Source organism: Pelodiscus sinensis, chromosome 1 (genome assembly GCF_052426305.1).
Source record: "Pelodiscus sinensis isolate ZL-2025 chromosome 1, ASM5242630v1, whole genome shotgun sequence".
Taxonomy (NCBI): domain Eukaryota; kingdom Metazoa; phylum Chordata; order Testudines; family Trionychidae; genus Pelodiscus; species Pelodiscus sinensis.
The window spans coordinates 39,222,775-39,335,448 of record NC_143052.1 but is presented as its reverse complement, the minus strand read 5'-3'; the positions used below and the strand labels follow the sequence as shown (position 1 = coordinate 39,335,448).

The 112,674-nt window shown below is 43.4% G+C and overlaps 1 protein-coding gene and 1 long non-coding RNA gene across 4 annotated transcripts; one reads left to right on the top strand and one right to left on the bottom strand.

The window, feature by feature from the left end:
- Positions 1-13,636: 13,636 nt before the first annotated feature.
- Positions 13,637-24,932, bottom strand: LOC142829250 (uncharacterized). The gene is made up of 3 exons (XR_012903677.2): positions 24,802-24,932; positions 18,996-19,061; positions 13,637-13,829 (listed from the first exon to the last, which is right to left on the bottom strand). It is a non-coding gene; the product is annotated as an uncharacterized LOC142829250 (long non-coding RNA).
- Positions 24,933-30,598: 5,666 nt separating this feature from the next.
- LOC102462672 (mitogen-activated protein kinase 12) lies at positions 30,599-112,437 on the top strand. 3 transcript variants are annotated; one of them, XM_075928185.2, is made up of 13 exons: positions 30,599-30,936; positions 31,950-32,079; positions 56,884-56,919; positions 64,461-64,519; positions 69,865-69,976; positions 85,337-85,366; positions 87,878-87,925; positions 96,058-96,172; positions 97,954-98,025; positions 104,591-104,670; positions 106,830-106,908; positions 107,763-107,936; positions 111,281-112,435. In XM_075928185.2, exons 1-13 carry the CDS (start codon positions 30,821-30,823, stop codon positions 111,349-111,351), a joined length of 1,122 nt encoding a protein of 373 aa, XP_075784300.2. In that variant the 5' UTR covers positions 30,599-30,820; the 3' UTR covers positions 111,352-112,435. The 3 variants fall into 3 exon arrangements, with proteins under 3 accessions (XP_075784300.2, XP_006122677.3, XP_006122678.3); XM_006122615.5 differs by lacking the exon at positions 56,884-56,919 and having other exon boundaries at positions 30,604-30,936; positions 111,281-112,434; XM_006122616.5 differs by lacking the exons at positions 30,599-30,936; positions 31,950-32,079; positions 56,884-56,919 and adding an exon at positions 57,009-57,371 and having other exon boundaries at positions 111,281-112,437.
- The last annotated feature ends 237 nt before the right edge of the window (positions 112,438-112,674 follow it).

Here is a 112,674-nt window from a genome sequence, read left to right as displayed (position 1 = left end):
AACCATGATAAAAGAGCATTCATATTAACATCTTTCAGTTAGAGATCCTCTGGTTAATATATGTCCATGTTTGCCTCATTCCTTTGTGATTCACAATTGTAAATACCAGAAGATGCTATCGATTTTCTGTGTACATAGTTTGTCATGTCATGTCTCATTCTGTCATTGGCTTATTTGGGGGATTGGTTTTTTTTATATTAATATTGTTACTTTGTTTTGCTGCAATTACTTTGTCATTAATTTGGCTTGTACCACTCTTTTATCAGCTGATGAATTTGCATACATTTGATTACTTTCTCTATATTTGCTATTGGATCCTTTTTTCTTAATAAACAGCTACCAAAAAAAGCAAAAGGAAAATTTATTTCCCATAGCATTTAATTACTAGAAACAACTGAACTAACCTCAGTGAAAATGTATGAACACTGTAGATGCACAGGAGGTAATAATTATAGGATGGGAAAATAAGTGTTCACGTCATGGTAAATATTCAAAGGCTTCAACATCATCTTATTTGTGAGAATTTGTTTTCTTTATAACTTTACTGATTACTGAACAAATCTAGTGCTTATGTTAAGCTAGTTGAGACTTCATAGAACATGACAACGGGAACGGTTGGTTCTCATGATTTTTTAATAGAAAATTGCTATGTATAAGCTAAGGCCTCATCCAAAGCCCAAGGAAGGCAACAGGAGTCTTTCCATTGACTTCTGGAGACTTTTAATCAGGTCAATAGTGGCCATTCAGTGATTCCTCGCTTATGATTTCACATTGATTAAATTAATCAGATAGGCTAAGAATAGTGAACTTTGTGTAAGCCACTCAGAGGCTGTGTCTAGACTGGCAAGTTTTTCCGAAAAAGCAGCTGCTTTTGCGGAAAAACTTGCCAGCTGTCTACACTGGCCACTTGAATTTCCGCAAGAACACTGACTTCCTACTGTCTGAAATCAGTGCTTCTTGTGGAAATACTATGCTGCTCCCGTTCGGGCAAAAGTCCCTTTTATGCAAAAGGGCCAGTGTAGACAGCTCAGATTTGTTTTGCGCAAAAAAGCCCCGATCGCGAAAATGGTGATCAGGGCTTTTTTGCGCAAAAGCATTTGTAGATTGGCACGGACGCTTTCCGCAAAAAGTGCTTTTGCGGAAAAGCGTCCGTGCCAATCTAGATGCTCTTTCCCGCAAATGCTTTTAACGGAAAACTTTTCCGTTAAAAGCGTTTGTGGAAAATCATGCCAGTCTAGACATAGCCTAAATGTCTTCCTTGACAGAATAATGCAAATAACATTCATTTTATTTTCAGACATAGAAATTTCATGTAATTGAGCTACTGTATTTTTTTAGGAAGTAATCAATACCTGATTGTCTTGAAATATTTTAATGTTAATTCCGAGCCTGGTGTGCATCTACTTTAACACCAAAGAGCCACCAGTAGTATTGTTTGTAATGTCTGTGAACATAAGGAAGTAGGAATAACTACACTGAGTCAGACTAAAGGTTCATCTAGCCCAATATCCTGTTATTTAATAACAGCCAAAACCAGGTGCCCCAAAGGGAATGAACAGAAGAGGTAATCATCAGGCAGGCCTGTACACAAGAATTTCTTTGAGAGGGTGCTCCAACTCTAGCCCCACTCAGATCCAGCCCTGGCTCTCTACAGCTGGGGGAAGCCGCAGAGCTCCAGCCCCATGCAGCCAGGGGAAGTCACAAGGCTCCAACCTCAGCCTGGTGCAGTCAGTGGAAGCCACAGAGTTCTGGCCCCAGCCTCACACTCCTGGAGGTTGTTTTTTTGACTGCTGCTGCACACTGAGTGGATGTTTTCAGAGAACTGTCCACAGTGACTCCAAGACCTCTCTCAGGAGTGGTAACACTAATTCAGTCTCCTATCATTTTATATGTATCGTTGGGATAATATTTTCCAGTATGTATTACTTTGCATTTATCAACATTGAATTTAATTTGCCAACACTGAATTTCATCTGTCATTCCACATTGTGGAATGTTTTGCATTTGGTACTAAAGATTTCAGTGCAGGAACTGAGAAAAAGGTGGGTGAGGTAATATTTAGTAGAACAACTTCTGTTGATTGACAGGACACATTTTTGAGCTTCACAGAATTCTTCACAAAGCTTATTTCACCAAGAGAAGTTGGTTTGGTGAAATGTATTACCTTACCCACCTTTTTCTCTGTTCTATCCTGGGACCAACATGGCTATCCATAGGAATAGTCATGTGGATCAAACCCAAGATCCAAAGCTGGGGCAGGTCCAGTGGCCAATACCAGATGTTTCCAAGGAAGTTTCAGAGCCCAACAGTAAATAACAGACACAGGATAATCTGTCCTCAACAAAGGCTCCCTTGAGGCCCCCTCACAATTCCTGCTAGAGCTGCAGTTCCAAAGTTGGGAACTTAGCACCAGTCCTGTAGATCTGTGGCATTAGCATGCTTGCTCAAGCAGAGTTAGCACATGTCTGACTAACCACTCTGGGAATTACACCTCCAAGCTGCTGTGTATAACTACCTAAAGTATAGACTAATATACACTTGGATTATTTCTACTGACGTACCATCACAAGCCATATAATGTTATCTCACCTGCATGCCTAAATACATAGAAGTCAGGGTGCAATCTTCTTATCTCCGATATTTCAAGTTCTGAGACAGATTTTGTAAAAGGTATTGAGCCTTTTTTATGGATTCATTTAAATCCTAATAATCAAATTATTTTCCAGATTCGAGGTTCTCCTATGCTATGGTAATGTGATAAATTTATCAAATTAACAGGCAGGGCAGGATTGCCAGGTGTCCAGTAGTCTACCGGACAGTCCAGTTTTTGGGCCCTCTGTCCGGTAAAAAAAAATCTGAAAATACTGGACATGTGCAGTGTCCGGTATTTTCTGGTTTTCCGGCTGGGCGCTGGACTGAAGCCTGGCGAGACAGGGGGAGTGGCTGGGAAGTAGGGCGCGGTTGGTGCTGGGAGCCTCTGGTTGCGTCTGAGGAGGAGGGGAAACCCTGTCCCTGCTCCTGAGCGCTGGTCAAGCACGTGGTGGAGCTGCAGCCAGACTCGATCATGCGCGGGACAGGCAGCACCCTGGGATCTGTACATGCCCGGGTCAGTCCTGCTCCCTGCTGACTGATTTGATTTTCCCGCCTCTTCTCCCTCCCCCTCCCCCCCCGGCCAGCCGGTTCTCCCCCACTTCTCCTCCCCGATCTTCCCCGGCTAGCCCCACTGCCCCCGACAACCCCCCAGCTCCCCCGGCCAGCCCTGCTGCCCCCGCCAGCTCTGCTTCCCACGGCCAGTTCTCCCCATCTCCTCCCAATCTCCCCCAGATAGCCCCGCTGCCCTCCCCTCCCCCCGCCAGCTCTGCTTCCTGCCCCCCCCCCCTTCCTCCCGGCCAGCCCTGATCCCCTCCAGGCCTGTCCCTCCTCCCTCCCCCCCCACCTCCGATCAAGTGTGTCCAGTATTCTTTTGCAACTACCTGGTAACCCTAAGGATAATTGAAACCCTCTTAAAGTAGATATGTGGAAATTTATTGCTAGCAATGCTTATCATTTGAACACAGGTGAAGAAATCTTTTGTCAGCCTACCCACAATAGACTGTTAATGTATGTAAGCATTTAAGGAGCAAATCTTTCCATGCCTACTAGACCTACAGGACAATTGCTTGTTTGGCCCAGTTCTGTTCACGGAATGGAGTCTATTACAGTAAAGGAGTCTATTACAGCATGTATGTTCTTTAATATTGTGACATTTTGTTTAGTTAAATTATTACAATCAAATTTTGATATGTTCTTTGTATATAGTGTGTCCATTTATGTAAAGCATTTCATATTCATAGATTTTTAAGGCCAGAAGAGACACTCATAATAATCTAATTTGACCTGCTCTATAAAACAGGTCATAAGACTTCCATGGGAATTCCTGCTTCAAGTAGGGATACAATAGTAAACATGGAAATAGTTAACAGATGAGCCTGGATTCTTTGGTGAACCTTCATGTTTACACCCAGTCCTCTCTCCCTCAGCCCCTGTTCCCCCCCTGTGCTGCTGGGGCAGGGAGGAGCCAGCGCTCATGGGCAGCCAGCTTTTAAGTCAGCTCCCCACAAGCACTGACTCATGTGGAGCCATGAGCTCCCTGGCCTGTTGCTTCTGATAGAGAGGCAGCAGGAGTGGGGGGGCAGACAGGAACCGGTACACACAGGGCTACATCTACACTGCAGGCTTTTTGCGCAAGAATGGCCGCTCTTGCACAAAAGCTTGCAGAGAGTGTAGACTGCACGCGTGTTCTTGCGCGTCTGAACAGAGGGCTTCTTGCCCAAGAGCTCTGACACTCCGTATGTGGAAGAAACCTTCTTGCGCAAGAAACCCTTATGGCTAAAATGGCCATCAGAGCTTTCTTATGCAAGAGAAGATCCACACTGCCGTGGACGCTCTTGCGCAAAAGTACATGGCAGTGTGGACACGCTCTTGCGCAAGACTTTTGCTCAAGAACTCTTGCGCAAAACAGTTCTTGCGCAAGAAGTCTGCAGTGTAGCTGTAGCCAGGGAGCTGACTTAAAAGCCAACCTACCCCGCCTCATGCTGCTGCCTCTGATACAGAGAGAGCAGCACAGGTGCATGGGGTTCCATGGGCACTGGTGCTAATGGGGAGCCTACATAAAAGGTGGCTGCCCACAAACACTGGCTGTGTATCAGAGGCAGCAGAAGAGGAGGGGTGAAGGTGGCTGAAAATTTCAATGTTACATGTTTACCTGAAGAACCACATTTTAACATCCCTAGCTTCAAGTCCAGTATCTCTGATTGAACTAGAGATTCTCTTTTAGAAAATCATCTAATTTTGAGTTTAAAATTTCCAGTGATGGAGAATCCACCACAATCCTTAGTAAATCATTCCAATGGTTAAGTATCTTCATGATTAAAAATGTGCACCTTTATTTCCAATGTGAATTTGAATAGCTTCAGTGTTCAGTGAGAGGATTTTGCAGTGTCTGTGCCTGCTAGATTGAAGGAGCCCTCCATTAACAAATTTCTAACTCTAATCAATTTTTAATGCAATGTGAATTCTGGTAATTTACTGACATTATTTTTCTTAAAATAAAGTTTTTCTTGCAAAGCTTGTACATAGCACTTGACTATTGTACCATATACATTTCTTCTAATATTGTGATACTTTGGGTCTATCAATCTGACTGGCCCTACAAGGACTGTAATAGAGCATAAATTGCAGGCACACTAGTAGAAACTTAAGTTTTGGGGAGTGAAGAGGAAAAGCATAGCACTGTATGGCTGTGTCTAGACTGGCCAGTTTTTCCGGAAAATCAGCCGCTCCAGAAAAACTTGCCAGCTGTCTACACTGGCCACTTGAATTTCCGCAAAAGCACTGACTTCCTACTGTAAGAAATCAGTGCTTCTTGCGGAAATACTATTCTGCTCCCGTTCAGGCAAAAGTCCCTTTTGCACAAAGCTTTTGCACAAAAGGGCCAGTGTAGACAGCTCAGATTTGTTTTCCGCACAAAAGCCCCGATCGCGAAAATGGCGATCGGGTCTTTTTTGTGGAAAAGCGCGTCTAGATTGGCACGGACGCTTTTCTGCAAAAAGTGCTTTTGCGGAAAAGCGTCCGTGCCAATCTAGACGCTCTGTTCCGAAAATGCTTTTAACGGAAAACTTTTCCGTTAAAAGCATTTCCGGAAAATCATGCCAGTCTAGACGCAGCCTATGTGTCTTGTACCAAAATACTCTGAATGCTCTCCTCACAGGAGAATGTAGAAAAAGGTTAAATATCAGAAGAAATGTACTTGACTGCTTATGCATTTTGAAATTAGTAGCAGAACAGAATCAAAGTGGGAAATTACAGTCCTCAAAACTGTAAAATATGAAAAGTGAATTATGCAGTAGTGGAGCAAAAGTCTAGTTACTTGATAAAATTCTATTATGGATTCCAAGGCCAGAAGAGACCATTGTGATAATCTTGTCTGACTTCCTGTATAACACAGGCCATAGAACTTAGCCCCAAATCATTCCTACAGCAGATTTTCTAGACAAACATCCTCTCTTGATTTTAAGCTGGCCAGTGCTGGAGAATCCAACATGGCCTTGGTAAGTTGTTCCACTGGTTAATGACTCTCACTGTTAAAAGTTTACATCTTATTTCCAGTCTGAATTTGTCTAGCTTCAACTTCCAGCCATTGGATGGTTTTATACCATTCTCTGCTAGGTTGAAGAGCCCATTATCAAATGTTTTTCCTCATGTAAGTACTCATAGACTATGATCAATTCACCCTTCAGCGTTCTCTTTGTTAAACTAAATAGATTGAGCTCTTTGACTTCATCACTTTCAGATATGTTTGGTAATCCTTTAATCATTCTCATGGTTCTTCTCTGAGTCCTCTCCAATTTATTAACATCCTTCTTGAACTGTGGACACCAGAATTGGACAGGATAGTTTAGCAGCAGTTGTACGGGGATGGTAATGTAATCTCTCTATTCCTACTCAAGAATCTTATTTGTGTGTCCAAGGATCACATTAGCCCTTGTGATACAGTGTCATGCTGGGAGCTTATCTACCATAACCTCCAAATCTTTTTCAAAGTTAGTGCTTCTCAGTATAGAGTCCTGCATAATGTATGTATGGCCTCTCCATTTAAAAAAAAATACTGCAAGGGATTAAGGAGATGATGGGGGGACTCCACATCTCAGGATCAGGCTTATTCACACTCTTGAAAACAACTTGTAAAGATGCAACATTTGCTAGACAAAGTTATCTTCAATTCGTTAAGTGATCAATTTCCACCCTCTCTTTGAAGTTCTTGAAGAGTGTTCAGTGTAAAAACCACTTCCTTCCTATATATTTTTAGATCATAAGAACATAGACAATCCTCTAATTCTCAGAACCTGACGAAGGTGACTCTTTGAAGAAAGTACCTTCATTTGTGGCATGTTTAACTTTAGTCAAAGATGGTCTTAATAGCATTTGCAACATGAATAATCACAGGCTCCACTCATGAATCTCTGAAAAAATTGCTGGTGATACAAATACAGTAGAACCTCAGAGTTAAAAACACCAAAGCTGTGGTCTTACTAATCAACTATCCACCTCATTAGGAACTGGAAATACAGTCAGGCAACAGAGACAAAAAAGAAAATACTTTACAGTACATTTGATAAGGTAAGGAAACTATTTCTGTGCTTGTTTCATTTAAATAAAGAGGATTAAAAGTAGCATTTGTCATCTGCATAATGAAGTTTCAAAGCTGTTTTAAGCCAATGTTCATTTGTAAGCTTTTAAAAGAACAGCCATATATTTTGTTCAGCAGGACAAACATCCTCCATTACCAAGATGTTCATAACTCTCAGGTTCTACTGTATGCTTAATCTTTGTTTGTATTTTATTTCATTCTGGAAAATATTTTTACACCTAAGCTTGTGTGACAGGGTGTTTGCCCTGCACTGTCTCTTTAAGGGCAAAACCCCAGCCCTGAGTGAGGCCTGCAGTGAAACCCCAACTGAGGCAGTTCTGACTAATGAGGGCCCAGCTGGGAGGCTATATAAAGGACTCCTGGCGGGAGAGGGAGAACTGACTGCTGCTCTGGACAGAGTATTAGGGACATGACTGCCAGGAAAGTAGGCGACTTCCTGGAGATAGAGCAGTGCTGGGGAAGGAAGGCAGAGCTGGGGAAGCTCTGGCCAAGTAAGCTCCCAGGCTGCAGGGCCTGAAGTAGCCAGGTTATGCAAAGGCGGCAGGTCCACACCCCTTTGCCAGTGATGAGTGGCCATTACAGACTGCAGTTTGCCCCTGTGGCAGGGGCTAGATGAAGACTGGAAGTGGGTCACTGTGGGTACAGGGGAACTAGGTGTTTCCTGGGAGAAGAACTGGGTGCCCCTTGGAAGGGGAGGACCTTGGAGTGTGCAACACCCCCCTGGAAGGGGGCTCAGAGAGACTGGAGTGGGCACTGCCAGAGGGAAGTGTCTGGAAGAGGACACCGTGGTCAAAGAGGAACATGGGGAGACCAGCTCAAGGGAGGCATTCAAAAAGCTAATTCCCAGAGCAACCAGCTGAAGGTGCCATGGTGGTGAGTCTGCCCCGTGACAGCTTGTTAGCCAGGACTACCGACAAGGGGCAGCTGTCCTGGAGGCTGGCAGTTTAAAAGGATCCAAGGCTCCCAGCTGAAGCTACCTCAGCAGTGGCTGAAGCCCTAGGCCCTTTAAATCACTGCCAGAACCCTGGACATTGCAGACTGGGTGAGGCTAGCCCCGAGGCCTGCCCCTTTTACTCCAGGCCCTGCCCCTTCTAGAGACCTGAAGTCAGCCCCCAGCCTCCTAACTTGCCCAGAGGTCCAGGAATTCTGTTGGCAGCCCTGTTGTTAGGATAAACCTTCACTGGATTAATTCCATATTTTTTTTCAATAGCAGCAAATCTTTCAACCTACCCATCTTCACTGTGTCAATCTGATTAGGAATCTAAGTGCTAATTTCAGCACCTCTGTTTCTCTCAGCAGGGAGAAGAGCAAAAGCAGTGTGTGTTGCTGCAAGGTGCTCTGTGAACTAAGCATCTAGCACTCATCCCCATATTGCAGCTCATTAAATCTGACTTTCTCTTGCAAAAGCAGCATTTCCTAACAGAGTGGTAGCACCAAATGTAACAAAGCTGTAATGTAGGTTTTCAACACCATGTGCAATGAGCATTACTAAATGAGTTCTGTGTAAGTAGGTGAAGATGAAATGGTAAGGGTTTTTATGTGACTATCATCAGGAGAGTTGAATAGCTGCAATAGTGCAGCTGGCAGTGACCTTGTTTTCTCCTGTTACATAAAATATCAAACTGACGTTCATAAAATTGTCCTTGCTGTTTCCACTGAAGAGAGCGAATGCGCTGGGAGGTGTCTGATTTTCTCAGCCATGTGAAGTCCAATCTGTTATACTGTAAGTCTCTATAATAACCAAAACGGTTCAACTTAAAAAATCACAAATAGTTTAGCAGTACCTTTAAAGACTAACAAAACATGTAGATGGTCATGAGCTTTTGTGGGTACAACCTATTTCTTCAGATGACTGGAGTATTAAAAGTCCAGATCCAAGGATAAATAAGGGAAGGGGGAGGGGAATTTTTTTTAAATAGTGAATTGGATTGTTCAAATTACAAGAGGCTGATAACAATTTGCACCTTTATAAGAACCAACCAACCAACTGGTAAAGTCATTAGGATGTGGAAGGTAGTGTGCAAGCCAGCCAATATGTTTATTCATTCCTCCCAGTTAAATGAGCCTCTGATGTAGTGGCTGATGTGGTTGGGTCCATGGGCACCATGGATGTAGAAGCTCTTTACACCAACATTCCACATGAAGACGGATTACAGGATATTGGGAACACCATCTCCGATGTCAGCAATGAACACCTGGTTACTGAGCTCTGCGACTTTGTCCTCACCCACAACTACTTCTGATTCAGAGACAACTTGTTTCTTCAAGTCACCGGTACGGCCCCACAATATGCCAATGTCTTTATGGCTGACCTTGATCGTTTCCTCAGCTCTCGCCTCCTAGCACCCTTACAGTACATTGACGACATCTTCATCATATGGACTCACGGGAAAGAGACTTGTTCTTTTCCCCACTCCTTTTCTCCTCCGCCTTCCCTTATTTATTCTTAGATCTGGACTTCTCATACTCCATTCATCTGAAGAAGTGGGTTGTACCCACGAAAGCTTATGAGACCATCAACATGTTTTGTTAGTCTTTAAGGTTCTACTAGGCTATTTGTTGTTTTTTAAGATTTTCCAGTTACAAACTACCAAGTTTCAGCTACCCCTCTGAAGCTTTAAAACGGTTCTGTAAAACCTCAATCCTGCAAACATACACATGCTTAATTTTACATTCATATAGACCCACTGGCTTCAATTAATGTCAAAATAACTTGTTGACAGGAAGGGGGCCTTATTCAGTCAGAACTCCTTGCCTTTTAATTACAGAGCTGAACTAAAGCAAAAGTGAAATGAGTGTAGTGAGCTCTACCTAATCTCTAGGGACACTTTGTTTGAAAACTGTCACATAATGGGATGTAGTTGACAGCCTCCGATCAGCAATACCTCATTCTTTATAGTGCTCACTAGTGATATGCAGTAGATTAGTACTACTGAGCTAGAATCAGTGTTGCTTGTGAGCTGTGCACTGGTGCAGCCACTCAGGAGAGATTCAAATGCTGTCCAGCTGATTAGCCAGAGCTCCCACAGCTAGGTTTGTTTCTACTCATGGTGCACATTGGCATGTGCCTTGGTGCACATAAAAAAATGTATTCCACAGATGGATGGGGGAAATCCACAGCTGTGTCTAGACTGGCCAGTTTTTCTGGAAAATCAACTGCTTTTCCGGAAAAACTTGCCAGCTGTCTACACTGGCTGCTTGAATTTCCGCAAAAGCACTGACTTCCTACTGTAAGAAATCAGTGCTTCTTGCGGAAATACTATTCTGCTCCTGTTCAGGCAAATGTCCCTTTTGCGCAAAGCTTTTGTGCAAAAGGGCCAGTATAGACAGCTCAGATTTGTTTTCCACAAAAAAGCCCCGATAGCGAAAATGGCGATCGGGTCTTTTTTGTGGAAAAGCGTGTCTAGATTGGCATGGATGCTTTTCTGCAAAAAGTGCTTTTGCGGAAAAGCGTCCGTGCCAATCTAGACGCTGTGTTCCGAAAATGCTTTAAACGGAAAACTTTTCCGTTAAAAGCATTTCCGGAAAATCATGCCAGTCTAGACGCAGCCCTAGTGTATGGAAAAGATCAGCGGGAACATTGGCTAGAATTGCCAATTATTTTACGGTAGCCCAGTCAGGTCTGAACTGTCATCATGCTCAGCACTATAAACAGATAATATGACAGGCTCCTGCTCAATCCAGCCTTCAGTGTAGTTCAAACAAACACAATAAATGAGTGAAATAACAATATAAGGAGGCCGGAGATGGGAGGAAACTCTTAGACTATGTCTACACTAGCGGTTTCTTGCGCAAGAACACGTCCACACTGCCATGTGCGAGCTGTGCTTTTGCGCAAGAGCATCCATGGCAGCGTGGATGCTCTCTTGTGCAAGAAAGCTCTGATGGCCATTTTAGCCATAGGGGTTTCTTGCGCAAGAAATCCCTGTCAAGCATCCACACTGCCCTCTTGCACAAGAGAGCTTACTCCTGTTAGAAAAGAGCGTAGCTCTTGCGCAAGACGCCCTCTCTTACCACGCCGTACTGTAAATTTCCTTGCACAAGAGCAGGTGGGCAGTGTGGCTGCTCTGTGGATTCTTGCACAAGAACGGCTGTACTAGCACAAGAAGCTGAGAGTGTAGACATTGCCTTAGAGGGAACGCTTCCCCCAGCCTCTCTGCCCCCCAAGTTAATGTCACACACATTGGGTTAATGCAATTGCAGGATAGTTGTATGAGGTGGGGTTTGGTGGGGACCAAACTAATCCCTGTTGGTAGGAGGATGGTGGGAAAAGTCCTTCAAGAGGGGTGACATGACACCTTTTACTTCTGGTCATGTGTCCATCTTGCCCTGAGCGTGTTATCTCCAGAGGCCTGGTTAATGGAGGTGAGGGGGTGTGGCTAATGGGGCACCATCAAAAATTATACAAACCTGCCGCCCCAATCTTTCAGGGCCAAATTTGGCATAAGGGAGACAAGTTGATGTTCTTGGACTCTGGGACATTTCCCATAGTGCCCCAATGTGACCATTTTGGCCAGCACTTTCAACTCTGCTGCACACCCAGATACATAGGAAAATACCTGGGAACTTTTGCATTTCATTTCCCACCAGCACATCTGACCATGAATGCCTAGCGTCACAAACAAGCTACAGCGTGGAGCATGCTGGAAATGCTGAATCTGATTGCTGTGTTGGGAGGAGAATCTGCTCAGGCAAGTGTGCCAGATGCAAAAGAGCCAAACAGTCACACCAGGCCAGAGCCAAAGACATACTGCTTCTATGAGCACCGGCATGGAATTCTAGTGGGGGAACCAATCAGTGTCCCAGAACTGTCCCTGGATACTTCCCAAGTGAGTCTCTGGCAACAATGCGGAGGATATTGAAGATGAGGAGGAGAAGAATGCTCAGCAAGCAAGCATAGATCAAGTCTCACTCACATCCAGACAGTTCTCCTAACTCTGGAGCCAACCGTCTCCCAGGACCTCTCGTTGGCAGACCTTGGAGGTGAAGAGGGCACTTCTTGTGCATGTAAATTTGTAATCGTACTACAGTGGTTAAATGTAGTTGGGTTTAGCCCTTGATCTGCCCTAAGCAATTGGGGTACAGTAGCGGCCTGTCCACCTACACAATGCGTGCTCCCTGGGAAAGTGTGTTAACATACCTGGGGATGGGCGGGAATTCTCCCTGCACATCTCTTCAAAGCTCTCATAGGGGTACTCCGCAATCCTTCTCAGCAGCTCTCTGGAGAGGGCTGCCTTATTCCGACCTCCATCAGAGGACACCTTTCCATGCCAAGCCAGCAATAAATGATCTGGCATCACTGCAGCACAAAGCAGAGCAGCATACGGTCTAGGTTCCTGGCCACATTCATGCAGCACCCACTCCCTGTCTGTTCTCTGTGATTTGGAGAACAATGATATTACGCATGGAGATCTGGGTGAAACGGGGGAAGTTTTGTAATTGATAGCACAGAGGAGAGTCACCTCTGTTTGCTCATCCCTGACCCAGGTTTGCTGGCTTGTTTGTGATGGGCATGGACAGTGGATACTAGGGGCAGGGTAAGGCAATGCCTTCCCAAATGCCCAGCCCACACTCCACCTCCAGGCTCCCCCCATTCAGTGCAGCTCCCTGTTTCCAGGGGTTGCCTGGGCTTCAACCCTGTACTGCCAGCCCTCCCCATGCTCTGGTGCCAGAGAAGCTGGAATGGGGAGGGGGTAGTGCCCACCCCCTGCTCCAGGAGGGCCATGTGCCATCTGCCCTCCCCATGCTCGGAGGGGCTGGGAAGATCAGGGCCATGGGCCACCTGGGCCTGTCCTCGGGAGTACGTGGGGGCTGCAGGCTGCCCATGCTTGGGGGGACTGCCTCACAGTGCCGGGGGGCTTGGCTCTCATGGCTGCAGGGATGGAGTCTTGGGCAGAAGCAGCAGGTCTGGGGGCTTGCCTACGCCAGCCCTAGGTTCACTCACCACCCATGGTGATGGGCTTGAAAAGATCATCTTGGAGAACAGCCATGCTGTGCAGGAAGGGGGACACCACACTTGTGATGTTTATAAGAAGCACAGGGGATCTTTTTCAGGGGAAAATATCCTGAATTTATTGAAAGTACAACATGAGAAGCAGCATGTGTGTGCGCACGCGCCCATCCTGCAGATGGTGCATAATTACTAGTCTGTAGTGGCTCAAGTCAGTCTTACTGGCAAGGCTAACTGAGTGAGGAGATAGGGTTCATTGATCATAATTTGAGGCTCCTCTGAGCCTTGGCTTGCAGGACCAAAATTGGAGCCTAATGGCAAAAGTACCCCATTTTATACATGTAAGGTCCCTGTGAGTCTACAGGTATTTGCGTCTACAGGCAGTGTCATGCTGCCATCATTTATGCTTAAAAAGTGCCAATCTCAGTATTCTCCCACAGTTATCCTTTGATGCTGATTGTCAGTCTTCCCATCATTGTCTTTTGTTTGTCTCTCACTCTTGGGGGTGTCTGTCTATCTTCAGGGTTCCTCAGTTCTGCTAATCAGCCTCAGACACAATGGATGTTTCCTAGTTATCTTCAAGGTTCCCACTTCTTGACCGAGTACGCATTTGTGATGGCTTTCACACTTACACACATGCTCCATTTGCACCAAACAATTTGCAGTTTCAGACCAAGGATTCCATAGTTACTAGAAGACACAACTTAGTTTGTAATGCAGACATGAGGTACAACTTAATTTGTAAAGCTAACAGGAAGCAAGACCTTACAGCAAACGTCGTCTAATCATAGAATCATACAAAACTTATAAGCAAATCATATAGGATTTTTTGCTATCATTGCACTTATATTCTTACAATATTAAAATATTACAGTTTGGCTACACACTGACTATGCATGTCTGTGTCTCTCCACCCCAAACCTGCTGCCCTTCTTTGGAAATGCAAACACACAACCAATGGGGGCTGTGGTTTGCAAGAACTCTTTCCCATATATTTTCAAAGTGGAAGTTAAATACCCCTCTTAATGAGTTGCTAACCGTGCTTGCCTACCTGCAAAGTTTTGCTGCTCAGCACTGGTAGGTGCTCAACTAAAAATGAAAAATTAAGCCTTGTATCGAACACATGTACTTTGTGCTATAGAGTGCTTCATTCACTGTAAGGCTTTGTCTATGCTGCTGGCTTTTGCTAGCAGAGTATGCAATGAAGTGCTGATTAGCATGTTGTCACACTTCATTTGAATAATCTATTTGAGCAGTATGGACGTTTCCTTTGTGCGCAAAAAACCCTTTTTGTGCAAGATCCTTATTCCTCTCTGGGAAAGACAAGGAGCTTGCACAAAAAGGAAATATCCATACTGCTTGTTTTTGCACAAAAACCCCTTGCGCAAAACCGGCCCAAATAGTTTATGCAAATGAAGCATGAGAAAATGCTAATCAGCGCTTCATTTGCATACTCTCTGCCGGTTTTGCCGGCAGTGTTGATATAGCTTAAAAACGTTAACTTTCTGGGTTTTACAATCTATCTTCTATAAATTCTACCCTTGTTTTTTCTAATGCAGCTGACCGCCTGTATGTGGTCTCTGCCCCTGCTCTAGCAGGTAGGCTATCAGAGATCAGAAGATTATAAAAAAAACACAGGATGAAATGTTTAACAAGTTCATGCAATCTGGTCACACTAAAAGGGCACAACTCTAGAGGTCATCTGCACCAAATGGGAGGATAGGAAAGCATGCAGGGAACATGAGCATAACACACAGGACAAGATACTGAGATTCATGGGGGCAAACAGACCTGATGACACACCTGGTAGAGGTGCAGAAAAAGCATCTAGAGCACAGAGCCTCCCTGTACCCATTGATAAATCACCTGCCCTCCTCACCTAGTTTTATACCCTACACTCCCAGATGTCCTGGAAGGGGGAGGAGGAGGAGACATCTGGGAGACAGGTGAAAGTAAGCCGGTGCGCCCTGGTGCTCAGCTTCAATAAGAGCTGGCAGAGCTGCAGCAAAAGCCAGTGGGGAGCTATGTAAAGAGCTGGCAGGATCCTAGGTTGCAATAGGACAGTACCTGTAAGAAATTTTAAAATACTTTCACCACTGGGGGAAGGGAAGGGCCTGGAAGCCTTTCACTCAAATCTAAGGCTCCAAGGGATGGCGTATGGAGCAGAAGGCTGTCATCCGCATAGCTCTGATTGCTACACAGGGCAATTGTAATAAGCTGCATGTCCTTGTGGCCCCTCCCCAGACCTGGGTTATCAGGCCCTTCTTACATCTGCCAGTCTTTTTCTTTTTCTATTCACTGTTGCCAGTGTTCACTGTGTTGCCTAAATAAAAATGCAAAATTTCAGAACGATGGGATCTTTATTCAGTGTACCAACTGAGTCCAGGTCTACACCGGCGGAGAAGTTCCATGAAAGTGATATGCAATTCCAACTACGACAATTGCGTAGCTGGAGTTGATGTACCTTTCATCAATTTTCTGGGACAGCCTCACAATGGGAGGTTGATGGGAGAAATTCTCCCATCGACTTCCCTTACTCCTTGTGACTATGAGCAGTACCGCAGTTGATTGGGGCGCCGTCAGCATTAAAACGTAGCAGTCGTCACTAGCCCCGCTAAAGCAAACCCTGGAAGATTGACTGCCGCAGCATCGATCTCCGCAGCAGTAAACACAAGCCCTTGGGTGTGGGGGTAGAGGGGGGGAAATTACAGGGCATATGTATACATCAGGGCTGCTTGGTAATGAGCAACAAACACAACTGTCACTTCATTGTGTGGTCATTCACTAAACTGTTTTTTTAAAGCTTCTCTGATGTGCAGTGCATCTCAATGTGCTCTCCTTATTGCCCTGGTGTCTGGCTGCTTATAATTGGCCACCAGACAATCTGTCTTAATCCCTCACCCTGCCAGAAACTTTCCCCTTTACTTTCCCAGATATTCTGCAGCATGCAAAACGCAGCAACAATAGGAATATTACTTTCTCTAAGGTCTAACCTACTCCATAAACCACCAGCATCCTTTTAAATGGCCAAAGGCAAATTCTGCCATCATTTTTGCACTTCCTTAGCCTATAAACTGCTACTTACTGCTATCTAGGCTGCTTGTATACAGCTTCATGAGCCATGGGAGCAAGGGGTAGGCTGCATCTCCAAGGATAACTATTGGCATTTCAACATCTCCAATTGTAATTTTCAAGTTTCAACTTGGAGCTTTCTGTAAAGACTTGAGTTCCTAAAGATGAACACGTCATGCACCTTTCCCGAGCATCCCACGTTGATGTCAATGAAATGGCCCTTGTGATCCATCAGCACTTGCAACACCATTGAGAAGTACTCCTTGAAGTTTATGTACAGTACTCTTTGGCAAGGTGGTCTGGTGCCAAGATAGGTATATGCATCCATCTATCGCCCCACCACGGTTAGGGAACCCCGTCATGGCAAAGGCGCAACCAGTATGTTCTCACATTTACCAGAGTCACTATCATTCCTAGCAGAAGGGTACTGATTGCCCTGCACTCTCCTGGGCAATCACAGCAGCCACCATGGTAGATCACAGTAGCTGCCATGGGAGTTTTACCTACTCCAACTTGATTTCTGACTGACCAATAGCTGTCTGGCATTACAAGCTTCTATAGGACTATCATCACTTGCTTCTCAACTGTCAGAGCAGGTCTCATTCTGGTATTGCTGCACCTTAGGGACGGAGAAAGCAGTTCACAAAGTTCCATGAAAGTGATCTTATGCATGTGAAGTTCTTAGCTACTGATCATTGTCCCACAGTTGCATAACTACGTCGTCCCACCAATTTGTGCTAGCTTTTTGGGACCAGAATCGGTGTTCCACTGTGTCAACATGCCCGACTGCTGCCAGCATCTGCCAATCAACACATTCAGTGGGTTCCTGCATGTCTGTGTGTGTCCTTCTAACATTCTTCCTCATGCACACAGCTCCTGGGTAGGCCCTAGACAAATTTCAGGATAATGGGTGAGGTGTTTGCAATTCTTGCCATAGGAGCATACCGCTGAGTGGCATCCATCCTTACTGTGCTGTGGCATCTGCACAGATAACCAGGGGGAAAAAGGTGCAAAGAGAGAGTGAGAGAGGACAGAAAAGAGGAGGCTGACGACATGTATCCAGAACCATTCATGACAATGTTTTTGTCCCATCAAACAGAAGCCTAACCCACAGTTCAAATGGGCAGCAGGAACTGTGCGATGACTACCCACAGTGCACCTCTGTGAGAGTCGATTGTAGCCATGGCAATGGGGATGCACTCTGTCGACCGAATGTACTCAGTGGGGGACATGCATCTTCGACTTTATTAAATCGAATGCTAAAAGTTGACCTCAATTCAACCTACTTTCATAATAAAGACATACCCTCATTTAGCAGTTTGTTAGGCGGGGTCCTAAGGCAGGATTTGAAGGAAGAGAGAAGTGTAGATATGTGAGAGCTTTTACAGACAAGTGTGTTTATTAGGCTTGACAGTTAACACACAGCCCTGCCGGCTTCATTTCCTTTGCCCTTCCCACCAATAAAACAATAGATAACAGCTGTAGGCCAGCTATAAGTTCTCACTGTAATATCCAAACCAATGATTTGTAAAATCAAACTAATAAAAAGAATTCAGCTGACTGATGTTTATATCTTTCTACTTAGTGTTGAAATAATTATTTATTTTGTGACAAAAAATGTACTCAATGCTTTACATAACAAAGCCAAACATAACAAAACCAAGAGGTCACAATTATAGCAAAAACAGAACACTGGGCAGCAGTTCAGGCATGGAAGGGTGTGGAGACAACAGTGAAGAGAAAAGCTCAAAAAGGATTTTTCAGCGGAAAAAGAGACTTTTGTTTCATTTTTTAAAATAAGGAGAAATATTGATTGAAATAATTCTTATTTCCTGCAAGCAAACAAAGTTCTACTGAATTAAAAAAAAAAAAAGCATGCCTTTTGAAAAAGCAGAATTGAAGGAGAATTATGAACAAGGCTAATTAAAGGGGGTGGGGGGAGAGGAAGCTGTTTTAAGAAACAAATCATTTCTCACTTAGGAAATACCCTTTAACAATGCAGAAAGACATAGCCTTATTTTATTTTGTGAACTGTTTTTATCTCAAAATGTAAGAATATGGGTAATAGAACTGTACAGGCAGTGTTACAAAATCTCATTATTAAAAGCACATAACTAAGTAGACAGTAAGAATCATGTGCATCTTTACTTTGTTCTCACTGGAACTATACTTAATCTATCATATAAGCAGCTGGGCTGGGAGGGGTTTGCTTGTCCTACTGAGTTTCAATTACCTCATTTCCACTGGCAGAACTTATGCTGCCCCTTGCCTTGATTGAGGGAGTAGTAGGGTAAAACACCTGCAAGCACCCCATACTCTCTGGCTCTCTCTCTCTCTTCCAGAGTTGTCAGGTCAGCATGCAAAGTGGATACAGGTATCCCAGGAGTGGGTATGGCTGGGAAATGTACCGATTTAGCACCTCTCCAAGGGTGTGTCTAGACTACATCCCTCTTTCGACAGAGGGATGTAAATTAGGCACTTCGAAATTGCAAATGAAGCCGGGATTTGAATTTCCTGCGCTTCATTTGCATAATCGCGTCATGGTGCTTTTTCAAAAGTAAAATCGCAGTCTAGATGTGGTTCTTTCGAAAGGGGAAGGCTACTGAGTCTTGATCGGAATGTATAGATCTATACATTTCCACTGCAGGAAAAGCAGAGTTAATCTCCCTGCTTCTATCCAGAACCAGGAATGAGCCTTGCTCTGCCACAGCTTGCCCATCGGACAAGAGGATGCCGGCTAAAGTATCAGCAGTATGGTGGGGAGCATATAAAAGCTGTACTTACCCATGTCCCCATCTACTCTTGAGCCTTCACTGTGCTGGCAATCTTCCAACAGGCTGTGGTCTGGCCCTTTTAAAATAAAATCATTTCTTGACTGTAACACCCTTGCCATCTATCACTCGTTTGCAAACCTTCCTTTTCTGGAAAAGGCATTGAGAAGGTGGTTCTGTGTATTAAACTATATATGTGAACTACTCTTTAGAATTGGAAATGCCCCACCTTACTATTGACAGACTTGATTGTGGACTGTGTTTAAGAGTCTTTGAAACAGCATGGCTACGTCTAGACTGGCATGATTTTCCGCAAATGCTTTTAACAGAAAAGTTTTCCGTTAAAAGCAGTTGCGGAAAAGAGCGTCTAGATTGGCACGGACGCTTTTCCGCAAAAGCACTTTTTGCGGAAAAGCATCCATGCCAATCTAGACACGGTTTTGCGCAAGATCGCCATTTTCGCTATCGGGGCTTTTTTGCACAAAACAATACCGCGTTGTCTACACTGGCTCTCTTGCGCAAAAGCATTTGCGCAAGAGGGCTTTTGCCCGAACAGGAGCAGCATAGCATTTCCGCAAGAAGCACTGATTTCAGACAGTAGGAAGCCAGTTTTCTTGCGGAAATTCAAGCGGCCCGTGTAGACAGCGGCCAGTCTAGATGCAACCTACCTGTGACTTGTACTTACCATGCAAACCTTATTTCATGGTTACAGCCTTCTATGTCTTCAGCAAAGGTTTTTTGATCTACTTGTTGAGCCTTGTCATTATACAACCACTGGTATGTCTATTTTGCAATTGGAGTTGCGATTATGGTATGTGTAGATTGAGACTCAGGTCCACTGGGGGAGGGCGAGCGAAGGGGGCAGCTGCCCAGGGGCTTGCATATTTTAAAAGGCTGGAAGCAGCAGGCTGATTTTGCAGCTCCCACTGGCCAGAAACTGCAGCAAATGGGAACTGCAGGGGGCAGTGCATGTGACAGTGGCATACAGGGGACTTCCTGGGCTCTCTGCTTAGACGCTGCTGCCAGGGTGTGCTGGTCCCTTTTGGAAGCCACAGAAGGTTAGCACCAACTCCCTGCACCCCAAACCTGCATCCTACACCCAAGCTTCCCCCCGTAGACCAACCCACTCCTGTTCCCCCTCCACAATGAAGCTCCCTCCCAGAGCCCACCTCCTGAACTTCCTCCCATACCCCAGCCAACCCCCACATCCCAACCTGGTGCTTGTGGGGGAGAGTAAGTAACAGAGGGAGTGGGGATGAAGTGAATGAAGGGCAAGGCCTCAGATAAGAGGTAGTACAGGGGTGTGGCCTCAGGGAACAGATGAGAGAGGGGCAGGGTAAGGGTCTTTGCATATTAGTAATTACACAGATGGCAACCTTATTGGTTGGGCATGCAGAAGCCTCATCTGTGTCAGGAAAAGGCACCCAGCAAAGTAACCAGCAGGGCATCAGCCAGTGCAGGTGCAAAACCGTCCAGATGTCAGGCGGTACATTTGTATGTGACTTTTCTGCCCTGAGGCCTGGAACTGCTGTGAGGCCACACCAGCAGCAATGAGGCCACAGCAGTACAGGCTTCAATGCAGGCCAGCAGCCAAATAAGTTCCCAAGGCTTTTATAGCCTGCTCCATTACTATGATAGTCATGCTAGCTAAATCAAAGCTAGCTTGGGTATGTCTACATCTAAACTTCAAAGAAAAGTCAGAAAAAGGTATGCATATTGCAAACTGCGTATCTTTTTCCGCTTTTCTTTTGGAAGAGGCTTTTCCAAAATTGGTGCATCTACATGGTGCCAAATTTAAGAAAAACCTGCTCTTTTGAGCCATCCCTTCTTCCTCATAAACCAAAATTTACAGAGATGGCAAAAGAACGCATCCATGTGTTCCTTGGACATGGCATTGCTTTTCCAGGATACCTCTGGTATCCCAGAGAAGCACTTGCAGTCTAGATGTAGCTTATGTCTACGCACGCACCTCCAACTGCTGTGTAGACATGCCCCAAGATCATAAATTCTAGGGGTAGGGTTTGTTTGTTTTTTTACTTCACATTAGCACAACACCTAGGGTCATGGGGATCTGATTCCCTGACAGCTACAACTACTGTAATACATTATTTAATCATTTGCATCAGTGCCAGTGGCTGATCACACCCTTCCCCCACACGGGCTTGGGACTTGGCTAGGCCATAGCAGTAGCATTAGTCCCACTGATATATTTCCATTAACTAGAAGCCCATGCCGATACTGTTAGCATCATAGAACACTAGAACTGAAAGGGACCTCGAGAGATCATAAAGTCCAGTCCCCTGCCCTCATGACAGGACCAAGTGCTGTCTAGATCGGGGCGGGGAACTCTTTTTTGGGTCAGAGGCCACTGACCCACAGAAAAATCAATTGAGGGCCGCATACAAGTGAGAAGCAAAAACACTCAAACAGCATCTTCACTGACGTAGCCCCCAACTAAGAAGAAAGACATTCCCCTCTCATTCTAGAGCTTTGGGAGGCCCAAGCTAGTAGATTTCATGTGCTCCAGCCCCATGGAGGGATGGCGAGAGGTTGGAGCACCAGTTCAGGCTCTCCAGTGCGGGGGGAAGCCCTGAGCCTCGGGGGCCAGATCCAGTCAAGCTGGGGAGTCGCATTTGGCCCCCAGGCCTTAGGTTCCCCACTCCGGGTCTAGATCATGCCCGATAGATGTCCATCCAACCTGCTCTTAAATATCTCCAGTGATGGAGATTCTACAACTTCCCTAGACAATTTATTACAGTGCTTAACCATCCTGACAGGAAGTTTTTCCTAATGTCCAACCTAAACCTCCCTTGCTGCAATTTATTCCCATTGCTTCTTGTTCCATCATCAGAAGCCAAAGAGAACAATTTTTCTCCCTCCTCCTTGTAACACCCTTTTAAATACTTGAAAACTGCTATCATGTTCCCTCTAATAACTTAGATGAAAGGAGTGAAGAGCAAGAATTAGCCTTAGGGGTTTTGGAAAGGTCTCTACTGGAAATAAGCAGCCTTTCCTCCGAGTTTCTGACAAGTGCAATGTTGTCCTGTTGCTGGTTCAGTTTACCCCATACTGTCAAGTCAAACACATCTCTCACGCTCTCTCTTTCCTCCCTTCCTCCCATCCCTGAATAACAAAACAAAACCAAGTTTCCAGTGACATTATTTTGCTGAAGCCTCAAATGGGAAAAAGATGTACAGTGGTGGTGACCACATTCTCTATACAATCAAGGCACAAGCATTACATTTGTTCTAGATATGCTTGTTGTATATAATAGAACGACTGAAAATTGAATAGAAGTAAACTTACTCTTGCCACGCAATGATGGGCCTAGCCTATCTCAGGTTTCACTGTGGCCAACTCATCCCCTTAAAGCTATACCATCCTCTGTAGTAATTAATTTTAGAAAGCAATCCTACAGGAGTCCTGGCTTTACAAAAAACAACAGTTCTGTACACTTAATCTAACACTATACACGCACATTGTACTACCCTGTCTACCAAATGTCAGAAGGGTCTATAGTTTCCATGTTTGTTACTATGGTGAGTCAAGCAGGTCAGCGATCAATAGAAAATGTCCATGGAAAAACATCTATGTTGTGAAAGGATGTCAGAGCTGTTCTGGTGTGGCTGCAAATGAATTTACGACATGTCTCCAAAAATAAATGTGGAAGGCCTGTTTTTCTACTACATCTGACATCTCAGTCATCAGATGAAGACAGGTGGGGCTGTTTTTCCAAACTTGCTATTTACACATGAAGAGGAACAGACCCATGGCAACTATCAAAGAGGCAAACGGAACAATCAGCTTGTCCACAGGTGGGGTGTGAGAGCCCATTTCAAGGTAAGCCACAAACAGAATGCCAGTGACAGCAATCCTGAATTTTTAACCTCAGCAACACTGCTCAGGGGTGAAGTCAGATGCCACAAAGATTTTACCACCTCCCAAAGGAAAAGAATTTACATCCCCACAGAGAAAATGAAGACCATTTTCAAAAGTAGGTGTTTGTGCTTTACACAGGCCTTCCTGCAGTGGTCCCCAAACTGTAGAGTGCGCCCTAGTGGGCTGCAGAGGAATATTCAGGGGCCCTCAGTGGGAGGCAGGCCAGGCCTCACAAAGGTGAGGAGGGAGTGCTCTCCAACCCCCGAACCCAGCTCCAGCCCCAGTTACAGCTGTCCCTACCCAGCCCATCTCCTTCCCCAGCCGCACTCTGTCCCAGCCAAACTCAGGCCCCACCTTCAGCTCAAGTTCCTCTGCTGAGCCAACTGTGCAGTGCTGAAAGTGGGTGGGGCACAGACAGATGCCATTCCTGGTAAGGGAGGGGTACGACAGGCAAAGTTCAGATATCACAGCTCTATTAAAGTAGTACTGTCAAGGTGCTTTATCTCTATATACCTGCACTGAAATTGTTCTAAGCTGCTATAGGCACATTGTCCTGCAAATGTGCACCAGGCTTCTTGCACTGAAAGACAGTACAGGTTGAACCTCTCTAGTTCAACACTCTCTGGTCCAGTAACATCCAGGGGCAGCCCGTGAGCCTAGGCAGACTAGGCGGTCGCCTAGACCGGCGGCAGCACGGGTGCCCCGTGATTACATCACAGCCTGGGGCGCCAGCTGCTACAGCCGGCCTCGGACCGCTCCTGGTAACAGCCATAGCCCAGCATGATTTTAGTTAGCCAGCTGTCCACTTATCATGGGTATGACCACATTTCCCACAGTCCCATAAAGTTTCTTTATAGCCACCTGGTCTGGCTCTCAGTGTTCTGTGCTGTTATTTAGCTCTAATTTACTCCTGTCTTAATTGCCTAGTAAGCAGTGAAAGTGTTGGTAATGCTGCTAGACAATATTGACTGCCCCATGGTTCGGCAAATTCTCTGGTTCGGCACCGGTCAGATCCCAAGGATCCCAGACTAGAGAGGTTCAACCTGTATATATGTCAAGTATAGGTTGAGACGTTTTTAGTATTATTTAAAAATGTTGTAATTTGGGTTGTGCTCCTGGAATGAGGCTGAACAGCAGCAAGCACAATCCAGTGGAGTAGGCGTGCAAAGGTGACAAAGTTCACTTTTGCTTTCCTTGCTCTAACTTGGAAAGTTTCTACTGGAAATAGTCAGCCTTTGATCTGAGTTTCTGGCAAGTGCAATATTCTCTTGCTGCTGGTTCATTTCACCCCTCCACACAGTCAAACCAAACACATCTACTTTGGCAAACAGGAGGCCAAAAAACCCATGCAAGCTAGTGCAGCCTAGCAGCAAGAAGGGGAAGTGGCATAACAACCCCTCAAATGGCAATGAAGAATTGTCCCCACACAGCAGTGGTGCTTGCTATCCTCATTATCCTTCCACACAGTCGTGCCAGGGTTGGTGCAAGTGCCTTCACCTTTGCAGCATCTGCCACCTAATACAGCTATTGTGTGGGTCTGTTCATTGATTCCTCAGGGATAGGTCACTCCAACATAACACCAATAACTGCAGTGGATTCATGATTTTCACAGCGGTAACTAGGAACAAAATTAAAGTGGGTGTCTCATTTTAAACCTACATTGAAAATAAGCCTTTTCTTGTCTATAACTTAATTTCTTCCCCTCTGCGCTATTTTTTACTTTTTAATCCCAAAACACTTCAAAGAGTCAAACCCAGTTACAGGTTAGATAACATATTATATAAAACAAAGCTGGATCAGTGAGGGTGCAGTGTAAACCCCTTGTACGTACATTAAAGAGAAGACTGATACAGAAATTCATAGTTAAGATTTTTCTTTTGTCCTTAACTTACACCAGAGTGCCAACATGTCCCATACTAGAGACCTACCAAGCCTCTCACCTGAAGTCCCTTATCACAGACCCATTCTCCAATAAGTCTCCAATGTTCTCAGGCCAGGTCTTGCTCCCCACTTTCGTATTCTAGGCTCAGCTGCCTTTGCAAAGACCCCGGTTAGAGAAGAAACAGGCACCCCAGGAGCAGATGGGGTAAACAGAACTGCTTTATTGCCCACACACGTTTACCTCAGACAGTCAACACAATGTTCGAGTGGAAACAATTTGGCACCAATTACACCCTTTTATCTATTTTAATATGTTAATTCACACGTCTATCACTACTTTCCCTAAAATTGTATTAGTAATATTAACCTCTACACAATGAATATTAATAAGCAGGTGATGAATACAACTATACCTGCCCCTAATTACTATTTACAAAATTTCTAATTAAATCAACACTTTTCTACACTACAAACTTTCCAAATCAACAGGTTACAGAGATTACAAGAAAAGTAACCCTAAAAATATCTTATACAGAGCCAGTGAGGGTAAGTAGAAGACACAACAAAGAAGAGCAACTGCATACTTATCTGTTTTTCTAGGCTGCAAAAATGAAGGGACAAAGCATATTTATACAATAGAAAGTATAATATCTGCTTGGGCCAGACCCTAATCTATCTTTCCAGAGTGCAGAAAGAGAGAGAAAAAATATGTTTAAGGGTAATGCCCCTTTACCACTATCCCAGGCCCCTATTAGTTTTTACATATGCCAACAACCACATGGTGCAGCAGATGCATCACAACAATGGACTTCCCAGTGAAAATGATCAGGATTGGGGATTTTCCCTTAGCTTTGCACTCACAAGTTTTGCAACCCATACAGGTAAAAACTTTACTGCAACAGAAACAATTCAACCAAACCAAAACTTGAGGGCAGTGGGTTTTGAGCTGCACCTGCACTCAATTATGACAGGTTTTGGTGAAAGCAGAAAGGAAAGTGAGTTCTGGAGACATTAAAGCCAGATGGCCACATTGGTAACAAGAGTCAGCCCATGCAACATACCTATTTTGTATAATATGGGAACGCTGGTACAAGTTACAAGATAAATGAAAAAATACCATCTGAATATACCTGGCATCAATGACACAAGATAGGCAGGGAGTGGCAAGATAGAGCCTGATCGTGCTATGGTCTTAGGAAGAGGAACATACAAATGTGATATAGGAATTACCCTGGGTAACCTCACAATGAAGAACCTGTGGCTTGGGGAAGACAGACTAGTAAGAGCAGCAAACAAAGCATGTCAAGTGTATAATAATCCAAGTATATGCACTGACAACTCAGCAGTTGGCAGTGAAAATAATGCATTCTGGGAGCAGGTGCAGCAAGTATCGGATGATGTGCCTAATCATGATATCAAGCTGATGATAGGCAACTTCAGTGCACAGTTGGCAGTAACTCTACTGGCTGGGAAGGAATCATAGGCAGTGATGGAATGTATATTAACTAACTAACTAATAATGGCAAATGGCTCTTAAATGTCTGTAGCACAAATACCCTAATCAATGATAGACATCAGTCTTTTCCAACACAAGAGAATAAAGAAGAAATGCAGGCAAAATAGAAGAACCTGGGTTCAGGAGAAGGCTGCAGAGGCAGAAGAAAGAGCACAAGGGAGATTTCAAGCAGCTCCATAGAATAGTCAAATACATATCAGGAAGAACCAGACTGTCACAGGTGGTGCCCAGCAGGGATTCTCATGAACCTGTTGAAAATGCATAAAGAACAAGGCAATCATTCTATACTAACCTGACCAAAGTCAATGATCACAAAGCTTGGTGAGAAATTCCATGGGTAAGCTAGAAATAGAAGGGGGACAAATAACATCTAATGAAATAACAGCATTGCAGTCACCAAAGTTCTTAAACGGGAGAGATTCTGGGGTTGACAGAATTCAATCAGCACTAATAAAGTCTGGAGGGAAAATTCTGACTGAACAGCTAACAAAACTCTGTAATGAAATATAGACAAGTTAAGGTAACAGGTGCAACAAAACTGGAAATATGGTACCACTGTGGCACTGCCAAAAAGTCTGATCTTATTCAGTGCACAAGCTGAAGAGGAATTGTACGGCTAACAATCCCAGGAAATAATTGGCTACCTTTATGCTGAATAGGATGAAGGTGGCAGTGAATGAAATATTACAAGTCTGGATTCCATCCAGATAGTTCCTGCTGTGAATTGATACTCACTCTTTAACAGATCATTGAAAAAGCTACTGGTTGGCAACTAATACTCCATTTTAATTAACTCTCTCTAGTTTAAAGAAAGCATTTAATAGAGTCCACAGAGAACCCTGGGGAATATTGCTAGAAATTATGTGATACCAACAAGCTTATCAACATTATATGCTGGAAGGAGACCTAAATTAAGAGGAGATACAGGCCTACATGTTTCAATATTGTGAGTGGTGTCTAACAAGGGTATGTTTTATCACCAAACCTCTTTGCATTAGTAATAGATTGGGTGATGAAGCAAGCAACAAAAGGTATCATGGATTCTGTAAAATGGGTTAGCAGAGATGAATTACATTATCTTAACTTTGCTGATGACATTGCTTTATTAAGCATGATGGGGAACTGAAGGATTACCCTTACATCAGAGGTAGAACAGGAAGCATAAAAAAATTGGATTGAAAGTAAATGCATAGAAAACCAAGATTATGAAGGTAGGAAACTGAACAACAGATTCAAAGATGTACACTGATGGAAAAGAAATTGAAAAGTTGAAAGAGTTCAGCTATGTGAGGAATGTGTGATGACATTTAAAGGAGGCTGTGATGAAGATGATATTACAAGATTAGGAAAAGAAACACCACTTTTGGAAATATGACCCATAACCATTCTGATAGAGATCTCTACTCCAAACTAAGGATCAGATTATATCATACAATTATACTGAGCATGCTACTGTGGAGAGCAGAGACTTTGCCAATGAGAGTTGCTAAAAGAAACTGAAACTGAAAGCTGCCCAACACAAATGGCTAAGGAAGACACTACACATTTCATGAGCAGACAAAATAACAAATGAGAGAGAGCTTACAGAGCAGGACATGCTAGAACATATCAGCAAAGAAAGAAGACACATGATGTGGTAAAATGGGAGAACATAACTTAAGAACATAAGAAGAGACATGCTAAGCAAGCACTGAATTGGTTACCTGAGTAAAGAAATAGAACATGAGAAAAATCAAGGAAGCACTTGCAAGACAGAGACAGAGGATGTAGCATACGTTGGCATTACCTCAGAAGAAATACAGCAGAGGAATTAAACAGCTTGATGTGTCTGTGGCACTGGAGGAACTAAGGTCTAAGGCTCCACTTACATATTAAGAGTTATGTACCAAAGTTGTTCACTTTCACTGTGTAGTATGTAGTTATACTGCAGAACCAGCTTGACTGTAAGCACTTACTTGATGCAACAATATAGGCAGTCCCCGGGTTACGTACAAGATAGGGACTGTAGGTTTGTTCTTAAGTTGAATTTGTATGTAAGTCGGAACTGGTACATATTGTACCCCAGGTGTCCCCGATTCAGCTGCTGCTGAAACTGACCAGCGGCTGACTACAGGAAGCCCGAGGCAGAGCTGCTCTGCCCCGGGCTTCCTGGAATCAGCCGCTGATCAGTTTCAGCAGCAGCTGACTTGGGGACACCTGGGGTAGAGCAGCTGGGGTACTGCCAGGTTGGTCCCCGCAGCGCCGAGGTGCGGCGCTGCGGGGACCAACCTGGCAGCACCCCAGCTGCTCTGTCCCAGGTGTCCAGATTCAGCCGCTGTTGAAACTGACCAGCAGCGGCTGAATTGGACACGGCTGGGGCAGAGCAGCTGGAGTGCTACTGGGTTGGTCCAGTAGTGCCGCACCTCGGCGCTGTGGGACCAACCCGGCAGCGCCCCAGCTGCTCTGTCCCAGGCGTCCAGATTCAGCCGCTGTTGAAACTGACCAGCGGCGAGAAAAGCCTGGTCTGCTGGGGGGGAGGGGTGCACTAGCGGCGCCCCCTCCAGCAGACCAGGGAGACGTTGGTGGCGGGACCGCCAAGATGCTCCGTGGTCCCGCCGCCCGCGTCCTCTGCGGCTTTGCTCCGCGTCTCCCTGGTCTGCTGGGGGGGGGGACCCCCAGCAGACCAGGGAGACACGGAGCGGCTTTTCTTGCTGCAGAGGACGTGGGTGGCGGGACCGCCCAGACGCGCTGCTGTCCCACCGCCCGCGTCCTCCGTGGCTTTGCTCCTCATCTCCCTGGTCTGCTGATGTGAAGGAGGGATATAGACAGGATAATAGGGAAATGGGAAACTGTGAACGAGTTTTACTCTGACAATTGGGCCAGAGGTTTGGGGAGAAGTAGAGAATGGCATGTTATGTGACAGCAAAAATAGAAAAAAATGTTAATGACAGTTACACCTTTTCACTGTATGATCCACTAATTTTTGTTTAAATCTGTTTATCTACACAAACTTTTTCAGTTATTCACTTTGGTGCAGGATATGTTTCTCAGGCTATGTCCAGACTGCAAGCTTCTTTCTGAAGAAGCTTTTCCAGAAGAGATCTTCCAGAAAAACTTTTTTCAAAAGAGTGTCTACTGAGCAAAAGTGCAATGAAAAAGTTATCTGCTTTTTCGAAAGATAGCATCCACTTTAATTGAACGCTATCTCGCATTTCAGTTGTGATTACTGTGGATGGAGTGGCCACCAGGGCACCTGTGCTTTTTCCTGCAGGCCTCTTCTTTCAAAAAAACATTCTTCCGTGACCACACACACCTTTTTTGGAAAAAGCTTCTTCGAAAAAAGGCTTCTTGTAGAAAAAAGTATACCGCTGACAGAAAAAACCCTCCATTCCTTTGACTTTCTGTCGAAAGAATGCAATAGCAGCATGGATGTAAGTGTAGTGTTTCCAGAAAAACTCCCATTTTTCCAGAAAAACTCCACAGTGTAGATGTACCCTCATTCTGTGTCCACACAGTGCTTAGCACAACTGGGCCCCAGTCCAGTTGGTGGGAGACTTTAGATGCCACTGGAATAAATTAACAATAACTCTCCACTGCTCAAATGTTCCTTCATCCCCTTAATCGACCATAGTAGCTCTGACAAAGATAAAAAGAGATGGAAGTAGCCACCCTTGGGTTCTTTCATGTGCATACAAGACGTTGCCTTTTAAGTGTATTTTATTTTTTTGAGACAAAAAACATTTACAAAAGCCATGGAACTAAAATATATACCAAATTTTACTGCAAAACCATGCTGCTTTTGATTACTTGTGTCAGTGTAATGTTTATCAAACTGTTCACTGGGACAAACATCTAGGCTCCATATAGGCAACTAACTGGATTAGTGGGTAGGTACCAGTTTGCAGCATTGGCTCTGGGGCCTCATATAAGTAACCCCTCTTCACCGGGGTCTTGTCTGTAATGCAGCGTGCAAACCTTGCTTTCTTTTGTCTTGTTGCTTGCATGTCCCAACACACTCTCTGTAAATAAGAGCGTGTGCCATTCAGCTAGACCCTCCCTTTTTCAGAGAACTCAGAGATCACACCTAGCTAGAAAGCTGCTTTCAAATACAACAGGCTTCCTTGAAACAGGCTAGAAATGGGGGGCCTTTCGGGGTGCGGGGCGACATCTCACCACGTGATCTCGAGTTGGTTTGAGAAGAGCGAGCAGATCCTCCCTAGCCCAGGGGCTGAGACCCTCCCAGCCTCGCCATCAGGCAGCAACCGCAGGCAGGAAAGTTATGTGTCTGTGACAAAGCAGGCAGCCCCAGATGCGGAGGGGGAGGGGGGAATTCAGTGTGACTCCCACAGGACCTCCTCCTCCTCCTCCGAGAGGGCAGGCGTGGAGGTGGGGAGGGGAGAGGAGAGGCGGGGAAAGAGAAAGCCGGAGCCACATTCAATCCCCGCTGAGAGAGGGTCCCACACGTACACACACACCCCGGGAGCGCTTCCAAGCCCAGCCCCTCGCACCAGCCCCGCCGCCGCAGCCCCTCTCTCCGCCTCGGGGCTCTTTGTTGGAAGGCGCCGACAGGGGGCCGAGTCACCATGTCCTCCGCCAAGAAAGGCTTTTACCGGCAGGAAATCACGAAAACCTTGTGGGAGGTGCGGGAGCGCTACCGGGACCTGCAGCCGGTGGGCTCCGGAGCCTACGGCGCTGTGTGGTGAGTGAGGCAGGGGAGCAGGGGGTCCCTCCCAGCGCCTTGCCCAGGGCGCCCCGGCCAGGACAGGGCTGGGCGGGAGCTGCCTGCGCTGCGCGCCCGGGCTAGCAGAGGGCTGCTCTCTGCCTGGCGCCCCGCCCTGGCGCTGCAGAAAGGGCTCGGGGAGGCGGCTCGGGGGGTCCCTGGCTCGCGGGGGAAGCGTGGCCACTTTCCCTTTAATTCCTTCCAACTTTGTGGCTGCTCCGCCCCCAGCGGGGCCCGGAACCGCTCCCCGCGGTGCCGGAGTCACTGCAGCCAGTTCCGACATCGGCCCGGCCGGCTCCGGTGCGAGGGAAAGGCGTACGCCCGGTACCTCCGCGCTCACATTGCAACGAAGGGCAAGTTGGAAGGAAAGCCCAAAGCGGACAGTTCTGCGATCCTGCCCGGAAAAGCTCTTCCTTAGTGCCAGGGGGCAGGGCATTGAGTTCATCACCTGAGGCATGAGAGTTTCTAGCCCTTCTGTGTAACTTTGCATGGTCCCGTTCATGGATATAGGCAAGCTCTTTCCTAGCTACCCTAAAGTCTTGCAGTCCGTGGTGTCCTGTAGCAGTGAGTTCCACAGTTACATAATCCAGTAAAACTGCATTTCCCTATTATCTTTTTTGCATTTTGACTTCATCAGAATGTTCCATTCTTTATTACAGTATGAGAGCTGATTGACCTCTGTTCAGACATTGCTTTATAGACCTCTACTGTGGCTCATCAGAATTGCCTAGGAAGAATGGTCTATTTTCATGGTGTCCAACCAGTTCTGAAGCTATAGCTTAGGGAGTTATTATTCCCACTTTACAGTAAGATAAACAAAGGCACAGATAGGTTATGTGACTTTGCCTCTGTAACATAGCAAATCAATGGCAAGGCGGAGCAGAGCCCCACACCTGGAGTCCTCTAACTTATTGTTCAATGTACCTTGGGTGTCAGGACTTCCAGCATCACTCCAATCCTCACTCACAAACTCTATACTTGTTTTCTTAAAGCTCAGCTATTGATGGAAGAAGTGGCATCAAAGTGGCCATCAAGAAATTGTACCGTCCATTTCAATCTGAACTCTTTGCCAAACGAGCCTATCGGGAACTACGCCTCCTGAAACACATGAAGCATGAAAATGTAAGTTTAGTTGTTAGCATATACTCTCAAGACTGCAGCTTGCACAGCAAAATGCATACATTTCACCATGCATGGTGCCTGATCTACTGTCCCCCATACTTCCAGTATTCCCATAATCTGCCAAGGTAGACATGCCCTGGCACCGCAGCATCAGTAATTTAGCTCTAACAAAGATTTTTAGCCATGTATTTAGCATAAAAAATAGTGATGATGAGTGTGCATGTATGTGCCATTAGAGAGCAGCCGTCAAAAAGTGACTTTAACCTATACTGTTTGCATGCATTTGTCTATGGCTATCCTGTAGATTTTAAACTGTGAGGGATAGTTTTTTTTCTATCTGTCTTTACAAAGCCTACCACATTCTGGGCACTATTGTAATGTACAAACAAATCTATAAACACAATGTATGTACACCTATATACATTGTAACTTGCACAGTGCATATGCCTGTCTCCTGTGATGGAATACTTGTTGGAGAGGCGGAATGTGTGAGTAGCTTTGAGGATTAACTCCATGGTGATCTGGAAGAGAATAAAATGATGGTTTGTGAGGAGCAGCAATCAAGGCTGGACTATCAGGGATGAAGGAAAGTGATAAAAGATGAGTGATTAAATAGGGAGAGGCAGAATTGTTTTACTGAGGGCATTCTGCACCAAAAAATAAAAATTCTGCACACAATTTTTTAAAATTCTGCAAAATTCTGCAAATTTTATTTCTCAAATAAATGTGGAGGCCCCAGCATGACAGTGGGGAACTCTGGCTACTGGCTGCACAGAGATGGGAGATCACTGTGCAGCTCCACTGCCACAGGTCATGGACTGTGCAGTGAGACTGCACCCAACCTTGACAGAGCACAAGGACAAAGCTTGCCCAAGAAATACCTTATGGGCAAGGCCTGTCCCTCCTTGACAGATGCCCCAGGTATGGTCAGGGAAGCTCAGCAAGGCAGTTAAGATGACCTAATCCCCCAGTATAGACAGCATTAGGTCGACGGAAGAATTCTTTGGGGAGGTGCCTTTTGGGGAGGTGGATTACCTACAGTAATGGGAGAATCCTTCCCCTTGCTATGATGTCTACACTGAAGCAATACAGTGACACAGCTCAAGTGCTGCACTGGTACTACTGTCATATTTCAAGTGTAAACAAGATCTTAGTCACTTGAAAATGTCATTTAGCTGCTTCTTGAAAATTTTAGTCACTTCGATATAATATAGTGAGTGGAAAAGGGAAACTAGAGGGAGATTCAAAGAAAATGTGAAGATCGGATGTGATCAGAGTAGTGGAAGGTGATTGTAACACCTGTGTTTGCTCTGGATTGGAGGAGGGTAATGTGTCAGGGAAGTGGAAAAGGATAGGGCTGCAGTAATGAAGAGAGGATTGGAGGGAAGGAAGGAGTCAAAAATTACAGCCAAATTATGTGCCTGATGGACAGGAAGGATAGAAATATTGTGAACAGCAGGAGAAAATAGGGAGCAGGGGAAAGGAGTTCAGAGGAAATCTCAGATTCATTTTTGACTATGTTAAAATTCATGTTGGTGGCTAGATAATTGCCATGAAAAGATCTCAGAGAAACAGATTGAGATGTGGAATTAGATGAAGGAAGAGAAGACAGGTCAGTAGTGGAGAGGTTAATTTCTGAGTCATTGAGATACAGATGTTAATTGAAGATTTCCTCTAGAGTCCAGTGTGGCTCCTGTTGGGAGAAGACAACCACAAAAGAGATTTTGAAAGAATGATCCATGTAACGAGAACCAGGAAAGGACTGTCACAAAGGTTTTGAAACAAAATACAGGACTATGTAGCACTTTAAAGACTAACAAGATGGTTTATTAGATGATGAGCTTTCGTGGGCCAGACCCACTTCCTCAGATCAAATAGTGGAAAAAAATAGTCACAACCATATATACCAAAGGATACAATTTAAAAAAATGAACACATATGAAAAGTACAAATCACATTTCAGAACAGAGGGGGATGTGGGGGGGGGGGGGAGGAAGGTAAATGCCTGTAAGTTAATGATATTAGAGGTGGGGAAGGGGAGATGTCTGTGAGTTAATGGTATTAGAGGTGATAATTGAGGAAGCTATCTTTGTAATGGGTAAGGTAGTTGGGGTCTTTGTTCAGCCCTCTGCGGAGAGTGTCGAATTTTAGCATGAATGCCAGTTCAGAGGATTCCCTTTCAAGTGCAGATTTCAATGTCTTCTGAAGTAGGATGCATGTGATTAGGTCATTGAGACAGTGTCCTTTCTGGTTGAAATGGCAAGAAACTGTTTTTTCATTGTGATCCTGTCTAATGTCTGTTTTGTGGGCATTGATTCTTTGGCGAAGTGTCTGAGACGTTTGTCCAATGTACATAGCAGACGGACACTTTCGGCACATGATAGCATAGATTATATTTCTGGATGCGCAGCAATATGTGTTCTTGATCTTATAACTCACTTGGTTAGGCCCAATAATGGTGTCAGCAGAGTGAATATGTGGACAAAGCTGGCAACGGGGTTTGTTGCAAGGGAAAGTACCAGGGTTGGTATTAGTGTGGTACTTGGTAAGAATCATCTTGAGGTTAGGTAGTTGCCTATAGGAGACTATGGGTCTGTCTCCCAGAGCTTCTTGGAGTTTAGTGTCCTGTTCCAGTATAAGCTGTAATTTATTGATAATGTGTTGGACAGGTTTAAGTTGGGAGCTGTAGGTGATGACAAGTGGTGTTCTATTGTGAGTTTTCTTGGGTCTGTCTTGTAGTAGATGGTTTCTAGGTATTCGTTTGGCTCTTTCAATTTGCTTTTTTATTTCTCCAGGTGGGTAGTTGAGGTTTATAAATGCTTGGTAGAGATCCTGAAGGTTTTGAACAGTACCTAAAGTGACAGAAATGTCAAGGAAAACAGATGCAGGCCAGGGCTTTAAATGTAGTCAGGAAGAGGTCAAGAGAAATTTTGATAGAGTGAAGGAATTGAAGGGCCCAAGATGGAGGATCAGTATAGCTACAAATGCATGTTCCTTGAGTTAAGAGGTGAAGGAAAGGAGAAAGATGGGGACATACTAGGAAGAGAGGGAGGGTGCAGCAACTGATAAAACATTTGAGGATGTGGGAGATAAGAGCATGCTTTTAATCTTCGTCACATGCATCTGACGAAGTGGGTCTTTGCCCACGAAAGCTTATGCTCCTACACTTCAGTTAGTCTATAAGGTGCCACAGGACTCCTCGTCGCTTTTGCAGAGTCAGACTAACACGGCTACCCCTCTGATGCTTTTAATCTAGGAACAGCTAGTTCTTTGAAAAGAGCAAGAACTTGTGCAAGAGGGAGAGTGGGAAGGTCAGCTCAGCTAATGGCTTGGCATAATAAGTCTTTGTTATTTAAAGTGATGGAATTGACACTTTAAACACAGCACCAATATTGTGTTCAGTTTTTAAACTAATCTGTGAAATACCTTGGTTCCCTATCTAGATGAAGCAGACTTCACTTTAGACTTACAAATCCACTAGTGTCTGTCCCTCAGGCATTTTAGTCTTAAGCATTCTTTTATAATTTATGGTTAATTCATTTCACTCACTGCATCCTTAAAGTAATTGTGTTTTGCCATTAACAGCTAGCATTTTATATGTCCAAACTGCTGTACAGTTAATATTTGTACATCACGTAGGCCCTTTTACTACATTTGGAACATGCACAAAGTACTCTGACTGAACATTTAGGCAGTGATGGACTTATGCAGTTACCAAATATCCATCATAGCTGGATGATTGTTTTCCCCTATTTCTCAGAGTATTTTGTACTTCAGCTGGCTAGCATTTTTCATCTGTTGTCTTTGTGCTGTTTATGCCTTTTAGGAAAGCAATCTTGAACTCTTCCATATGCTCACTTGATAATTAAAGACTCTAGAAGAGAGCAGAGTCTGGGGATGTGATCTCAGTCCATAAAAGGCTTAATAATCACCTGTCTGGATTTGGTCCCTGGTGTTCAAGGGCCCCCTCCCCCAGCATTGGGGAGCCCAGGCTGGCACTCCAGTTCCCCCACCATTCCCCCATGGGGTTGGAGCGCCCACAATTTACTAGCCTGAGCCTCCTCCCTAAGCTCTGGTGTGCAAGGGGAATGTGGAGAATGTTCTCCACATTCAATCATTGAGGGTTTTTTTCTTTCTTTCTCACTTGTGTGCAGCCCCCGACTAATTTTTCTGTGGATCAGTGGCCCCCGACTTAAAAAAGGTTTCCCACCCCTGCTATACATGAAGAAAAGGCATAATTTAAGGTCTCAGAAGGGAAATCAAGAAGCAATGACTTGGAATTCTGGGGGGAAGAGTACATAGCAAGTCCTTCTGGAACACAGCTTGAGTAAGAGGCATCTGTGCTGGGATTTAGTGGTGATTAAAGGGGTGGAAATCAACCATTCTGCCCTGTTAGGGGTGAGTTGTACCTACAACACAGCACCTCTGAGACTTCCTAGCCTCTCAATATTGACGCATGGAGGCTCTTATTTTAATCCACATCAGTAGTGTCTCTGAAGAAACATACCCTGGATCCACCATCACTTTGCCAAATAGCCCCCTTTTCTTTGTACAATCCTGCCACAGAGCTTAAGTGACAATGATTATCTTGAGATGGTATTTCTGCATTTGAATGAAATCTTGGTAACAGCAGTTAGTCAGACAATAACGAGAGGGGGAATTAAAGTACCATAGCTGCAATTATTTAACAAGTTCCAAAAGATATTAATATAGAAAATATAGAGCAATAGTATCTATCATAAATACAATTGTTATAAAATGCGAATAGAGTTGCAGTGCTGTTTTCCTAAATAAGATGATAGTTGGAACAAGATAGAGATGAATATTATTAATATTTCTTATCTATCTTAGGTTTTAAAAGCACCTTGCTCATGACATCTAGTGTAGGCAGTATATAATACAGATCTATCAGCACTGTATTCCAACATTTAACAGCGCAGCGGCTGCATTTTATACTTGGGACACCATTGCAATATTGAATTAATCTGCTAGTACATAATCTTCTTCGACTTCCTTTTTTTCCCACTCAAGATGTAAATGATTTGTAGATACTGGAAGGTCATCATGGTTAAAATGATATTCAATTTTCTATTATAAATTATGTTTTCCTTTGGAAGTGTCTTATGCAGCAGTTAAACATTTAATAAGGAATTCTTATTAAAAGTACTTCTTTATCATTTGCAATATACTGTGGAACTGTTGCAATGATTTTTTTTCATTTGTGAAGCCATCGTGAGTATGTCTAATAGCTAGTAAAATGAAAGCTCTTACAATATGTTGACTATAGATGGCTATATTCCGACTCAACCATTTCACTTAGTGGTATATTCAGAATGATAGACGAATATGCCTTGGTATGATATATTATGTCAAAAATCCTTGCAGTAATTATTTGAACTTTTATCTTGGTTTGCTTACTCTACCTACTACTGTACCACAACAGTGCATCATCACATTTGGAAGCAAACTTCTATTTAATATTCTAAAATGTCTTACTCCCATGAGTAATCTTTATTGGAGCATTCTGAATTGAAATATGCCTCAGAATATTTCATTCCCATTTACTTCAGCAGGGCAATTCACATGAGTAAGGGTTGTATGATCTGTCACCTGAAGACCAATCCTGCAAATACTGAAGTGTGGCTGGTCCTACTGAATTTAATTAAACTTTTATCTCAGTGGAGCTTGTGATATACGTAGATTCAAGGGTCAGCAACATGGCGTGCCAAGATTTAACCCTTCTGCCCTGGTCCATGCCACTCTCCCAGGGTTGGGGAGGAGGGGCTCTCTCCAACATGCACCCCATGGACCACCTTAGTCAATGCAAACCTTTCCGCGGACTACCAGTTGCTCATGGAAACTCACCGTTAATTACATTATTATACCCAAGACATTTTGCTAGTGCTGCAGCTGTGGAGAACAGTTTAATTTAAATTATTAAACAAATGAAGCATTTTAACGCTCATGTTAGTTTTTCAAATTTCATTTTAAATAAAGTAAAATATTATGTTCAAAACAAAAGGTTTCAATGTTTTATTTATTTATGGCAGGAGTGGGGAACCTGTTTTGGGTCGGGGGCCACTGACCCACAGAAAAATCAGTTGGAGATCACACAAGTGAGAAGCAAAAAAACTCCTCTAAAAACTCGCAGCACTCACTGTTGTGGCCCCCCCCAACTGAGACACCTCACTCTTCAGGTACTCCAGCCCCACGGGATGAGGGGGAGGGACAGGAAGGACAGAGGTTCAGGGCTTCCAATAGGCCAGATTTATTTTTCTGGGGTTCCAGAGTTAGTGGATTTTGTGGAGCCCCTTAGGCTCTAGGGTGGGAACAAAAATGAGAGATTCAATGTGTGGGACAGGGCTGCCAGCGAGTAGGATAGGGATGCAGGATCTGGGTGGGAGGTGGGGTGTAGGACAGAGTGAGAAGGGCAGGGTCTAGAAGGGAGTTTGGTGGCAAGAGAGGTGTGGGGAGGGGGCATAAGAGGAAGTTTGGGGGCAGAAGGGAGTTGGGAGAGTAACACAGAAAAGGTGAAAGGGTGAGAATGCAGCCAAATAGCTAGTTGGGGAGGGAGGCAAAAAAGTGGGGAGTAAAGGAAAGTGCAGCTTCTGCAAAGTAAAACTGTATCCCACCTCACATCTTCCCGCTGCTCCAGCCTCTCTCCCCTCAGCCCTGTGATCCCCCAGCCTGATCCCCTGTATTGCCCCATGCCCCTCAGTGCATCCTGCCCCTCTCCCCCGCATCATCCTTCATCTCTCCTCTTGCCCCCACATCCTCCTGCACACTCACTGGCAGGCCGGCAGGCCAGCAGCCCCCAGGAGCAGCACTGGAGCAGGGAGGAGGTACGGGCAGTCTCTTCCCTTCCCTGCCCAGCCCAGCCATTTACCCTGCAGGCGGTGGCTCCAGGGCTGGGGCAGGCAGAGCCCCAGCTGCCCAGCGCTGGTTCCAGCCCGGACAGGTGCAGCAGGGCGCTTTGGGAGGGGCTCCCTGCCCCCGCACAGCCAGGGAGGAGCAGCATGGCATGCTCCGGGCCCTGGCGTGCCAAGTTTGACTGGCCATCCAGGCGAGCAGGCCTAGCCCTGCCCCCTCCCGAAGCAGGAAGCAGATCCTGTTGTCCATTCCACGCCACCAAAGAGAAGGATCACTGCTGATGAACAAAAATTCCCTTCTCTCTTCTGCACATAATGCTGACAGGATGAGCACTGTGCTCTTATAAGGGTACATCTACACTGCACCGTTATTTTGAGATAACTAGCATTATTTCGAAATAACAAAGTGAGCATCTACACAACCATTCCGTTTTTCAAAATAATTTCAAAATAACGGATGGCTGTTTCTGAAATATGTAAACTTCATTCTATGAGGAATAATGCCTATTCCAAAATAGCTGTTTCGAAATAAGGCACGTCTAGATGCTTCACTGCTGCTCTTTTGAAATAACCCCTCACAAGGGCCATTCAAAGTTATTCCTCTCCAGTGACTCCTGGGGCTCTAAATCGAGATAGGGAAGCCACATTAGGGAAGCCTGACTTGGACTAATTTTGAGGCTTCCCTGCGGTGTAGACATGCTATTTCGAAATAAACTATTTTGGAATAACTATTCCGGAATAGCTTATTGTGAAATAAAGTGTGCAGTGGAGATGTACCCTAGGTAATGAGAGACTTCACTTTGGCCATCTACTGCTGAATCCATGAGAAGAAGTGATGTGAGAGAGTTGTTTTGTTTGTGGAGCACAGAAGTGAGAATTTGAGAGATTCTGTTCTATTTGTATCTGAGTTTTAAAATGAACCACTTAAGCTACTAGCAGTAATGTCCATCTTTTTAAAAAATATTTTGAGTTAATGTTCAATTTGAAAAGTTCTGGGAAGAAGCTGATGGAGGAAATTGAGGAGGTCAACGCATGAGCCACTATAGAAAAACAGGCTGTTTACAAATGAGAGGATTTTTTAGCATTTTTTTTCTTTTGAACTTGACTTTAAATCTATAAATGTGACCTTTAAAACTCTCTATATTATATTTTTAATCCTAAACAGAAAAGAAAAAAAATGCAATACCCAAAACAATACAGGTATTTTAACAACAAGGAGTCCGGTGGCACCTTAAAGCAGGGTTGAGGAACCTCAGGTCTGGAGGCTGGATGCAGCTCTTAGCTTTCCTGGATTTGGCCCCTACGGCTCAGGGCCCCCCTAAACATTGCGGAGTCTGCGCTGGTGCTCTATTCCCCCCGCTGCCTCCCCATGGCGCTGGAGCACACTAAATCTACTAGGCTGGACCCCCCCTTAAGCAATTGTGTGTGAGGGGAATGAGCAGAGTGTCTTTCTTCTCATTCAGGGGCCACAGGGAAGGCTTGGTTTTTGGGGGGTTTTCTGCTCTTCTCACTTGTGTGCGACCCCCGGCTGATTTTTCTGTGGTCAGAGGCCCCCAACTCAAAAAAGTTAAGGAGGTAAAATCCCATTTAATTTAACTGGTTAAATATTACGTTTAATGGTTAACCGACTGAATAGGGTGGGGGGGCGCCCCTGCGGCATCGTACCTGGGCCAGGCCCAGAAAGGTTGGGGGCTCCTCCAGCCAGCCTGGAGCACCCCTGCCTGCAGAATGCCAGGGCTGGAGCAGCACCCTACCCATGGTGGGTGGGGGGGCTGCACCAGCTCCCACCAGTTAACCGGAACCAGTAAGGGTGAGGCTTGCCAATCAGCCATTAACATCCCTAACTGGTAAGCCTCATCCTAACAAGGTGCAAGTACTTGCAGGATTAGGGCCTTTGTTACTTCTAGTTAACATACAATTTTGGTTTTTGTTCTGCACACTGAACAGAGCAATCATTAACATGCCTGTTTTTGTACAACAGCAGTTTGTAAAGAGACATACATTAAACCCATCTTGGTGCCCTCTTGGGGATATCAGTTAGTGTCTGCTTCAAAGCCACCAGTGGAAGTATAGAATATTGGGGGAGGGAGGGATTTTATGATGTTGAAAAACAATGGCTATTGTTAAATAATTTATTTTAATTTTTTCAGCAGCGAAGTGTATTAAAATATCCTAGATTTTACCAAATCTAGAGCGAGTTCAGCAATAATTTTTAAAAGGGGGTCACCCCGGAAGGGGTGGGCAGAAGGGCAGAGTCAGAGACTTCTTGTGCTTCCCCCCTACACTCTGATTGACCTGGGGTGAGAGAGTGGGAGAAGTCTTCTGCCTCCCTCTCCCGCCCCGCCCCCTAGAGAGAAACACCGGCTGTTTTAACAGCCGGCATGTCTCTCTAGCCCAGGAGTGGGTGAAGGCCCTTCTGCCAAAAAGCAGTGGATGTTTAAGTAAGCTACAGGCCTCTAGTTTTCAGACATATAATATTACATAAGTTGAACTCTGTGTTTTGCAAAATGCTCACAGGCTGTGTCTAGACAGGCAAAACTTGCCAGCTGTCTACACTGGCCGCTTGAATTTCCGCAAGAACACTGACGATCTCATGTAAGAAATCAGTGCTTCTTGCGGAAATACTATGCTGCTCCCGTTCGGGCAAAAGGGCCAGTGTAGACAGCTCAGATTTTTTTTGCGCAAAAAAGCCCCGATCGCGCACAAAAGCATCCGTGCCAATCTAGACGCTCTTTTCCGCAAATGCTTTTAATGGCAAAGCAGCCACATTGTACAGCTGTTTGTTTAGATATATACAGTGCACCTATCTGGAAACTCCATAAACAATTTAAGAGGCATCTTACTATATATTTCATCCTGATGCAGTGTTAAAACTAAAACAGCCTCCATCCTACCTACATTAATGATCTCCTTTCCACCCTTCCATCTACCTGCAAAATTCCTGAGTAACCGATAAGCTTTCCAACATGCCCTGAATGCAGATAATTTCAGGTTGTGTCAGAGCAAGGAAGAAATTTGTTCCAGATTAAAGTGCCTCTTGCTGAGAAACTTGCTGTTACCAGTTGAACAAATTTTGGGCCTGTCAGCTCAAACATCTTGGCTGATCTCAGCTGCCAGTTAAAACATGGAAAGAGAGTCAGTTTCTGAGATACACAAATCTGAAACCAGGAAGGAAGTTACAGATCAAAACCTGCATCTTGGATTGCAACAGGAAGTGAACCGAAAGTATGTGTAGTTTTTGGAGCATAAACTCCTTGCAAGGATTTCTGCTATGTAATTGGGTAGCCACTTTCTGTGCCTGTTAAAATTTCATCTACATCAGATTTAGACTCCAGTAGAGTGTAATGCTATAATGTAGGCTGGAGGTGACAAAGGCATGGGAGAGTGAGAGATCACATTCAAAAGACATATTCATAACTTTTTAGCCAAGAATGGATGGAAAAATCATTCTTGGCCACCTGTACTATCTGGATCTTCAGAAAAGCCAAGGATCTCACTGGGTCTCACTCAACTTCATAACAACAAAAAGCTGGAAAATCTTCGGTGTAATGACATATCAGTTCTGTCACTTCCTTTGATTTTGACAGAACTGAGCTTCAGGTAGCTAACCATATTCCAAGTCCCAATCTTGACTAGACACTAGAAAGCAAATCAGCTGCACACACTTGATCCCATCAGAGATATAGCGTGGAGAGTCATCAGCATATTGATGGCATTGCAACCCACTCCTTCTTTCTGTCTACCCCAGGGGTGTCCAAACTCTTTTTCAAAGAGGGCCAGATTTGATGAAGTGAACATGCATGAGGGCCGACCATTTTGCCTGACATTCTTTGAGCCATTAAAATTAAACGCAAATTAACTATTTTATGCAAAGTTTATTGCAAACGGCATACTTTTCATTGTCACATGGACGACAAATCTAAACAGGTGTTAAATCACTCTGCCTTTCATATCTGAAGGCCAGATGAAAAAAAAATCCAGGAAGCTGAAATATATGTCAGGAACATGGTAAAGTACATTACATATTATTGGTAGTAAAGGTTGTCTGTCAACTTTTAAGTTAAAAAACTATGAACAGGAACATAACACCAAGTATATATGTTGTGTCCAAATATATTTATAACTGATTTAGACCAACTGACATTAACTGAGATTTTACAATGTATTCATCTCAATACATATGGATTCGTTGGGGGCCATAAAAGATAGATATTGCCAAATTACCTGTGGGGCCGTATTAAACCGGAACACGGGCCGCAATTGGCCCGCGGGCCGGACTTTGGACATGCCTGGTCTACCCTAATAGCACTGCATACACATTGAACAGGATGAATGACAATAGAATCTTCCAGTACATTACAGAAAAAGAACCCTCAGGGCAGATGAGAAAGCAAATACTACTTTCTGAGGCTTCTCAGGGAAAAGATTGGAACTACTTAAGCCTGACTTGAGAGTCTGTAGACTGTTGACATCATCACTTAGTCCTATTGCCACAATATTTCTCTCCACAATAGTCACATAAATCCTGATGTGTGTTTATTTTTCAAAGACCTACTTCAGATCTATAGGTGGTAGTGAATCTGAGAGTCAGGATAGGTATCTTTTCTCCGATCTACTTTTTCTTCTTGATTATTCTCATTCTTTTATAACATGGAGTAAGGGAGAGATGGAATTATGAGGAGACTCTTAGGGTTCGTCTACACTGCAGGCTTATTTCGAAATAAGATATTCTGGAATAGTTATTCTGAAATAGCACATCTACATTACAGAGAAACCTCAATATTAGTCTGAGGCAGGCTTCCCTAATGTAGACATGCTATCTCAATTTAGAGCTCCAGGAGGCATGGGGGAGGGGCTATTTCAAAAGAGCTGCAGTGGAGCATCTCCATGCGCCTAATTTCAAAATAGCTATTTTTGGAATAGGAGTTGTTCCTCCTAGAATGAGGCTTACAGATTTTGGAATAAGCCATTTGTTATTTTGAAATTATTTCAAACTAATGGAATGGCTGTGTAGATGCTCGCATTGTTATTTCAAAATAATGTTAGTTATCTCAAAATAACGGTGCAATGTAGACGTACCCTTATAAGGGTATAGTGCTCATCCTGTTGGCATTATATGCAGGAGAGAGAAGGGAATTTTTGTTCATCAGCAGTGATCCTTCTCTTTGGTGGAGTGGAATGGACAGCTATTGAAGAAAGACTCAGTGAGGAAGACAGGTGACTGCAGCACAGGCTTGTTGGCAAGACAGTTTAGAAAGGAAAAAGGATGGGTGAGCCTGAGAATGCTACATGAATGCAAAGACCCGGTGATGTGAGGCAAATATAAATATGCACAACATTAAACTAACCATGCAGTAAATAAACAGTTTGATCTACAGTTAATGCAGCAGGGATAGCTCCTATAAGAATGTCTTTATATTTGCATCATGAATGCCAAAGTCATTCAGCTTCTCTGTCTTTTCCATATTTAACATTTACAAGATGAGACAATTCATAATGTAAGGCACATTTCATGTTTGAATGTACAGGATCTGAGGCTGAAGAGGACATGCTCCATCTACCTTCAGAAAACTTTCCTTTATACTGCATAAACCTAATGGAATCAATCCTCAGATAAGACTATTTAAGTAATGAAGCCATCTTGAAACATGTATATTTCAGTTTAGGACAATTCAAACAGAATCAGTGCTTATAATAAAATATGTATTAGTCTAAGTCTAAACTGAAAATCCCTTTGCCTTGTGAGTCAGACTGGATTTGCCATTTGAAAGTTCAGTCTCTTTACACATCAAAAGTGGCTTTGGTTCTTTTACTCATGAAAATGACAGGGTAAGAAAGTGAAGGCACAAGAGTGGTCATGTGCCCCACCCCACCAGAGCAGGTGCTTAGTTTCCTGCACCCAGAGCACGCAGCAGAGAGCGAAATCACCATTGTGGGGGTTACCTTGGACCATCCAATGGATGGAACAGCTCTGTCTCTGAGCAATACAGTTATACTGACCCAGTCCCTGGTGTAGACAGAGTTACGTTGATGGGAGGGCTTCTTCCATTGGCATAGCTAAAGCCTCTTGTGGAGGGGTGGGCAAGAGACAGCTAGCGGGCCAGATCCAGCCTGTGTCTGCCTTGCTAGCACCCTTACTATACAGCAGCTGCAGCTGCTTTAAACAGCAGGTTGCTAACTGCTCTTCAAGCTGGGCAGGAAGGCTGCTTAATTGCTCTGCAAGCTGGGCAGCTTGGTATGCTGTCCCTACCCTCTAGCAAAATCTCCAAGCTCCCATTGGTCAGTTTCCAACCAGTAGGAGCTGAGAAATTTTGCTGAAGGCAGGGTCAGCAAATGAAGCTGCCTCCTCCTCCCTCTCTCCCTGTGCTGGAGCAGAGCCACATGGAGCAGTGCCTCCCACCGTGCACACATATAGAGAGGGAGTCCATCAGGTTCTTGCAAAGGAGCTGCCTAGGTAAGCACCTCCCAACCAGAGCCTGCCTCTGGGACCCCACCCCTTTTCTGCCCCCAACTACCTGCCCCAGACCACCACCCAAACCCTCTGTACTCCCTCTCCCCACCTCCTTCAGGTCCCTCCCCCAGGCCAGAATCCTCTCCTGCACTCATACCCCCTCCCTGACTTTGTACCCCATTCCCCTGCCCCATGTCACCATGCAAACCTTCTGCACCTCCTTTCCCCCATTCTCCCAGATCACCAGGGCTTGTCAAGCCGTGGCGAGCCCCGCTTGCCAGCCACGCGGTTCAGCATGCTCCGCATGCACAGATCACGCTGCAGCGCCGGGCTATAATCTACTTGCCTTTGGTGAGTAGATTACCTAAATTGTTGAGCCTTGCAGATCACAGTTCTCTCCCAGATCCTGTACCCCCTCCTACACCCATCTCCCAGGTCAGAAGCCTCTCCTGCACCCATAACCTCTCCTGGACCCTGCACCCCAAGCCCGTGCCCCAGATCATAACCCCCTCCTTCACCCAAACTCCCTCTCAGACCCCACATTCTCTCCTGCATCCCAGTTCTCTATCCCAAGCTCCCTTCTACATCCCACCCATCATCCCAAACCCCACACTCCCTCCACAGAAGTGGGGCCCTTAACCACTTACCAAAATCTTGGAGTGCCCCCCCCATTAGAAATTATTACCCACCCTGAACTATACTGAAGCTCTCTTGTCAGTGTAGTAGAATCTTTGCTGAAGTATCATAGTGTGCAGCTGCCCTGGTGCAGCTGTGCTGCAGCAGCATTTTAAGCATAGACGTTCCATTAGACTTTAATTCATGAAATACTAGTAGAAATAAAACTTTCAAAATAAGGTTTTATTAATTACCCAAGAGAGAGTTTCTGGTAAATGCTCATATTGTAATTACACAATAGCCTAAATATGCTCAGAAGGATCCCTAGCTATAAAACAAGAGAGGCGTGGTGAAGCACCAATCTCTTCAGGAAAAATGAATCAGCAGTTTCAGAGAGCAATTCTGGCTCCCTCACCCTACTTCACCACAGGCAGTAATGGATTATGAGAGCATTGAAGAATTTGACTGATCTGTCTCCCAATTGCCATGGAAACAGATCCGCAGATTTGAAACTTTTTTTTCCCCATCAGTTGAGCAATATTTAGAGAAAACTTAAACAACCAATTGTCTGGCAGCAATTTAAAGACTAACAAAACATGTAGCTGGTATCTTGAGCTTTTGTGGGTACAACTCACTTCTTCTTTAGATGTTAGTCTGTCTTTGGCCACAGGGGTCCCTTTCTTCCTTAGGTGACCTATACAGGTAGGCACTTGAAGCATGTCAACAATGGGACCTAAGCACATATTTACAGTTAAACATGTGCTAAGTGTTTTCCTGAAATAGGGATGTTTTCCTGAATCAAGTATGTCGCAACAGTATTTTGAAAGGAGCCTCCCAGCCAGAATTGACAGACTAGGGCAAGTGGGGCTCCTCCTGCCAGTACTCTAAAAACAGCTCTATAGATTACACCTTGAAGTTGTGACTCAGATTCTGAAACCCACCTACTCTCCCCATGTTTCAACTTTCCACGACCTTTACATAGGTGGTGATTTTTTTCTCTCATGTCAGTCCTCTAAATTAATACTATAACAATTCTAAAAAGAATTAAAATAAAATAAGCCTCCTCATCCTCCTGGAATCTTTTCATTTGTTCTCTCTAATCTGCAATCTAAACTCAAGAGCACTCTCTAGAGTGCTCAGACTATTAATGGTATTATGCTGCTCAGAGGTCAACTGTGAGCTGGGACAGGGACCATGCATGAAAGCTTGGGTCTGTTGAAGTCAGTGGAAGTTTTGCCATTGACTTCAGTAGAGCCAGGATTCTACCCCCATGTTTTTCACCATTTGTAATGCTATACAGGCAGTCCCCGGGTTACGTACAAGATAGGGACTGTAGGTTTGTTCTTATGTTGAATCTGTATGTAAGTCGGAACTGGCATCAGCCGCTGCTGAAACTGATCAGTTTCAACAGCCGCTGAATCTGGACACCAGTTCCACTTACATACAGATTCAAGATAAGAACACCAGGCGTCCCCAAGTCAGCTGCTGCTGAAACTGATCAGCAGCTGATTCCAGGAAGCCCAGGGCAAAGCAACTCTGCCTCGGGCTTCCTGTAGTCAGCCGCTGGTCAGTTTCAGCAGTGGCTGACTTTGGGACGCCTGGGGCAGAGCAGCTCGGGTGCTGCTGGCTTGGTCCAGTAGCGCGGCTGCTCCTCGGAGCTACTGGACCAACCCAGCAGCACCCTAGCTGCTCTGCCCCAGGCATCCTGATTCAGCCACTGCTGAAACTGATCAGCAGCTGAATCAGGACGCCTGGGGCAGAGCAGCTGGGGTGCTGCCGGGTTGGTCCAGTAGCGCCAAGAAGCGGTGCTGTGGGACCAACCGGCAGTGCCCCACCTGCTCTACCACAGGCCCCCGGCTTTGCTCCACGTCTCCCTGGTCTGCTGGGGGGGCACTAGCTGCGTCCCCCCCCCCCCCCCAGCAGACCAGGGAGACGTGGAGCAAAGCTGCGGAGGACCCGGGCCAAACCGTGGCGCTTCCAGATCAGCGCCGCGGTCCGGCCCGGGTCCTCCGCGGCTTTGCTCAGCGTCTCCCTGGTCTGCAGACCAGGGAGACGCTGAGCAAAGCCACGGAGGACCCGGGCGGACCCGCGGCTTCCAGATCAGCTGAAAGCGCTGCGGGTCTGGCCCGGGTCCTCCGCCGCTCTGCTCAGCGTCTCCCTGGTCTGCAGACCAGGGAGACGCTGAACAGAGCGGCGGAGCACCCGGCCGGACCCGCGCCGCTTCCAGCTGATCTGGAAGCGGCGCGGGTCCGGCCCCGGGTGCTCCCGCTTTGTTCAGCGTCTCCCTGGTCTGCAGACCAGGGAGACGCTGAACAGAGCGGCGGAGCATCTGGCTGGACCCGCGCCGCTTCCAGCTGATCTGGAAGCAGCCGCGGGTCCGGCCCCCGGTGCTCCGCCGCTTTGCTCCCGTCTCCCTGGTCTGCTGGCTCTGCCAGCAGACCAGGGAGATGGGGAGCAGCTTTTCTCGCCCCGGAGAAGGCGGGCGGCGGGACCAGGCGTCCCGCTGCTCTAGTTCTCCGGGGCGAGAAATCCCCGTTCGTAACTACGGATCTGACGTAAGTCGGATCCGCGTAACTCAGGGACTGCCTGTATACAAATGTTTGGTACATAAATCCTGATAGATACTGATAGATGATTAATAACAATTAAAGGTATGTTCCAGTGTTCTTTGTAAGAGTTAGTAAGCTAAGGGATATGTTTAAAGCATATAGCCAAAATGGTAAAATTCAGGAGAAAGAATCTACTCAGTTTTTTTAATCTTGATGTAATTTACCTTAATCTTAGCTTTAGCATTATCTAATATATATCTGAGAGAGTTTGTCTGTGAGCAAGCATGTGAATCTATCTGTTTCTCTGTCTGTTTGTTCAAGAACTCCTCCTAAAGCAGTGGACTCCAACTTTTTTACGCCCAAGACCACTTTTTAAATACCAGAACAAGCCAAGATCTACCCCCATCCTTCCCCCAAGACCCCACCTTTCCCTGAAGCCCCGCCCTCTCTGTTCTCCTCCTCTCTATCACTTGCTATATTGTCAGCCGACGGTCAGGGCAGTGAGTCCCTTATGACCGACTGAAGTTCTTTTAAATTGTGCTTGGTTCTGTTACAGCAACTGAAGGAGTCAGGTTAAAGCTTAAACAGTTACTATTTTATTGTTACAGGGTAAACTTAGCTGTTAAATGCTACTGCTGTGTTACAGATAACACAGCCACTACAAAGGACAGGACAGAAATTACACTAAGAAAGTTACTTACAGGTACCATGAAACCCTTTTGGTTCTCTGAGCTCTTATTAAATGCATGCAAAATAGACACATAGCAGGTATATATTCTCACCCCTGCGTTCCAGACTTGGCATGGCCAGCGTCTTTCTCTCAATCCCTCGGGAAGAAGTAGGGCGAGGTTGGGCGTCCCACAGACCTCGGGAGACAATCAATACCTGCCAGCAGGTATAGATGATTGGAGCTCAAATAGGGTGGGCTGCTGAACCCCTTTTATACCCCTTGGGTCATGTAGGCTTCTTCCTGGGCTCAAGTGGCCAATTAGGAAAAATGGCTTTGAATGCCAAGTTTCCCACGAAGGGTGCAAAGCATAATTTACACCTGGGAAAATGCACCTCTGGTATGTGATGGGCGAAGATTCCTCTCTGGGACAGTGCAGGCGTGTCAATTACTGGTACTAGCCATCAGGGCGACGGGAGGCCCCGGGTCATCAGCTAGCCCATTTACTGTCTGGTTTCTGTTTATGGTAGAGTCAGGGACAGGCAGCAAACCTGTGTTCCCAGGGCATCAAAGGCTGACTGCCTTTCTCTTGCTCTCTGGGGGGGAGGGGAAACAAGATGGGGCTCGTGGAAAAACAAGATGGGGTTTTGTGTCTGGCTACATATATCTAGCCCTAATACACTCTCAGGGTATGGCTACACTGACGCTTTTTTTTCAATTCTTCTGTAGGAAGAGGTTTTTCCAACATTTGCCCTGTCTAGACTGGGCCAAATGTCAGAAAACCCCCTTCTTTCAGAAGCTCCCTTATTCCTCGTAGAACGAGGAATACAGGGGTTGCCGAAAGAGCATGTTTGCTCTTCCACTAAAAAAAGCCAAAGAACAAATGTGTTCCTGAACACGGAAGAGTTTTTCCAGGATACCTCTGGTATCTCAGAAAAACTCTTGGGCTAAGTCTACACTGGCCCCTTCTTTGGAATAGCCATGCTAATTTAGAACTTTGGAATAGGGAAGTGCGCGGGGGATTTAAATATCCCCCGCGGGATTTAAATAAACATGGCCGCTGTTTTTTTTCCGGCTTGGGGAAAAGCCAGAAAAGAGCGTCCAGACTGGCGCGATCCTCTGGAATAAAGCCCTATTGAAAGTAGGAATAAGAAATCCTCCGGAATAGGGCTTTATTCCGGAGGATCGCGTCAGTCTGGGCGCTCTTTTCCGGGTTTTCCCCAAGCCGGAAAAAAAGCGGCGGCCATGTTTATTTAAATCCCGCGGGGGATATTTAAATCCCCCGCGCATTTCCCTATTCCAAAGTTCGAAATTAGCATGGCTATTCCGAAGAAGGGGCCAGTGTAGACACAGCCTTGTAGTCTAGCCGTACCCTCACAGGGTTGAGACAGGATGTGTGGGCTCTGGAGTGGGAATGAAGGATTTGGGTGTGGGAAGAGGTGAGAGGTTCAAGCTCTGGGAGGGAATTTGGATGCAGGAGGAGGTAGAGAAGGGGATGCTGGCTCGGGGACGGGGCTCCAGGCTGGGGAGTGTTGGGGTCAGGTGAAGGGTTGGGGTGCTGAGCAAGACACAGGCTTGTGGATGTGAGGGTGCTGGAATTTGGGTTGGGGTGTGTGAGGCTCAGGGCAGGGAGGTTGGGAGTATAAGGGGCTCAGGACACAGATTTGTGGTATGTGGATGGTGCAGGAGTGTTGTGGCAGAAGACTGAGGTTGTGGGGTGCTGGAGTTTGGGAATGAGAGGCTCAGGACAGGGGGTTCCAGTGTATGATAGACTCAGATTTGGGATTGGGCGCTGTTCAGGATTGTTATGATGATGCGGCCAGATGGGGGCTTGGCCCCATTTGGGGGTTTGTTGGCCAGGCTTCATTTTTAAATAAAATATTATGTCAGACACAAAAAGTTTCAGAATTGTCTTTATTTACGAGAAGGGTGAGGAACCTCTTTTGAGTTAGGGGTCACTGACTCACAGAAAAGTAAGTTGGGGCCACACAAGTGAAATGCAAAAAGCCACTCCTCCAAAACCCTCCAAGCCTCACTAATGTGGCCCCAACTGTGCTGGTGGGAGCAGGGGACATGGTACTGGGGAAGGGTGCTAGTGGGTCCTGGGGCTGAGACAGGGTGCCAGTGGGTGCTCAGGACAGGGGGGGGGGGGGGGACAAGATGCCTGTGGGTGCTGGGGACAGGGTACTGCGACGGGGAGGCAGTGGAGGCAGGGGGCAGGGTGCTGGGGCGGGAACAGGGTGCTAGTGGGGACAGGGTGCCAGTGGATGCTGCAGCAGGGGACAGGGTGTTGGTGGGTCTAGGGGACAGGGTGATGGGGCAGGTGGCCGGCTGCAGGTGGGTGCTAGGGCAGGGAAAATGGTGTTAGTCGGGGCAGGGAAAAGGGAGTCCCCAGCATGTGCCTTTTCCTGGGACTCCTACCCTCTCCACTCCCAGGGGAAGGACGTCTGGCGTGCGCCTCTTCTAGGGACTCCTACCTCCTCTCCCCTCCCCCCCCTGGAGAGGAGGGAAGTCTGCTTGTGCCTTCTCTGGGGACTTGTACCCCCTCTTCTTCCCCCTCCCCCAGAAAAGAGGAGGAAAGTCTGCACACGCCTCCTCCAGGGACTCCTACGCCCTTCCCCCTACCCACCTCAGAGGAGGGAAGACCGTGCGTGCATCTGCTCCAGGGACTTCTGGCCCCCCCCTCTCCCACAGAGGAGGGACGTCCACGCGCACCTTCTCTGGGGACTCCTACTTCCCCCCCACCCCCGCACAGGAAGTCCCCGGCATGCCACAGACTTGGCCTTTCAGGTACCGTGTCAGCTATTTGGGGGAGAGGGAGCAGCCAGTGCACTTCCTGAAACCTCAGAAATGGAGCGCAGCTGTGGGACTTCCGTCCATCCCACAGGAAACCAGCGCTACCTCCATTGTCACGAAGGTAGGTAGTGGGGCTTCTTGGGGGTGGGGAGAAATGGGAGGGCCCCGAACACCTCACGATCAACTGGTTGCGATGACCACGGTGCTAAAGGGTAAGAGCTAGGACCACCAAATTTGTTATGTAGCTTCCTCTTTGCATAACTTCAAGCAAGGTAAGGGTTTGGTTGTGTGGGGGAGAGGAGACTGAAACTCTCCCCTCCAGATGCATATGGGGATGCATAAAACCATACAGAAAAGAGACTAAATCACCAGACAGGTGAAAGGGGTTCCCCCTGTCCTTCTTCCCTCCCCCCGCCCTGGTCTGGGACTGCCTGAACTCACAGCCTCCCATCCTGCAGGTGTTCTTTAGGGAGGTCAGAGAGAGCTGCAGCTGCCCCCTCCCATTCATTGCTGGCTGTTCCCCTTCATTAAGGAGTGAGGGTAAAGTGCATAGTTTGCTACGTTCCTCAGTCTGGCTGGGGAGAACAGGGGGTAGACAAACCTGGATCTGCTCCCGCTTGGTGGGACATGCACCCCTCACTTGGCTGTGCCTGTTGGAGCTGCAGTGGCCATGGAGAGGCACTTCTCACCTGGCCCCAAGCTGCTGCAGTGAGAAAAGGCTGAAGTAGTCCTCTCTCCCCGTGGCAGCCTGCATACTGAACCCCTGAGCCTCACTCCACTGCAGAACAATGATTTCAGTTAAGCAAAACAAAACTTTATTGAGTTGAGGACCCAAGCAATGCTGGGTAAATCTTCTGGTAACTAAAAAAAAGTAGGTGGCTTGATGGTACTACATGAAAATAAATTTTAAAATGTAAATGAAATTGCCTGTTGGCTTGTGGTAATGGATGTGCTGCCCAATGAGATCTGTCAAACTGACTCTGATGTTTGCTAGCTTGGGAATCTACAGGCATTGTATATATTAAAGAGAATGTCTGTGATGGTTCTTGGGGCACCGATGGTTGTCAGTCATCTTGTAATCCCCTGTCTCCGGTGTGAGGGATTCTTGCCAGTGGCTAGCTGAACATAAGCCCACCTAATGCCACCCACCTGTCAACCTCATAGGCACTCTCCTCTGGCCTATGCCAGCGCTGTCTTCACCTTGCAAATGAATAATAGATGCACCCCAGCCCCTGAGTCTCTTTGAATCATTCCTCTGTGATAGCCAGCCCTTGACACTGGCTACTTGCAGAAATGCCAGCTCCGCTGTCCCCAAGGAGCAGCATACCTTAAACCACTGCTCCTGTACACCACATAGCGCTTGTGAGCACTTAAAATAAACAAAAATTAGTTTATTTTAAGAAAGGACAAAGATTTAACTAGAAATGAGAGAAAGTGATGAAAACAAATGGTTTCAATACAAAATACAAACCTGGGTCCATTCTTATTAATAAAGTAGGTTTCCTTGCCAAAATTCAAATTGTTGCAAAACTGGCAAGTTTCCGAAGAACCTGGATCTAAATGTTTATGAAAACACTCCTCCATAAAGGAGTTCCCTTAGTGAATGGATCCATAGTGCTTCTTCCTCTGTTTCACACTAAAAATGGCCTTCCACTCACAGTGGGTACATCTACACTACGGGCCAAGATCGAATTAAGAAATGCAACTTCAGAGACATGAATTGTGTAGCTGAAGTCAAAGTACCTTAATTCAACTTTTGGCGCTGTCCACACGCTCCCTTCGATGTTTCTTATTCCTTGTGGAAGCAGGACTACTGGCATCGACCAGAGTGTCCCTCTCAGTTCTAATTAGTGTGTCTTCACTAGATTTGCTAATACGAACCCTGGAAGATCGACAGTGGCAGCTTTGATTGTTCTCTGTTGTGTAGATGTACCCAGACAGAGTGAACCCCATCTTGTTGTACATTTTGCTTCTTACTTGCAAGTAGTTTTGTTTGCATTTGCCTCTATTGGTTCTGCATTGAAAGTCCTCGTATTGCACAAAGCTAAGCTATTGAGCTTTGCATTGCAGCACCAGCTAAAGAGGGTGAGGTGACAACTCCCACCTGTCCAAATGATCCGTCATTGAGACACATTATCCCTTGGTGACTAAGGCCATGTCTGCATTGACAGTTTTTTCCCCAAAAGTTTTGTCGACGATCAGAAAGTGCTAATAGAAAATTGTTATTACATGTTCACACTCTCATCTTCCATTGATGTAGCACTTCCACACTTGGGGCAATAGCACTGACAGTGAGAGCAGTGTACTGTGGGTAGCTGTCTTACAGTTCTGTCCATCTGGCATGAGATCTTGTAGAAAGACAGAATGGATCCATGTCCCATAATGCATTGCTTTCTGTCTCAGCATTCCATGTGCTTCTGTCTTTGGTTTGTGGCGCTTTTCAATGTCCCTTGAAAGAATAGATCCTGTACTGCTTTCCAATGCTTGGTTAGCTGTCAGTAGCACATTGTGATTGACAATACAATTAATTGTGAAGTTCAGAATTCAGTGGGATTCATAGATGCCTGAAGTGCTATATGACATTGGTAGGAACAACATTAGATTACTTTTGGCATTCACAAAACAGCTGAACATGACAGAACATCACTTTTGTGCTCAGAAAGCTAGCACTGAATGGTGGAATGCATTGTTGTACAAATCTGAGATGATGAGGAGTGGCTGCAGAACTTTGGGCTACAGAAAGCTAACTTTCTGGAACTGTGTGCTAAGCTCACTTCAGTAGTGCAGTGCAGGGACACTCAAATAAGAGGTGTCGTGTTGGTGGAGAAGCATGTGGCAATAGGAGTGTGGAAGCTGGCAACACCAGACAGACAGTCGCAAATCAGTTTGAAGTCAGGAAATCAACCAGTGAGTTTGTGTTAACTCAGGTGTGCAGGACCATTAATTGCATCCTGCTGGGAAGGACTGACTCTTGGCAATGTATGTGAAAGAGTGATGGCTTGCAGAAATGGATTTCCCTGACTATGAAGGGGTGATAGATGGCACATATATTCCAATTTTGGCACAGGACCACCTTGCAATGGAGTGCCTCAGTAGGAAGGGATACTTTTTCATGGTGTTCCATGTGCTTGTGGGATCACTGTGGACATTTTATTGACATCAATGCCAGATGGTCCAGAAAGATGCTTGATGCATGTATCTTCAGGAACACCATACAGAAAGCTGCAAGGGTGACTTTCCTGCTAGACCAGAAGATTACAGAAGAGGATGTTGAAATGCCCATAATGATCCTGAGAGACCTTTAATGCCATGACTCATGAAGTCTTACACAGGAAACTTAGATAGCAGTAGGGAACAGTTCAAGAATAGGTGCATGATGCCTGTTGAATGTTCATTTGGCAGATTAAAGGTATGCTGGCAATGCCTTTGTGGCAGGTTTGGGGATACTGTTCCCATGGGCATAGCTGTGTGTTTCACAAATATTGTGCAATGTGCAGGTAAGGATGTGTAGACTGAGCAGCCAGATACTAGAGCTATTAAAAGGGTACAGTCTGGAGGGGGGCTGTTCAAATCAGGAAGGCTTTTAGTCAACTCTTCAAAGATGAGAATTAATAATGTATGTTGCAAAGGTGTCAGTGAGGGTGGTAGGGATGTAAGCAACTAATCGACTATCTGATAAGCAAAAGCTATTCGGATAGTCGACACACTAGTTGACTAATCGCTTCCCCCCTTTGCTGCCTCTATCACAAAGAGCCCCTGCTGGGGACTCGTGTGCATTTCAAAGCAAAAGTGCCCTCATGGAGCCTGGGGTCAGCGGGGGACTGCCTGCTGGCCCCGGGCTCCATGCTGTGTGCCAACTTTGAAATGTACAAGAGTCCCCAGCAGGGGCTTTGTGCATTTCAAAAAGGAAGCCCAGTATGGAGCCTGGGGCCAGTGTAGGACTGAGTCCAATGGGGCTCTTGTGCATTTCAAAGCGGAAGCACCGCGGATTCCCCACTGACCCCAGGCTCCATGCATTTAAAAGCAGACTCGGACTCCAAGCTGCATTCCAACTTTGAAATGCACAAGAGCCCCAGGGGAGAGACTCTTGTGCATTTCAAAGCGGAAGGGACGCATGGAGCCTAGGGTCAGTGTGGGACTCAGAGTACATTTCAGAGGCGAAACGTGGAAGTTCTTATTGACGAATCAAATAGTTGATGGAAATCCCATCAACTATTCAATTAGTTAATTAATCAAAATGTAACATCCCTAGAGGGTGGACTGAATGGGAAAGTGAGAAGTCCTATACAGCAGAAAGGAATTCACAGGTGGAGTTTCGGAAAGGCCTGGGAAAAGTTCTGAATGCAGGGTGGGCATGCATCTGCTCAGTCTGGAGCATTGTGAGGAATTGTAGCATCTCAGCTAGCTTCTCTATGCCTTTGATTATCCTCTCTATTGTGGCCATAGCATAGGCCTCATTTTCTATTCTGTCCTGCCTTTCTATTTGCCTCTACTGCCTACATTTCCTCTTTTCTGCATGTAAGCATTGCATCACTTCCCAGAACACGTCTTCCTTGCTCCATTTTGGGTGCTTTTTTATCTTGTGGAAGTGATCCATCCATGTGTAGGGAGGTGCTTCAGAAGCATGATTATTAAGTACATGCACAGCATTGAATCAGTACAGTAAAATACACTTGTAGTAACATGGCAATTACTTTCTCACTGACTTTGACAAGTACACATGCCAGCAAACACCCCAAGCATCGTGAGTTTACCTTAGGGTGGGGAGCATTTTATATGGGGAGAAAAGCAATAAGAAAGGGTTGCAGTGCTGTTGAGCAGTGATAATATTCTAAATTTTCTCACCCTTTTCCACAGGTGGGGGTTATTGTATCAGATATCTCACTTCTGAGGGTAAGCATGGAAGCACACGTGCATTTGTTGTGGTTTCCGTCCTGGTCCCTTTGCTCCTCACCTGGGTGCTGCTTTGGTGCCTGCGCAAATGATTGCAGAATGAAATGGGAAAGCTTTCTTCAGTGGGAGAAGGAACAAAACAGCTTTGTAAAGGAACCTTCAGCAGAAGATTGCCAAGTACCTCCAGGAAAGTTTCCTAGAGATCTTTCCGGAGGAATCCCATGGGTGTGCATCAATGCCCTATTTTGCTGTACTGCTTAGTTGCATGGAGAAGTGTTACCACATTGAAACCCAGCCAGCACTGTACATTTCTATGCCCTCAGTCCACTTCTGCACTTCACAAAGCAAAGCCATTTTCCACTTTTTGCTTCCTCCTTGCCAGAGCGCAACTGCCAAGATTGGCTAGACACCTCCCGAGCAGAGAACAGCTCCTGACTGGACACATCACCCAGGTGACCATCCTGTTTGTTCCACCTCATTTTCTGCCTCCTTTTTGTGCTCTAGATTAGGTCCACTTTCTGCTGGCTCCAGCCCCACAGAGCTCTGGGATATGGGATTGTTGCTGACGATAGCATCCAACTCCTTGTAAAAATGGCAGGTCTCGGATGCAGCAACAGAGTGAAGGTTTGCCTCCCTTGCCTTCTGGTATTCATGCCTCAGCTTCTTGATCTTTGCTCTGCCTTCTAAGTGTATCCTGATCACAGGTTTTTTTACACAAGCCCTGAGAAATTTGCACATAGGTATTGAAATTTGTATGGTTGGAGTGCAGCTGGGACTGCACAGCCTCCTCTCCCCAAATATTGAGCGATCCCACAGCTCTACATTAATCCGAGCAGGAGAGCATTTGCCGTGTGGAGCCACAATGGTCAGCTGGAAAGACACAATGTGAGCTCTCCATGCTGAGCAAACAGGAAGTAGGATTTCAAAAATGCCCTGGTCTTTAGAGGAGGAAGGGTGGACGGTAGCATAACTAGCTGTACAGCAGCAAAGTTGAAATAGCTGACCCGAGCACTCAGGATGGACATTGTGGAACACTCACAAATTGATAAAATCAAGTGTGGTGTCTGCACTGGCACTTTGGTAACGAAATTTTTGTGTAAAAAGCTCTGTGACTGTTGTCAAGGTAGTTTTATTTTGTTACTGAAACTGAGGAGCTTTGTTACCAAAAATGGCTTTGCAGTATGTATACCTCCATTGCCTAAAGCTGCCTTTTGGTGAGAAAATTCTGCAGTATAGACAAGGCTTAACTTTTATTCCAAGTCCATAGAGCATACTTTCAGTATAAATTTTTTAATCCTTCAATATTATCCATACATACATCTCACAATGATTATGAACTAAGTTATGGCTTTCAATAGATACCACGTGTGTTACTCTTCAAGGATATATATCCTGTAAATTGTTTCTAGTGTTGCAAGTTTGCCAGGTCTGCTGTGAGTTGTTTGCAAAGAACAGGGAACCCTTTGCCAAGGGCTGTCTGTGTCACAGTGGAATATAAAGAAATCCATCTTTTTGTTTGCCAAGAATCAATTCTTTTAACAATTTAGTCTTGATTGTATTTTCTTCTCTAGACTTAGAGCTTCTTTCAGAATCTGTTCTTCTTCTGAAATATTTTAAACATGTTGTTGCAAACTGCTACTATTACTGAAAGCAATTGAATTTTATTACTATTGTCTTTGTTACCTTGCACTCCAGGGGTGCGTCTAGACTGGCAAGATTTTGCGCAAAAGCAAGTGCGCAAAAACTTGCCAACTGTCTACACTGGCCACTTGAATTTGCGCAAGAGCACTGACCTTCTAATGTAAGAATTCAGTGCTTCTTGCACAAATACTTTGACGCTTCCACTCAGGGAGAAGCCCTCTTGCGCAAGAATACTTGCACAAGAGGGCCAGTGTAGACAGGTACCTTAATTTTTTGCGCAAGAAAGCCCAATGGCTAAAATGGCCATCGGGGCTTTCTTGCGCAAAAGCGCGTCTATACTGGGCACGGATGCTTTTGTGCAAAAGCACTTTTTGCGCAAAAGCATCCATGCCAATCTAGATGTTCTTTTGCGGAAATACTTTTAACGGAAAAACTTTTCTGTTAAAAAGTATTTCCGCAAAATCATGCCAGTCTAGACGCAGCCCAGATGTTCAAGATCAGTGTTACAACAACTTCATCCTCAGAGTACCTCCTCCTACTCTATTGGGGAAGAAGAAAGAGGAATCTACATAAGAAACTAATACTGAAAAACTCCGATTTTTTTGGATCTCCTCTCCCCCCCTCCTCCCGAGTTATCCCCCTACCATTCACTCCACTTTGGATCTACCTTTAAAGGAATGGGGGAGGGACTTTCACTGAGTTTACAAGGAACTAATTAACACAGGATAAAATAAACAATCATTCAAATGGCCTTGGGTTGATGGAATACACTCCTCCTTGTGCTACTCCATGCCAGAAATCTCAATTTAAAAACTGAGCAGTAAAGTGAAACTCTGGAGAAGTGTCTTTTCCAGTGACATTCTTTCTCCACAGAACTTGCATCTATAATAACAGTAAATGCACTGGTGAAGAAATTGATGCATGATTTTTCATAGATTCCAAGGCCAGATGGGATCTTGATCATTTAGTCTGACTTCCTGTATAACACAGGCTATAAAACTTTTCCAAAATAATTCATTTTGTGCTGGAGCATATATATATAAATCTTAGTTTTAAAAATTGTCAGTGATGGAGAATCCACCAGAACCCTTGATTAATTGTTCCATCAGTTAATTACCTCACTGTAAAACATTTGTTCCTTATTTCTAGGCTCTTTTCTGATCCTACTTATTATCATATTCTTGAATTTTGGACACCAGAGGTATGTCTAGACTGCATCCCTCTGTCAGCAGAGGGATGCAGATTAGGCAGGTCGACATTGCAAATGAGGCAGGGATTTAAATATCCCATGCCTAATCTGCATAAAAATGGCCGCTGCGTTTTGCCGACTCAGCACTTTGTCTGCAAAAAGTGGCAGTCTAGAAAGGGATCTGTCGAGAAAGAAAGCCTTTTTCGACAGATCCTGTAAACCTCTTTGCTACGGACATAAGGGATCTGTCGAAAAAGGCTTTCTTTCTCGACAGATTCCCCTCTAGACTGCCACTTTTTGCCAACAAAGTGCGGAGTCGGCAAAATGGGGTGGCTATTTTTATGCAAATTAGGTGCAGGATATTTAAATCCCTGCCTTATTTGCGATGTCGACCTGCCTAATCTGCATCCCTCAGCCGACAGAGGGATGCAGTCTAGACATACCCCAGGACTAGACACCATATTCCAGCAAGGTTGCACCGGTGCCAAAAAGGCAAAGTAACCTCTGTGCTCCTACTTAATAACCTCCTGTTTATGCATTCAAAAACAGAATTATTCCTTTTGACCACAGTTTTGCACTGGGAGATTATGTTCAGCTGATTTTCCATCATAACCCCAAATCATTTCCAGTCACCACTTCCTAGTAAGGGCACTGGAACCTTTGAAGAATTGGGGATGTGGGTATGGCCTTTGGCAATGCATGTGGGAAAATGTGATGGTCCCATGCCCCCACAGATTTTCTTCTTGGCTTATGCTAAGCATGCTCAGATGGACTGAGCGAAACTCCGTGTGTTTCTTTTACTAATAAAGTGGGGGGCATGGCCTTCTCAGTTTTAAGTGTGTGGGAGCATTGCCTGGCCCCCCCTTTCCCAGGTTTCAGAGCCATTGCAGAGCCCTCCTTCTTCTAACTGCGGCCTACATTACTTTTTCATGTAGTTGTATTAAAACAGATGCTATTTGCTTGTGCCTAACTTACTGAGTCTTCCAGATCACTCTGTATTAGTGACCTGTCCTCTTTATCATTTTTGATAACTTCAGGGTTTTTTCTGGGTTTTTTTATACATACCAACCAAGTATTCAAAGGATTAACCACACTCGTAATTTGTGCTTTACTATCCAAACTGGTCCTTATGTCGATCGTTATGTTTTAAGTACTGTGCACTTAATAGAAAGATGACATTCCATGATAGCAAATGTTTTTGCAGAGTATTATGCAGAAGAATGTTTCCAACATACTATCCAGTGATTTTTCTTATATTTGCATTAGTCACTGAAATTACATTTTTTTTATTTCATCTTGTATCCTCTTGTTTTTAGTGTATCTACAGCAAGCTGTGACATGAATGGAAATATTAATAACTGTATTCTAGTTGGGGAAAACATTCTGAAACATAGCTATTAAATAAAGGTCACTGGTGATAAGGAAATAGAATTCTCTTTGATATTTATAAATGATTAATTATTCTTAGTCTGACTTGTCCAGGTCAATTTCAATGATGTTGCTTTAAAAAATCCATTTTGAAAAAGGAAAAACAATTTTATCAAATCAAATCAAATGACAATAAATGAGGTACTATCATCCATTGCATGTTTATAAAATTATCTATTTTGCGTGCTACATTGGTCTTTTGAAATTTCCTTCAGGATGTTTAAAATGGAGTTGCTGATATTTCTCTGGTCTTTTCAATTTAGAGGACAAAGACCAATGACAAGCTTGTCTCAATTAGTTTTCCAGTTTACTGGAGAAGTATGAGCTGAGTCCTTGCCTCTCAGGACAAATCCTGTTGTTAACTAACAAGATAGTCCAAATAACTGATATATTCCACTGACTTTAATGCAAGATGAAGCAGAATTGTAATGATCTTGATTAATCTCTTAGGTGTATGGTTGGTATTTTCAGTTGAAAGGACCCATTTCAAGATTCTCATGTTTCACAGTAAGAAAAGGAGCATAATATGGATTCCCATACTTTGTTTGCTATAAGGACACTGGTCGCAAATCCATGTGGTACAGCATCCATACAATTACAGCAAGGGAATTTAATCTGGACATTAGGAAAAACTTACTGTCAGGATAGTTAAACACTGAAATAATTTGCCTAGGGTGATTGTAGAGCAGGTTAGATAAATATCTGTCAGGGATGATCTAGATCAGGGTGGGCAATAATTGTTGATGGGAAGCCACTTCAAGATTTTGATAAGTGATCAAGGGCTGCACTTTTCTAAGGCAGTAGTGCACAACCCGTGGGTCGCGACCCCCAAGGAAGTCGCAGATGTCTTCCTGGGAGGTTGTCGCGCGGCACGGCCACCAATGGCCAAGCCCAGCCCCCAGACACCCGGATCTAAGTGCCGCACCACGTGGCCGCCAACGGCCGGGCTCAGCCATGGGGGTCGCAGTTGATAAAAGGTTGCACTCCTCTATTCTATGAAGGGGGTGCAGAGTCTGGGATAGAGGTTGGATACAGAAGGAAGCATGGGGTAAGGGACTGGGGTGCAGGAGAGAGTGTAGGGTCTGAAAGAGTTTGGGTGAAGGAGGGGGTTGTGACATAGGGCAAAAGAATGGGATACAGGATCGGGGAGGGAGTCTGGGTGCAGGAGAGGATTCTGGCCTGGGGGCGAGGGTATCGGAGGAGGTGCCGAGTCTGGGAGGGAGTTGTGACCTGGAGGAGTGGGGACAGGTGCAGAGGGTTTGGGTGGTGGCCTGGGGCAAGAGAGAGTGTTGGCCTTGGGCAGGGAGTTGTGCAGGGGAAGGGGGCAATGGGAGCTGAGGAATTTTTCTGGGGGGCAGGAACAGTGTACGAAGCCTTCGCTTTCCCCTTTCATCTATGTCCGTCCCCCCCTTCAGCCCCTGGTGCCCAGAGCAGACAGCCACAGGGAGCAACCAACCACTTAAAACAGAATGGGGCTGTTTCTGTGATTGAGGGTCCTGGCAACGCAGCCCACAGAGCCCACCCTGATCTAGATGGTGCTTGGTCCTGCCATGAGTGCAGGGGACTGGACTTGATGACCTCTCAAGTTCCCTTCCAGTTCTAGTAATCTATGATTCTTCTGTGGTATCAATTACTTTTCCTGCTGAAGTGCTGTCACCATGATGTAGCTTACAATCTAAGATAGGCAACAGTTCAGGTAAAAGAGGGCATAGAAAGCTTATTGGTTAGAAAAGGATAAGGAACACTTCTTCTCAGGAAGTAGTGGGTTTTAATGAAAAGAGAAAGGACTTCATGGATCAAGTTGACTATCCAATAACACACACTATATATGTTACCTATATATATTTTAAGAATTTTTGAAATGTAGATTCAGCCAGGTGCAACTTCAGAAAAATACACTTTCACAGTTTTCACAAGCAGCCAAGCCCTTAAAATTTCATGATTCAGCTTTGATGAGCACATCCAGGCTAACTTTAAAATCTCCTTTATATTTTTTAAATAATTGAAGAGGGTGAAAGTTTATGTGTAAGGGCTTTTTAAGTGGGTGGAGACTATATTTATATTTAAAGATTTAAATGAAACAAATCCTGTTCCTTAACTGTATTTCTTTCACTCCTTTTTCTCTTTGCTTCCAGGCTTGGTGGGAGGGGGGAATTTGGGGGGGGGAGGGAGTTTAAGAGTTTTGGTAATAAATTGTAAGTATTGGAAGAAAAGAGGAAATTTGTCATTTTGCAAAGCAAGTTTTAAAATAGTTTTTACTGTTGCTCCTTAATTTCATGGTAATGCCACAAAGCATGATAAGGTGCTAATCCTGATTGTTGTATTTTTCCACTATTTAATTTACGGATGTTTAATTTACTTCAGAGGAGTATTGGCAATGATTGTAATTATATCCAGACAGCTGGTCTCATTCCACTGAAGGACTTATTAGTGAAAAATCAGGGAAATGTCTATTTTATACATTTTATTAAAGTTTTGTTGAAAAACACAATATTGTTAAGGAGAATCCAAAATATAGAGCTGTTAAATTCCCAGTTGCGTTCTTGAAGACTTATGGTTACTTAAGGCCAATTAGCCCTTTTTCACAGGAATAAACAATTGTAGTCCCAAGGTCCTGGCCAAGTTCCATTCTGAGAAGTATATTCTGCCTAACAAAATTCTTCTGCAGATGAATTTGGAAAATTAATTTTATTTGCTATTCTAAATTACCTAGCATTACTATATGTTGACCCACAGTTGGCTCACTTTTCCCCAAAGGAAACAAAAAACAGGACTATGTAGCACTTTAAAGACTAACAAGATGGCTTATTAAAGACTAATAAACCATCTTGTTAGTCTTTAAAGTGCTACATAGTCCTGGTTTTTTTTTCAGCTAGACCAGACTAACATAGCTACATTTCTATTACTTTTCCCCAGAAGTGACTCCGAATAGTAAAGATGGCCTATTCCTATGTGTACAATGGGGTGAAACTTTTGTTTGATTGTAAAATACTTTGGATCCTTCAGTGTGAGAGTTATCAGCTGTTCTATGTAATTGCCACTCAAATTTGCCTGTATATTAAAAAAAAAACCTGTAAAATTTAAAGTTTGTTTATACTTAGGTCAAGCAAACCCAGTGATGGAGGTGAAAATTGATGGATAATGGGTGACAGACCTTTAGAGTTGTGTGCTTTGCTATAGGCAAGGTCCTTCTCATCTTCATATTTATTATGTGGTTGAAGGTTTTTTTGTTGATGAAATATTAATCCATATATTTCTGTATTTTTCTCTCTTCTGTATTTAGGTTATTGGAATATTGGATGTGTTCACACCAGATGTAACACTGGAGAAATTTAATGATTTGTAAGTTTTTGATACTATGAGAAATCATAGGCATTAACTTATGGTTTATTTCTGAATTTCAGTTTAATATAAGTATTAGGTTCATGCCTAAAACATTTTAAAGGACTTGTAAGGGCACATCTACACAGCAGGGCTAAACTTAAAATAAGCTGTGCAACTTGAGCTATGCTAACTGCATAGCTTAAGTTGAAATAGCTTATTTCACTTTTGGCACCCTATACACAGCAGTTATTTCGAAATAGAGCACTCTTCCTCCAACTTCCCTTACTCTTCATACAACTAAAGTATAGGAGTCAGAGTAAGCAGTCTTCCAGCTCAACATTATTTTGACATTATGTCGAAATAACTGCTTATGTGTAGATGCGGACTATGTTATTTCGGAATAACATCAGTTATTCTGAAATAACGCTGCTGTGTAGACATAGCCTAAGAAAGTTAGATGCCTGTTATTGAAACTCCATGGGAATTGGTGCATCCCTCCCTTACACACCTTTGAAAATCCTCAAATTAAAGCACTGAATTCATATCAGAGAAACAAAAAGCTAAATTCTGATCTCCAGAATCCACACTTCATATTTCTAACTTCATGCACAAGAGTGATACATGCACCGAAATAGAAATATACACATTCAGAAGATCGTAACTTTAAAAATGATGTTACATGATGCATTTTGCCTAAAGCACCTGAGTTACTGTGCTTCCAGAGTAAAGCCGTTACCTTCAGTAGATTGCAGTGTATTTCCTCTATTATAACTGGGATCGGAGTTGTGTTCAAAATGTTTTGAAATCACTCTTCTGGTAATACAAATCTATCCCATGTTGTTTAAAAATTCAACGTTAAAATACAAAAGTAGAAAATAAAACACAAAAATTGGGTAAGCCCAAGGTTGTGGACTGAATGCCCCCTTTACCCATGCAGGACTTTGAGGCAGAGACTTTATAGGATGAAGTGTCTAGTAGACTAAGTAAAACATCACCCAGGAGTTTTGAGGGTACAAAAGGCAGATAGAGGCTTATTGTCATGACTAGAAGCACAGCAGTGTGTTGCAAATGTGTTGTGTATATTCCCAGCAAGCTGTCCAGTGTAAGCAAGTACAAATGTGTTTACAATTAAAACAGAAATTAGTGGAGGTTTTTGTGCATTAAAGGTCAGATGAGTCATTCAAGGGGAGATTTGATTGTTTACCTCTTGCTAACTAGTCATGTGGGAGCTTGTTTGGGCTGTGATATGAATTTGATCCTACTGTACTGTAGCTGCCTCATGGCTAGAAACAGCAAGGCTGGGGCAGGCAGTTCCAATATTGCCAGTCCTCTAGGGCATTATTCCTGTCTGAACCCTTTAGGAATTGGAAGGCACATATTTTGATATGGATCCTACCCCTTCTTTTTGGAGGCAAGCATACACTTAGATCTTGCATCAGCATCAATCTGCCAGATAAAGTGGAAGAGGTACTGGGGCGAAAGCCCTGCCCCTTCTGAGACCCCAGTGCTGTTTCAGGTGGCACCTGACCATTTTCCCCACATACACACACCTTCCCAGCCCTGTCACTCATGAGATGAAAAGCTAGGACCCTAATCCTGCAAAGAGTCACACATATAGTTTGTTAGGACTACCCACCGAGCATCTAGTTAACTTCCCTATAGAATCATAGGACTGGAAAGCACTTCAAGATGCCATCTAATCCAGTCCCCTGCATTCTTGGAAGGTGTGATGCATTCAGTCACAGGAGTCCCCTTGAGTCTGTCACCCAGTATGTTGGTCATGCCACTGAGCCTGCCTACCTGCCCTTTGGGGCACCCACCACCCTGTCCTGCTGAGTTAGAAGCTCTGGTCTCCCTCAGCTGAGGCAGAGTTGGGGTAACAGCCCTCCAGAAGAACAACTCAGACACTGAACCAACTCAGCTCTAGGAGGGCTTAGCTGTGAGGCCATTGACAGCACCCAGGAACACAGCCCCAAACAGGACCAAAACCCCTAATAAATCTGTCTTGGTCTGCATAAAAGTTTTACACAAAGAAAGCTCAAAAGGTCAGCCCCCTTTGTCAGTGGAAGAGAGATATGCACAGTGATTGTTCTACACTGCCCTGCCTGGATAACAATTTACACGGGGCTTGATAATAAACAAAAGAGTTGTAATTAAGTATAAAAAGAGATTGCAAGTGAAAACAGACAGATCAAAGTAAATTACTAAAACAAAATAAACATGCCAGCTAATCTTAATACACTAATCCTTAGTTTTACACAACGTATTCCTCACCCTAATCCTTAACGCAGATGCAGTTCTTTACAAGCCAGAGCTGATCTTTTCTCTGACTTTTGTCTATCAGCTTCCTCTGTATCTGCTTTAGTTGGGAAGGCAGTTTCAAACTTCAACTGAAGAGAAAAGCCTGAATTCTTTCCATTCTTTAAATAGACTTCCCCAGGGTGGGAACCCTTTGTTTAGTCCCCCAATGCCTATGGAAAAATACCAGATTCAAGATCGATTTCAGTACATGGAATGTGTGTGGCATGGTCACATGTCTTTGTAGGGCTTTATAGGGTCACAGTTTGGGCTTACAGAAAAAACAACTATTTACAGATCATTACCTGTGTAGCAAGCCGTTAGTTTCCAGAGTATCTATCACTAATGGTCCACATTAGCACATTTAGAATTATAAACGAATCCACACTTCATATTTCTAACTTCATGCACAAGAGTGATACACGCACCGAAACAGAAATATACACATTCAGAAGATCGTAACTTTAAAAATGATGTTACATGAGGCATTTTGCCTAAAGCACCTTTGAGTTGTTCATATTCAGATTCAATAAACCAATTTTCATAAAGCATGGGGGGGACATGATAGCAGAACTAAGTATTCTCTCTAGACCATCCCTGATAGATGTTTATCTAACCTGCTCTTAAAAATCTCCAATACCAGATATTCCACAACCACCATGGGCAATTTATTACACTATTTAACCATGCTGACAGGAAGTTTTTTATAAAGTCCAACCTAAATCACTCTTGCTGCAATTTAAGCCCGTTGCTTGTTGTCCTATTTTCAAAAGAGAATAATTTCCCCCCTGCTTCTTGTAACAAACTTTGATGTAACTGAAAATTGTTATCATGCTTCTCCCACCCCCGGTGTCTTCTCTTCTCCAAACTAAACAAACCCATTTTTTTTCAATCTTCCCTCATAGGTTATGTTTTTCTAAACCTTTAATAATTTTTGTTGCTCTTCTCTGGACTTTCTCTGATTTGTCCACATGTTTCCTGAAATGTGCACTCAGAACTGGACACAGTACTCCAGCTGAGGCATAATCAAGGTGGAATAGAGCAGAACAATTATTTCTCAAGTCCTGCTTACAACATCCCTGTTAATATGTTGTTAGTGGGGTGTTTTTTCCCCAGCAGTGTTACATTATTGACTTATATTTTGTTTGTGATCTTCTATGACTCTCAGATCCCTCTCTGTAGTACTCCCTTCCAGGTAGTCATCTCCCATCTTTACATTTGTCATGATTGAAATTCATCCTATTTTCTTCAGACCATTTCTCTAATTTTTCCAGATCATTTTGAATTTTCTGTCTTCCAAAGCAGCAACCCTCCCAGTTTGGTATCTTCGGCAAATTTTATAAACATGCACTTTATGCCATTATCTAAATCATTGATGAAGATATTGAACAGATCTGGACCAAAAACTGATCCCTACAGACCCAATTCAACATGTCCTTGACTTTCAGCCACTGTTAGCTACTCTCTTGGAATGTTTTTTGAACCAGTTATGTACCCATCTTATAGTAGCTTCATCTAGGTTGTATTTCCCTAGTTTGTTTATTAGAAGCTCTCGTGAAAGAGTATCAAAACCCTTACTAATATCAAGATATGCCATATCTACCACTTGCCCCATTCACAAGGCTTGTTACCCTGTCAGAGAAAGCTATTGAGTTGCTATTTGTTGCTTGACTCAATTTGTTCTTGACAAATCCATGCTGATTGTTATTTATTACCTCATTATCTTCTAGGTGTCAGCAAATTGATTGCTTAATTATTTGCTCCATTATCTTTCTTGGTACTGAAGTTAAGTTGACTGGTCTGTATTTCTCTTTTTTACCGTTGGCCACTATATTTGCCCTTTTCTAGTCCTCTGGAATCTCTCCCGTTTCTACCACTTTTTGAAGAAAATTGCTAATGGCTCACATGCTTCCTCAGTCAGCTTCTTGAATATTCTAGAGTGTATTTCATCGTCCCTGGAGACTTAATATAATCTAACTTGTCTAAGTAACTTTTGACTTGTTCATTGCCTATTTTAGCCTTTGATCCTACTTCAGTTTCACAAGTGTTGACTATGTTAGACATCAAATCACTACTAATCTTTTTGGCAGAAATTAAAACAAAAAGTCACTTCTGCCATTTCCACATTTTCTGTTATTGTTTCGCCCTCCCTCATTTGGGTAATGGTGTATTCTGTTATTGGCCTTACTCTTGCTTTTAATGTATTTATGGAGTGTTTTCTTATTACCGTCTATGGCTCTAGCTAGTTTACTCTCTAGTCTTTCTATTGTGTCCCTTATCTGCCTGTGTTATAGTCATCCTCTTGTAATTTAAGCTAGTTTCCACTTTTTTTGTAGGACTCTCTTTTGAGTTTCACATAATTGAAAATCTCTTGATTCAGCAAGTGGTCTCTTGCCATACTTCTTATCTTTCCTATGCAGTGGAATAGCTTGCTTTTCTGTCCTTAATAATATCTCAGAAAAACTGCCATCTCTCTTGAACTGTTCTTCCCCTTAGAGTTGCTTTCTATGGGATCTTATGTACTAGCTCCCTGAGCTTGCTAAAGTCTGTCTTCTTGAAATCTTGTATCTTTATTGTGCTGTTTTTCCTCCTACCATCCCTTACAATTGATAACGCTACCATTTCATAACCACATTCACCCAAGCGGCCGTCCACTTTCAAATTCTCAGTTTTTCCTCTCTGTTTGTCACAATCAAATCTAGAAGAGATATATAGAATGACTTCTATACTTTATTTTTATCTATTATGATTATGACTGCTTGAAGCAGGTACTGAGTAACTCAATCACTTGTACTAGGAAGTTGTCAATTACTGTAATAGGAAACGACAAATTGTTCAGAAATTATAATTTCCTATTAACTCTCTACCAATTTCCTGGAAGTCGTATTATTTTTTAGAACAAATTATTTGGTTCTAGAGGTATTTAATTTAAATGGGAGATCAAATGAACCAATAGCTTAATTAAATGATAAGAACTGTAATTTCTAATGATCTTATGTAATGTACTAGTATGTTTCACTTTGACAAACTTGGTGGAGTTATTTTGTATTCAATTTTTTTTTAAGCTACTTAGTCATGCCATTTATGGGAACAGACTTGAGTAAGATAATGAAGCATGAGAAACTAACTGAAGATCGAATCCAGTTTCTGGTCTACCAAATGTTAAAGGGCCTAAAGGTTTGCCATTTTTATTACTCTTACTTTTACAACTTATGTTTTTTCTTCGGAGATTGATTTAGATCAGTGGTCCCCAACCTTTCGAGGTTGTCGGGCACCAGGGGGCGTGGCCGTTTGCCCGCCGGGCGCCAGGGGGCGGGGACACTTGCGCGCCTGGGGGCGGGGCCCCCCCATAGCTGCGCGCCCGGGGGCGGGGCCCCCCCATAGCTGCGCGCCCGGGGGCAGGGCCCCCTCCAAGGGCCGTGCACCCGTGGCCGGCGCTCCCCTCCTCCCGCCCCCCCGCTGAGTGCCGCGGGGCCGGGGCCAGCGCCCCCCCCCCCCCCCGCCGAGTGCCGCACGCCCGGGGCCGGCGCTCCCCCCCTCCCGCCGAGTGCCGCGCGCCCGGCGCTCCCCCCGCCAAGCGCGCTCCCCCCAAAAGCGCATGGCGCCCGCGGGCACCGTGTTGGGGACCATGGATTTAGATAACTGCATACATTTTCCAAAATTTGAAATCTCCCTATAGATAGACATTGTGAGCTCTGGAATTCCCTGCAGTGAATATGTTTCTTGATGATGAATATTTGTTTCTGTTTTTTCCAAAATCACATGTGGGGGTTGCAGAATGAGTCCCTCACCTTGATGGTCTGATTTTTGTAGTTGAGAATACAAAGACTCTCTTGTAGTAGATCATCAACAATTTTATTTTAACAAGTCAGATTTTAGTCCATCCTTTTCTAACAGTTAATTGTGCTGCTTCTTTGGCCCATCTAGCCTTTGCTAGCTGAGAGAATTAGAAACCTTGCCCCTGTGGAAAACATTTACACTGATTTCATTGGGGACCCAAATTTCATCCCTCACTGAGAATCAAACTTGGATCTCACATAGGGCAGTGCAGAACACCAGGTTACATGTTCAGTTTTTAAAATCTCCCATTTACTAATCTACAGACTTCTCAAAGTCAGTTTAAAGTGGCATGGTTAAGAGAACAGTGCTTTTTTCCATAGTAGCTACTGAAGATATGACACCAGATGTGATTTCTTTCCCGTTTTTGTTTTCTTGTTAGTTCTGTTCATTTCAGTTAACCATCTCTGGGGAGCTCCTTTCATGTACATATTTCCTATGCTTATTGTAAATTTGTTTTAATCCCTTTTTGATAAGATGAAAAGAGACTGCCAGGCATGGGCATCCCAGAGTAAAAATATGGACTTGTCAGGGTGAGGGTTTGATGGCCTGCTTAACTAGAGAGCCCCAGATGCTGCTGAAGGGACACTGCATGCTGGACTCACGCTTCCCCCATGATTCCCCTAACCCACTCCCTGTTCCTCCACCATTGCCTCTTCCCCCCACTTTCTAATCCTTCTTCTCTCATTTCCCTCATGCCAGCGCCCTTACCCAGCTCCACTGCAGGCACAGAAAACAGGAAGACTTCCTTCCCAGCACACACAGAAGAAAAGGGGATAGGGTAATTTCAGGGAAAGCAGGAGTCTGTCATGCAGTGTCCCCTCAGCAAGAGCTGGGGCTCTCCAGTTAAGCAGGCCCATCAAACCCTCACCCTGACAAGCCCTTCTCCCCTGTACCTAGACCTATCTGACGAGACCCCCCCACACACACACTCTGACTTCCACCCCACAAAGCCCCAGTAAGACTCACCTGGACCCTCACCCCATCATGCCCCATTTCCCCAGCACCAAGCCCCACTTCTTCTTCCATTATCATGAATCCCAATGCCCCCAACAAGCCCCTGTGCATCCAGATCCCCACTGATCCACCCACACCCAGATTGCCTCACACCTAGATCCCCTCCACACTAGGCCCCTCTACACTTGGATCATGCTGGGCTGAGCCTGGTACTCCTAACACAGAAGGGCAGGACAAGCCCTTACATTGTGTCAGGGTCAGGTGTAGCCTCACTGGTAAGATCCTGTACTGGGATAGATGGGAATTGCAGATTGACTTCCCCAACTCGGTGCAGCCAGTGGCCTGTGCTCCCCACTGCAAGAAATGTGAAGATCTGGGGTTTTCTTAATGGTCCTCCTATTACAGACTTCCAGTAACACTGGACCTCTCATTTAAGACTTGATCTCAAAGGAAGTTTTTCCACTAATTTAAAAAAAAAACCCTACAGATAAGGAACTTAATTAGCCCAATCCTCAGTTTCTCCATCTGAAAAAACAACAGATAATAGTACCTGCATGCCTCACAGGAGTTTGTGTAAATTCATTGGTTGTGGTTAGGTGCTTTGAGGTTATCAGATGGAAAGTGCTTGGAAGTGCAGTTTTCCAAAGTGTTTTTTACAATTCCAAAACCTTTCTGCTTCATTCATGCCATAGGCACTCCTCCTGGGCTACAGGAGAATTTCAGTTTTGGACTTTATGGGATAAATCATTCTCTCACTATGTGATGATGCAGCAGTTTGTTAGAAGAGGCAGGGGCCTCCCCTTACCATCACTTTTCAGAGGTCTAGACAAAGATGCAAGTAGGCCAGACAGCGTTATGCTGTGTGTATGCAGCAGGAAGTGCTGGGTCATTTGTGGCAGCAGGCACCCTGTGCTAGTTTATTCTCAGGCCCAGGGCCAGCTAATAGGCGGAACAATAAATGGCCAGGAGGAATGGATTCCCCTTCCACCTGTGCCAGAGCTCTTCAGAGCGTTCCCATAGGTAATTAGTAGCTTGGACCAGAGCAATTAGGTTTTTTTAATAGTTCAAGTTCTGTGATGGGCAGGGCAGGGAGAGCACTTGATGGGGAGGGTAGTGAGCTTGAGCAGTGGGAGCCTGGGGACAGAAAGGTGTGGAAGAAGGAAAGGGGGAGCAGAGGAGGAGGCACATGGTGGTGAGGAGGAAAGGAGGTATTGGTAGGATAGGGCTGGGGATTTTGTTCCTTCACCCCTGGGGAATTGGGTCTGCCAGTCTGGCACATAAAGCTGGCACCACCGTGCTGTCTCAGTGGGACATTTTGCATTCTTAGTTCTGTGAGCTGAACAGGTGCTATTGTTGTTAAAGCAGCAACCAGCCTGTATTTTACTGACAGCATCCATGTCCCTTGGTAATTCTTATTCCTTGTCTGAGGTACTTACTGCTGTTGAAACAATCAACATGTTTGTGTGAACAATCCACTCAGTGTGCAACAGCAGTCAAAAAAACCAGTAGGAATCATTAAAAAATGGGATAGCGAATAAGACAGAAAACATCTTATTGCCTCTGTATAAAACCATGGTACGTCCATGTATTGAATACTACGTACAGATGTGGTCGCCTCATCTTAAAAAAGATATACTGGCATTGGAAAAGGTTCAGAAAAGAGCAACAAAAATTATTTGGGGTTTAGAATGGGTCCCATATGAAGAGAGATTAAAAAGACTTGGACTTTTCAGCTTAGAAAAGAGGAGACTAAGGGAGGATATGATAGAGCAGGCCTGCACAACTCAGAAAGTGGCGAGGGCCATATTACTCTAAAGAAAACAGCTGCGGGCCGCAAGTAGGGTTGCCAGGTGCTCTCCCAAAAAATACCAAACACGCGGGCTAAAATTTTTGTTGAGCAAAAAAAAAAACCACCACGCGTGTCAGGCATACAACAAAAAACACCACAGCACCCGGCTTCAATGGGTGCTACCAGGTTTCCATCAGTGCCAAGCTGGAAATTCAGAAAATACCGGACATTGTACATGTCTGATATTTCCTGAATTTTTTTACCGGGCAGAGAGAGCAAATACCGGACTGTCCAGTAGAAAACCAGACACCTGGCAACCCTAGCCGCAAGGGTAGGTTTGGGAGGGGGGGTGATACTTTATTAAGAATTTTTCAGTTAAATCAGGCCTGCACAACATATGGCTCCCAATGCCCTTACCCTCTCCTCTCCCAGCATCACCCTGTCCCCCCTCCCATTGACACCTCCTCTCCTGCCCTTTTCCTCATTGTCTCCACTTGGCCCCCTGGCATTTGTCTCTCCTGCACCCTGTCCCTTGGTGCCTTCCCCTTTCTCCTGACCTGCCCTCCTCCCCTCAGCACAAGCCCCTTTCCCTCCCCTACCTGGCTACTGCCTTCCAGTTTGCGGGGCTGCCAGAGCATTTTTGAATCCAGTGGTCGTGGGCCATGACGTCACAACACCACGTCACGCCAGCATCCTGGTGTCTGCTAGTGTCCTGCCCTCTGGCTCATGCCCAGCCTCCTCACACTGGAGCTGCATGCAGGCAGCCCGGTGGCAAGAATCACCGCACTTCCCCCTCCCCGGTGGCGCTCCGCTCCTCCGCCCAGCCGGCAGATCGGATGGGGCCGCGCCGCCCGTAGTCGTCACGGGCCACACAGTGAGCCCCTGCATGCCGCATGTTGTGCAGGCCTATGATAGAGGTCTATAAAATCATGTCTGGTATGGAAAAAGTGAATAAGTAAAAGTTCTTTACTTATTCCCACAGTATAAGAACTAGGGAGTCACCAAATGAAATTAATAGGCAGTAGGTTTAAAACAAAAAAGAAGTTTTTCTTGACTCAGTGCACAGTCAACCTGTCCTTGCTAGAGGACCTGGTGAAGGCTAGGACTTTAACAGGGTTCAAAAAAGAGCTAGATAGATTCATGGAAGTTAGGTCCATCAATGGCTATTAGCTAGTATGGGTAGGAATGGTGTCCCTAGCCTCTGTTTCTCTGGAGGTGGGTGACAGGAGAGGGATCACATGAGGATTACCTGTTATATTCCCTCTTTCTGGGGCATCTTATTGGCCACTGTTGGCAGACAGGATACTGGGCTGGATAGTATGACTGTTCTTATATTCTTATGTTCTTAAGAAGTAAAAGAGAGGTGGCAGCTTTTGCAGTCTGATTCCAGTAATTTTCTTCCTGTCGGGGGCAAATGTCACCTGAGGGGGAGACCTGACACCTTGTTTTATTGTGTAAAGAAAAGACAGAGATTTCCCAATTAACTTTAACTAGTGCTTGCCATTCTGTGTTCCCCAGGATCAATGAGAGGAATTCTGAGTGTTTACAAGCTGCCTGCATGTCAGCTATCTGGGTATATAAAAAACCTGTGACTGACAGGTTTGTATTCCCTTATTTAGTGCTTTTAATTAAGTACCTTCTGCATGTCTGGCATGCAGTACAAAACATGCTCTATTTTGTCAAGAAAGAAATTGCAGAAAAGTGGAGGATTTTTTTCAAAAATAATTTGCTTGGGTTTAGTGGCTTGGCTGGAAGGGAACAAGCATGTAGTGAGCAAAGACAGATGTGCAGGGACAGAAGAGAGGAGGGAGACAGTGGGAAAGGGGCTTAGGAAGGGACCCAGAACCTGACACAATACTCAAGCTAAGGCCTAATGAAGGTGTAGTAGAGCAGAAGAATTACTTCTTATGTTTTATTTACGCTTCTGTTAATTCATCCAAGAATGATGCTTGCTTTTTGTGCAACAGTGTTACACTGTTGACTCATTTATTTTGTGATCCTCTATGATCCCTAGATTCCTTTCCACAGTACTCCTTCCTAGGTAGTCAGTTCCCATTTTGTATGTGTGCACTAGATTGTTCCTTCCTAAGTTGAGTACTTTGCATTTGTTCTTACTGAATTTCATCCTGTTTACCTCAGACTATTTCTCCAGTTTGTTTGGATCATTTTGAAATATAATCCCATCCAATCCTATTTTGTTCTCTGTTTTGTTTCACTCAGCTTTCATAAGAATGGCTATAGTGGGTCAGACCAAAGGTCCATCTAGCCCAGTATCCTGTCTTCTGATAGTGGCCATTGCCCGGTGCCCCAGAGGGAAGGAAGAGGACAGGTAATCATCAAGTGATCCATCCCCTGTCACCCATTCCCAGCTTCTGGCAAATCACGAGGCTAAGACACCGTCCCTTCCCATCCAGGCTTATAGCCATCAATGGACTTATCCTCCTCGAACTTATGTAGCTCTTTTTGAATTCTGTTATAGTCTTTGCCTTCACAGCATTCTCTGGCAAGGAGTTTTACAGGTTGATTTTGCGTTGTGTGAAAAAATACTTCCTTTTGTTTCTTTTAAACCTACTGCTTCTTAATTTCATTTGGTGAACCCCTAGTTCTTATTCACGTTGAGTATGTCTACACTGCACAGCTATTTCCAGAGGTATCCCGAAATAGCTACCCCGCATCTGCACAAGCTGCCCATTATTTCAAAATATTTTTTGAAATTATGGGCATGCTATTTCGCCATCCCGGTAAACCTCGTTGCATGAGGGATAAGGGATGGTTTGAAATAGCATGTTATTTTGAAATTTTTCACTGTGTAGATGTGCTAAATTTCAAAATAAGCTATTTGGAAATAGATTCAAAATAAGATACACAATTTGTGTGGCGCAAATCGCGTATCTTATTTCGAGGTTAGGGTGCTGTAATGATTTCACAGACCTCATCATATCCCCCATTTAGTTGTTTGTTTTCCAAGCTGAAAAGTTCCAGTCTTATTAATATCTCCTCATATGGCAGCTCTGCCATAGTCCTAATAATTTTTGTTGCCCTCTTCTGAATCTTTTCCAAGTCCAATATGTCTTTTTTGAGATGTGGCAGCCAGACCGGCGTGCAGTATTCAAAATGTGGATGTACCATGGATTTATGTAGAGGCAATATGATATTTTCGTCTTATCACAAAATAAACAATGATTATTAGCATTCTTTTTGTGAACCACAAATGATAAAAAATTAGAAAAAATATTTAGAACTCCCATGTACCTGAATGATTCTTATAAATGAAAAGATTAGAATCCTTCTCATTCTAGATTAAAAATTCAAATGACAATATTGACTCTAAATTTTAAATTATGGAGTATGTTGGTTTTTTTTATAAATATATTGTTTATCATAAAGGTTTATTTTTTGTTATTTCCTTTTAATGAAACTATGCATCCAATGGAGAGAGAGCTTCCTTTTAAAAGATGCTGCGTTCTGTCCTTATTAGCACGCTGTGCTTCAACAACAATTTTAGCATGCAGTTGAGATTTGATTGCTGAAAGTGCCTTGACCTAGTTTTGTAGGCTACAGCCACTTTCCCATAGTGACAGCCATTTCAGTGGAATTGAATTCCTTTCACTGTGAGAGACAAACTCTGACAAGGGTACGGAATAGCAGAATTTTGAAATGGATTTATACTTTTGGCTTCTTCCTCTGTGAAGGTTTGGTCGTTAAAGTCTGGATCCTGCAATTTACGATGCAAAAGCAGAGTCCTACACTCCTACAGAGTTTCACTGACATTAATAAGGGTGAAGTGGGTCCTCCCATGCTTTGTAAACTATAGAATCAAGCCCTAAATGGAAGAAAAAAAACGTTATCATGCCTGATCAGATTTTAACCAGCTTTTCTTCCTGATTTACAATGGACCTGGCAAAGGTTTGAAACCAAGAAAAATGGGACACATTGTGCCTGAATACTCTGGTGTACTCTGTATACTCAGACTAGGAGTGCAGTTTTCCCCTCCCCTCTAACTTCATTCCACTACTTAGTACATTTACCCCTTTGTATCTGTATTGTTTTCTCCTATCTCCAGATTTAGTGTACAGGTAGTCCCCGGGTTACGTACAAGATAGGGACTGTAGGTTTGTTCTTAAGTTGAATCTGTATGTAAGTCGGAACTGGCATCCAGATTCAGCCGCTGCTGAAACTGACCAGCGCTGACTACAGGAAGCCCGAGGCAGAGTTGCGGGTGGCGGGACTGCGGCGCATCTGGACGTCCCGCCGCTCCCGTCCTCCGGGGCCAGAAAAACCCCGTTCGTAACTGCGGATCCGACATAAGTCGGATCCGCGTAACTCGGGGACTGCCTGTATATATTTTAATCTTGTCCCTCTCTAATCCTGCTCCCTTTATTCGTTTGCCATTGGGTTCAGGTAGAAGGGTTTGTGTTCCAGGGTTTCATGAACCTTACAAGACAAGCCTGAGTTGACAGAAGTAGTATGGGATCTTCAAGAGAAAAAAAAATCAGTGATTAATTTCCATCTAAGGAGTGTGGTTTACTTTTTTAGGATATCTTCTTAAGGAAAGGGACTAGATCCTACTGTGGAAAAAATGCATAGATTAGCTCTGACACATTTAGGCCCCTACAATCATAAAGCACCCTTAGGAGTAGACTTTGTGAGCCCCAAAGGATGTCTCTGTCTCAACTAATCAGATGTACAACATTCATAGGAAGCTGGGAAAGCAGGTGTGAAGAACTGATTTATGAAGCACTCAAAGCAGCACACTAGGTAAAGAGGAAATGGGAGGGAGCTCCTTCAGTGACCTGCAATCCCAGGGTTTGTAGAAACTGGGGCATTCCAGTTCCAGCAAATCTTGCAGAGATGTTGAGATAATCCTTGTATACTAGTATAGCTTATCACTCTAATCTTACTGTATCTTTCAATAGAAATGGTTCCCTTGATTATTTGCAAAACTGCTTTCCAACTTCTCATAAGGAGGAATGTATCTCTAATAAACTCAGAATTATCTGCAGAAACTGATGGCATTATTCATCCATTAATGTTTGATGTTTTAGTCCTTTCATATTGTAAGTCAGGCATTCAGTAATAATCTTTACTCCTCCATTCATGTCACTATACTTTGGATCTTTCTCCTTGGAGTAATTCACTCTGTGCAAGCACTGTGAGTAGCTGGAGGAGACTCTAAGGAACTGATCTAAAACCCACCGACTCATACAGTTACCTACATGCTTCCAGCTCCCATCCAGAACACACCACACGATCCATCGTCTATAGCCAAGCCCTTCGATACAACCGCATCTGCTCTAATCCCACTGACAGAGACCAGAAGCTTCAGGATCTCTACCAAGCATTTATAAACCTCAACTACCCACCCAGAGAAATAAAAAAGCAAATTGAAAGAGCCAGACGAATACCTAGAAACCATCTACTTCAAGACAGACCCAAGAAAACCAACAATAGAACACCACTTGTCATCACCTACAACCCCCAACTTAAACCTGTCCAACACATTATCAATAAACTACAGCCTATATTGGAACAGGATACCATACTCAAAGAGGCTCTGGGAGACAGACCCATAGTCTCCTATAGACAACCACCTAACCTCAAGATGATTCTTACCAACCACCACAGGACATACCACACTAATACCAACCCTGGTACCTTCCCTTGCAACAAACCCCGTTGCCAGCTTTGTCCACATATTCATTCTGCTGATACCATTATTGGACCTAACCAAGTGAGTTATAAGATCAAGAACACATATTCCTGCGCATCCAGAAATATAATCTATGCTATCCTGTGCCGAAGGTGTCCGTCTGCTATTTACATTAGACAAACATCTCAGACACTTCGCCAAAGGATTAATGCCCACAAAACAGATATCAGACAAGATCACAAAGAGAAAACAGTTTCTTGTCATTTCAACCAGAAAGGACACAGTCTCAATGACCTGCTAACCTGCATCCTACTTCAGAAGACATTCAAATCTGCACTTGAAAGGGAATCCTCTGAACTGGCATTCATGCTAAAATTCGACACCCTCCGCACCGGACTTAACAAAGACCCCAACTATCTTACACATTACAAAGATAGCTTCCCCAATTATCACCTCTAATACTATTAACTCACAGACATTTCCCCTTCCCCACCTCTAATATCATTAACTCACTGGCATTCACCTTCCTTCCCTCCCCCTCCCCCCCACATCCCCCTTCTGTTCTGTAATGTGATTTGTCCTTTTCATGTGTGTTCATTTTTTTAAATGGTATCCTTTGGTATATATGGTTGTGACTGTTTTCTTCCATTATTTGATCTGAGGAAATGGGTCTGGCCCACGAAAGCTCATCATCTAATAAACCATCTTGTTAGTCTTTAAAGTGCTACATTGTCCTGCATTTTGCTTCAGCTACCCCAGACTAACACGGCTACATCTCTACCACTGATCTAAAAGCAGGCACATTGAAGTGTTGTTTGCCTGAATGAAACTCCAGTAGCACCACCCCTTGTTATGTTAGGCTCAGCTTAGTGCTGTTCAACTCTGGTTTTCAGGAGCACTAAATTCAGTCATTCCCTTTTTTCCCCCCTTTCAAACCTATTTGCTGAACTGCACTTTGCTAGCTCCTTAGCCATATCTTCCTGTATTGAATAGGGATGTTAGGGTGTAAACGACTAACCATTTAACCTATAAATGGATGCTTATCCGTTAATGGTGTCAGTTACACTCAGCCTTTCAGGGAGGGGGAGGTGGCTTTGCTGTGGCAGGGCAGTGAAGCCTCCTCCCTGGGAGCTAAGCCAGCAGTGACTGGTGGCCCCACTCCTGGGGAGACTTTGCTTTGGGCTCTGCAGTATAAAGCTCCTTACTCTGCCCATATGTTTTATTTGCAGTGAAGAACACTTATTATCCAGGTGACTAAAGATGAAGAATTTACCAACAGCTGTAACAATTTATTGAATTGAATTTGGGTAGGGTACCAAAATTTGCCATTTAGCTATTCCCAAAGTTCCTGTTCCATAAATCAATTCGTTCACCCTCATCAGCGAAACCAGTTGTTGAGATAAAATGGTGACAGTGTTGTTATGGAAATGACTGCTATGGTCAAATTCTCTGTGCTAAAAGATGATTTTATGAGAGAATGGGTAAAAAACCATAATCAGAGATACAAAGTGCTATTTTAGAGATAAATTCAAAATAAAAATATTCTGAACTAAGCTGAAGTAGTTTCCTTAGTATTGGGGTACACGGCAATGTAGATTCAAATATCTTTACAAAGAAACAAACATGAAAGAAACCTGGCATCAGAAATGAAGTGTTAAGTAATTTGGCCGCACCATCTCTCTATTAAGAAGAGTGTTTAGTAAACATGTAAATTATATCCAAAAGTATTTAAATGGGTTGTTTTTTTCCTCCTTTGCATTTCTAACACTCATTTTTTGGTGTGGTAGGGAGAACCAATTAGCAAAAGTAGGGTGTTTAAGGAAAATTATTCTCTTCCCTGAAGGTGGATGAGGCCCATTTTTATTAAAACTGTTGAGCTGAAATTCTTTTAAAACTCCTGTTTCTGTATGCTGTGTTATGCAAAAGACCCTAGGTCTACTGTTTACTTCCCAACTCTGTACCATTTTGCGCTCATTTTTAACATCTGTATTCTTTGAAGTATTAAGGGGTTCAGTGAAAAGACGATAAGAAATAATTTGGAATGTATATGGTCATTGTGACATACACGTTTCTCAAAAATAAAACTGGTCATTAGCGGATGATCTTTCTTTCTTGACTGACTGACTTCTAACAACCATTTTCCATAAATACATCAGGGCTCTATACCCATGTGACAGGAGTTCCTTTTAAGCAGTCTTCTCTCATCCTGAGAAATTTCACCCTTCCATTCATGAACTAAATAGCACTTCATGGTTGCCAGTCTGCTCTAGTTAGTGGCATCAGCAGTAGTACTCCAGGCTATGTTCCATGGCACCAACATTTCCCCCCACCTCTCTTTCTCTTCTTTGGAAGGGAGCATGGGAGGTTTTTTGTCATTCCCTAGTGATGGTGCTGGAACTGTCTGGCCTGGAGGCGTTTCACAAATGGAAGTGATCATTTCCCGTATTCCATGGCTTACTCATTTATTGTGGTACTTCTTGTTATGACTCCTCTTGCATCCTCAGCTCATATTATGTCAAAAAAAGAAACTGTTTTATAATTGCATGAGCTAAGGGTGTCTAAAGGCAGACAGATATGTCCTTATGTGAAAACATTACTAGGAAAGCAAAGATGGAGCATGTAAACTCACTACTATAAAAGTTCAAGAGCATTCTGGCTTTCAAAACAAATTCTATCAGGCAAGAGAGAGGAAACCTCTTTGTAATGTGGTGCGATGAGTTATTTAGTCTTTGCCATGGACAAAGATAAAATGGTGTCTGAACAGCATTGCTCTAAAATTGCATATCTTGCTCCAAGGGAACCTTGTGTTCTTCCTGTGCTACCCTGGGCTTGATCTACAAGTAGGCGTAGAGTTCCATACATGGTTAAAGAGAATAATTTTTCTCCCTCCTTCTTGTAACACTTTTTAGGTACTTGAAAGCTGCTATAATGTCCCCCCTCAGTCTTCTCTTTTCCAAACTAAACACACCCAATTCTTGCAGTCTTTCCTTATATGTCATGTTTTCTAGAACTTTAACCATTCTTGTTGCTGTTCTCTCTGGACCTTCTCCAATTTCTCCACATCTTTCTTGAAATGTGGTGCCCTGAACTGGACATAATACTTCAGTTGAGGCGTAATTAGCACAGAGTAGAACGGAAGAATTATTTATCGTGTCTTGCTTACAACACTTCTGTTAATGCATCCCAGAATCATAAAACAGGACTATGTAGCACTTTAAAGACTAACAAGATGGTTTCTGAGCTTTCGTGGGCCAGACCCACTTCCTCAGATCAAATAGTGGAAGAAAATTGTCACAACCATATATATCAAAGGATACAGTTAAAAAAAATGAACACATATGAAAAAAGACAAATCAAATTTCAGAACAGAAGGGGCATGGTGGGGAGGTAAATGTCTGTGAGCTAATGATATTAGAGGTGATAACTGGGGAAGCTATCTTTGTAATGGGTAAGATAATTAGAGTCTTTATTCAAACTTAGGTGTAAAGTGTCGAATTTAAGCATGAATGACAGTTCAGAGGATTCTCTTTCAAGTGTAGTCTTAAAAGGCCTTTGAAGCAGGATGCAGGTAATCAAGTCATTGAGACAATGTCCTTTCTGGTTGAAATGGCAAGAAACTGTTTTTTCTTTGTGATCCTGTCTAATATCTGTTTTGTGGGCATTGATCCTTTGGCGAAGTGTCTGAGACGTTTGTCCAATGTACATAGCAGATGGACACTTTCGGCACATGATAGCATCAATTATATTTCTGGATGCGTAGGAAAATGCATGCAAAGTCAGAATAGGCCAGGGATAGGAAGAGGAAAGTTGAGCACTAAGACCCAGGGGAGGCATTGCTTCCCCTTGCCCTGGTCTTGATGTTTTTGCCGGCAGCCATCTTGAGTTTTTGGTCGAGCAAGAAGGGAACTTCCCTTCGAAACCAGGTAAACAGGGGCGCTGGGGCCTGAGGGGGGAGGGAAGGGGAGGGGCTGGGCCCAGTTGCCGAGTATGTAGGGTTGCCAGGTGTCCAGTATTTTCGCCTCCTGGATGGGAAAAAAACAGAAAATACTGGACATTTCAGGTGTCTGGTATTTTCTGAATTTTTTTACCGGACAGAAGGCGAAAATACCGGACTATTCAGGTCAATACCGGATACCTGGCAACCCTAGAGGCTGCACATGAGGCACCCAGTCTGGAGGGGAGAGATGGAGAGGATTCCCCAGAGGGCACTGGTAGGAAGTAACCCAGGGTGGGGAATTGATCCCCGGAAGCTTGGTGTGTTGCAGTGAGATTCCCTGCTAAGCTAATGGTGGTCCACTCCATCACTGACAAGACACTGGACTGGGACCCCCTACCTTCTCATCATAACTTCTAGTAACCCACCTATTATAAATCAGTAGAAGAAACTCGTGAACAAGACGAGCTTCTGTTTACACCTCATACCAGCAGAATATTCAGTAGTAACTGCACTACTCTCTATGGGCATGTCTACACTACGGAGAGGCTTTACCCTCTAGAGATTGATTTTCTAGTGTTCAGTTTATCAGGTCTAGTGTAGATCCCCAAATCTAATGCTGAGGGCAGCCCCACCAGCATCCTGTACTTCTCATTATGTGAGGAGTCAGGGAAGCTGATGAAAGTTTGTGCTTATATCAGCCTCCCACAGTGTAGACGCTGCAGCAACTCAGCTTAAAGTAAGCTGACTTCAGCGAGGCATTTTGCACAGCTGGATGGCCTACCTTAAGCTGACCTGTCTGGTCTAGTGCAGATCTGGCCTAGGGTGATTCTATGTGCTGTTTGAACTATTAACCTAGTTGGGAAAGTCAGAGCTGGAACTAGGCAAAACTGTTCTTTTTCTAAAATGTTAGGATAAAGGCAGGTATTTGCCTTCAGTGGTTTACAAATGAAGAAAAGTCCCTTTTTTGAGTAAACTGCTATGCTCCTGAGCTTTTAAACTGAGACTAAAAATCTAAACAACACAGAGATTTTCATTTAATTCCCAAATAGTTATGTAGTGAGTTTAGAGAGTCTGTCATTCTATGATATATTTCAAAGATGCAGCACAATGGAATATAGCACAGTATTCCAAGCAGACTGACAGAACCGCTCTGTTTCAAATTGCAACTCATCCCAAAAAAGCAAACATAACAAACATCTCATTCTGGCTTTTGCATCTTTCTGGTTGCCTCCCTCAGGATCCAAAGTTGTTAGACAGAATAGTAATGTAACAACAAAATTATCTTTCTTGTTTACTAAACTGTCTGCCGAAGAGGGTCCCAGTGACTGGAATGTATGCATTGGCACATCCCTATCAGAACATAGCAAGTGCTGCACAGTATGGTATAAATATCTATTTCTTCAAAACTCTCATCCTTTGACACTGATTGGGTTGAATATTGTGTGTTTTAAAAACATGAGCATCCTCACAAAGCCCTGGAAAAATGATGAAAGTATTCTAATCTGATACAATGTATTTTAAGATTACTTTTAGATTTGTTTGTATTCAGGCCTTTGTTCAGGAAAGGATACCTATTCAAATAAGGTGCATAGGCACATGCTTAAAGCTGAACATCTGCTTTCCTAAAATTAAATCTGTGCTTAAATTCCATGATGGCAGCAGTATAGCACATGCTTTCCTGAATCTGGACTTTATCAGAAGTAACTGAGCCTAATCTGTTATTGTGCAATTTAGATTTCTCCTGTAACCAGTTCAGAAATGAACAGTAAGTAAAACAATAGGATTTATTTTAATCCCTGTATTTCACAACCCAATTTCAGTCTGATTTTATTTTTTTAATAATGGCAGAGTGTTTTTGGACACAAAAAATATCTGTGAAGAAATTAAGCGAGGAAAAAATGGTGACCTGATTCATTATCAGTATTCAAACAGAGATACAGGAATAATGATTATCATCTGAAAAAAAGCAGCAGCTGTATATTTGAGAAATGGTCTTTCTTTAGAAAGCAAAAATAATCTTGTGTCAATTTAATTTTAGGAGTGTAGTGTAACCACCTCTAAAATAATTTTTTTGATGTCACTGGCAGAAAATTCATAAAATGAGCACACTTTTATTTTCTTCTTTGAATATTTGATCTAAAGTTGTGTAAATCTCATTACCTACCTCTTAATGTTCTGGTCTCTCTTCACTTTTCTACTTGGTTTCTAATGATATTTCAATTTTTTTATATGACAACAGATTGACTCATTTTCTGTTATTAATTTCAGATCCCTTTAGCACCACCTAAGGCCACTTTTTCAGTAGAACTGACATAATTTATTCAAAGTCCAACAAGTATCAATTAACAGATCCTTTTGTTTTCACAGTATATCCATTCAGCAGGCATAATTCACAGGGTGAGTGAAAACAATATTAAAAATACTTGTGTTTTTTTATTTGTATTCTGTAGATGATGTTTGTGCACATGTATGTACATAAATATGGTTCTCCATTTTTTACTTCATTCATTTTGGTTGGAGATTTTTAGGGTTTTAGACTAACAAAAATTTGCATAAAAGTGTGTTTTTATCAAAAAAAAAATCCCCATTGAAAAACAGCACATAAAAACCAAAAATATTTCACCACAATGCAAAAAGTTTCAGAGCATTGATAGAAAGTCTGAAATTTCCACTGAATATTTTAACAAAAACTTTTTCATCAACATTTTTGGACTGAACTAAAACTGGCCATTGTGATTCCTTTTGGAAATCCCACTGATGCTCTCACAAAATCAGTGTGAGAGTTTTGAAATGAGAGTTTTGGGTTGCCTGCCCTTGTATTTGCAAATTTCATTCCAACGCAAAGTTTTGGGTGTCTTACCTTAACCAAGACAAGAAATCGCTCCTTTGAAGTAAAATACCAGGAGCACCATAAATATTTTACTTTGCTCTGGTGGTTTTAATTTGACTGCTGGAAATTGTATCATTCGTCACAAACCCAACATGATGTAACATTTAAGTTAGTGTGAATGTTAACTCCCAAAGCTGTTGTAATCATAGTCTAAACTAGTCATTCAGCCATTTTCTAAGTTTCTCTTGCTGATTCATCATCTTTCAGTTCCATTGTAGAGTCTTTGCAATTCACGGTCTCCCTTCTCCTCTCTCCAAGATCCCTATGATGTTAACAAGTCTACACTCCCTGCTTTTTTTCATTCGTTATCAGAAGGCAGTTGGAAAGTTGTGCAGAAATTTTGTACAAGCATCTTGTTTTATGCTGTAGTTGACATAAATCTGCAAAAGTTTTGGGGAAATTCTGCTGACATTTTTCTCCCTAAATCTGTGATTCTCCACAGGTCAATAATAAGGGTCTGAGTTTTTCCAACTGGGTATTCTTCCCTCTCTATAGTGTCAAAGTCTTATAGCAGTTAAATGCAGAGGGATTTTGATGTTACTAAGAGGCAGAGGATGATCAAGACCTGCCCCTTTATTTTTGGAATTTTGTTAATGTAACAAGTAACAGCCTTCATTCAAGTGAGTCAAATTAGCAGGAAATGAGGCTCCATTCTTGGGTGGCCCGGAGGCACTGCTATAGTAAACATGATTAATACTAATAATGGACTTTAATTGAAGACTTTTTCTGAGTAGCTTAACAGCTGTGAAGGAAAGCTCTTTGATTTTGTTGAGTTTATGTAGGTCCCTTAACAGTGTTGGTTTTTAAATGGTCCCAATTAGGCTTTGATGTCCAACCTAAATACTTTAATAAGGAATCTGGGGTAGTTCTCTTTTTTGTAGCCAAACCATAGCAATAAACTTTTCATCAAGGCTATGCTAATAGAACAGAAGTTCATTTCATTAAAAAAATGCAGAAAGACCCCATAAGTATCCAGAATTTTACTATGTCATAGTTGTGCTCCCTGTGTTTTGCACTGATGTTGATTATAATGTAGAATACTTCTGTTGCCATTTTGAAGTGATTATACCAAAAGAACACTTCTATCACAGGTACAATTGCCCAGAACTGTATTCCCTCCTGCATAGTCCACCAAAGGCACCTATTTAGGCTTTCAGCTCCCCATTCATCATCACTCTTGGGCAGAGACCCACATCTCACTCTCTCCTGAGCAGGATTTTTCAGTCTGTACAGTTCCCTGTCTGCTCTGAGCTCACCAGAAAGCCAAATTGCCTAAACAAGCCTTTGTCTGCACTTCTCTTTCCTCTCAAATTCTGAACAGTTGTAATTTGCCACTTTTATAAATTCACCATGCAATTTTCCCTAGCAAGTTTGTTAATCTTAAGCTGAAAGTATTACAGAGAAAACATTAAAAACAATAAGACAATACACATGCATGTTAACAAGACAGCATGATTTTGGTAGGAGGACTGTATTTCAGACCTCACCAAGGGATTTTTCTGTGGTTACACGTTCATAACAGCATTTACTCAGAACAAGCAATGTGGAGAATAAATCTATCTCCCTTTTATATAGCTTGGGCCTTTTGATCTTCAGATTCCGGGAATAGATAATTAGCAGACAATAGTTTTCTCCTCAGGATATGGGTTGGGTCAAGAGTTGGGAATTTGCATTTGTCTCTCCACACAACTACCCACTTACCTTTGTCCCAGAGGTTCTTTCTTATCTGTCACATGATTTAAAATAGTACTTCTGAAGCTCATAAAACTTCCTAAGGTTTATGTTGGCCATGTCTCCCTTCTAGAGTAGTTGCAAACAGTCCAACAATAATACACACATTTTTCATTTAATTGAATGGACTACAAAGATATTTTTAAATTTAACTCAATAAACATTTTCAAGGATATTGCAGGAAATTTCTGATCCGTCACTATTTCTTCCGTGTGATGTATTTTTATTTAAAAGTTGTATTTTTCTGTCTGTTGTAAAAGTCCATCTCAAACTTGATATATTTACAGGATCTAAAGCCTGGAAATTTAGCAGTAAATGAAGACTGTGAATTGAAGGTAGGAAACACTTGCTGTAATAGCAGTTGCTTTTGTTACAAAGACTGCATAAGAGAACATGAGGGAAACCAAGTCAATGACAGAACTCCAATTGGCACCAGTTTAGGATTTTATCCTATGATTTTTGAACAGTCACAGAGAAATGGGGAAATACTAGAAAACAGAAGGGAGGGAGGATCAATTGTGGTCTCAAAATCCCAGAAGGAAGGATCAAATGTGGTACCAGTGGAGGAAAAAAAAGTGGAGGAAAAGTGGTTCCAAAAAAAGTGGAGGAAAAGTGGTTCTGACTATTGGTGTCCCATTTATCTGATCTCAATGCACACTAAAATAATGGAATATATATGTTGGGGTAGGATCAAACTGAACATCAAAAACCTAATGATCTTATGGGTGTTTCTATACAACGCTGAGGTTACAGCTACACAGTAGCATGTAACTCGAAATAAATGAACGCAATTTGTGCTACACAAATTGCGTAGCTTATTTCAAAATAGCTTATTTCAAAATTTGGCACTGTCTACGCAGAGCTAATTTCAAAATAAATCACTAGTCCGGCGTCTTCCTTAATCTCATTGTGAAACAAGGCTTACAGGAAGACGGAATAAGAAGCCCGTTATTTTAAATGTATTTGAAATAACAGGCATGCTGTTCAGATGCACAGAATGCTATTTCGGGATAATGGACGTTATCCTGAAATAGCACTGCTATGTAGACATACCCTGAGTCATTGCAAGCTGCTGATTGGATGACTGACCTCTGAGAGGATTATGAAACCAAGCAAGTCGCACTATTTCTAGAGGAAAAACTTTGCCAAATATATTTAGTCGCTGCTTTTTTTAAAAAAAAAGTAGAGTTCAGTGACTGTTATCTTTGTGGATATTAATGAATCATTCAGTAGTGTCATATTAAATCCTGCTTTTAAAATTATATCATATGGTCTTGAATATGAACAATGACAGGACTTGAAGTTGACTGAACGATTATTTTTTAAAAATTCATGACATATAGCAAAGTATAAAATTAGGGATCAATGTTAAATGCAATCTTATTTGACATCTTCCCTCAAGATGCTTCAGACAATAAGGAAATTCAACTATGGTACTAAGTATTGGTAATGAATTCACATAACAGTTGGATGTATGGAGGATAATTGTTAGATGAACAAGCCTATGTCAGTCATGAATTATAATAATGAAATCTGAGATTAATACTGCCAGGATTCCCTCCAGGGTAGGAGAAGGTGATGGCAAAATGTACTATAAAAATTGAAATTGACTGCTTTAAAATGGTTTTAAGAAGGAGGTTTATAACAGGCCTGTGGTTTTACAGAGTGGATGTCCAGAAAGATACACATTAGGGGTGTTAAAAGGACTGTAATTACTAATCATGGAACTGCTGAAAATGTCTCATAATATAAACTATAATAATCAGTGTAGATATGCATGCAGTCTTCTTGTAGCCATATTAGAGAGACAAGGTAAGTGCAGAAATACTGGGTCAACTTCTGTTGATGAGAAATACTTGCTTTACGAGCTTACACAAAGCTGTTTTTCAAATCTGGGTTCGTGTAATACATAAACAGCGATGAAAATCTGCTTATTTTGTCATGTAACCAGGTAAAGAAATTGACTTTCCCCACAAGAGTTAATGTCCATGTAGCAGCTAATATGTAAGGATAGCACTGTAACACTCTTTCTCATATCGGATACCATTTTACACCACCACTAGTCCCATCCACTGCAGCGAGAGTTTTTGTGCAATATAGTGCTACTCAGGATGAGCAAGGATGTCAGAATCTGGCCCTAAATTTACAAGTTAGAAATGAGGCTCTTGTTTCTTTTGAAAAGTTACTGAAACTAGTTGAGCCAGTGTTAATGTTAAATGCATGCTGTAAAGTTTCTTAGCAGGAGTGATTCTAGGAGTTGGTTTCCAGAAAAGCAGGTGCCCTTTAATTGGACAGTTGGTAAATTTTTTGTTACTTGGAGACGGGAGTTTAAGATTTTCTAAGCATAAGTGCTGTCTCTCCTCGGGTGCCCAGCACTCACTGGCAGCCGTGCTGATCAGCTCCCCCCCTCCTCCACAATATTTCCTTGCTGCCTGCAGGCTCTGCTGATTAGCTCCTTCCCTTGCCTCCCAGCACTTCCTGTCCACCACAGATCAGCTGTGCAACACCATGCCGGAGTCTCTAAGGGGAAGGAGCGAGGCTTTAGTGGAATGGGCATGAAGAGGTGGGGCCTTGGAGGGTAGGAGTCAAGCACCCCCAGGGAAATCAGAAAGCCAGGACTTCTGCTTTTAAGACATTTTTACATGGAGAGAGGTATGAGTTGTCTCTTCTGTTCCATTGTCCCTGCATATGAGAAACCTGCTGAACAGTTGTGCAAGTAGGTGTTGCCATCTGCAAGCTTCCCTCTAGACCATTAAGCTAAGATACTGAATCTGTGATGCAATTACTCTGCTTTTTCTGTCTTGGGAATTTTCCAATCCATCAGTGTGTTAGAGCATAATATTTAGTCTCCAAAAATAATTATGCAAAGTAGCCCAGACCCCACAGTATGCATTTGTTTAATTGCAGTGAAGAGTTTGTTATGAGAAAGCAAATAAGAAATCGCTAATGTGATTTTTACATGTCTTCCACATCTTATTATAAAGACATTGAGGGTATGTCTACACAGTAGCATTATTTTGGAATAACTGACATTAATTCCAAAATAGCAAAGAGCATGTCTACACTATAAGCCTTTATTTTGAAATAATGTCTAACTGGAGGACTTCTTACTCCAACTTATGGTAAACCTCATTTCACGAGGAGTACGGGAAGTTGAAGGAAGAGTTTTCTTCCTTTGACTTCCTGCTGTGTAAACAGTGCCGAAAGCCAAGTAAACCTATTTCAACTTAAACTATGCAGTTGATGTAGCAGAAGCTGCGTAGTTTAATTCAACTTTAGCCATGCTGTGTAGATGTACTCCTAGTTACTATAGATCCCTTAAACGAGGTCTACACTGCAGGGTTTTTTTCCAGAAAAAGATACCCAAATTGCGGTTTGCAATTGGCGTACTTTTTTCCACTTGCTTTTTCGGAAGAGGCTTTTCCAACATTTGGCCCCTCTAACTGAGACCAAATGTTGGAAAAACCTCCTCTTTCAGAAGATCCCTTATTCCTCATAAAATGAGGAATACAGGGATGCCGAAATAATGCATCTGCATTTTTGGAAACTGTTCCAAAAAAGCGGACGCATTCCCTGGACTTGGTAGAGTTTTAGACTCTGCAATCTTAACAGAGCCTTAGACTGCTCTCCGCTGCCTCTTCACTTCGCGTGGTCCTTAGAATATGTACTAACTACTTACACTAAACTGGTTTTATTTAGTACTTAGCTGTGACTCTCTTAGTACCTTTCAAGGCAGCCCAGGCTGAAGAGGGGGGAGCTGGGTACTTTCTGCCTCGACATGCTGAGAGAAGGGCTCAGACCCCGGCAAACCCAAGCACCCACTGCTAGCGGATCGGCGCCTGACAGTTACCTGCCCCAGCAGCTTGTACTCCAGCTCCTCCGCAATGTCCGCGGCCAGCCCGCGTGGGATCTCCACTGCCCATTCATTGACAAACTACTTCTGCGCCAGCAGGCGCAGAACAGCACCAGGGCTACAGGGCGCCCAGCCCAGCGGGTCCTGGCCATGGCACGGTGAGGGAGGCGGGAGCAGCCAAACAAGTAGAGGGCAAGGGCCAGGCAGCAGTGGAGCCCTTTGGTTGCTAGGCAGGCAGGGTGCAGCGTCTCCCAGCCAGCGCACCGCGGCTCTGGCTCAGGGCTGAACGGAGCCCAAAGCCTGCCATGCCGGGCTGGCACTGAGTGTTTATACGTCATAACTACGAAAGCCGGCCTGACGACAAGTGCAGCTGGCCCCCAAGCGCACGGGTTATTCCCAAGCGGGGGAGGGTTGGGGGTTGCTAAAATAAGATGGAGGGACAGACGCACATTCAAACAGGAGCAGGAAAAAAAATCCCAACCCAGCCTCTGCTCCGAGGTGAGTCCCCGCTCCCTCGGATATCTTACGAACCTGGTGTCTCCCCTCTCAGCTGTTGCACGGCAGCATGCGCTCCCTCAGATAGTCTCGCCGCCTATGTGAGTGGGTGTAATTTTTTTAGGTTTTGAGAATTTAAATTTTCAAAAGAATAACATTACTGAAAAATACAAACTAAAAGGTTATTTCAAAGAGGAAATATTGAAACTTTCCACTTTAAAATGTCAACACAAAATATTTGGAGGGGTTGGTTAGGTTTTTTTTTTCTTACCTGAACAATTTGGCAAAGCTGACATGAATTTTTGAAATATTTCTATGTTGCTGTATATGCATTGTTTGTCTTGAGAAAATTTACTCAGCCCTGTTCATAACGTATGTACTAACTAGTATTATAATTGTTAGCTACCTCTATTAAACAAACAAACAAACAAGGTTTTGTAGTGTATTGCAACTGTTTTTAAGTCTCAATGAAACTAGAGATAATATTTAGATATATGTATACACACACACACATACACAAATAAAACTTTAAAATAATGATAAATGTATGTAAATGATACGGGCCATAGAAAAGCATCAGAGTATTGCATATTTTCTCTTGGTATCGTGTGAAATCCTAGAGGAGAACACTGCGTAACACTGTGGTGTCCAACCAGTTCTGAAGCAGTAGCCACTCTAGTTCTGAAGCGAACAAGTCACACTCAATCGGTCAAATAGCCACAAGTAGCTAGTGGCTAGAGTGTTATATCTTGCTATCCTGTTTCTGTCAATATTTATTTGCCATGTGTCCAGTATTTAAATGAGAAAGTTTATATGTAACGTACAAAATAGGGATTAAATGCCATTGAACACGGCACATCTCTCTTTCCGCTTTGCATCCCATTTCTGTTTTAAATGCAGCTGACACCGCAGGTGATATAAAATATGGAAATTATCTTAAAGTGGTTCAGTGAGAATAAAGCCATAATATTTTTCAGTGCGCACGCACACACACACACACACACACACGCACACACACGCACACAGGTAGCACAAAAAATGACCAAGAAGGCATCCAAATTCTATATAAAACTTTAACTAACCACGTTCCACCACATTAATGCACTCAAAATTGTCAAAACACCTGTTAGCGCACTGTGCGTGCGCATGAGCATATCTCTATATTTTGCACTGCAACGCATATTACGGACTACATTATGAAGCTTGTTTTCAAGTGGACATATGTATTTCAACCTTATTTGTATGTCGTAAGGAACATTTTACTTCTACAAAACAAAGGTGTGTACATAGGTATCTTTAATATATTTTGAACTTTTAATAATTATTGTTTTAAAATGTAATCAAATAAATTGTCTGAATCTCCAGGACATGAGAATAGATCCCGGAATGGAGCCAATAATAAAGCATTGGGCCTCATGCAGGGGAATTGCATGCACACACCTTACACCAGCCCTGAACATAATTTAACTTTCCTTTTTCATTAGTGCCAGGAGAGCAATGCTACTATTTTATTGAAAAGTAAAGTATTTTAAATGGTTGAATTATAGTCCGCATGTTGCAAAGGGCATGGTATCCCCTCTTGCTGTATCAATGAGTGTTTGTACTATAAATCTCTGTTCATAAGGTATCTATGCACCGAGCCTGTTCTTACCCATATGCAGAATATGCAGCTGCATAAGGCAGCTGAAAATTTGGGGCACCACTGGGTCTTAATGCCCACCTACCTGCCTTTTCCTATCCATGTCTGTGGCTCTGCTTCCTCTGGAGAGGCTCTAGTTAACGGAGAGATGAAAAAGTCTGCCAGATCTCTAAGTGGTAATGAAGCCATTTAGCAGGCAATTGCCAACCCCAGGTATAAACAGTCAGTTTCTGAATGTATTATGTTAGTCTACAGGGCCTTAGTTTAAAATTTCATTATGGAAGGTCTACACTATAGAGGAAGATCAGCTTAAGGAACACAATTTCAGCTTCATAAATATTGTAGCTGGAGTCTACATATCTTAAGCCAAGGTAGGGTGTCGGTGTCATCACTGCAGGAGGTCTACAGGAGAAACACTCCCATTGACCTCCCAATAGCGAGGAGTATTGGCATTGACAGAGTGCCCTAGGTGTTTGATTTAGCATGTCCCTACTAGTCCGGCTAAATCGAATGCCGGAAGATTGACCGCTGCACTGTCTAACTGTCTAACTGTCTAGTCATGTAGATGTGCGTTCAGTGTGCTGCTGAAGATTATAAAATTGCAGCCATTATCCTCCCTGCCCCAGACTGCCACTGGGCATATGGGCACCATTTTAATAGTATTATGTCGGGCCCCTTAAATGCTAAGGGCAGCCCTGTCCATGCAGTCTGATTGGCATGAAAATGAACAGTTCTGTAATAGTAATTTTAACATTAACAGTGATTTTAATATTCAAGAATGTTTGTTTGTTTTTTAAATCTCTCCTGCCATAGATGGTCCATTCAGTTTTATTTTTCAACAAACCAGTGGCTGGGTATTTTTTTTTTTTTGTCATAAATCTGTTAATTCACCTCATCCAGGAGGCTCACTTTTCTGGTTAGTAATTACTCACTGCTGCATATGAACCTATTATTTCAATAACTGATTTTCACTGTTGGCCTGCACTAGCTGTTCTCTGCTGTAGGGATGTAAAATCCTGTTTAATTGATTAACCAGTTAAACATAATGCTGCTCTTGCCTGGCTGGGCTGGAGCGCCCCCTACCCGCAGCAGATGGGAGCTGCTCCAGCCCCCACCAATTAACCATTCACATCTCTGCTCTGCTGCTAGTCCTCTGATTTGGACCATTTTGTAGAAGTTGAACCAGGCTTCTTGTTGTATTTTCAAGTGACTGTCACTGGAAATGGCTTGCAGTATAGATAAATACCCAATAATAGGTTAATAAATACATTTAACCATATGTAACTTCATAATTCTAAATGAATCATCTGTGGGCCTTAAAAAGCCCTTCAGAAGAGGAAGAGAGAGAAAGAATAGTTAAAGTAATCGCCTTAGACTCAGGAGACTTAGGTTCAGTCCCTGCTGTGGCTTGCCTCAGAATTCCTTTGTGACCTTGGACAAGTCTCTCTGTGCCTCCATTCACCATCTGTAAAATGGATATAATAGTACAGGCTGGACATCTATCATCCGGCACCCTCAGGACCTGACCAGTTCTGAACCTGGGAATTTGCCGGACTAGAGAAGTTTCCCTGCCACAGCCCCCAGCCACTGACTCTGCCAGCTGAGAAGGGGAGGGAAACGTGGGGTACAGGGACTGCCTCCAGTCCCAATGGGCTGGTTGCTGGCGCTGCTGCTGCCCCGGACAGACTCCAGCAGCCCAAGCTGCCAGGGACTGGCTCTGGCTCTGGTTGGGTTGCCAGGTGCTGCTGTATGCTCAGGCTCTGGTCCCAGCCTGGCAGCAGTCTGCAGGCTCTAGCCCCACTTCCACAAGCTGTCTGGGGTTCCGGCCCCATGCTGCCATGTGTTGCTGGGGCTGCCACTGGTCCTGGTCCCGTTGCCGTGGGCTGCTGAGAATGCAAGCTCCTGCCCCACGGCATCCCACAGACTCTGACCCTGGCCCCATACTGCCATGGGCTGTCGCTGGCCCAATCCTGCATTGCTTGGGCTGCCCCAACCTTGTCCCAGTGCTACTGGCTGTTGGGAGCTGCTAGGGATTGCTGCTGACCCCAGTCCCACTGCTGTAGGCTACTGCCAGCCCTTGCCCCATCCTGTGGCCCCTCCTGGGTTGCCCTCTTGCCATTAGGCTACCAGGGTTCTCTGATCAAGGAACATCCGTGGTCCCTGGACCACAGATGTTGCCAGACCATAGAATTCCAGTTCTGGGAAGTGCAACCTGTACTTCCCTACCTCATAGGAGTACTATTAAGAATGAACAATAAAAATTGTGCAGTACTGAGCTGCTACAGGAATGGGGGTCATATAAGTATCTAAGGTGGATGGCTTCCTTATAACTGGAAAGTTTGATAGCAATTCCTTGGACAGAAATTTTGTTAGTAGAATGAAATGTTTGACCCATATTTTAATAAATTAATACAAAAAGTATTTTTTCTGTTGTCTCAAGTTGGAATGTCTCTGAATTCAATTTTGTTCTTCCAATATAGATTCTGGATTTTGGACTGGCAAGGCATACAGACAGTGAAATGACAGGCTATGTGGTTACTAGATGGTATAGAGCCCCGGAGGTCATACTTAATTGGATGCATTATACTCAAACAGGTAATGTGTATATGTGGGTGCCGGAATTAACATCCTCTCTCTGAACAGTTTTAACAGCTCTCAGTTATGCCCTGAGTTAAGTAATATGGAGTCATATCTTTGTTCCCTAAAGGGGAATAAAAAATTGATGACGAGAATATGTGAAAATGAAAAACAGGAACTTAAGAGCAAGTTCTCCGTGGTTAAAAAATTTGGATATTCCTTTGTTAACATTAGAAATTAAACTCCAGTATAGACATAGGTGGCAGTGCGCTCTGTTCTTGCTACACACTGTAATCTTTCTGCAGAATATTGTAGATTGTACCTTAACGCCAACTGAAAGGGCAAACCATTCAGCAAGGTGGGGGTACTAAAGAAGCATGAAGGTGTTGTACCAAATAAAAGCAAGCAGGATCTTATGAGGGGGATAAGGCAAAAAGCCACATTTATTGTAAAGATAATAATAAAAAATAAAGAAAAGATAGAAGCAAACAACGTTGTTTAACTACTTATTCCTAACACTACTTAACCCTTATACACTTGTATGTATATTATATATATATATATATATAACCATTCATTCATACATCCATTCATTCAAGTTCTGTGTATAGTTACCAGCCTGGAAGTTGCTTGTGACAGAATACTGGCCAGGTACTCTGTACACAAGTGATGGTAGTGGGGAGCGAAGTCCTGATCAGATGCGCATCTGAAGCTCCTGGTAGGCTGGCAGCAGAACCTTGGACTCTGATTCCATAGTTTTTTAGTCCAGTTCTTATAGGAATTTCTTCCTATGCCAGTCTATGGATATTGCTGTATCATGCTGATGTCTCCAGGGTGGCTGCCAGGTGCTCATCAGTGATCTCATCGGGTGGACCTCCAGTTTCTCCACTTGACACCTTTTGGTTGCACTGGCACCTGACGCCTTCTTCAGCCCTTTGTTGCTGTATTCTCAGGCTGGCACCTCTCAGAACCATTCACTCATCATCCAAGCACTCTCTCATACATTCATACAGTATTTTGTATAATAATAAAAAGTTGTAGTTACAGAAAGTTTCTGGGTGGTATTGCTTAAAACATTCTCTGAGTGCTGAATAGTTACAATGTTTTAAAGAGAACAGGCCTCAATTAAGTAACAATGCCCTTAAGTCAATTACAGGGCTTGGCTCCCATAGCAGAGTTAGTGGCTTGACAATGCATTGTTACAATGTATCTCTGCAATGTCAATTTCAAGCAGCCCCTTGCACAAGCTTGAGCATGCCCTGGAGCACAGGGGGGGGGGGGGGGGGGCTGTTTCTGGCTACATAGGATTATATTCTTAACAGTTCTAAGTTACATGACCTAATACATTATATTCTAAAGGAACAATAATAATAATAATAAATCTAAACATTTAACAATCTTAACAAATAATAATAATAATAATAAGAAGAAGAATTAATAATAAATCTAAACACTAAGTTGTGGGGAACAAATTATGGGGAGTCACTTCCATTTGGAGGAATCATTTTCAATACATTAATATGTTATCCCTACAAAGGTAGCTGGAGTCCCTTTGGAAATGACTGTCAGTTTGATACTGTGGCATTGACCCTCTCCCTGTGTCCTGGCTGTGAACACCAGTTATTGCAACTTGCTTTTGTAGTCATTTATTTTCTGTATAGAGAATCTACTATATTAATTTGCTTCTTTGAAAAAGTATAATGAACTGAAACTGCCATAGATTTGTGAGGGGACTTATAAATATAATTCAGCAATGTAATGTTACTCTTTATTTATTTATTTATTTTATTTAATTTCAGTTGACATCTGGTCAGTGGGCTGCATTATGGCAGAAATGATAACAGGGAGGCCACTGTTCAAAGGAAATGATCGTATCCTTTCATGTTGAATTCCTGGTAGTAAGATATGAAAAGTGTGTCAGTATTTGTGTGTCACAATGAGTTGGTTTCAGAAATCATGGGCATAATGGTCAATTGAATTCCCACCCTCACCCCTCATTTTCACCTCCCTTTAAACCTTGGCATATTACTGCATGGCTGTGCCTTAGTTTACCCATTTGAAAAATAATGACTAATAATATTGAGCCACTTCATTAGAGGGAAATGAGAATTGAATCATTAATGTTACAGATCACTCTAAGATTCTCAGGTGGGAGGACCTGTGTTCAAAAAAGGGCAAAAATCTTCAATAGCAGGTACCCCAGTTCTTATGTGTGCGCACACAAACCTGATGTGTGAATAGCCAACCCTACAGGTACACACAGAACCCAGTTTAGATATGTGTCTTAGGCTGGGTGCACACACTTCTCACAATTTTATCTGGAATTGTTAGGATCTGGTTAGGAAGGTTCTCCATATTTAAAATAGAATTGTATCATTCATTACTGAGAAAGTAAAACTTAAATGGACTTTAAAAAAATCTCATTACAGTCTAGACATTTTTGACTTATTATTGTTACAAGTAACTTTTGAGATTATAGTCCCTATCCAGGAATTAGAGGTGGACATTTTTTTCTGTTTGTTTTGATAATTGAAAGTGTTTGTGTTTCACTCTTTCTCTTAGATAGGGAAATTTAATGCAGGCTTGAAATTAAATTATGCATAATATTTTGGGGCTTTAGTATGTTTCTTTTCCGCTTATTTGTGTCTTATTCTCCCCTTATCAGGTGAGAAAAACACTTGAAAATACAAGAATGGGATTGCAAACCCCCAAAAATGATGCAGGGGGACTAGAGCAACTGCAGTACCTGAAACTATTTTTAACACTGTAAAAAAAAATTAATTAGATTCAAGTATATGTCCCTTGTTAACTACAAAATACAAAAATATATTTTCCTAAAGGCAGTAGTTAACTAACCAATACTATTTCTGGAGCTGTGCTGACCTCAAGGATGTATCCCTTATGCATACACAAGGAAACAAGTGAGTCACAATTTCAAGATGCAGCAGAAATTCAGCTGTGGAAAACACAGTATTTTAATAATTGTAGAAGTTGAATATTGCACAAGGTATTGGGTAAAGCCCTACAGCCTATTTCAGGGATGGAGAACATCTGGCTCATGGGCCAGCTGCAGTTTGTCAGGGTTAGCCCGCTGGCAGGCATTCAGATGCTTTGTTTACCTTAACATCCACAGGAACAGAGCCCAGCAGCTTCCAGTGATCGTGGTTCGCCATTTCCTGCCAATGGGAGCTCTGGGAAGTGGTGGCTCCGCCCACATCCCTGCCCACAGCTCCCTTTGGCTGAGAATGGTGAACCGCAGCCACTGATCTGTGAGCAGCTGTGCCTGAGGACTCTCAAGTAAACAAACTGCCTGAAAGCCCACCAGCAGCTAACCCTGACAGACCGGTTCCCCACATCTGGCCTGTGTTATGTAAGAGGTCAGACTAGTTAATTATAATGGCCCCTTCTGACCTTAAAGTCTGTGAACCTATGTTAGCTGCTGCACAGAGGACACAGAATCTCATTCCAGACCTTTTCAGATAAGCAAAGCAAGAAATATAGTTTTTAGGTTTTTTGTTTTAGGTTCGCAGATTGATTCTGTTGTAAATTTGGTATTAAATCATTTTTAAACATAATTTGTAAAGGTTTTTCAGATTCGTCCGTCATCTCCCTCTGACTCCACAGGTGTTTGAAAGCGTGTTGGTTTTGTATTTGGAGCTCTGCAAGATCAATAGGCAAAGAGGTGGAACACCAGACAAGAGCTGCTTTCTATGGCATCAGCCCATGGAAACCTGCTGGAATCCCTGGAAAAGATAATGCTGGTGCTGAGGAAGCTATACTTCCTTAGACACATATGGTCACTTTATTCCACCCAGGTTGCCTCAGGGTCTGGAATGGAGGAAGGAGGGGAAAAGATATGAAAATCTGTCATGGAGTATTTGTCAAAATTTCAAATTTTTCAAAAAATTTCAACCAGCAATAGTCAGGAAACTGCATATGATGATGCTGGTCACCTTAGTTTCAAGGATAATGTCAACAATCATGCTTTGTACTAATGGATCTGAGTGTGAGTCCACTGACCAGTTCAGGAAGAACAACATTTACCATACAGGCCATGGGGTCATATGCCTAATTGTGCTGATTGAGCTGCACATTGTTTCTGTGCATGCCATAGTGTTTCCAGCTGCTCCATGTGATTCTTCTCAAAGTCGGGGCCATCTACCCTTACGATCAATCACCAATTGTTCAACAGTCGAGTAAGAAATGTTCCTTTTGCATACTTTTTGTTTCAGTGTCTTTGAAGTGTTTCATCTGCCATCCATGCTTACAATTGCCAAATTCAGAATATAAGACTTACTTTAATAGATGGAGATCAGAAGTACATGGCCTGTTTGTCTCATTTGGGCATGGTTCAAGTGAGTCTCAATGCCAACCAAGCCAGCTTTCACCAGGACTTCCTTATTGGAAATCCAGGCCTTCCATTTAACAATAATCATAGATATTGCAGATGGAAGTTGTCAAACTTTTTAATGTGTCATTGATAAGTGGTCCATGTTTTGTACTCATAGAGCAAAGTCGTGAGGACAACAACATTATAGACTTTGATTTTTGTCTTTAGTCGGATTCCATGTTGCTTTCAGATTTGGTGGTAGAGGTGACCATATGCAGTGCTGGCTCTCTTAATTCACACTTCCCCTTTATGACTGACTGTAGCTTCATTTTCAAACATGCCGCCAAGATATTTGCAGCATGATGCCTTCCAACCTTATTGATGAGTCTTGGTAAAATTGTTCAGAATATGACTGGCTAGAATATAACTACAATTTCAATTGTCCATTGGGCTGACAGTGGGACCAAAGTTACAAACTGCTGCAGCAACGCTGTTTGTAAGATGTATAAATATTGATGCTGTTTGTGACATTTTTTCCTGTATTTGTCACATGATGAAAATCATGTCAATAAAGCTTTGCTGAGCACAAAAGCTGCACTGTGATTCAGATAGAACATTGTCAGTGATTTGGGTCAGGAGCTGGTTCAGGAGGATCTGTGCAAGAATCTTCCTGGCCACAGAGAGCAAAGCATATTCAGTATTCACCATAGTTACTGTTTGCGCCTTTTTATGCTTCATAAACAGTGACAGTGTTGGCATCTTTCAATTTTGCAGTAGAATTTCTTGAAATCAGACATATAAGAAAAATTGGAAGAGTTTGTCAGTAAGAATATTTCCTCTGTGTTTTAAACAAGGGTTAGGGCATTTATTATTTTTCATGATTTGAACAGCCTTTAACATTTTGGCTCATGTGAGTGGATTGGCAAGTGCAGTAGATGTGGGCAGTTTAGGGACATTATTTAGTGACTCATCAGAAACAGTAGGTGCACAAATTAAATTGTTCACTAAAATGTTCCCATCACCATTCATGGATGGCAGTCCAATCTGTGATCAAAGGTTCACTATCAGTATTTAATAGCAATATTAGGACAGATCAGGTAGGCCATACACTGATTTGACTGCATCATATAAACTTTTGGAGTAGAGGCATAGCGAGGGTGTTATGCGCCCAGGAGCAAAGACAAAATTTGCACCTGCCTTCCTCAGTCCCCCCGCTCCACCACTATGCTGCAGGGCCCCGAACCTGGCGCACAGCTGAGCCTGACCCTGGCAGAGGGGGGGAGCTTGTATCATGTTTTCCCTTCCAGTTTGGGGCTGGACCCCCGCACACACTAACCCACCAGCGGGGATGGAGGAGGATCGGGCTAGGGGCGGAGAGGCGGGGAAGAGGCTCCAGCTGGTGGCGGTGGGCAGAGGAGGAGCAGGCAAGCCGAGGGATGACAGGGGGAGTGAAGGGAGACTAAATTGGCGCCCCCCTAGCGTGGCACCCAGGGGCAACTGCCCCACCACCATCCCCTCTCGCTACGCCACTGTTTTTGAGTCATGGTTATCAGCAAGAGTGTGTAATTGCTTTGCTTTACAGTCAAAACATGTATTTTGCATTTGGCAGAGTTGAAAGTGGGTAAGCTAACAGCATGGTGTAATGGGGCATTCCACATACTTTATTAAAATATGCTTATGAGTGTGAATATGACATAACTAGAAAAGTACCTCATGTAAGATATCATTGGATTTTCCCATTTGCGTGCATGTATCATCTATGTCGATCAAGTTAGGAATATGGCATATAAACCTGTGTTATTAATGTAGTCATGCTAAGTGAGGACTATTAATGGTACTTCAGGGTTACAATAGCCCATTAGCAAAGAGACAATGAAACTTACCTTCCTTTAGAGGTGTGTGGGTCAGCCCTGGAAGTATAGAGACCAGGATCTTGCAGAAACATGTAACCATGTCACTTGATACTGGAATCCATCTAAAACTATGTACTTTTCCATGAGCATCTGAGAGGGGGGTCAGACTGAAACAATGGGCTCCTACCTTATGCAAATCCTGTTTAAGGGTGAGGAGTGAGGTAATGTAGGTTGTCAGCTCTCCCTGGCTACCCCATCTAGGATAACTGTTGGAAACATCTAAGACTGAACAGTGGAAAAGGACTGGGCCCAGACTGGAAGGGCCAGATTGTAAAAGAAGCTTATTAGAACAACTTTGAGGGTGGGATATTACATGCACTAGTCTCTTTAGTGCAATGGTCTCCAACATTTTTAAGCACAAGATCACCTTTTGAATCTGTCAGTTCAGGATCTACCTCAAACCCAAATACCCCTGCCTCTCTCCTTCTCCGATGCCCTGCCCCACCCCTTCACCAACGCCCCGCCCTCCTCACTCTGTGAAGATGGGGTACAAGAGAGGAAGTGATATCAGTTCCCCCTGCCTCTCTCTCTGTCACCCTGCACAACAAGCAGGATGCTTCGAGGGGGCAGTTCTGAGGCTCTTGCCAGGAGCAGAAAGGCAGTGTGAGGAGGGGCAGCTTAAGTGCTGGCCCTTGATAGCTTCCCAGCCAAACCAGTCAGGATCACCTGTCACAGGCTCTAAGATCTACTGGGAGATCCCGATCTACTGGTTGGTGATCACTGCTTTAGTGTATGAAGCTTAGCTTGAGTGTTCTGTTTTATTTCGTTTACTAACCTACTTTGTTATGTCTGCTAACTCTTATGTACACTTCAGTCCTATTTTTTATACTAATAAAAATCACTTTTATTAATTAATCGAGTGTAAATAATTGGTACCGGGGCTGGAGGGGAAGCAGTTGTGTATATCTTTCTTTATACTAAGAAATATGAGCTTACTTTTCATAACACTTTATACAGAGTGAGATGGATTTGTCTAGGGTTCAGGTCCCATTGAGGCAATGCATTTGGGTGCTGAGGCAAGTCCCTTTAGCTGAGCTGATCTCAGTGCCTGTATTATACTGCAGAGGGCTGTGGCCCCATCTCTGTGTCAGTGCTGGAGGAGGCCTTAGGACAGAGTTGAGGGGTGTCCACAGGGACAGGAACGTGACTCAGTTGTAATTCAGCACATCATGTGACAGTCCCTAGGGTGTCCCAGCGACTGAATCTATCACACACGGCATGGGCTTGTCACTTGACATCAAAGAGACTCAATATTTTAATATTATTTTAATCAAACCAGTCTACATGATGGTATTTTCATGCCCAGCATCATTCACAACAGTCTTATACATTGTGTCACACAAGGATAGCCATTCGGCAGTTATGTCATCATTGATTATTGGAAGGGTTTCTAAAGCAGAAGTTAGCTGCTCTGTTGAAAATTGCTCGGAAATTGACAGATCATTCCTCCAGGCAGTATTAACAAGTGTGGCTGATGGGGTTTTTACACATTTTTGGCCAGATAGAGCGAGAAAGCTTTGATGGAACAAAATAGTGATCAGTACAACAATCTGCTCTGCATAGTACCCAAGTCATGCAAACATCTTGTGGCTCCCATTGTTGGACTAACACATAATCAATCAGCTTCCAATGACTTGAGCATGGGTGCATCCTGGTTGTTTCATATGTGTTGTAAAGTCAAACCTCTCCTTCCCCCAATGGTATGGGGGAAATATGGCAAAGTAGGGGATTGTAGGACAAAGAATAGTGATGAGATTTGCTTTTGGGGCTGCTATGATAGCCATAAAGGTCTGCAGGGCTTTACTCCAAAACACCCTAGCTAACAGAGCTCTAGCTAGGTGGAACAGGCTTGTTAGTCTGGGTAACTGGGCAACTGCTGTGAGAGAAAGAAGCAACCTATATCCCATAGGTGTATAAACCATTGCAAATTTCCCAGGTATAAGCTACCCAAACGGAAAGAACATTATCTGTCCTATAAAGTTGGAATATATTTAATTTCAGGAGCTTTTGGTGTCCTCAACTTTTGAAAAAGAAGCACAGAGCCTTGAGCTGCATAAATGTAAAGTTTCTCATTTTACTTTTATGTTGTGTGTTGTTTTGATCTCCATTGGCAAGAAAATTGTATAATATTTGTAGGGCTTTTAAAAACTTTGTCACTGTAGAAGGACTTGATTCCTAACATCTGGCATTCAGATCTGGACCAGCTCACAGAAATAATGAAGATAACAGGCACACCAACTCAAGATTTCGTTCAGAAACTACAAAGTCAAGATGTGAGTATGCTGATTGGTATTCTGCTAATATTCTGCATGTTCTAGTTTCAACTGCAAGAAAACTTAATGAAAATCTGTTCTCTGAATCTCATAATAAAAATATCAAATTATTTTTTGGAAACTTTTATTGATTGAGTTTATTTAGTCAAACACAATTATCAAGTAGGCTTAAATCAAGTACATTGCAGTAAGGTAATGGCCTACATTTTCAGAAACATACATTAATTATGGATACCCAACCTGCAATCCAAAAGCCTGATTTTTTTGTAGAAGACTTGAACACCTACAATTTCAGCTGAGGTCAGTTGGAGCTTTAAGTGTTCAACCTGTGTGCAAATCAAGTCCTATCTTAAGGTGGTCACCCGAGAATGGAAGTGTTAAATATATGGCTGGTCATTAATTGCAGTTAAGTCACATGATTAACTAAAAAAAAATCGATTGCAATTAAAACATTAATCATGATTTATCGCAGTTTTAATCACGCTGTTAAACAGTAGAATATCAACTGAAATATATTGCATGCTTTTCTACACTTTATATTTAAAATGAGAACAGGTGTTCATATGGCATTTTCGTAGTCAGCACTGCAAGGTAATTACATGCCAGATATGCTACATTCGTATGCCCCTTCATGCTTCAACTATCATTCAGGTGACATTGTAAATAAAAAGCGGGCAGCATTACGTCCTGTAAATGTGAACAAATTGTTTGTCTTAGCGCTTGGCTAAACAAGAAGTAGGACTGAGTGGACTTGTAGACTCTAAAGTTTTACACTGTTTTGGTTTTGAATGCAGTTATTTTTTGTACATAATTCTACATTTGTAAGTTCAATTTTCACAATAAAGAGATTGTACTACAATATTATATTAGGTGAATTGAAAAATACTATGTCTTTTTTTGCCATGCAAAATATAAAGCTAGAACTGTACACTTTGTATTCTGTGTTGTAATTGAAAGCAATATATTCAAAAGTATAGAAAATATCCAAAATATTTAAATAAATGGCATTGTTAGTGTTTAAAAGTGTGATTAATCATGATTAATTGTTAATCTTTTGATATCCCTGGTTAAAAAATCAGTGATCACTTAAAAATATGCATACCCAAGTGCTTAAAGTTTCTTAAATATATAGCACTAGCAGGTGAGGCCTGTGGTTGACTGGGCAAAGTGATTTTGTGTAGATTACACTTATAAGAAAGTTCAAGAAATGAAATATATGTAATAGATTTTTTTATTAAAGTGTTTGCAGATGTGTAGAATTTCAACTTCAAACATTATTCATTTTATTGAATAATTACCATGCACAGTACATTTGAATCAGAAACTCGTAAAGCTTCCATTACTCTTTTCGTAACTAATTTAAATTATTTTGTGATTTGTAAGAGGAAAAAATTTCTTTGCATTAAAATAACAGTTGACTAGGTGACTCGATTTTAGTTTTGTTAGCAAATGTTTTTTATGAACTGTAATCATAATAGTCATGACTTTCACACAGCATATTCAGGTGTAAAAAATAGTAGCGCATTCAATTAATTTAAATGGCAGGATTGTTTATGCAGTATTTGGTATCTGTAGGTAATTGAAAAGTATGACTCTATTTTGCACAAACCATTCCATAAACAAACTCTTCAAAATATATAGTAGATGTCATCAGCTCTAGATAAATGACTACTACCTTCTTTGAGAGCACACTGACCAAGTTCTTGTGTTTTTAACTTTGCCTTCCCTGCCTCCATATGCACACTTCTACCATTTTAAATGCAACTTAACATATCTGTAAAAGTTAAAAACTTAAGGAATATACCTTAAAAAGAAAGGCCTACTTTTCTAGAGATTTATACCAACTCTCAGTGGGGAAAAATAAATTATAACTCTTTGAATGATGCATATACTTTTCTCAAGCTAAATAATATACTCTGTATAATTAATAACCCTTAGATATTGTTTTTCTCCTTTTTTTTAATACTTGAAAACAAGATATCCTTCAAACAGCACATAAAGACAACAAAGCCCCAAAATGATCTTAAGTCATTAAGTGTATCCATATGCATAACACACTCTCCCAAAAACCATGAAAAATTCACAAAGCAAACATATTGTTAAATCGTATTACATAAAAAGGAAGAAATGTTCTAACCAATGTTCATGTTTCTTTTAAGGCAAAAAATTATATCAAAAGCCTCCCAAAAGTGCAGAAAAAAGACTTTGCAGCCATCTTGAAGTATGCAAACCCTTTGGGTAAGAAAATATGTGTGAGTGTGTACCACTTGTGGTGGTGTGCTACAAATATGTGCCGCAGTTGCTGCTGTAATTGAGGTTTCATTATGGTAATTTAGTACTTGAATAAGCGGGACATAAGCAAAAAGTAGTTTTTGGTGTTGGCCATAACCCAGCCCAGGCTTAAATGTTTTGCTGGATCAGCGTCTAAGTACTAAGAAATAAAATATTGATAGTATAGTTTTCCTATTTTAAAATTGATTCTTCAAGCCCTATTCTGAATAGCTGTACAAAACAAACAGGAGCTGAAAACTGAAGTTCGTCATAAAAATAATCCTTGGTAAGAAGTGTTTTAGGATTCCAGAGAAAATTGGTTTTGATTTGTTAGTTATAAATCTTTCAAGGTAACATACTTAGTATATACAGTACATTATGAATTTTTCAGTAAGATCACAAGGGCCTGATCCAAATCCCATTGAAGATCATGTAAAGATTTCCATGGATTTCACTATGTTTGCATAGCTGAGAATATCAGTGCTGCAAATATACACATAGCTGCCTGACTGCATTAGTGGACTGAAAGTATACTAACCATGTAGATTGGCTCAGATCTATTATTGCAGCCTTCTTCTGCCCCTGGTGCATTGGTTCATAATGGAGTGGGTTTTGTATTGAATTATCACTATATAACTTGACAGCAGCAAAACACTTTGTATTTTTATTTTCTCCTTGCAACAACAGATGTCAATAAAATAAAATAACTCTTCTTTGTAACCATCTGTAATTCTAAAAACCAACAATGTTACAACAGCTTTAACATACAAGTTGGATTCTGTGGCAATATTTGAATGTCCTGTTTGGCTTGTGTTGAACAGCTGTAAACCTTTTGGAGAAGATGCTGGTGTTAGATGCGGATAAGAGAATAACAGCAGTAGAAGCTTTAGCACATCCTTATTTTGAACCAGTTCACGATCCTGAAGAGGAAACTGAGGCAGAGAAATATGATGACACATTTGACAATATGGATTTGCCACTGGATGAGTGGAAGCGTAAGTCCTTTATGGTGGGGTTCAAAAAGAACTAAGCAGAAGTAGGGTTGCCAAATACTTTCACAAAAATACCAAACATGGTGGGGGAAAAAATTGGTTGAGCCAAAAAAAAAAAAAAAAGGGACACTGCACCTTTAAATCCCCACAGATGCGGCAGGAGAAGAATGTCCCATGTGGCCTTCCATCCAAGAAAAACAGAAAATACTGGACATTTTATACGTCCGGTATTTTCTGTTTTTTTGTTTGTTTTTTTTACTGGACAGAGGCTGAAAATATTGAACACCTGGCAACCCTAAGTCATGTCACTTGAAGTCATTAATCTGTATTCACTCAAACACAGAGATTTTTTAAAAATACAGCAAATAATTTCTGATAAACAATTGTATAAGATACTAGTTTACAAAACTAGGCAAGAGTCAGTGCACAGAGTACATCACATAATTTTTCATGCTTTATTTTCCTGTTTCTCCTTTCATAATCTTTTTTCTCCCCTGTCTACATGTTGTATCAATGCATGTTAAAAAAAAGTTGAGTAGCAATTAAGTTGCAAATATAGACCACAGGCCTGATTCTTCATTACCTTGCACCGTGTGTCATTACCTTTGCAGAGTGCAAGATGAGTTTTAAATGCTACCAGGGAGGGTTGCCAGATACTTTCACAAAAAATACCGAACGTGGCAGGAAAAAAATTGGTTGAGCAAAAAAAGGGGGGGAAACCAAAGTTGTTGAGCAAAAAAACAGGAGGGGACCTTTAAATCTCCCCACTGCCCCTGCCAGACGTGACAGGGGAAGACTGTCCCATGCAGCCATCTGTCCAAGAAAAACAGAAAATACCAGATATGTAAAATGTCCAGTATTTTCTGTTTATTTTACCAGGCCAATACTGGACACCTGACAACCTTAAGCTTGGTCTGGTCTGAATGGCAGATGGATGACTCCGTTGCTCTTGGGAGGGAGTTCCCAACCACCACAATCCATCTCCTTTTTTTGGAAGTGGTGATTGTGGAACCCCCATCCCTAGGACTATGCATCCCATATATGCCTTCTGGTCTCCATCGGATCCCTTCCCTCAGAGGTCTCTGCCAAAGTGTTTTCCACCATGGTACCCGTGCAGACAGCCTGAAAGCAGTTACTTATCTCTATCAGGTTTGGGGATACCTGAGTCATGTTTCTTCTCCTGGAGGTCACATGCTGCCAGTTTTCTTCCTGGTTCTGTATTGCCCTCTCTGGGTCTTCAGCATGATTTGCCTGCAGTATCAAATGCTGCCTTCTGTCCAGAAAGTCTTCATTTTCTCCGATGGAACATAGGGTTGATACTTTGTCCTTCTTTAACCTTTTCTTCCAATATGGAGACCTGCTTGCACTTCATACAGACAAAATCACTTCTATCTTCTGGGAGGAATACAAACTTGGAACAGGCTGTGCAGGTCACAACAGCTGATCTTTCGTTATCCATACTGTCTTCTTTCTAAAAGACTCCTGTGCTCACTGGAATGAGGAAGTTGTGGTAATTAGATTTACAGACTATGATGAATTTAAAATAAACTTCAAGAAACGAAAGCAAGTGATAGGAGAACTGGATACTTAGTATGCTAATGTCTCCAGGTCTGTCCCTAGTGGGGCACAGGGACCACGGCAACCCCTCCCCATTCCAGGCCCCACACATACCCCACTTCTTCCCACCCGTGTTCCTTTCCTTCCCTGCCCTCACTCCATCCCTTCCCCTATGCTGCACCCCACCTCCTTCTGCCTGCACTCTGCCCTCTTCCACCCCTCCCCCCTTGTACTGCTTCCCTGAAAGCCCCTCCCAAGAGCTACCTGGCCTGGGGAATTAATGGGGCCTGACATGGAGTGGCAGCAGGGGCCCACCTTCCCTGCACTGACGGCAGAGCTGGGATTCCAGGAAGCACAGTGATGCAGGCAGTGGCCTGTGCTGCTCCACGGCCATCTCCCAGCCGAGTCAATCAGCTTCACCATGGTGGCGGGAAGTGGAGCACAGCAGGCTGGGGCTGTGGGGTTCTGCTTTCCGCTGCCGTGGTAAAGCAGTGCCACTTGCCTGGGAGATGGTGAAGCAGTGCAGGCGCAGTTGTGCATCGTTCCACTTCCTGGGCTCACACCATTGCAGTGAGTGGGGGTTAGCCAGACCCCTGCTGCTGACCCTCACTAGCCTCCCCATCTACCTGGGCCCCGCAGGCTCCCAACAATATGGGGAACTGTCCCGATCCTAGGACAGTTGAAGCGGCTGCCACAGGGGCCCCCAAAGCATGGGGCCTTGGGGTAGCTGCCCCAAACTGTCCTAAAGACAGGACAGCTCTGAAAGTCTCATATCAAAACAAGAGAGAGATATCAGTGGTTCCCATACATACTAACCTCCAGTCCTGGAAATTTAAGGCTGCTTTAACCCTGATGTCTAGAAGTCAGAAAAATTGGGATTCAGCTCCTTTTTTCCCTAACAGATTCCTGCCTGCCTGTCCATGACTGAACTCTTTGGTTTACCCTTTTATTAGGAGTCTTTCACAGTATGTTTTTCCGGTAGCTAACACTTTCAGGGTGTGTCTAGACTACAGGCTTTTGTCAACAAAAGTGGACTTTTGTCGACAAAACTATACCTGCGTCTACACTACCACCGAGTTCTGTCGACAGAACTCGGCAGTTTTGTCAATGGCGGTAAACCTCATTCTATGAGGGATAATGCCTTTTGTTGACAGAGTTCTGTCAACAGAAGATGTTATTGCATCTATACTGTCCTTTGCGTCTACATTCTCATGTCGACAGAGCGGCTTGCTTTGTTGACAGAACTGGATGTAGTCTAGACACTCTTTTTCGACAGAAGCTTTGTTGACAGTACCTGTTGACAAAGCCTCTGTCGACAAAAGCCTGTAGTCTAGGCGTACCCTCAGTGTGAGATGGACAACCAGCTAAAGTCCTAAGGTAGCGTCTTTGCTCATTGCTACTAAAGGCTGAGACCGTCTCCTTCAGATGTGATTTGGGGGCTGTGTTTTAGTCCTGATTCTCAAACTTGGGCCCTTCATTTTCAGTGCCCATATTTAGGCCCCTAAGCAAGAGGGCCTGATTTTTATATTTCTGTACGCACCAAAAGTTATTGAAGATAATGCCAGTTGAAGGCACAGCACTGACAATTAGGTCATTTATTTAGGTGCCTAATTGTATGCATTAATTTTAGACAATTTGTACCGTAGCTCTTTATATGTTTTCTCTCTCATCTGTGTCACATTCGCAAATAGATAACATTCCAGCCATTTGGGGGTTGGCTCCACACTTCTGTCCGTGAGGCTCCCTTTATGAACATACTAGCAATGCTCTCTCTTTCTGTTGTTTTTCAGGCATTACCTATAAAGAGGTACTAAACTTCAAACCACCTCCCCTGCCTGAGTCAAAGGAAACGGCAGTGTAACTGTATGAACCATCTCTTCAAAAATCAAAAGAAGGAGAAAAGGTGTAAATGCTTGTGATAACTCAGTTGTACAAACCTTTTATAAACTGGATGTAACTTGTTGTATCTGTATTGTAAGGAATAAGTGTGTTTTAATCTAAACAGGAAGCTAGTGCCTTTAGAAGTAGCATTTCAAGACTGTCTGGAAACTCACCTCTACCCAAATTTTCTCATCTTTTTGAGTGCATGTATGGTTTCATTTAATCAAAGTACTCCTCAAAATACAAGGGTTTTCATGAATGTGTTTTTAGACCAGGTAATGCTTGTTCAAGTCACAGGATTATAGAGAAATAGTTAATACCTTAAACAATCTGAGGCTAAATGGAGAAATGTTTCCTCTTTCACTATAAATATGAACCTCTGGAGCCAAGCCCAGAAGGCATCAAAGGGAGCATGCCAGCTTCCCTCTTGGTTCTTTCCTTCCTGCAGAAGCCAATTTGAGGATGACCTACAGATTGGGAGGGGATGAAAATGATGCCGGGCAGACTCTGAGGGGGTGTACACAAGAGGCAGCAGTAGCAGTCAGGGACACCCATGGCTATAGGGGTACGTCAACAGAGCAACATTATTTCAAAATAACTTAGTCTGCGTCTACACATCAGGCAGTTATTTCAAAATAATGTTGAAATACTGTGAGAACTTCTTACTCCGACTCCTGTAACCCTCATTATATGAGGAGTAAGGGAAGTCAGAGGAAGAGTGCTTTATTTCAAAATAAGTGCTGTGTAGACACTCCCAATTTCAAAATAAGCTATGCAACTGATGTAGTTCAGCTGTGTAGACGCACCCAGGGCTGGATTAAGATCTTTATCCCTTAGCACTAAAAAGATTATAGTGCCCCCCATATGTAATTCAAAATAAAAACAATACTATACTGTAAAATCTCTTTTTTTTTTCTTTTTTTTTGGTGCCCCTGCTTTGCTGGTGCCCTAAGCATGTGCTTAGTCTGCCTATTGGATAATCCAGCCCTGGATGCACCCCAAAGGTATGTCTATACTAGCCCCCTAGTTCGAACTAGGGAGGCTAATGTAGGCATTCGAAATTGCAAATGAAGCCTGGGATATAAATATCCCGGGCTTTATTTGCATGGTCCCGTCCGGTCGCCATTTTGAAATTCCACTAGCCCGAAGTAACTGCCCGCGGCTGCACGTGGCAGTGAAACGGTAATTCAAACTAAGTCCTTAGTTCGAATGAACTGTTACTCCTCCTGGAATGAGGTGTAACAGTTCATTCGAACTAAGGACTTAGTTCGAATTACCGTTTCACTGCCACGTGTAGCTGCGG

Bases quoted from the DNA above. Each gene is read 5' to 3' on its own strand.
- LOC102462672 (XM_075928185.2), top strand. From the start codon at position 30,821: ATGTCCTCCGCCAAGAAAGGCTTTTACCGGCAGGAAATCACGAAAACC. The intron at 30,937-31,949 runs GTGAGTGAGGCA...GTTTTCTTAAAG, and splicing joins GGAGCCTACGGCGCTGTGTG to CTCAGCTATTGATGGAAGAA. The intron at 64,520-69,864 runs GTAAGTTTTTGA...TTTTTTTTTAAG, and splicing joins CTGGAGAAATTTAATGATTT to CTACTTAGTCATGCCATTTA.